The sequence below is a fragment of the Prionailurus viverrinus genome, chromosome B1, assembly GCF_022837055.1.
Source record: "Prionailurus viverrinus isolate Anna chromosome B1, UM_Priviv_1.0, whole genome shotgun sequence".
Taxonomy (NCBI): Eukaryota; Metazoa; Chordata; class Mammalia; order Carnivora; family Felidae; genus Prionailurus; species Prionailurus viverrinus.
The window spans coordinates 26,343,239-26,487,417 of NC_062564.1; the positions used below are offsets into that span (position 1 = coordinate 26,343,239).

The 144,179-nt window shown below is 44.7% G+C and overlaps 1 protein-coding gene across 3 annotated transcripts; it reads right to left on the reverse strand.

The window, feature by feature from the left end:
• Positions 1-10,958: 10,958 nt before the first annotated feature.
• MFHAS1 (multifunctional ROCO family signaling regulator 1) lies at positions 10,959-113,595 on the reverse strand. 3 transcript variants are annotated; one of them, XR_007151593.1, is made up of 4 exons: positions 110,452-113,595; positions 23,768-23,894; positions 17,742-17,852; positions 10,959-13,752 (listed from the first exon to the last, which is right to left on the reverse strand). XR_007151593.1 is itself a non-coding variant. In XM_047856288.1 (3 exons), the coding sequence occupies exons 1-3, from the start codon at positions 113,447-113,449 to the stop codon at positions 13,719-13,721; spliced, it is 3,159 nt and encodes a 1,052-aa protein (XP_047712244.1). In that variant the 5' UTR covers positions 113,450-113,592; the 3' UTR covers positions 10,959-13,718. The 3 variants fall into 3 exon arrangements, 2 of the variants coding, with proteins under 2 accessions (XP_047712244.1, XP_047712245.1); XM_047856288.1 differs by lacking the exon at positions 17,742-17,852 and having other exon boundaries at positions 110,452-113,592; XM_047856289.1 differs by lacking the exons at positions 10,959-13,752; positions 17,742-17,852 and adding an exon at positions 20,843-21,140.
• Between the last annotated feature and the right edge of the window lie 30,584 nt (positions 113,596-144,179).

The window sequence follows — 144,179 nt, forward strand, 5'->3', positions numbered from 1 at the left end:
TTTAAAATTTTCAAGTTTATTTTAAAGTTTGTTTGTTTATTTTGAGGAGCGAGAAAGCTCATGTGAGTGGAGGAGGGGCAGAGGCAGAGGGAGAGAGAGACTCTCAAGCAGCCTCCACACTGTCAGCATGGAGCCCAACTCTGGGCTTGATCCCATGAACCATGAGATCATGACTGAGCTGAAACCAAGAATCGGACGCTTAACTGATTGAGCCAGTCAGATGCCCCTTAAATTGTCATTAAAAAAAAAATCACCTGGTGCTCATCATACAAGTGTACCCCTTAATCCCCATCACCTATTTCATCAATCCTTCCACCCACCTCCCCTCTGGTAACCACCATTTTGTTCTCTGTAGTTAAGAGTCTGTTTCTTGATTCGTCTTTCTTTTTTCCCCTTTGCTCATTTGTTTGTTTCTTAAATTCCACATATGAGTGAAATCATATGGTATTTGTCTTTCTCTGACTTATTTCACTTACCATTATTATATTCTTGAGCTCCATCCATGTCTTTGCAAATGACAAGATTTCATTCATTTGATGGCTGAATAATATTCCTGTGTGTGTGTGTGTGTGTGTGTGTGTGTGTGTGTGTGTGTGTATGGGTGGTGTGTATAAAACATCTACTTTATCTGTTCATCAGTCAATGGAGATTTGGGCTGCTTCCATAATTTGGCTGTTGTAAATAATGCTGCTTTAAACATAGGGGTACATGTTACCCTTTGAATTAGTGTTTTTGTTTCTTTGGGTGAATATCCAGTAGTCTGATTGCTGGATCATGGTGCAGTTCTATTTTTTTTTTTTTTTTTTTGAGGAACTTCCACACTGTTTTTCACAGTGGCTACACCAGTTTGCATTTTTACCAACAGTGCAAGAGGGTTCCTGTTTCTCTATATCCTCACCAACGCTTGTTTCTTGTGTTGCTGATGTTAGCCATTCTGACAGGTGCGAAATGATATCTCATTGTGGTTTTGATTTGCATTTCCCTGTTGAGCATCTTTTCATGTGTCTGTTGCCCATATGCAAGTCTTATTTGGAGAAATGTCTGTTCATGTCTTCTTCCCATTTTTAATTGGGTTACTTGTTTTTTGGGTGTTGAGTTTTATAAGTTCTTTATATATTTTGGATACTAACTCTTTATTGGATATGCTATTTGCAAATTTCTTCTTCCATTCCATAGATTACCTTTCAGTTTTGTTTCCTTTGCTGTACAGATACTTTTTATTTTGATGTAGTCTCAGTAGTTTATATTTGCTTTTGTTAGCCTTGCCTCAGGGGACCCATCTAGAAAAAAGTTGCTATGGTCAATGTCAGAGAAGTTACTGATGGTACTCTCTTCTAGAATTTTTATGGTTTCATGTCTCACATTTAGGTCTTTAATCCATGTTGAATTTATTTTTGTATATGGCATAAGAAAGTGGTCCAGTTTCATTCTTTTGCATGTTGCCGTTCAGTTTTCCTAACATGTTTTGTTGAAGAGATTATCTTTTTCCCATTACATATTCTTTCCTGCTTTGTCAAAGATTAATTGGCCATATAATCGTGGGTTTATTTATGGATTTTCTATTCTGTTCTATTGGTCTATGTGTCTATTTTTGTGACAGTACCATACTGTTTTGAGCACTACAGCTTTGTAATATAACTTGAAGTCTGAAATTGTGATACCTTCAGCTTCGTTTTTCGTTTTCAAAATTGCTTTGGCTATTCAGGGTCTTTCGTGGTTCATCTACATTTTTGGACTGTTTGTTTTAGCTTTATGGAAAATGCTGTTGGTATTTTGAAAGGAATTGCATTAAATCTGTAAACTGCTTTGGGTAGTACAGACATTTTAACAACATTTGTTCTTCCAACCCATGAACATGGAATGTCTTCCCATTTTTTGTGTCTTACTCAATTTCTCTCATCAGTGCTTCCTAGTTTTCAGAGTACATCTTTCACCTCTTTCGGTTCAGTGTATTCCTAGGTTTCTTATTATTTTGGGTGCAGTTGTAAATGGGATTGTTTTTGTAATTTCCTTTTCTGCTGCTTCATTATTGGTGTAATGAAATACAACAGAACTCTGTCAACTGATTTTGTATGCTTCAACCTTACTGAATTCGCTTATCAGTTCTAGCAGTTTTTGGGTGGAGTCTTTCAGGCTTTCCTATATAGAGCATTATGTCACCTGAAAACCGTGAAAATTTTACTTCTTCTTTACTGATTTGGATGACTGTTGCTTTAAATTTTTGCTAAACATTCTTACACATGTAGCTTTGTCCATATTTCTGTGAAGTTGGGATAGATTCCTGAGAGTGGGATGAAATTTAGACATTGATGGCTTTGATAGCTATTCCTCATTGTTTTCCAGAATGGTCCAACTTCCACTGTCATGGCCTCAGTGTATGAGCACAAAAGAGGCAAACACAAAAGGTGCACTGTGTGGGAATGTTCACAGCACCAGGTGGCACAAGATGTCAAATCTAAGGTGGATTTACTGACATGGGCCCTCTTAGCATCTTTATTTTACAATCCTAACAATGCAACACAAGTCTGTTTTATTTTTATTTATTTGTTTTTTAATGTTTATTTTTGAGAGAGAGAAAGAGCACGAGTGGAGGAAGGGCAAAGAGAGAGAGGGAGGCCCAGAATCTGAAGCAGGATCCAGGCTCTGAGCTGTCAGCACAGAGCCCGATGTGGGGCCTGAACCCTCAAGCTGTGAGATCATGACCTGAGCCAAAGTCAGATGCTTAACTGACTAAGCCACACAGGCACTCCTGTTTTTTTTTTTTTTAAGTTTGTTTATTAATTTTGAGAGAGAGAGTCAGAGAAAGAGGGAGGGAGGGGCAAAGAGAGAAGGAGAGAGAGAATTCCAAGCAGGCTCTGTTCGCACTGTCAGCACAGAGCCTCATGTGGGGCTTGATCTCACGACCCTAAGATCACGACCTTAGCCATAATCAAGATTCAGAAGCATAACCAACTGAGCTACCCAGGCACCCTGACACAAGTCTGTTTTAGATTTCATCTGGGGAGTTTGGCCTCAGAAATGCCTCACATTATAGCCTGGTCAGTCCCTTTTCAAAAACATGGGTTTCAAGAACAACATGCTAGAGGTGTCCCTGGGTCTAAACATTTCTAGTGCAGCTAGATGTACTGTTTTTCTTTAGCTATGTTGAAGTTTTACAAGAGATCACGCTTGCACAGAAAACGTATCACTCATCCAACCTCTCCACTTAAGAACTTGAACATTTAGTTCTTTTCACTTGAATTTAAAAATAACACTATGATAAATTCCTCAAAGGCCAGTGACCACATGAATTGGTTCAGTAACTGTTAGACCCTGCTGCTGAGGAGACAGAAGTCCTAGAGGCTGGTTCTTTAATATCATGCATGGGTAAGAGGAAACGTGTCACAGCCCAGCCAAATCCCACTGTAGGAGAGACGCAGACTTAGTCATAAGGAGACCCAGGTCAGGACATGTGTGTGGTTCAATATAATTAGAACAATGACCCAAATGGGGTCATCAAGGTCATCATGTGGGACAATAGTGTAATGACCTGGTATAGATATAACTCAAACTGTGAAAGGGACCTTAAGCAATTATTGAGTATACCGATGAGCAATCTCATGAAGTCAGAGATGTGTCCAAGATCCCATGGCTAGTTAGTGGCTCTCTGGGTCTTTAACTAGGTCTTCTGATTGCAAGCTAAGTGCACTTTCTGGCCCTACATTGGCTGCATCTCTGGCCCATGTCCATTGTGTCTTGGCAATGTCAGTGGGGCCTGGCAGAACGGATTGAGAGAGGAGCCCGGACTCGTGAGAAGACATCCCTTATTATTTGTGTTGCTGCCACCTGCAAATAGTTACTGAAATTTTCTGGTGCAGCCCGGAAGCTGACAGTCATCCACTTATCTTCATCTGTGTCTCTCAGGATGAAATAAAATGCACTTAAGAATTCATTCCTCTAGCCCCTTATTTATAGCAAGCCCCCTATGCATGAAGGAATAGCTCCAACTCGAGATTCTTTTCCGATGAGATACAAACCAGTCTGCATTGAGACATGTAGTCAGGGGACTGTAATTTCCTGACCTCAACATCATTAAACCTCAGCAAGGCCATCACATTAGCTCGTTTTCGTGTAATTGTGTAAACACGGGTTTGCCAGTTCAAAGCACTCGGAAATATTTCACCATGCCTTCTTCAGAGCTAGGCGATAGTGACCACGTGCCAAAACTAAAAAAAAAATAACAAGCTTGTCTGAGCTAGTGATGATTTGGATTTGTAGGAAGGCAGCTGGACAAGTCTTCAGATACATGCCACCATTTTGTGACCATATGCTTGGATGTAGAAGCTGGGAATGAGGGAAAAGGGTGAATGCCCTCCTTTCTCCCTCCTTAGTTCCTCGTAGGTTGAATTTGATTCAGTTGAACTAATATGCATTGAAGGGATCTCGTGTGGAAGGTTCAGTCATAGGCCCTAGGGGAGGAGGACTCTGGCCTATTTCCTGATCTCAAGGAGTTCAAGTTCCTGAAGATGAGATGGGCATATAAACAACTTTAACTCCAGGCAGAATGGCAGGAGTGCCATGATGGCTACAGAAGCGCTATGTAGTACCAGAAAGAAGGAGATGAATTTTGCTTGAGAGATGCCAGAAGCAAGGGGTAGCATTTAGTAGGTGAAGGGAATTCTGTGACGAGAACCCACTCTGAACACGGGTAGTCCAAGCACATGGCCAGGGGAGTGCAAGTGCAGGGCATGGGGTTGGGGGTAAGGAATTCAGTGTGAGTCGTGAACGTTACTCTGACCACAAGAAAAACGGGTCTCTGCAGAGGCCCAGTCTGCCTCAAGTAGTGCTGAATCTCCAGCGTGCCAAACGGCACTTAGTGTGTAATGAGTGGCTGGTAACGGAAAGAGGTCCTGCTCCAGCCGGGTATTTTTGGTGCACACGCAGAGATCCATTCAAGTTACCTCTAGCAATGGGTGGTTCATTTTGATAACATAGTTGGACTGGAACGATGGAGGCAACTCTAGGGACCAGGGGCTGTCTGCAGACTCACTCACAGCAGGTGTGGTCTCTGGAATGCTTTCCTGCATTGGTCAGCTCTCCTCTCTTCCAGCCGGCTTCTTCTGCTTCAGCCAAGTCTCTGCTCCATCTTTACTGCGGTATGGAAGTGGTCACAATCGCCACTCTGATCCCTCTTTCCACGTCATGACATTCCCCCTCCTCCTGTTGTTGGTTGGCTTGGTCCCTGCGTGTCTAATGCTAAGAGCAGGAAACGTGCTTGCCCGGACGATTTTTGCATACATGGCCACCAGATGCCCATGCCTACTTCAACCAGCCGTGCTGGACTGGCAGAGGGCTAGCACGAGCTGTGGGCAAAGTGTCTCCCTTAGAATTGGGTGCGGTTGCTCTGATAGTCTTAAGCACACCTGTGGCAGAAATAGAGCTGAGTTAGGGTTATGCCAATTGACCAAGGAATCTGAACTGTATTCAGTAGGCGCCATGTTGTGGAAGGCTTTTATTGGGGCATAGCCTGCTGGCTCCCTATCTTTTCACATCCTCAGACTCTACCCTGATGCTGGCCAGCAGTCTAACAACTCTTTGCCCTAAAATATTTTCCTTTATTTCACTTGAAAACCTCATCACTCCATTCTCAATTTGGCTCCATCACTCCCTTTGTTCTCTAAATCGTTCTCATGGAATCCTTGGCCCTCAGCAGATTGCCCCCTATGAGTGGGCCCCATCTAATCAGTTGAAGGTCAGAGGAGAACAAAAGGTTCACCCTCCCCTGAGTAAGAGAGAATTCTCTTGCCAGATGGCCTTCACACGGAGACATCAGTTCTACAGATTTTGGACTTGGCAGCCTCCAGAATCGTGGGAGCCTATTTCGTATCGTTAATCCCTTTCCAATACGTGTTACTGGCTCTGTTTCCCTGGATACCCTGACTGCTACAATGGGCCCTAAGAGAAACCCATTACCCTATTAGTAGTCATTCCCTACTCTCCTCCATCCAGCCCCAAGCAACCACAATATATACTTGTACTGGATATTTCATATAAATGGAATCATACAATGTGCAATCTCCTAGGATTGGCTTTTTTAACATTCCTCCAAGTGATAGCATGCATTGGCACTTAATTTCCTTGTATTGCCAAATAGTGTTTCAATTCTGTGGATAAACCACATTTTAGTCATCCATTCATCAGTAGATGTCTATTTGGATTGTTTCTACTTTTTGGCTCTGATGAATTGTTCTGCCATAAACATTTGTTGACAAGTTTTTGGATGGACGTGTGCTTTTATTTCTCTTTGGTATAAACTTGGAGCACAGGAGTAGAATTGCCCAGTCATAGGTAACTGTATGTTTGAAATTCTGAAACACTGCCAAACCATTTGCCTAAGTGTCTTCACCGTTTTACCAGCAATGTAGAGAGTTCCAATTTCTCCACATCCTTGTCTACACTTATTACTTTCTTTTTTTGTAGCCATCACAGTGGGAGCAAAGTGGTATCTCACCGAGGTTTGGCCTTGCATTTCCCTCAGAGCTGATGACTTTGAGTATCTTATGTGCTTATTGACCACTTGTATATATTCTTTGGAGAAAGGTCCATTCAAATCCTCTGCCCATTTTAAAATTGGGTTATCGTTTTCCTTTGTCTTTAAAAGAATTTTTTTTAAACATCTATTTATTGTTGAGAGAGAGTACAAGCAGGGGAGGGGCAGAGAGAGAGGGAGACACAGAATCGGAAGCAGGTCCCAGGCTCTGAGCTGTCAGCACAGAGCCCCACGCGGGTGTTGAACTCACAAACCATGAGATCGTGACCGGAGCTGAAGTCAGACACTTAACTGACTGAGCTGCCCAGGCACACCTGCTTTATATAATATTTTTAAAGAAGCTGAGGGAAGAAAGAAGAGGAAGTATATACCATAACATTTGTTATAATAACTTTCTTATTTACCTTTTGGTAAATTTCATTCCTTTCTTCCTTTCGATTTCAATTACCATGTGATGTCAATTCCTTACTCCATTGCAGTTTAGTTCCGCTTGCTTCCTTTGTGCTTATATTGTTGAATATATTACTTTCGTGTACATTCTCTTATATACATATTGTTTTGTCCGATTATTTTAAATCAGTTAAGAGAAGAAAGAAAGCATACGCAATCATACAGTTTTTACCATCACCTACGTAGTTTCCTTTACTGGGGCTCTTTGATATCCCTGCTCAGATTTCCTCCCTAGTTTTTATCTTTTAGCCCAGCAACATAGGGGCTGCCCCTGGTTCTGCATAAGTCCCTTGCTGGTCAAAAGTTGTGCTTTAGCCCCCTCCAGCCATTAGATGTCCACCCTGTACTTTTGGACGTGTGTGCGTAGCTTGTAGGTTGCTATCACACTTCAGGGAATTTACATTTTGGGCTCCACGTTCAGCCAGGGACTAGTAGCAAGGAGTTCCTCTCTGATCACTCCTGAGAGAGCTCAGTCTTGGACTTGCACAGTTTTCTCGGTTCCCAGGAATAAGTGTGGTTTTAGTTGCAAGCCTGCCTTTGTAGGAGTAGCCCCTTAGCCAGAGTAGCTCATTGAGTCGGTGTTTGCTCAGAGGTTATGTTGGAGCCCCTTGAGCCGGTGAGGCTTCTGCCCTGTGGTGATGGGGCTGTGAGTGCCTGGAGGATGCTTTGGAGTCTACCCCATGTCCTGATCTGATGACTCCTGAGTGGGTACAGCGTAGAGCACCCCAGAATTGACTGTGATCCCAGGAGGTCTCTTCTTGGCTCTTTCCCTGGTTCCATTAGCTGCTCTGTTTCCCTTGGATCCTGGAGCTACTGGCCTCCAAGATATCCCCTGGTTTTGCCAACATCCTGAGACATGCCTTTCCCCGGGCCCTGTTCCAAATAAAGTCGGTCTTCTTGGGCAGAGCTGTGGGGGCTTTCATCCTTATGGCCTGCCTTTACTCTGGACAAACCCCTGCGAGTCTGCACTGAGGGTGGGATCCACTTTTTCTGACCATGTCACCCCCGCTCTTCAAGTCGGCACTGAGAGAGGAGGAAGCTGCTTCTCTCCTGGGGGTGAGGAGGGGCAGGGACCACTGAGGCCTCAGGATCCTTTTCTGCCCTGCCTGCGGTAGAGCTTCGCCTGCAAGCAGGAGGTGGCCCTCGTCCTCCCGGCTCCTCTTGCCTGGAACAGAGCTTCTGGAACAGAGGGCTGAGGAGGATGAGAAATGCAGGTAGCCTGCCTCTCCCAAGGAGAAACCGCAGCCCCCAATGGGGAGTTGAGGGGAGAGAGAATCTCCATCTTCTGGGCCACATCTGCCCAAAGTAGAGGGCCTAGGGTACCACTTCTGGAACATGGAGCTGTGGGGGCGTGGGGTGTGGTCAGGAAGGTCATGGCTTGAAGGTCACAGACCCTGGCTGATTTTGTATTTAGTAGACTTTCTTGAATGGATATTTCTCCATTTGCTGTATGTCCTTAGGATGATTTTTGGGGATTTTAAATGACTGTGTTTTTTTGTTTGTTTTTGTTTTGTTTTGTTTTTTAAACAATTCTCCCTATTTTGTTTTGCTGGGGAGAATTTACACTGAGCTCCTTACCCTGTCATTCTGGAAGTCTTGCTCACCCACCATCCTGGCATACTCTCTGGAGTAGGAAAGAAAAGAGTGAACGGATCACTGGTTTGCCAGGCATTAATTACACGTATCCCTCAGCACACACTGGGCATGTGGCCTGTACCCAACTTAATTTCATGCCATGATTTGGTTCCTCAAGTACTGACTATAATATAAATCCAAGGGATGTGTTCTGTTCTACGGATCCCAGATCGGTTATGGAGATTCTGCTTTTGTTTCTGATGAGTGAAAACGGGATTCCTTTTTCAGTCTGGCTTCAGTAAAATATCCAGAGAGAAAAAATGTTATATCTATAAGGGTCTTCTGCAAAAACGAATTCAAGTTTTCACACATCTAACCAACTTTCTCATTCAAATTTCAGTTGTGTCCCTATGAAAACTCTAGCTGCACTGAAACATTCCAGATGCAGCAAAACTTACTTTCAGCTTCAAATTGAAGAAATACCAGTTTTCTAGCAAAACACTACCCTGCCTCCTACGAACATAAAAGGCAGCAAAGAAGCAATCACACCTGCGCCCGATAGCACTGGCACCACACGCCCCATACCCTGGAAAACCGGGTCCCCGAGGGCATCTGCCGACGACTCGGGAAGGGCCTCCTTCCACACTCACACGTGGAGAAACGCTGCATGGAGGTGTGTTCCCCTCTGGGCCACTCACAGATTGCAGTGGCATCCAAGAGCTTCTCAGAGGCCTGTGGCAAAAACTGTGCTGCTTTATTTAATGCGGCATTTCTCACACTTACTAAAAGCTCAGGACTCCTTTACAGAGGAGCACGAGTTAGCATCTCAGGAGATACAACAGTTTCATGGAGCCGTTTGAGAAAACTCTCAATTAATCTCAGAGTCAGAATGGAATCATTTCATTCAAAGATATTTCTCGTATATGCACATGAAAAACGCACTGCTTCCCTTGAGCTGAAATATTCAAATAGGGTTTCTGCTGCCAGGTGAATTTTCTTACGCCTTCTAACCCAGGTAACTTCCAAGGCTCCTCTGCTCAATAAAACCTCTTCCAGCAACTCTGTGTCCCCTCCCTACTCGGTGCAAGAGAGTCAAGTTCTAGGAGGTGAGGCCCTTCCTTGTTGCCAGGACCACTGGGCGCCAGAGGCGTGGACAAGGGAAACCCTGGGCTTTTGAATCCAACGCTTGAGCAGCCGCACCGTGTAGTCAAAGCAAACCTGGAATCGACTTCAAAAAGCTCACAAACAGCCTTGAGAGGTTATGAGCTGGGTGATAAATCATGTGCAGTAGCTGTCACCACTGACACCTGCTGATCGGTGACCTGCTCAGCAAGTTTAAAGAACTCTGAGTTTCTTGGTTAAAAAAAAATAATCTAAAACTAGGCTCCAAATGAGGACTTCTGCTCCTTGTATGCTCTTCAACAGGAGAGGGAGCACTAGGGAGGACTCCACGGGCCTGGACACACTGCCGGGGCAGACCTATCTGCAGGGAGCACACGGCCTGCTTCGCTATCCTTTAGAAAATTCTGGGGGTGCCTGGGTGGCTCGGTTAAGCATCCGACCTTGGCACAGGTCATGACCTCGCGGTCAGTGGGTTCGAGCCCTGAGTCAGGCTCTGTGCGGACAGCTCAGAGCCTGGAGCCTTCTTTGGATTCTGTGTCTCCCTGTCTCTCTGCTCCTCCCCTGCTCGTGCTCTGTTTCTCTCTCTCTCTCTCAAAACAAATCAACATTAAAAAAGAAAATTCTGATGGCCACAGCATGGTTTCAGCTCTTCTGCAGAGGCACTTGGGGCCCCTGGAGGCGTCACCTGCTTTCTCAGGAAGCACCGGGTCAAGGGGCCTTTCTGCCCTGGGCCTCAGGGAGGGTTTTCCTGCTCCCGGTCCCTCCCGGAGGGTGTTGCTTTTGCGAGTAGCACCCACATTCTTTTTTCCCCTTATCAACTTTTTTTTTTCTTTTTCCATAGGGAGAATAAAGCCTCGGACCCAGTACCTGCAGGTCCTGTGAGTACAGACCCCTCTTGGCGCCCGGGCCAATATTTACAAGGTGGTGGCAAAGAGTTCTGCTAAGAACCCTTGAAAAAAAAGCTCAGGGAAAGGGGATTTGCCAACCATGTCACAGACTCAGAAGTTTAAGAGTATTGCAGATCACTGAAAAGGGGTCTGATTGAAGTGACAGCTGGTATTCAAGAATTGAATCTCTAGTCTGGAGAGGCAGGGTTTTAACCAGGGACCCTTCAGTCTTCCTTGTGGGGACTCCACCCGCCCCCCCCCCCCCCCCCGCCAGGGCTGGCATCATCCATCTCCCACAGCTCAGAAGTGACCTACGAACTAAAACTACGAATCGTATTTCTATAATTGAAAGTAAAGAAATCAAAAACAAAAATAACTAAACTCTGGAAATATAATTGCTTAACCATTTCTTTGTATTTTTATTGAACTTTCTTCAAATTTTTTTTTTTTTTTAATTTCTGCCCAGTCACGACAATTAAGTGGAAACCACAATGACAATTTACAAACTGTGGCATGAAAAAGAACACACACCCCATCAGGAGTTATACCAAACCCTTTCCTTTTTATTCATTCAAAAGAGTCCAACGCACAAATGTCAAATATGAGCACTGTCATTTTTTTTCTTGGAAGGGGGAAAAACATTTATTCTGGCAGCACTTTTACAATTCCAGGAAGCGGTTTTGATACCATTGGTTGCAAGAATAGAAACCATAACAGACTTGAAGGGCGTTTGTTTGCCAGGCGAGGGCTACTTGGTCTGGAAAGACTCCCCCTTGTGCTTTGTGAACTGCCCGTCCACCTCGGCTGGCCGAGCCTTCCCAGGTATAGAAAGAGAAAACGGAATTTCCTGCACAGACACTGAAAATTCCAGTAGAGCAGAGTGTTTTCTGTATCTCCAACCCTCCCCCCCCCACCCTGAAGCAAGTTCTCAAGCTTTTCTGGAGCTTCTTTTGGTCACATGACCCTCAATCATGACGACCTTTATGCCGAAACACATGTGACACCAAGATTTCTTCTTACACTGCTTCTCTAGGGTTCAGATGACAGCACAAAACATCACTTGTCAAAAAATAGCAGATATTAAGAATGTGGGCATTTATGTTCATAATTATGATAAACACCTTGCAGGGTATGTCACCCAAAGGAGCATTTTTTTTTTTTCCACTTAATATGGTCCCCTGGGGAGTTAGCCCGAAGTCACATCCTTAAGTGTCCTTGCAAAAAAAGACTGGTCAAAGTCAGTTAATTTGACAGTTTAGGAACTGTCTCGTGCCAATTACAAAACTCCTATGCCCAACAATTCAATGGTCCATAAAGCAATTAAATGTTACCATTCAGTTTACACACACGCACGCACGCACACAGAGAACTGTGACCAAAGGATTAAGCAGGTAATCTCGTGAATGTGTTCTAAAAGAAAACGAAATCTCAAGATTGAGGTGTCGTATTCAAGTATCAAAAAATGAAGAAATAGTCTGATCCCATTTGATTTTATGATCATGACAAATCATACTTGTTTCATTGAGGTTCTGGAGTTAGTGAAGTCAACTCCTGGGGCACAAAATCTACAAAACTCAACTTAAGATTTTTCACAATGCAGCTGCTTTGCTTGTTTCTTTTAAAAAATATGTTGAGACTTTGTATAGTGGCATTCCAAGAGTCAATACTTTATAAAAGAAGTAAAAGAATAATACCAGCTGACTCACTTTTCATGCCTTACACTGGTGAGAAAACAGTTTGTCTTACACATTTTTCCATCAACACAGAGGAGGCAGCTGTAAACAGAGTCCTTTATACTCTTCAAAGAACGTGTTACTATTGCAGCAGATACTGTTTGGCCCCAATTAGGAGTAGACGAGAGCAATTTGCTTTGCTTTTCACGTTTTAACTTGGTGGAGATTTTAAAACAATGGTTTTACTAGTTCTTGGCAGCAGACCATCCAATCAGAGGCTCTGTATTTATAAATAACCAATGCGGGACTATGCTCTCCAGTTAGGGAGCTCACTATCTCAAGGTCTGACCGCCAGATGTGAAGGGCTTTCAAAGTGCTCTGCTAAATTTCACAGACTCTGTTCTAGAGAGAGAGAGAGAGAAGTACTCATTAGCAAAGCTCTTTGCACCATTCACAACTGACTCCTGATTATCTTAAGCTATTGAAAGACTCAGATTTTCCATGGACTCCTTGACCCCTCTGTCCCCCTCCCCTGAAGAATCCTACCACCAGGCTTCCACGACCCCTCTGTCCTCTGCCCCTGAAGAATCCATTAGCGTATCATCTAGTGACAACGTAATGTCAACAGGAAGCTGGGAGCAAGGAACATTCTGCCCAGCAGCACTGGAAATGTGGGCAAAGAAAAACAAGAATCCCACCAGCTTGCCCAAGGAACAGGCTTGCAGGCAGGGACGTTTATTTAAAAGAAGGGGAGGAGACACTGCCTGAAATACAGGTAAGGTTCTTGCTGATTATCACAACCTCTGCGAACCAGCACTTAATCCATGGGCAGACAGATGGGTTTTTTAAAATCTCAGAAGAACTAAAGATGAAAGAATGAACAGAAAGGCCTTTTGCTAAAATAAGAAACCAGCCCCATCTTGGCACAGTCCTCATGCAGAATATTGCACCCAGTGTTAACTAACGCTAGAAGCTTCGAACTGTATAAATTTAAATGTATTTGCATATTATAAAAATAAAGATAAACATATACATATTTTACACTAGTTACGGAACAGCAATGAACGGTCAGTCGATCCTTCTTTCACATTTAACAGAACTGAAATCTGAGTGCTCAAAACACGGCCACCTGTACTGCAACTATGGCTTATATGTGCACAGAAAACAAAATCCCTGAGAAGCCATTCGACTTTTTTTTTTTTCTTTTCTTCAAGTAGCGCTCTCCTTGGAGGATCACAGTTCTGAGGTTCAGGTTGTAAAACATTTGCTCCATGTTCTTCCCCCCCCCCACCCCCGTCCTCCCCGCCCCTCCCCCACCTCATCTACAGGCCAGGTGCGCTCCCTCCTCTGCAAGCACCCTGGACAGTTATTACTCAAGTTCACGGAACGCGCGTGGGAGTGTGGAGGGTTTGCCGGGTACGAATGATGGTCCAGGTGAGTTCTGATGCTCTTTTCTCCACGGAAATTCCATAGCCATAGAAGTCATTGGTTTCTGTGCTTTTCACCAACGTTCTTCCTATACGGGTAGAGGAGAAGAAAGCACAGACATGACAAAAGGTGACAGAGAAGGATATTCTCAATTCTAAGAACAGGAAGCAAAACTATGAATCGGGGTTTTTTTTTTTTTTGCAGTAGTAAAATTTTCATTTTTACTTCTAGAATTCCTTATAAAAATGTGAGTGTCAGGCAACTAAGGATCCTACAAAGAAAAGCATCTTTTCACTAGAAAGCTGGTCGGACACTTCTGGTTGTGACATTAAGTTTACGCATAATGAGGAACTATACGAATTAGTAATAACCACCTAAGCCATCGTAATTTCACAGCTGAATGAGATTTATAATCAAGAACCCCAAACACTAACCACAGCACTGAGTCCTTTCAGGAAACACACACACACACACGCACGCACGCGCAAGCTAAATAGCCCTCTAGGGATAGGAATATATACTGAAAAGTGAGAACTTTTAGGATGTCTAACTGGCCTTAAAAGGCATGATTTCACTTGCAATGTTACATACAGGCAAGGCTGTCAAACTAAAAGCTGGAGTTGGATGAATATAAAATAAACTCCTGTATCGCCACCTAATTAGAGTGGCATTCAATTCAGACAAAATGATTAGAGAGAAAGAGGTCAAAGGTCCTCATCCCTTATGTCACCTTTCCTATAATGACATGCAGTCCCTCCATCCCCCCCCCATCTCTCAATGGTGCTTGATTTCACAGAAACTTTGTAAAATATTAGTAACATTACCAAAAAAACGCACCTTCCATTTACTAACAACTTACTACACATCAGGAATCACACCCACTCACCGCAGTGCATTACTGGATTAATCCTCAACTCATAACACGCCTATGGGGTAAGCTCCATCCTACTCTACGTTCACCAAGAAGGAAACGAAGGTTCCCAGAGGTTAAATAACTTCTGGAGGGAACACACCAGGGTGCGAGAGAGCCAGCCTTTAGCAAGGGTTACTTGACTCCACAGCGTGCTTGACAGCTAAAAGCCAGGTTGGGATGTTCGGAGCCCTGGGGATAGCTTCATGTTTCTATGGCACTCAGCCACGAAGACTTTTTGAAGGCCTATTCATATTTAGCAAACTTCCCAGTAGAGAAAGTTTTGATAACTGCCTCAAATTCGAGTAATAAGAAAATAAATCTAACGTAAAGAGGAGAGGGCAGTGTGAAAACTCTCATCTCCACCACACAGTTAACTTCGGTGGTTCGAGTTCTGGGTTTGTGAGAGGGATGCAAATGTTTTCCTCACGGAACCCAACAAGCCTTCGGAAATGCAGACAGTTGTGTCTGGCTGTCTGTTCCCCTGAGCCACACGTAAGACAGAAGCACAAGGATGTCGAAGCAAGGGCACCCAGAGCCTATAATCAACAGGAAGCCACTTGAGGCTTTTAAACACAGAAGTGGCGAGGGTCCGACGTTGAAAGATAATATTGGTTCGTAGGGGGAAAAAAAAGACATTAGAGGGACGGAGGCCAGTTGAGACTCAGTCACAGGTATCTTGGCAGGGACAGGTGCATCTAGAGGAAAGGAAGGGCCAAAGGGACGGTTGTGTGGCCAGATTTACTCGTGTCAAGATACACTGATAAGACGGGAGAACAGGTCTCGGGAAGGCTGTGTGTCTGCAGCCGCAGCCCCTGGCTCGGCGGACGGGAGCGAAGCAATGCCACTCCCCGAGGCGGGAAGCAGACCGACGAGGAGCGTTGAGGGGCAAGACAGTAACTCACACCAGTGAAGCCTAGAGCCCGCGGGACACCCAAGGGAGCTGCCGTGGGGCGCTGGGGGAAAGGACAGCATGGGGGCTCAGACCCAGAATCCTCTCGGGGTTCTGCACCTGCTCTTCCTGGAATACAGCACACACAGTCCAGGTATTTAGAAGCTCAGGCTGAAACTGAGGCTCTACCATGTTGTATTAATCAATTAATCAGGTCTTTTATTTTCTGTATTGGGATTCTTCGACATCCGGGCCCTCGCTGCCCCTGGAGGCCCCCCCCCTCCCCCCGCACTAGCAGATTCCTAGAGACCCTAAACAACACCGATGTGAGCGCACTTCTCGGTACCCACCCGCTATCCAGAGCCCACACCTCTCAGCCACCGCCTTTATCAGGCTCCGACACTGCGGGCCACCCTCTATCTGCCCCCCTCACTCCAGGGCCACGTGCCAGGCAACCAGGGACCCTCCCTGTGCCCCGTGGCCCACCCGAGCCGCTCAGGCCCATGGAGCCCAGCCAGCACCCGCCCTCGGCAAACTCACTCTCACTCTTGGGCACAGTCCCCTCTCTGTGCCTCGTTTCCGTCCCCCCCCGACCCCCCATGGCACAGCATACACCCTCCTCTAGGGCTGTGTGAGTCCTAAGCTGTCTTTTTCAGTGGCAGTCACTTCCTGATCTGTTGGCCTTACCGTATGTGCAAGGCTCTGTTACGATACTACATTCTAAGACAAATGCGTAAGTAAGAGCTTGTGTGAACACAGCACTGAACTGGGAGCCACGGTGTGGGTTTCAGGCTGAGGCGCGTCACTCGGTGACTGTCGGCACGTGGCCTGGTCTGGAGTCCAGAGACCCCTGGCCTATGTGCCTTACAGGGCGGTGCGGGGCCAGTGAGTTGGGGGTTTTGTTCATCTGGCACTGCAGGTGTTTGTGATTATAATATGAAAGAAATGATACCGCTCATCCCCACTTTCCCCCCTGAGGATGGGGCCAGGACACTCCAGGTGGCCTTGTAAATGGATCTTCCGGGGTTACTTGGCAAGGCAGGCCAGCCCCCCTGCCACCACCTGTCCAGCACAAACGTGCACCCTCCCTGGGCAGGCACCTCAGTTAATAAACTAAATGTTGGGGCGCCTGGGTGGCTCAGTCGGTTGAGCGCCCCACTTCGGCTCAGGTCATGATCTCACCGTTCGTGGGTTCGGGCCCCGCGTCGGGCTCTGTGTGGACAGCTCGGAGCCTGGAGCCTGCTTCGGATTCTGTGTCTCCCTCGCTCTCTGCCCCTCCCCCACTTGCACTTTCTCTCTCTCAAAAATAAACATTAAAAATTTTTTTTAAATAAGTAAATGTTGCTAGGCAAGTCGGTGAGCACATTTTATTCTAGTATCTATATCTGCCTTTGAAGTTTTTTTATGATTACCTTGATATGCCACCCATGGTGCACACCATTAATATTCCTAGTGGAAAAAGCAGCAACTGAGTTTATTGAGCGCTGTTTGCTCTGTGGAAGGAATGATGCTACCTGGCCTCCCCAGCAATGGCCTCTCTAAATGCTCACGACAACCCCACAAGACAACCGCTTCTGGGATCCGCTACTGACAGAGCTCTACAGCCATGGCACCAACAAATGGCAAAGATTCACACTCGGGCGGTGTAACTCCAGCGCCCAAACTGCCTTGAGAAAATAAAGGCAAACACTACTTTTAAGAAGCTATTTGCTGTGTCCATCCGCTCGAGCTTTTCGTGATGTTACATTCGGCATATTACATTTTTTTAAACGACTTTTTTGGGGGCGCCTGGGTGGCTGAGGCGGCTGAGCACCCAACTCTTGATTTCGGTTCAGGTGATGATCCCAGGGTCATGGGATCGAGCCCCGCATCAGGCTCCCCAAGAGCCTGGAACCTCCTTAGGATTCTCTCTCTCTCTCCCTCTGCCCCTACCCCGCTCGCGCATGCATGCTCTTTCTCTGTCTCTAAAAATAAAAATAATAAAGGTAATCTTAAAAATAAAATGCCTTCTTTCTTCCAGCAAGGAACTGAGATTACTAACATACGCAATATCATAATAAGTTAGGCCAAAGAATCAAGCAGTTTCCTGATTCTTAATTCTCAATGTTGTCTTGATTCTGAATAAGCAAAAGATTTGTAACCTTAAAATGCCCTGCTCTATGTATGAAGAGATCTCTTCATCCCAAAGCCCACCCCACCCCCGTTTTCCCCTAAACTCTCAAGTCCTTAGGAAGTCCCTAATCCAAGAAACCCTCTCTGCTTCCCGGAGACTTACCCTTAAAACTTGGTGCTCCTAAAGTCACAGATTGGGTACAGTAAAAATGATGACATAAGGGAAAGAAGCACTATCTTTTCCACTTAATTTTCCAAGAAAGTATGGAGATACCTAAGCAGAGAGGGAACAAATTCTAGTATCAGTGTGGCTGATGGGGCACTAAATAATCAAGATACACTATTCCCCCTTGCCTGTGAAAGGAGCGAGGCAATGAGGGGTCTCACTCCTTACAAAAAACAAAGCAAATCAACACAAATAAGCATGATACACCCCACAGGCCACCTCCACATTCCGCTTCCTTTCCTTCTGAAATACCACACCATCCCCACCCTCCGTGTTTCACAATCCTGTGGTCACTGAAAAATCCCCCATCGTTCTAAAGCCAAGTTTGTGCTGCTCCGTTGCTCTTGTAAAAAGAAATTATCAGGTCCATACTAACGAACCTGAGTGTAATTAAACCTACTTTGCCTGTTTATCTGATGAGATAAAGGCGACAGTGTCTTCATGCTACTTTTTATAAAGGGCTATTCCAATTGGTCTTAAATATCCCTGTGTGGTAACAATGTAACTGCCAAATTCTCATGCGAAGCAATCACTGTATCCTTGGGACTACTTACAAACGTATGTATACAATAACCCAAGTGTAAGAGGTAGTTCTGAGATGCAGTGTCTCAGCCCTTTTTATCATTAGTCGCACTTTCTGGAAAAGGAGAAAGCTTAGCTTGACAACTTTCAAACTGGCCCATATTTTCCAATTCTGTAACACATGACCTGCCCAAATCAGAATCTGCTTCCCTTTTCATTGCCACCATTCCACATGGAGGGCAGACAGACACGGAACCACCACAAGAGAAACGGCAACTGTCGGGAAATAAAAATGATATATTCCCATGTCCTGTATGTTCCAGGGTCTGTCCATTAGGAAACCACATGGAAGAATGTGGGCTGCATTTCAGTATGCCTTCAGGTAACACATTTCTAGATGCTAACCTATTGGGTCCTGTCTTTTAAATGACAATCAGTAGAGGGGCGGCTGGGCAGCTCAGTTGGTTAAGCATCCGACTTTGGCTCAGGTCATGATCTCGCGGTTTGGGAGTTCGAGCCCATGCGGGGCTCTGTGCTGACAGCTCAGAGCCTGGAGCCTGCTTGGGATTCTGTGTCTCCCTCTCTCTCTGCCCCTCCCCTGCTCATGTCCTGTCTGTCTGTCTCTCTCTCTCTCTCTCAAAAATAAATAAACATTAGGGGCGCCTGGGTGGCTTGGTCGGTTAAGCATCCGACTTCGGCTCAGGTCATGATCTCACAATCCGTGAGTTCGAGCCCCACGTCAGGCTCTGTGCTGACAGCTCAGAGCCTGGAGCCTGTTTCAGATTCTGTGTCTCCCTCTCTCTCTGCCCCTCCCCTGTTCATGCTCTGTCTCTCTCTGTCTCAAAAATAAATAAACGTTAAAAAAATTAAAAAAAAACATTAAAAGAACTTATTTAATGAAAAGCAGTAGATAAATTGGGTTATCTAGCAGTTTATCTGAGTATATACTTGATGGGGGCTGGGTTCCTCTAAACCTCTTTGGAAATGAGAAAGAGGAACATCGTACAGGGTACCTAAAATTAAAAGCAAACAGTGAGCTGCCATTCGCTTAAAGAAGTTCACACTTCCCTTCTGAACTGGAATTTTAAGTGTCTCAATGTACAGAGCAGCAGGACAAAGACAGGAATTCACAGATAAAGTTTTCAAAAATAAATTAAAACAATGAATCTACTTTCTCCTTACTTTTCCCACTGAAAGTAGGACTCTGCCTTTAACGACTCATAATGTCCAAGACTCAGCATCCCTTTAATGCCTAGGGGTCAGTCCGGCCGACCAGAATTTCTGGCGGAAAGGGATGGGAAGTGACAGACGGGGTGATTAGCGAGGTGGTGAGAAGCTCTCACAATGTATCATATATCACATCACCACGATGAACACTTTAGCCATCGTACGATTTTATTTGTCGCTTATACTTCACTGAAGCTGAAGGGAAAAGGTGAACGGTTGCCGGGGGTTAAGGAGGAGGCGGGGACCGAGGAATAAATAAAGAGAAGGAGGAAGAGGACCTTTAGGGCAACGGAAATACTGCCTTTCATACTACAATGGCGGACATAGAAACCCATGGAACGTGCAGCACCAAGAGTGGACCCTGAAGTAAACTGTGGACCTTGAATGACAATGAAGTAAACTGTGGGACCTTGGGCCCATCTAGTACCACAAATGTGCCGCTCTGGTGGAGGGAAGCTGTGCAGAGTGGGGCAGGAGGGATGTGGGATCTCTCTGTACCTTCTGCTCAATTTTGTTGTGAACCCAAAGCTTCTCTACAAAATAAGTTTGTGTTTTAAAACATTGCCTCCTATACTAAAAGAAGGAAGGAAGGGAGGGAGGGAGGGAGGGAGGGAGGAAGGAAGGAAGGAAGGAAGAAAGAAAGAAAGAAAGAAAGAAAGAAAGAAAGAAAAAGAGAAAAAAGGTCTGAAGGAGGCAGGTCTCCCTGCAAGCAGCCCCACTTCTCTGCTGTCCAATAAATGGGGGGCTGGCATTGGGGGTGGGGGTGCTAGTCAATTCACTGCCTTTAGACTGAACGAGGCCAAGAAAAACACGTGATGAGAATTTCTTTGAAACTCACAAATCTGCTTAATACCAACACACTAAGCAGCAAAGCCACTCTGAAAGCGGCACGAAAAAATTTCTTGCCTGCCCGGAACTATATGTGTTATATTAGACACCAGAGGGCACAGGTTTCTTTAGGAGTGATGAACATATTCTAAAATTCGATAGTGGTGATGGCTGTGAACCACATAATAAATGTCAATAATCACTGAATTATTTAAAAAGTGTATCAGACAGAATCCACATCCTTAAGGAGGTCAGAAGTTTTCAGAGTGACCTAGCAAATGTGTCACTAGGTGAGTCTTCACCTCATCTCAAAAGCAAATATCCTTGAAAATCAGCCCAGAAGAGCCAGAGTATGGAGAGGACTCACATTTCTATCTGATAATCAGCAAAGACAAGAAGCCACTCAGCTCCTCAGTATCCCCCTGGAGGGAGAGGTACAGTAGAGGCATTTCTTTCATGCGACCTTTTCCTAATGGAAAGCTGGTAGGGACCCCAGCCACCAATCACCAAAACAATGGATGAAAGTAAACTGTCTTTAAAAAAAAAAAATCACTACTTACTCTTTATTCTCTGTCTCTCCCCATAGGGAAATAAAACACAGAAAAATTTTTAAATGAGAAATAGAAAAACTTGGAATTTATAAGGAAGATCCAGTTAAATAACAGTCATCGATGGTTTTTCTTTATAAAGCGCATGGCAGCACCATTATTTTACACATGGTCAAAGGCAGGCAGTTAAATGACAAGTCTCTGATTTGACCTGTAAAGGAGAGGAGTAAGCTGGTTAAAGAGCTTGGACTGTCTTTTCAAAAAACCACCATGAGGTCTAGATCAATGACACAGGAATAGGGTGACAATTCTTGTACGCCTTGAAGAGTTTACTGGCTGGCCTGCTGTCCTGGAATAATTACTAAGAGCCCTCCTGTCAACCTCAATCCTTTCCTGATTTGAACAATAAGTTACTGATCCATGTAGCACACGGATCAGCTTTGCCTTGGTGCTGACAATCGGTTGCTGACCAGAGACAGGCTCTATAGACAAAGATAAGAGCCCACTGGCCAGGGAGCCCACGCTTAGAGTCATGGAGGGGGCCCCAGAGATCAGAAAGTCCAGCATACACACATTAGAATCATCAGGGGGACTATCGTTTTTTCCAAAGACTAGTGCCTGGCCCTTCCCTCTGGAAATTCACATACATATGCCCGATGAAGAAAGATGGATCTCAACCACCCACCTGCATTTTAATGGGATGATAGAGAAGTAAAAGATCACTCTACTATGCCTTGCTAAAAAGTTAACCGGCCTAGAGTTGCAAAGCCAGTGCAGTGGTCCAGACTCCTAATTTCTACTGCCTGTTGGCACCCCCAAGTTTAATCGTCAGGTTCAGACCCAAGCTGTGACTACATAATAACCACCACCTGTGACGGCTTTCCTCCTCAGTCCCCCAAATCTCCTGCTTTCAATACACAGTCATTGACATAAATCAGACCTCCACTGGGCAGGGCCGGACCTGAGTGTCTGTTTGTTTTCATGGATATTCCTTCATTTAGAATGGAGACTTACACTCCAAACCCGCTGTCCATTGTATGAGGCTTTAAAACAAAACAAAACAAAAAATCCATTTTGAAATAAAACTATTCACATAGCTAGGTCAAAAGCAGTTCAGTCCCTAAAGGTATTCTCTCCAGCATCTAGATGTCTGAGGCTACGTGGCTCTGATTACCCCAGACCTTAAAGCTGCTTATTCAATTTAAGTATAATAACGTGTGAGAGACGAGGAGGTGATAGCGTTTTTTTTTTTTTTTTTTTTCCAGGCTGGTATAAATGTCTTTCTGTGGCAGCACAACGAGAAGCCCATGGGAAAGCACCGATAAAGCTGGCTGGCTGCCACTGTGGTTTCTTGTGCAAACTGATACTTTAACTTCTGCCTCTATCTCGCCTATTAAACGCCACGCGGCTATGGCGAAACAAGAGGTTAACGTCTGTGCTTGCTCAGGAAAACCTACGCCAGTGCAACGGTTTCCCTCACCCCCTGCTACTTCTGTAAGCCCCCCTCATCCTCTCCCCACTGTGTTTCTGAAATAAAGGGGCCAACGTCCACCAAAGAACAATCTCATTTGTGTTTGATATATTCATACAACAGACAGGGACAAGGGGTGCTCTGGTTAGTATGAAGCTACTATGTAATCGTAAGAAGTGCTTCACAATTTCCCAATGTCCTACGGGCCCCGTGCGTGAGGAGTTAGTCCATGTGTGTGTTAGCTAAAATAGCATTCTGAATACACAGCATTAGATAAGAGTTTCCCGTGGGTGTTTGGTGACATCTTCCAGCAGAGATGAATTAGGGATGTTCTAATGAGTCACTTGGTTTGGACAAAGCACCCTTCTACTGCAGCCGCTAAGGAATGAGCACCCACTGAACACCTCGCTCTGCGGACAACACGCAAAAGTCAGGCAAACGGACACTTCCGGGCTGAGGCCTGAGCTCCTACTGCGCGGGGCTCTTGTGGAACCCACCCCATAACGAGTGTCTCAAGGTGAGGTGGACAGGCCACCATTTTCAGATGCAAACTGCAGAACCTCCCTATAAAAAGCTCGTCTGTGAAAACAAAATTCTATGGGGTCAGCTCGGAAGAAAAACTCAAGCTTGCCGCATGAATGCTTTGCCCTACCAGCCACATCGCTGCTGTCTCCCAGAGCATCTCCAAGAAGGCTGCCCTGCTCCTTTGCAAGATTTGCAGCGGAAAGGGATTTTATCACACTTTAAAAGTGGCCTGTGGTTCTTAACACTACAAAAAGAACTAAACAAAAACCCAAAACAGGAGGAGTTCGATCTGTAATGCCAAGTCAACTACCTAAAAGTTCACGTGTGTACATTCTCTGTGTTTCAGGCCATTTGGGGGACGGTGGGGGCAATCTGCACAACCATGATTATCAAGGGCTGAGAATCAGAGACCTACAGAAAAAAATTGTCTACCACGGATTTGCTGTAGGCTTTTCTTACTTAGTGGGTGCTCACTTTCCATAAAAAAAAAAATGTTCTTTTTGGATGTATATACCTGCAAATCTACTAAAAACCAGCTACACACCTTAAATGAGTGAACTGTATTGCCTATGACAGCTCGATAAAGCTGTTAAAAAATGCTTTTTTTTCAAATGCTCTCACTTTTAATCAGCAAAAGTAAAAAAAAAAAATCATAAACAAGAAAAAATAAAAATTCCTAGTTTGCTACATAAGCCATGGTGCCTGTGTCACCCAGATACCTAGGTCTGCCTTGGGAGAGCATCCAAAGTTTGCTGGAAGGCACTTTCACTCGGCCCTTTGTATCACACCTACCAGAGCAGGATGGGGAGTGAGCGACCGGGGCTACCGTGTTTGGAACTCACTTGGAACAGGGGCTGATCACAGTCGGTGTAGGTGGATAAACCAAGGCAACATTCACTCGCTCGCTGCCGTTCTTCGGGCAAATGATCTCGGCCACTCCTTCTGGTCTGGGCTGACTCAGCAACTCCCCTGCAGGAGGAGAGAGAAAATGCATTAATGAGATGTGCCTTCATAATGGGACCATTCCACAGAGGAATGCAGCACCCGGGGACTGCGGAAGCCGGGAGGAGGGCAGGTAGTGAGTTGTCTACAGACAAGGGACTCAAGAGAACAGATATGCGCCCGGAATCGCAAACCGGCCCTGCTCCCTGCCCGCTGCCTACATTCTCATCTGCATCACCATGGAGAACGTTCTAATGGCTGTGGCGAAGAGGCCATCCTTCCAGACAAAGACAGCATCTGCCGCTATTTTCCTCACCTTCCTTTTCATGGACTGACTCCGGAGGTCTTTATCTAGATGTTGTGGCAAATTGAGTGCGGATCCCTAGGGCCCGGAGAAGCTGCCAAGGAGGTGTTCATAATTAGCATTTGGGGCAGATGGGATTCGGACAGACCGTAGCAGCCCTTCAACAAAGCCCTGCAGAAATGATCTCAACACGCAGCCGACCAAAGGTGTTATCTAGGTAAACAGCCCAGCTTCACACTGGCAAGAGGATATCCTGGGTAGGTCTGTGTGGGGATTTGAAAGCACCAGCATAAGACTATGTTATGACTAATGGGGTCTAGTAAAAACAGACAGTTAACTTAATGCATTACCACAACACCCAGAGGAAATCTGCGTCCTCTGCACGCCCGGATCTCATCTCTCTCCAACTAGACCGTTAAATCCCAAAGAGCGGTGAGGACTTCCATTCCTTACTTTCCCCTCCACCTCGTCTACTTACCGGCAGCACCCTGCCCTCTCTCTGTTCTCATGGCTGGCACTGTGCTGTCGCTCAGAGAAAATTCAGTAACTAGCTTCTAGCTGAGGACAGCACTTGCTACTGCCTAAATCCCCCTACATAAACCTAGAAAGTAAACAGACCAAACCAAGGACACAAAACGTTTGCCGACTGGGGAAAGATGCTACTGAAAATAAACATCAGCCCTTTGGCAGCCATCACTTAGTAGAACTGATTTGAAAATTCTGAGGGCCCCAGGGGCACCTGGGTGGCTCTGTCAGTTAAGCCTCCCACTTCAGCTCAGGTCGTGATCTCACAGTTCGTGAGTTCGAGCCCCGCATCAGGCTCTGTGCTGACGGCTCAGAGCCTGGAGCCTGCTTCAGATTCTGTGTCTCCCCCTCTCTCTGCCCCTCCCCTGCTCACGCTCTCTCTCTGTCCCTCAAAAATGAACAAAGCATTAAAAAAAAAATTCTCTCCCTCCTCCCCCTGCCGCTCCCCGGCTTGCATGCACTCTCCCTCCACCTCTCTCGAGAAATAAAAATAAATTTAAAATTAAAAAAAATTCTAATGAACCCAAAGTTAAGCCAACAAGGGATGATTACAAAGTCCTTGGCGTCAAAATACTCTATTTTGAAATGCCTCACCTTCAGCGGAACTCTCACACTGGTGAGGCACGCCCACGTGCCAGCAGTGAACCGAGAGCTTTAAATGTACCTCTCATTTCGTCTGTGCGATGTCTCTAGGAGGGTCATCCTCACTTTACAAACGAGGTCAGGGAGGTTATGTGGCGTACCCCGAGTCAAGGGCAGGCGAGTGGCAGGCTTGGAATGTGACCTTGGGAAGCCATCTCTGGGATGCTTACTCTTTGCCACGACCGTCCAAGACCTCCCAAAGCGGGAACTGCTTCTTTGCGCCAGAACACGTCTCTTCTAAAGGAGCAATCTAAAAACACTCTTCTTACATAATGAACTAAGCGTTGACATATTTGCAGTTTTGCGATAAGACATTCGTTTCCTGCTTCGAGCATTTTTCCGTGGCTTTGGACAATATGAACTGAATGTAATTTGAAGTTCCTTAGCCAAACTACTATAAACACCCAACGACTGCAAAAGGTAATTTCACATGATTAGCTTGTACCACGGACACATGGGTATCAGAGCCATACTCTGACACCAACTAAGGAAAGGTTCCAAAACATAAAAATGCAAGTTAAAAATGTAAACACTAAAATGCTACCAAGGCCATAACACGAACCAAAGTGGTGTAGCACGTTAGAGCTGGACGGAAAGTTGGAAGTCATTTGGTCCAAACGCGACCTTCTAAGTCAGAAACCCTCTGAGTCTGGCGGGTCTGTTCCAAGTGCCACGGAGAGCTGTGCATCCCCGGGGAGACAGGACGAGGTCTGCGACCCTGGTTCTAAGCCCCCTGTCGCCTGCTTCCTTACCTGACATTTCTACTCTGTGCTTTCTGTCCCCAGGATCACCCCCAAGGCCTGGACACACTCAGCTTCCGTGGTTTCCCCTGGGAACGCTCTCCTGGTGGGCAGAATGCCCACAGGCCTCCTGCAGCCGCCCGAGCGCGCGGGATCGCAGCTGGTTTTGGGGGAGCGGACCCGTTTGCCAGGGTTGCAATTATTTGCAGTAGACCGTTAAGCACCCGTTATGAATTTTTATTAAACTGACAGCTTTAGTGCCCCCTACCCCAGATTCCCAGTATCCTACCGAGCCAGGTTTCGTGGAGGCCCTACCCCCAGCAGCACTGCCAGCCGCAGGGGGGGCATGAAAGCTGCAGGCGAGGAGAAGCCTCTCAGGTGTGAAAACTCCACTCGAGGCTGCAGAAAACCGAGCAGCCAAGCTAAACCGTTCACAACCTCCCGAAGGTCCCCGCCCTCCAACAGTCTCCTGCAAGGTGCCGGGATTCTTAGGACGGAAAGAATGTGCCCTGTCGTTAGATTCAGAAAATGAGGAAAACAGCCTTTTCCTCTCAAAAAACATGATCACAAATACAAAAGTGGTTCATAATATGTGTTATCTACTAAAACAGAAGCTGGTCATCTCAAGTTTCTTGCACACAAACTTGATTTTCAAGCTAAAATATTAGCCAGCGCGCCTGCGTGGCTCAGTCAGTTAAGCGTCCGGCTTCGGCTCAGGTCATGATCTCGCAGTTCGTGAGTTCGAGCCCCGAGTCGGGCTCTGTGCTGACAGCTCGGAACCTGGAGCCTGCTTTGGATTCTGTGTCTCTCCCTCTCTCTCTCTCTGCCTGTCCCCCGTTCATGTATTGTCCCTGTCTCACAAAAAATAAATAAACATTAGAAAAAGCAACAGCCACTCAGTATCTAAATAGGGAGATCTTACTGTGTGTGAGGAGACACAGGGGATACCGGAGTCTAAGTCAAGGCCTTTCATATGGAGGGTCCCAGCATCTGAGAAAGTCACATGTGCATAAAAGGAACTGTAGTCCTGTATGTTAGGGCCCCCCGAGGAAAGTTATGAAATGTTAGAAGGACAACAAGAAGGACAGAAGAATACTGATTTGCAGGACTCCAAAAGACCTCCAAGAGCAGAGAACACGGTCTCAGAAGACCCATCACATCGATTATCCCGGACTCCACGTTACCAGCATGCTGTTATATACTTCAAGGTAAATGACATACAGCAACCACAGAAGAAAAAATGGTGATCGCAGTAGCAGCTAACATTTATCGAGCACTTATTATGCGCTTAGGCTGTCATTGTATCGTGTCACTTAGTCCTCATGACAACACTATGAAGTACCTACAATCCTGTCCTCATTATATACAGAGGTGGCGAGGGAGGCTCAGAGCGGTTAGGTATTCGCCAACAAGGAGGAAGTGGCAAAGTGGAAATTTGGACCCAGGACTATCTGACTTCACTCTTAACCACCACGTAATACTGTCCCGAGGCAAGGACATCGTGATGATTAAATTAGATAACACAGAAAGTGTTAAATGTTGTGTCCGGCATCCGGTAAGTTCTTGACACTATGACGTACTGATGAGATTTTTTTGAAAAGCTTACTTTTCCAACTATATAAAGAATTCATGCGAATATGTGATCGTACCCACATTCTCTACAGTAAAGCCGTACGCCAGCCAGGATTAGACCGTAAATGATTTACCTGCAAAATACCACATCACCAGAAATTTGAAAACTTCAAATGAAAAACTGTTAGATCTATGACACGTCTGTTATCACTAGCAAAAGCCAGTAAAAAAGATAAATCCCAAAGCTGGTGGAAGCTGGGAAAAAAAAAAAAAAAGCTACATTTACAGAAAATGTGCTGGTGGTGAAGTAAGGATAAATACACACGTGACCTGTTATATTTCCATTTTCAGGAACTTGCTTCCAGGAAGTAGGCCTTTCTCTCTGACAAAAATTATACAATGATTGCTCATAGCAACACTATTTATAAAACAGTGAAAACCTGGTAACCCTCTCAAAAGTCCAACACTGGGGAAATGATTAAAAACTCCGACACACCAGTGAGACGGGATTCTCTGTAGTCGTTACAAATTATGAGACTGACATTTCTGTGCGTCGGTGTCCACTTAGAGCTACATTCTAATTAGAAACATCAACTGACCAAGAACACAGATGAATTCAGAGGGAAAGCGGTCCCTCGAGATTTAAGTGGTCCTGGGGTTATTTATTTACTTATTTTATGTTCGAGTCAGTAAGAAAACGAGGCGAAAGCATGCCGCACACCGAAGGGGAATGCCAGTTTCGAAAGCTAGTGCTTTCTCTACGGTTGGAGATGGTCCGTTCACGTGCGGCACACAATGCAGTCAGTCTTCCTGAAAAAGCAGAACTTTGGCCCGAAGAACAGAACACTGCATTCACTGAAGCTGTTTTAGGCCACTGCCCAGTCTCCTTGTGCCCGTTAAAGTTATGAAAAACTGTCCTTAATTACTCCGGCTCAAGATTTCCGGCATTAAAAAGCTGCCACATCAACCGTTTTCCCCCCTGTGGAAGAACAGAAGGCTAAGTTTTATTATGGTTTTTTCTTTTAAAAAAAGAAAATCAACAGAAGTGGAAGGAACTTTTTCATCTTTTCTGCAAAGCATCAGAATTCTCAAGCATTGAGCACTTTACACAGAATACGACAAATGTGTCATACTGATGAGTCAAATCGCAATATTAAAAGGCCCTTACATTTCTTTTTAGTGCAAATAAAAGCCACTTCCCTGATCCAGAATGAAGATCTAAATTACGAACATCCCTCAAAACAGCCAAAGTGGTCTAGACAGTAAAAGAAACAAGTATATAGGTTCTATTAGGTAAGGAACAATCTAGATGTCTTCGGGACCTCTTCCGCTCTAATATTCTAAAATTCACCCCCTTGCTCTCCCCACCCCAAAGTCTACTGTTGTACTTCAATTAAATATGACTCTGGATGTAGCTATGTTGAGATCCGTGAATACTGTTTCCCACATCTCCCCTGGGCAAAGGCAGCGTCCTCTGAAACCAGTGAGCAGGAAGTCCCCCACTTTCCAAGCCCATCGAGGTATCAGCCAGCAAAGACCAGAGAAGTACACCCTGGTTACTTCATGTGGAAGAGGAAGGCCGGATAGAGATAATAGGACACCCTGTCTTAAGACAAAATAAAGCCCAGAAAGTATATACACGGCAGAAGTAAACATCCGACGTTAAAACGCTCAATTTAAAAACACGCCACCGTACACACCTAAGGGTGTGAGAAAAGGCAGAAGAGACCCCCTGATATCTGCTGGTTCCAACATAACCATCTGTACACTTGGCTGCCATTTCAGAGGAGGACCCCCCCATGCCCGCACCCCCCCCCCCCCCACAGGACCACGGCTGGGTGGCTCCTGGTTGGCCACCACTCAGAAGAAATGAAATAAAGAGATCAGGTTGTAAGTTTTGGTAATCTCAACTTTAAAAGAAATTCCCTTTTGTTAAGTAGCTTTGGTCTCAGCCCTTTGATTGTGAATTATAACTTTTTAGGGGGAGAGAAAGTGACATGCAGGAGGGAGTGGGGCACGTCTTTGTAAAGAGCAGAGACAGAGCTGGGCCAGAAGTGTGCCCATCACTGGGAATCACCTTTCTCAGGATAGGGAATAGTGCAGACCCCCGGAGGGGTTGCCCCAGGCCAGACCCGCCCACTCTTAGGGACCTAGCCTCCAGGGCGAGGACAAAATTGCCTGGGAAGCTGTCTGGAGGTGGGCGGAGCATGCTGTCAAACTCACTGGATGGGGCACTGGCTGGAGTCCTTGGACAGTTACTACCATGGGTGTGGCCGAATTTATGGGAATACCAGCTGGGACACCGTCAAGACTCTCTGGAAGGTGCCCAGGGAGCTGCTACTGAACTTGCCAGGAAACCAGCTGGGGTACCCGGAGACTCGACAGGAATCTTCCCGCTGGGTCACTGGAAGTCAGCTGGGATGCCTACAGATACTGTCCAGCACTCGGCCACACGTACTTATAGAGAGTTCCGGGACTCAGACTGGTCCCCTAAACTTCAGGGATGCTGCTTTCTTCCTGTGAGCAGAGTCTGCTTTTGGCTCAATTAGTTCCTCTTGGAAATGAGTCCACGATAGGACCGCTTAATAGCCGGATGCATCCTAAGGCACGCATTCCAAAGGCAGCTGCAAAAACTCACACCATCAGAAATTATGAACTTCTTGTAGAATTGTATTTTCATTTTCACTATACAGCCCTTCAATTCTTCAAATTGTAGGCATCTACTGAGTTCTGGGCGATTTAGCAATGTAAAGACATTGCCGTCTCCAGCCATTTGTTGCATTCCCAAGACCAGTTTTGACTCTGAAAGCTGAGACTTCTTCAAAAAAAGAAAAAAGAAAACCGCCCACATGCCCTTCTGTGCCGTTAGGCTTTGGGGACAGTTTACAAAGTCTTATCCGTAAGAGTACACTCTCTAAGCCAAACAGAAGCAGGCCAACTGGGGTCATGGAGATGCCCTTGAACTAGAGGTGCGACTCAGGACCTATTGTTAGTGAGTCGTCATGGCCTGCTCTCAGGCTGCACTAGACAAATTCAGTGTCAACATTTGGCCTCAACTTCCTCCCAACGTCCTCCAAGGTGGTGGCTGGCAGTGGTGACAGTTACAGGCAAGAGGAAAAACAAAGGTCACGCGCTTGATTCCTTCTATGACTCACACAACGATTCTCACCTGTGAAGTCCTCAGACTCTCCTGATGAGTAGTGGAAGCCAAGCCAAGGGGAACCCGCCCCACTGGGCACAGATGACGGACACCTTTCATATTCCTTTTATGGAAGATGCTCCACCTGGAGTGAACGAGCTCGGCTTCTCCTTGTTTAGCCCAGTTCCTAAGAGAGGATGACTGTCCTCATAGTAATGTCTGCTTACTAATCACATAAAGCTTTGTTTGCTTGGTTGGTTGAGGGACACACGAAAGTGACTGAATACCTCAGGCGTGCTAGGCCGAGAAGAGTTGCATCCCGCCCCTCCCTGGTGGATAATGACTCAGGTCTCTTCTAGATCAGAAGAGTTGTGACCTAAGAGCACAGCGCCCCTTTCCAGAGCATTCGACCAGAGTTCAACCGAGGGAAAACTGCCAACACAATTTCTTTTCAAAGCGCCACCTGAGTTTTGTCACTTCCTTCACATTACAATTCCTACTTCCTTTTCTTCATGTCTGTTTACCTTTTTTGGTTTTTTATTCGCACACATCCAATCCTTGGTACCATACTCTCTTACCACTGCCTCACGCTTGGCTCGCTCAAGTCCCCTTTCCTACAGCACCCTATCTCCATCACCGCCAGTGGAGTAAGAGCCCCATCCCCTCCCCCCTCAGGCCGCTCCTCTATCTAGACTCCCCACCTGCTGAAAAGCTTCAGGGTCTCTGAATCGCCAGAGTTGCCTTCCCCGGGCGTTCATCACAGCACTGGGACAAGATACCAGGCTGAAACTTCATGAGGCTTCCACCTTTAAGTGTGAGGTTCCAACAGACACCACATAAATATTCCTGGGAGCCGCACTGAACATCCAGGACAGCAGGTGAACCTGGCTGGGGCGGCATTTATTAACATGGACGAGAAATGATTCCAGGGAAGGTGCAGTAAGTTCAGGAGCCTACCAGGAAGGCCTTTGTATCGAAAAGAGTGAACACTAGCAAAAGAAATGATTATATCAAAGTTCTTCACCCTTTCTGATCTCAAAGTCTCCATCAGTCCCACATTAGCCCAGATAACACACAAATTGCAATGACACCAAAACAAGGTCTCTTACCTTCAGATTATATACAAGATTTCTCTTGAATGTCTAAAAATAAACCACCATTCATCCTAGAAACATAGAACTATGAGGCACTACTTGAACCTTAGATGAGGTGGTTTTCTGACAGGAAAGCATTTCGTACCAATGGCAAGCACATTTTATTTTATTATTTGTTGTAAAGTTTATTTATTTTGAGAGAGAGAGAGAGAGAGGGCACGCACACGCATGGGCGTAAGCTGGCGAGGGGCAGGGAGAGAGGGGGAGAGAGAATCCCAAGCAGGCTCCCTGCTGTCAGCACAGAGCCTGATGCAAGGCTCTATCTCACAAAGCGTGAGATCATGACTTGAGCCAGAACCAAGAGTTGGATGCTCGACCGAATGAGCCACCCAGGCGCCCCAATGTCAGCACATTTTAAAAACTCACCACCCAGGGGCGCCTGGGTGGCACAGTCGGTTAAGCGTCCGACTTCAGCCAGGTCACGATCTCGCGGTCCGTGAGTTCGAGCCCCGCGTCAGGCTCTGGGCTGATGGCTCAGAGCCTGGAGCCTGTTTCCGATTCTGTGTCTCCCTCTCTCTCTGCCCCCCCCCCCCACCGTTCATGCTCTGTCTCTCTCTGTCCCCAAAATAAATAAACGTTGAAAAAAAAAATTAAAAAAAAAAACAACAACTCTCCACCCATAAGAAGTACCAAGGGCTGGTCCAATGAGTGCCAACAAATTCGTGCGAGTAAATCAATAATGTGAGAAGGTAAAGCTTCCAGAGTTGAAGTGACTCACAGAGGCCAGCTAAGGCCCTCCACAACACTACTCTCGTAGCAGCAACAACAAACGCAAAGCAAATGAACCCACTACATACGTAACGAATATCCCACCAGAGTTATGATCTGAAGTTAACTGGTTGGCTTCTGGCTCGGCAGAAACGGCCCCCGGAAAATGCTCATGTGGACTTAACACTATCCTGTCCTCAGTGACCCTTAGAAGGTCGGCCAGGGTCTAACCCAAACCAAAGCTGGCCGGGGGCAGAAAGATGCACTGCCCCTTCCCCTTCTGTCACTGACTCAACAACTTGCCTCTCAGACGCACGGGCCTGTCACTTGGCTCCATTTTCATTGCTAAGGGTTTATAGAAATACAAATCCACCCAAGAAAGGAAAAATATTTCCCTTTTTCCTGCTCTGGATAAAGTTCCAACAGACTTGGCTAAGGATTAGACATCCTTCACAGATCAAAGTGTGGGGGGGGGGGGGGAAGGTGGCGGGGGAAGAAGCTGAGCCCGAACCCAGCTCGGCCTTCCCACTCTCAAAATGCAAGTGAGGATTATAAAAAGCCCCCGCCGCTGGACTGAAGTGCTTTCAAAAGGTTACTCTTTATTTGGAGAGCCTGTCACCTACTTCTTACTGGAAACGGTTCCAGGCTCGGAGAAGTTCACGCAGACACATGGAAGCGTTCTGACTAAAACTGTCTCTCTCCAACCGTAGCTTTCCATCCAACTGAAAATGGGAGGAACTTTTATGGCCTGACCTGAACTTTAATTTTTTTTAATATCTATTTATGTTTTGAGAGAGAAAGAGAGACAGAGTGTGAGCGGGGGAGGGGCAGAGAGAGAGGGAGACACAGAATCCGAAGCAGGCTCCAGGCACAGAGCCTGATGCGGGGGCTCGAACTCATGAACCACGAGATCATGATCTGAGCTGAAGCCGGACGCTTGACCGACTGAGTGGCCCAGGCGCCCCTACCTGGCCTGAAATTTAAAACACTGGCCCAACAGCCTTATCAAAATCGACCTGATTCGGAAATACTAGGCTGATCAGAAGTCGTACATTTGCCGGTCTCCTAACAGGGAAGATGAGAAGATTTCTGCAAATACATTTTTCTCGGAGGGAAAAGGAGTGACTGTCAGGCTAGGTGCGGGGAGCCGAGGAGCCCCTGCAGGGGCCTGGGAGACCAGAGAAGCCCACAAACTTAAGGCTGGAAGGAACCCTGAGACGGTCCAGCTTGTTTCTTCTGCACACGGTGGGGATCTCCCACCCGCATAAACAAACACCATAGGAGAGCCTACTGTAGCTGGGGTCCTCATTCAACATGAGCTTTGCTTTACCTACTCCCCCTGCCCGAGTCTCATTCCCAGGAGATGCAGACTGGACCTGGGGCCACTGTAAACAAGCAACGAGCATCCATGATGATCTGGGAAGTATGGCACCAACAATGGAAACCCAGAACTGGTTGGCCTAGCCTCTCAAAAGGGGTCATTAAGAACAAGAATGAACTCCTTATATTTCAATGGCATCTCGTCTTGAAACAGATGTAGCTGGCTTCCAAACTGAAGCCTAAATACAGTTAGACAAAGAAAAGAACGCAATCCTGACGCCATTAAAGCCCATTAGAAAGTGTCGCATTGCCAAACAGGACTAGCTTCACCTGAGGAAAGGGTAGCGCCTTGAAGGAACCAATTCGTGGAGCAGCTCGATCTGTGCGGAGCCCATCACTTGATGAGGCCACTTGCCTTGCCATGGCCTCCATTTCCCCTGTCTTGAGTTTTCACTGATACATCGGACCAAGATGCAACTACCTATGAAGCACTGTCACCTGGATGCTGACATGTCCACAATCAAACTTGACTCCACTGGCCCCATGTAAGCACCACAAGTGCGGGGACTTCCCTTGCTCACTGTTGGATCCCAAGCAACCAGAACAGTGCCCGGCACACAGCAGGCCCTCGGTACATGGTGAACAACTGAATCAGCCAATTGCTGAATCCACAGATTGAGGGCATATCCAAGGCAGCCTCTCCAGGTCCCTCAGGTCTGTGGTTCCAAATCTGACACTGGTCAGCACACAGTCAGGCCGTTAGGGCTAAAGTGTGCACCCTCTTCTTCCAAAGGGTACCCAGATGCCCAGCGAGGGCAGGTTTCCTAACCTCCCGCACGATGCTGCCGGGTGCGACAACCAGAAGTGCTGTGGGAAGTCAGCCTGCTTCTCTGTCGTACTTGTTTCTGTCATCTTTTTCAAATTGAAGAGAAAGCCATCACAAAGTCAAAATCCACTTGGGGAGATTCTAATGCCAACGTCTTAAAATATTTTCTAAACTTTAAGGATTGCATCGTTCAGAGACTCTTTAGGGAAACCTGTAAGTGTAGCTAAAAATGCCCTCTGCTGAACTGTAGCTGAAAATGGGTTATTTTGAGAGTAGTAGGGGTGAGGGGGGGGGGCAGGGGAAAGCAGAGGTACCACAAATTATTTAATGCTCCAGATGTGGGGAAGGGGAGACTACAGCTGCAATAATATCTCAGCGTCTCCCCCTGGGTGGTTCAGTCGGTTAAGTGTCCGGCTTCGGCTCAGGTCATGATCTCACGGTTTGTGAGTTCAAGCCCCGTATCAGGCTCTGTGCTGCCAGCTCGGAGCCTGGAGCCTGCTTTGGACTCTATATCTCCCTCTCTCTAATGTTCCTCCCACACTCACTCTCTCTCTCTCTCTCTCTCTCTCTCTCTCAAAAATAAAGATTAAAAAAAAATAAAATTTAACTTAAAGATCTCAGCGCCTCCCTTCTGTCCCTGGGCTTGTGGTTTCCTCACACCTGTGCGCTGATCAGCACCCCGTGGGGTTCTCCACATCGCTGGAGTTCTCCCTCTTCTCCAGTCTTCTATCCTGCAAACTCTAGTTACCTCGGTCTCCTTAACGCAGGGAATCCGCCAGGCCGCCTCAGTGTCGCTCCCTGCACTGCAGCTGAGGGTACTCAGCTGGGGCAGCTATGGGGCTCACTTCCTTGGTTTCCCATCTCTCAGGATCCTTGTCCTTTGTTGCCTAATGTTCAGGGTCTTGAAAGTCACCATTTTATATATTTTGTTGGTTTGTTTTGTTTTGTTTTCAGGTGCGAGGGTCAATACAGTCTCTGCTACTGCGGTGAGCAGATAAGACCTCATGGTGTATCCACAGGATGGAATACTAGTCAGCAAGAAAAAGGAAGGAACCCATGTACGTATGCTACATGGATGAATCCACAAGTACCTGCTGTGTCAGTGAAGCCAGAACAAACGCGAGCACATATTGTACGACTCCGCGAAATAAAACTCTAGAAAATGCAAGCTAAACTATAGTGATAGAGATCGTGGTTGCCTGGGGTGAGGTGGGGGACAGTAAGAGACTGGGTGAGAAGAGGAAAGAGGAAATGTTTGAGGGAAACAGACTTGCTCGTTATCTTGATTGTGGTGATGATTTTATGGGTATCTACATATCAAAACTTACCGAACTATACGCTTTCAAATTATGCATTTTACTCTATGCCAGTTATATCCCAACTATATCTCAATTAAAAACAAACAAAATTAGGGGTGCCTGGGTGGCTCAGTCGGGTAAGTGTTCGACTTCAGCTCAAGTCATGATCTCACGGTTCCTGGGTTTGAGCCCCACGTCAGGTTCTGTGCTGACAGCTTGGATTCTGTGTGTCCCCCTCTCTCTGTCCCTCCCCCACTCATGCTCTGTCTCTCTCTCTCTCTCTTAAAAACATTATAAAATGTCTTTAGCGGTGCCTGGGTAGCTCAGTCAGTTAAGCGTCTGACTTTGGCTCAGGTCATGATCTCACAGCTTGTGAGTTTGAGCCCCACATTGGGCTCTGAGATGACAGCTTGGAGCCTGGGGCCTGCTTCAGATTCTCTCTCTGCCCCTTCCCCAGCTCACACTCTGTCTCTCTGTCTCAAAAATAAATAAACATTAAAAAAAAGTCTTTCAAACAAACAAACAAACAAACAAACAAAATAAAGCCAAACCCTACAATTAATCAAAAACCTAAGCTATCACCAAGAAACTCCGATTGGTGTGAGGGCATGAGTATCCTACCCAAGAAAATGAAGTGCTTGACAGAGTCTGGGGAGGACAAATTTCATTCACCATATCCCATTAGTTTCATGCTGAAGAATCAAGGATCTCAGATCAAATGCATAGAAGGCAGAAATGCCATATACGCAAGTATCTTTTGGCCAAGATTCTTTTTCCAGCTTGTATTTACGATTATTTCCCTGGTGCCTCACTGTACTATTTGTAAGAGAAAAAAGTACATTGTTAGATGAATTCAAGCTGAAGCTCTACTCAATCCTGTAGGAAGTTCTAATATTAAAAATACTAGATACTAGGGGCACTTGGGTGGCTCAGTTGGTTAAGCATCCGACTTCGGCTCAGATCATGATCTTGCAGTCTGTGAGTTCGAGTCCCGCGTCAGGCTCTGTGCTGACAGCTCAGAGCCTGAAGCTTGCTTCAGAATCCCTGTTTCCCTCTCTCTCTCTGCCTTTCCCCTGCTTGCACTCTGTCTCTCTCTCTCTCTCTCAAAAATAAATAAAAAACATGGGGCACTTGGGTGGCTCAGTTGGTTGAGCGACCGACTTTGGCTCAGGTCATGATCTCACAGCTTGTGGGTTCGAGCCCTGCGTTGGGCTCTGTGCTAACGGCTTGGAGCCTGGGGGCTGCTTCAGATTCTGTGTCTCTCTCTCTGCCCCTACCCCACTCACATTCTCTCAAAAATCAATAAACATTAAAAAATTTTTTTAATAAATAAAAAACATTAAAAATAAAAAAAAACTAGATACTATCTAATATCTAATAATAATTGGTAGGTGATGTTACCTACAAATGACCATTAAATTAGTAGGACAAAGTAGTTAAAGATCATTGATAGTTTTAAACTTCCAAGAAGTAGCAATAACATGGAAAGCACCGAGGACGGCTTCTACAGGACACACGTGCTAGAGCTGGAATATAAAGTAAGTCAAGGGGTAATATACCCACACACCTCTAATCACCTAGAGACATGGAAACTTGCTTTCTTTCTTCTCCTCTTCCTCTTCTGGAAATTACTCTCTGCCTATTGCAAGATTAAGAGTACTGGGGCGCATGCATGGCTCAGTCGGCTGAGCATCCGACTCTTGATTTTGGCTCAAGTCACGATCTCACGATTTGTGAGTCTGAGCCCTGCATCAGGCCCTGCGCTCATAGTGTGGAGCCTGCCTGGGATTCTCTCTCCCTCCCTCTGCCCCTCTCCTGCTCATGCTCTCTCCCTCTCTCTCAAATTAAATGAAGAAACTTAAAGTATTATTACATACAAGTGAGACGTACACTTTAGTTCCTCCAACACTATTCCACCAAACTTCTAGAAGAAGACAAGGCTAAGGGGGAGGACACTGGCTCCTTTCAGTCTTGAAGCACAGAGTAATCCAGTGACGGACTCACAAAATTAGCTCAAAAGAGCACCACCTTCTCTCCACTTAGACTGGAAATTACACCTGGAAAAGTGACCATAATAATCTCTATCATCTATGATAAAATTTGCCCTGCTTTTTATGGGAGGAAAAATCTCCTTTATTTCTTGGGCTGAGAAATTATACCAAATTATACCCAAACTCTTTAATTGAAGCCACATTTGTATCAGAGGTTACCAGCCTAATAAAGCCATTTGAAACAAAAAAGCATAGGCAGTTGACAACCTACAAACATTTGACTTTCAAAAACACATGGCCCCATGCCTCTTAGCAGTGATGCTTTTAACAATTCCGCCTAAGCAAGCCTCCTCTCGACCTGTGTCCTTGGCCCCAGCCTCTCAGCCTCCTTGTAGCCATGATCCTGAAGCTCATCCCAGTCCACAGATGTGGGAGGTCTTACCTTTTCCTATCTTTGTCCTCACTGTGGCTCTAGCCCATATCTATCCATACAGCCTCACCCATACTTTCCACTATGGACCCAGAGTGCCAAGACCTATGGCCACCAATGCTCTTCCATAACTTTGTAGGTTAGATGGGCTTCGTGGTCTAGCCAAAGCCAAACCAGTATTCGGAGTATCGCCCCTTCAGGGCCATGCCTTTCCCTTTAGAGTCAGCAGACAAAAAAGAATTTTTGGAACACAGCCCTTAGTAGGTTAAGGACAATCCACATAATCCAACAGCAAACTTTGTCCTCTCCCCCCACAGACCCCTATTAAAAGGGATTCCTGAGGCACAAGCAGTATCACACATTCACAGGTCAACCACAGGTGACATCAGTCTTCTATATCTAGTTCATTGCTTAATGCATCCCCAGATTTTCTCCAACACAAGAGCGACAGAGATTGCTAATTTTTCCAAGAGAGAGGGGAGAAGGATCAAAATGGGATGAATACTCTGGCAAAGTCTGAAGGCCACTTGTCCACCGTGTGACCCTGGGGAAGTTATCTAGCCTCTCTGAGCCTCATCGTATCATCTGTGAACTATGGATAATAAATGCCAAACATACACCTCAAGAATTAAATTGACCTAACCCTATTCTCGGCACATCGTAGCAGCTCACTAAATGTTCATTTCTTCCTCGTATCCTTGCCAGTCTGAAACATAAAAACCAAGGCTGATGCAAAAATAACTTCTGAAAAGAGATGTGTTTACTGATGAGCAATTGAAAAGGCCTGACTTTTCTATCCCTGTCCCTGAAGTCCCTGTTGCTACCATTATCTTATATCCCGCCTCCCAGGCAGCACATGTCTGCTAAAGAGCACCTAGCACTTTTGCACATTTCTAAAAGGAGAGTAAATTTGTGCCTCTTCTTTGGAGAGAAATCTCCAGAGTACCCCCCCAGGTACTTTTTCTGTGGCTATCATTCGACAAATGTCAAAGGACAGAGTCGCAAGGACTTCTTCGGTATCGTTTCTAATGTAAAAGACTGAAACAACTCAAATGGTTGTTGAAGCCTGGTTAGATAAATGCAGCTTACATCAGTAATATAAAAAAGAGAACCAGACAGCTCCTGACATATCAATACATCCAGAGAGAATTTTTAACTTAAAAAAAAAACAAAAAGACCTAAAGCAGTGCTTCTATTCTGCTACCATTGAGGGGGACGGGTAGACTTCTCCCTTCTCCTGTTTATACATGCAAGCATATATTGGTGAAAACAGAGAGCATCTCTGCAATGATACCCAGAAATCCTGCTTGTCTCCAGCGGGGGCAATGGATGGCCATGGACAAGAGAGAAGACTTTCTTTTCCCCATACAGTCTTTGGCACCTTTTGAAAGGTGCCTACCACTCACATAGACTATCTGTTAAACATAAAACTTAAGTGGCGCCTGACTGGCTCAGTTGGTACAAGCTGATCGACTCTTGATCTCCGGGTTGTGAGTTTGAGCCCCGTGTTGGGCGTAGATATTACTCTAAAATATATTTAATTTTTTTCTAATGTTTATTTATTTTTGAGACAGAGAGAGACAGAGCATGAATGGGGGAGGGGCAGAGAGAGAGGGAGACACAGAATCGGAAGCAGGCCCCAGTCTCTGAGCCATCAGCCCAGGGCCCGACGCGGGGCTCGAACTCACGAACCGTGACATCATGACCTGAGCCGAAGTCGGACGCTCAACCGACTGAGCCACCCAGGCGCCCCTCTAAAATATATTTAAAGTGATATTTATATTAAATATTTAAAATAAAAAAAATAAACTTAAAACAATCTATACCAGTATAATTGTTTCCCCTTTTCTCTCTAGAATGGCTTTCTTGTTTTTTAAAAAAGATTTCTTTATTTTTATTTTTATTTTTTTTAACATTTATTTATTTTGAGACAGAGAGAGACAGAACATGAGCAGGGGAGGGTCAGAGAGAGAGGGAGACCCAGAATCCGAAACAGGCTCCAGGCTCTGAGCTGTCAGCCCAGAGCCTGACGCGGGGCTCGAACTCACGGACCGCGAGATCGTGACCTGAGCCGAAGTCGGATGCTCAACCGACTGAGGCACCCAGGCGCCCCTAAAAAAGATTTCTTTACATTTATGTTTTAATTATAAAAAAGTTAACATGTGCTGGTTTTAATAATTAACATAAAATGTGTAAAGGAAAAGGTTATAATCACTTTCCTCCCTTTACTCCTTCCCAAGTATCCAGGTTGCCTTCCTTACCTCTCTCCCTGCTCGGCTCGAACGTAGCGATAATGCATATTTACACACCCGGGATGTTTTGGTTGATTTCTATCAGGCAGAATCTTACCATATGTACAAGTGCAACATTCTTTTCTTTCATCCGACTGCATATTATCTGACAGTTGTGCCAGGATGGGAACTATATTTGCTCCCAGTTTCTTGATTCATCTAGTGTCAACGTCTTTCTCTTCCTCGGCCCTCGGCCCTCTCCTGCCCGCACTCACACAATTTTATATAAATGGACTCAGGTCACAAAATAATTTTTAATGGGGTCTCTTTGTTTAGTTGCTTTCTGCCACCGCTCCCCCCCCCCAACCCATTTCCTAGACAGTCTCCTGCGCCCTTGGAGGGTGAGTCTGCGTGCCCACATTGCCACCCTGAAGTACCCCCCCAAGCCCTCTCCCTCTCTTTCTGGGACCGGCTCCTGCTCTCGGGGCATCTCAGAGTCAGGCGTGCCCTGCGGCCAACTGCAGCCAGCTGGCCAGTCCGCGAAACGTGGGGTCTGGCCAAGTATGAAGTGTGCCACTTCCCTGGAGGTGCCATGTGCACCATGCTATTAAATGATCTAAAGGGAGAAGCCACTGGAAGCTTTTCACAAACCCAAATCACACATTTAAGAGAAAATAGCACAAGTGACAGTGAAGAGCTCTCCAGCAAGCAGAGGCTTCTAGCTCCAGCGTCCTTCCCTACCCCTCTTCCTTTAAAAGCCAGCAGAGACGAGGGAGCAGAGAGCGGGAAGGGAAGGGTATCTGGGTCTCCCCGCTGAGGTCTGAGCGGCTCCCTGCCTGGCCTGGCCTGACCTCGGGGCGACGGGCAGCAGCTGCGGGCTGGAGCCAGAACGAAAGGCTGGGGATTAGCAGCTTCTGTGCGGAGTTTACAGGGCCTCAGAGGCCCTGTGGCAGGAGGTCCGAGAACGAGGAGGGAGTGGAAACGCAGGGTCACTTGCCACTAGGCCCATTTCCACCCTCCATTTCTCGGTTCTTAGGTTTCATCGCGGCAAATTTCACGGAGTGCAAGGCAGTGCTCACGATCTTTGTTCAGCTAGGAGGATGGTGCCCAGATGATCCCCTCCCTCCCAGCTATGCTCCAGGTCTTCTGTCCGTAGCCGATCTTTACTGACGCCAGGGGCTGTGAAAACACCAGCCGGTCTCCACTGATGAACCAAAGTCCGATCTCTGCCAGCATTTCACAGGTTCTTTAAGGGAGGTGGGGGGTGCTTTTTAAAATCCCTACAACCAGCTCGTGGTGTTAAAATCTCACTCTGGTGTTTCTACAAGGACTTGACCTGGATCAAAGAAATCCTCCTCAGACCCCAAGCGTGTGACGATGTTAGTAGGTACCATGCAGGGTCTCCAGCAAGGTTTTTCTAAAATCCTATTGATGCCAAGTCTACTAACAGACCCAGGAGGCTTAATAGTGACTTCTAAACGTGTGCAAAAGCCAGCTGGGTCTACTTGGCATCAGAGCACGTTGACTTATCGGGAATGCGCGGGTTAGCTCCAGAAGAGCCCAGGAGGAGGACGAGGAGGACGGTGGTGGGGCGCTGACTGTGGAGGCCGGCTCCCAGCTGGACTACCCCCTCGCAGTAGGTCCCTTGGAAATGCCTTTGAGGACACTGAGCCTGAGTTTCCACATGCCCCTGCGAGACGACACAGCACGCCTCATAAGGCTGCTGTGAGGACTGAATGAGATCATACCCATGGGTGTCTAGCACGGGGCTGGCTGCATTTCCTGGGGGCTCCCGAGGCCCCCCAGGCCCCTGGCCCCAGACCAGGGCTGGCCACAGGCAGCCAGTCCTGAAGTATGGTAGCAACTCGCAGCCTGGCGACCAACGCTGAAGTAGGTAGATCGGATGGCTCCGTGGGGAACTGGGAATTGGGGTGACAGAATTAGGGACTAAAGTGGAGCGAGGCTGGGGCAGTCATCTGCATCTGGGCAAGCTGCAGAGGAAGCTGGTCTGAGGGGAGAAAAAAATGGGGCAAGTCCTTATGGAGACAGAGGGACAGAAGATGGGACGGAAACCGAGCCGGGAGACGGGGGGGGGGGGGGGGGGGGGGGGGAGGGGCAAGGTGGGGCCAGGGGACCAAGTCAGGGCAATGGAGATGGGAGCCAGTGATGGACAAAGAGGACATGGGTGTCATGAGACAGAGGATGTGGGACTCAGAGAGAGACGGGGGCAAAGGGACAGAGCGACACGGACCGGTCCCAAGCTCCAAATCACGTAAGGAAAGCCTGGACTCTGTTTCCTTTCTTTGGATTGTGAGGATGGCTCTATTCTTCACATAATCATGTTCTTCTTCCCTTAAGTTAACTCATGAGCTCTGACTAGAACATAATAATTAATAAACGGCTTTTACTGAGCATAACCATTTCTTTAGTAACTATAAGCTATTATTTGCAACTAATTACATAGCTCTAATAAGTTACTATAAGAACAGCTTTCGAAGCCTCGGCGTTACGAGCAACGAGGTATTTCTCTGTGTCTAGGAAAATGCTTTGCAAAAGCCAGGGAGCATTGCAGCTGGAAAGGAAAGGGCGAGGGCTGGGCACGGAGACGTGGGTTCTAATCCCAGGGCTGCACTAACTCCCTGCAAGTTCCTGACAATCCCTGACTCTTCGGGGGCCCCAGTCCTTTAGCTGCAAAAGGAAGAGGCTGAACTGGTTTATCCCCAGGGTCTGTTCAGCTTAAAATAGTGTGTTCCAGCTTAAAAATACTGTGAAAATATATTTTCTACTGAATTTTCTAGGTTTCTCAAGTTAGACTCCTCGCAAATTGAGCATGAAGTAGAACAATCTGTTAAATAGGCCAAATAAACACGGCCTGGGCTCCCCCAGCCACCCTCTCACTGCTTCCCTACTCCGTGCCCGTCATGCTTGGTTACAAGGTACCGCATCCCACCGGTAGCGAGAAGGGTGCTGACCGCGAGCTCAGTCTCACGCTCAGCACGGGGAGCAGCCAGGGCTCCGAAAAAGAGAAATGATATGGCCAGGAAAGCCCTCTACTCCGAGATGCATCTGTCTCCCTGGGCTTCAAAGGACTCAGCCACCCTGTGTATAATGTACGAGTTCAAGTGCTCATATGAAAGGTCTGTTACTCCTCTCTATCGTGGCAAATCTCCCTGGTGTGAAAAAAACCAATGGTAAACCGCACAAAAAAGGGTGAAATTTAGTTTTCTATAGAAAGAAAAGTGCTTCTCATTCCCCATTTAGCAGGAAACAACAATACCTTCCAGGAGCTTGCAGTTCCGTGCATTTAGCCAGACCTAAATACTTCCATCTGTACAGCTCTCTGCTCGGACACCAGCCCATCCGCGACGTCCACCTGCTGAGCAGCGAGGCCGCCCCCTCCCACGCATGCCGTATACTTTCTCAGAAGAAACAGGTAAGCAGACAGGCAAACCTCACAAACGAGGGCTCCCTCTCCAGGGGCTCAGCAGGCTCCAGAACGCAGAGGCCAACCTCTGCGCCCCTCAGTCAACTGACGTCTGTGGGAAATGCAGGCCTGGCTCCCTCCTAACCAGGGGCAGGAGCGTCCCTGCAGTCATCGCCCACTGGGACGGGCAAAATGGGCCCCAGAAAAGTTCAAGCCTCCCATAAACTGGACCACTGCAGGCCATTTCAGAGCCCTGGCCGAGGCCGAGCTCTGGCTTGGACAGAGTGCTAAGCTGGAGTCGCGCAAACCCCAAAAGCGGCGGGTTTCAAGTACAAAGGATCCCCCCTACCATCACACACACACACACACACACACACACACACACACACACACACACACACCCTTTCCTGCTCCATCAGAAGGGGAATATAATTCTTGCCGATATGTATTTTAAGGCAACTCATAGAATACAGGATCCCACTCCCAAGTCTCACCAGCTGCCCAGATGCAGATCGTCTCTAAGAGGCAAGCCTGTTTGTGGTCCAGATGGATTTAGCAATCAGAGGCCAAATCATCCATCAGTCCTGACTTTCAAGGAAAGAAAACAGATCAGAGAACCGGCAAGCATGCCGGAGACAGGGCTCCAAGGAGCCTGGGAATGAGGCGTTCGCAGCAAAGACGTCCTGGAGAAAGGCCCGTCAGGGATCTGCCCTAGCCCACATTCAGTATTTCCACGTTCCCAGGCTAGACTCTCTGGGGACCAGCTTTCACCGGGGAAAGGAAGGCAGGGGGTAGCCGAGCCTAGTGCCGTCTCAACTATCCTGGAGATTCTGCAAAACACAGAAGTCGATCTCCGCGAAAGTTTGAAGGGATAGAAGAATGTGTAAGTTTGCCAGCCTGCCAGAACAAAGTATCACAGGCTTGGCAGCTTAAAGAGCAGAAACGCATTTTCTCACAATGCTGGAGGCTGAAGTCTGACACGAAGAATCATCGGGACTGGTTTCTTCTGAGGCTTCTCTCCTGGGCTTGCAGATGGCCCTCTCCTCCCTGCATCCTCACGGGGTCTTCCCTCTCAGTGCGTCTGGGTCCTAATCTCCTCTCTTCATGAGGACACCAGTCACATTGGGTTAGGCCCTCCCTCATGACCTCATTTAATTTTAATCCCTCTTTAAAGACCCTATCTCTAAAGGGTGCTGTGGTGCTGGCAGCTAGGACTTCCACATTGGGGGGGGGGGGGGTGTCACATTCAGCCCATAACACAGACTAAATAAGAACCTCTTCAAAATGCCAGGTTTCTTTTGTGACCAAAGAGGTGGACTCTTAATCTCTTTCTTCAGTTCCTGGAGACTGTATAAATTATAACCTGTACATGACTTGAGGAGGCTCCAACCTAGAGAGAGTCCAAGATACCAACTGACTGGACAGCTGTCCCCAAGGGGTTCTGATAATGGACTGATGTCAGCTTCCTATCGACTTCCTTCCCTTACATTTAGCACATATTCATTGTTAAAACAAACAAACAAGTAAACAAAAGAAAGAAAAGAAAAGTCCTGGGCCTTGACCCTGACCCAGGCACCTGCTGGTGGCGGGATGCCACCAGCTCCCGGAGTCCCAGCCGGAAGGAAGCCGCTGGCGGTGGGAACGCATGGAGTTTGTGACGTTTGTGCCAGTCCCCACCCCACCCCCCTGAGCCCAGCTGTCTGAAGAGGCCCTGGGAGCCCCTGCCATGCGGTCCATCCTGGTGGCAGGCGAGGACGACATCCACTGGGTAAGTAAGGACATGGGACTGAAGGACCCCAAGAGCTGCACAGCTATATGGAGAGGATCCGGGCCAGCTCCTGACCCCTCCCCAGCCCTCCCGGCCCAGCATCATCGGCCACCAGCCCTGGGCAGCCTCCTGCTCACACTCTGGTGCCCATGGATCCAAGTCCCCTGCCCATGGTCTCTTGAAAGGACGCCTATCCAGGCCCCCTCTGTCCTGCCCCCTATTGTAGACCAGGCTCATGAAGAAGGGCTTATGCCCCTTATTTATGGGAACTGTTTCATCCTAATGTTGGGTACAGAATTCAAGGAAACCCGCCCCCTCAAAAAAAATCCCCAGTGGGAAATAATATAAAGTGAAAAATAAATGTCCCTCTTCCTCCTGATTGCCGGTCGGTTCCACAGAGGTAACGACAGACGACCCCCCACTTCCAATGGTGTGAAAGTGATATGCATCTGGTTGGAGACCATACTTGGAAGTTTGAATTTGGAACTTTCCCCAGACTGGTGGCATGCAGTGTGACCCTTTCTGGGGACGCTGGGCCATGGCAGTGAGCGGCAGCTCCCAGTCAGCCGCGCGATCACAGAGTAAACAACCGATACGCTTGAACAACCATTCTGTACCCACACATCCACTCTGTTTTTCACTTTTAGTAGTCAACTGCACAAGCTATCCAGCACCTGATTATAAAACAGGCATTGGGTTAGATGATTCTGCCCCACGGGAGGCTAATGTAAGTGTTCTGAGCACGTTTAAGCTGTCATGTTCGGTAAGTTAATGTATTAAATGCATTTTCAGCTTATGATATGGTTTATTGGGACATACGATGGGTCTGTCAGGACATAACCCCATTGTAAATCGAGGAAGGCTGCACTGTTATCCACTTCTCAAGTGCCTTCCAGAAATACCGTATGCAAACACAGACTTTGTGTGTGCGACACAGAGCTCCACTTGTAGCTATCTACCCAATATTCCTTCCCTTCTTCTTCCATATTCACAGAATCCTGCATAACACGGGAGGAGAAAACGTGCACCCCGCTAAAATTCTTGCCTTCACAGATTCCCTTAAAGGTCTAGGGAGCCAGGGGACACTTCTAACCAGCGAAACGTAAGCAGAAGTCTGCTGAGTATTTCTGGAAACACTCTGGCTTTTAACAGGGGCTATCCCTTCCTCCTACTTTTCTCCCGATGCCTTTTTCCTACCTGGAAATCCAGATGTGAGGCTTGGTAGGGCACAGCCATCTGGCTAGGACTAAGGGGAAGGAAAATATGAGGACAGAGGCCCACACAATTAGGAACACAGCGAAGAATGACAGAGCACGCCTAAGGCACGGGTGGTGTAGTTGGGACCCTGTACAACTGCCGACGTTTGCAGGCTTCTTGTTGTGCGAGAGAAACACGCCCACTGGGGCTTTTTATTATTTGTAGCTAATACCTTCCTGACCGACATACATCTTTTCTAGAAAGCATGTATGATATCAGATTGTACACACTGATTTTTTTTTTCACTTAATATCTGGACTCTTTCACAATCAAGACATTGAGCGGTGCAACATTTTTAATCACTGTATAGCACTTCACTGCATGCCTCCTGACGGACACACAATTTGCTTTCATTTTTTTCCTATTCCACACACTGTTACAACAAATATCCATGTAGCTACTTTTGCACACTCACTGGAAAATATTTACAGGGTCAGAAGCAGAATTCCCGAGTCTAAAGATAATGACCTTTTAAATTCTGACAGGTATTGTACAAATGATCTTTAAAAATACTCATCAACGATATGTCTGCCTGTTTCCCTGTATCATTGCTGTACTGAGTATTACTAAACTTCCTCATGGGCATCTGATAGGTAGAAACATGAGATCTCGTGATTTTATTATTTTTTTTATTAAAAAAAAATTTTTTTTCAACGTTTATTTATTTTTGGGACAGAGAGAGAGCATGAACGGGAGAGGGGCAGAGAGAGAGGGAGACACAGAATCGGAAACAGGCTCCAGGCTCTGAGCCATCAGCCCAGAGCCTGACGCGGGGCTCGAACTCACGGACCGCGAGATCGTGACCTGGCTGAAGTCGGACGCTTAACCAACTGCGCCACCCAGGCGCCCCTAGATCTCGTGATTTTAAACTGAGCTTCTAAACAGAGTAAGGATTAGTATGTTTTAATATGCTTACTTCTGTCAATTTCAGTTCAACCTCCTCATTGTCCATCTTTTCGTTATTGATTTTTAAGAATTCTTTCCATGTGAAAAGAATTAGCTCTCTGACATACATGCCAGTTATTTTCCCAAGGACATTATTTGTCATTTGACTTCATTTATGGAATTCTTGCCAAACAGAACCTTTTAACATTCACATGAAATTTTCCTTTTTGGAAAGTCGGTCTTTTCCTTTATAGCTTCTGTGTTCTGTGACCTGCTTAGTGGGGGAAAAGTCTTCAGTCTCTACTCCAAGATATATTGAATATGTACTCATGTTTTTGTTTCTTTTTTTTTTTAATGTTTATTTATTTTGAGAGAGAAAGAGAGAGCAAGCAGGGGAGGGGCAGGAAGAGGGAGAGACAGAATTCCAAGCAGGCTCTGCACTGTCAGCCCAGAGCCTGACATGGGGCTTAAACTCCCAAACCATGAGATCACGACCTGAGCTGAAGTTGGACGCTTAACCAACTGAGCCACCCAGGCACCCCTCATGTTCCTTCTAATAGCCTTTATGACTTTGTTACTAAAGTGTAAATCTTTGAGCTATCTGTAACGTATGTTTACATGTCTTATCTAAAGAATGAGGCAGGACTCCAGCTTTCTCTTTTTCCAATAGGTATCCAGCTGTCCTTAACACCATGCAGTGATAGTTTGCTTCCCCCACTGTTCAGAAATGCCACCTTGCTCACACCTAGAGGCACAGTGCAAAGCAGGCGACGGCTGATAGGACTCAGACACAGGTCCTGCCCTCATGGGCCTCTCAATAATGCTCGTGAAAATATACTACCAGGGAGCACATACATCATTCAGTTAGCTAATAACCAAAAGAATGAATCAACAGGATGAAACCAGAGATGAAAAACAAACAAACAAACTCAAAAGGCTAGACCAACAGGATACGTATAGTATGATAAGGGCTATTAGGAATATAGTCAGAGCCTATAATTAGATGCATGAAATTAAAAGCATCAAATACAGAATGGGAAGCAAACACGGAAGCAAAGACATGTCGAGTCCCCTTTGGAATTTTGTGAGTAGCTTTGATTCATGGTTGTTAAAAAATTAAAGTGATTGCAGATGACCTTCAAAGAAGCAGGTCTGTATCTTAGGCCATCTTAATAGAAAGAAGGTAATGGCCTAGGCCCCATTCTATATTGCTCAGGTATTCTACATTAATTGAAGCACTTAAGTCTGTTCTGGACACTACCCTTCCAGGAGAATATTGACTAGATCATTTCCATGAGGAAGAAAGCAAACAGTAAAGAAAGACATTTAAAACAGTATCACATGAAGAAGGAACTACTTAAGATGTCCACTGCCCACTAAACCGTGAAACTCTGGGCTGGGAGGCAAGGCCCATGCCTTCTTTATCTGTACCCTCAAAGCTGAGCAAAGTCTCTAGAAATAATTGGCCTGTAATAACCAGCTGTTGAACAAAAGCGAAGAATGTAGGGGAAAGAATTTGTTCTTTGGCTTTCTGAGGCAGATCCATCATGGCCCCAGGGGCCAAGACCTAGCTGCTTGCTCCTAGTTCAGTCCTTCCTCATCTTTCCTTTGGACTGTCAAAGACAGGTTGAGAGTGTTCCCTGCCCCCATGTCAATGGGTTCTCCCATTTTTCAGCTAGCATTTCTTTTCCGTCGCCTCTGCAAAGCTCCTCTCTCTGGCTGAAATATCTCACCTCTGTCCCTCCAGAACCCCTTCCCCATGTTTAGCTCACTCCAACTCAACCCACACAACTGGCTGCACCTTCACCCCGAGTCCTTGCCCGACACCCTGATCCTGACAGAATCAACCACTCCCTCCTTTGTGCGACTTCAGCACCGTATCCATGATCTTCACTGAGTCTATCACACTGGACTACTGGCCATTCATGGACATTCCCATTTCTACAGTAGAAGGGAGCTCTTCAAAAAAGGAGACCATGTCTTTTTATCTCTGTATTTGCAGTGCCTGGCACATTGGCAGTACCTACGGATGACTTCAAGGTACACCAGGAGGTATAGGAAGACAGATTTCAGATCAATATATATATATTATATATATTATATATTGATGAGATATATATAAGATGAGAACATATGGCCTACACAAGGACTTACGCTTGAATGCTTATATGGCCTTTTCATAACAGCCAAATATATATATATATATATATATATATATATATATATATATAAAGAAACTGGAACAGAATTATCCACAAATGGAACAGACTGCCTCTGTGAGGTTACCCTCACAGGTGTCTAGAGGCCAGATGGTCTGGTGGCAAGGCCATGGAGAAGATTCTTGCTGTCCAACTTGAGCAGAGCTCCTCGACTTTTAGTACACACATTTGTGCATGCCGGATTCAGTAGGTTTGGGGTACGGCCTGAGATTCTGCATTTCTAATGAGTTCCCAGGTGACCAAAGCTGCTGGTCCAAGGACCATGCTCTGAAGAACAGGGAGCTATGTGACCTCTACTTCTCTCCAATCCTGAGATGTGTTCATGGACTCTGATCTGAGAGGCAGACCCACAGCCTCTGGCCCGTGGAGCCATTAACTAAGTTAATAACTTATAGTTACATGGTAGAAACACCAAGCTAAAATTTAGGCCGAAGCAGGGAAAAATCATAAAAGCTCCTAAAATAGAGTCCAGTTGTGCATCAAGATTTTCCTGACGCATTTCCACAAAAAGGGCACAAAGTTATTATTAAGTGTCAGGTACTGTTTTCATTAAGCCCTTTGGTTTTCAGTATTATTTCTGCTTGGCTATTTTAAAACTTGAATCACAGCACAGTGTACAAGTTAAAGAGAAAATGGTTTATGATCCGTGTAAAATTATAGGTTATTAGATTCAAATGGGACATTGGTGAGGACTATCCTCACCAATCTTCTCATTTGACAGGCAAGGAAACTGAGTCCCAAGGTCATCAAAGCTGGCACTGAAACAAGATCACTTGTCCTTTATGATCAGTACTTTCTGATAAAAAGTATACTTTCTTTGTTTTTAAAGTCAGCCTAGGGGGCACCTGGGCGGCTCAGTCTGTTAGGCATTTGACCTCAGCTCTGGTCATGATCTCACGGTTTATGAGTTTGAGCCCTGCATTGGGCTCGCTGCTATCAGCACAGAGCCCACTTTGGATCCTCTGTCCCTCTCCGTCTGCCCCTCCCCAATTCATGCTCTCTCTCTCTCAAAAATAAATAAGACGCTAAAAAAAAAAAAAAAGTCAGCCTAATACCCAAATATTCAGTTTTTAGTAGTTACTGAAAATACATTTGAGAAAAAATGGTTGGATAAAAGAAATCGAACTTAAAAACACAACCTTCTCCATCACAGTGCCTGATTTCAAAATTTATCATAAAGCTACAATGGTCAAGATAATGTGAACAGATATACCAATGGGACAGAACAAGAGTTCAGAAACAGACAAACATTCATAGTCAACCGATTTTTGACAAAGGGTCTAGTTAATTCAAAAGGGAAAGCACAGTTTTTCCAACAAATTATGCTGAAACAACTGGGTATCTGTATGGAAAAAAACCTCAACCCCGATCTCATGGCATGCACGAAACATAACCTGAAATGGAACATACACTCACATGTGAAAGTCAATGCTATAACATTAAAATATTTTATTTCTTTCTAGTGGTAAATTTAGGTGAAAATTTTCTTAATCCTGAGCAAGCAAAACGAAAAAAAAATTACTCATCAGAAAAAAAAATTGATAAGGTGAAATTTTATAATATTGCTCTTCAAAGGACACAAGGGTAAGGAAATGAAAAGGCAAGCCACCAACTGTGGCAAAAGACTTGCCTCCACACTATGTTAGAACTCTTGTCACTCAATAATAAGACAAGCAACCCAATGAAAACATAGGCAAAGACGTGAACAGATCCTTCACACACACACACACACACACCTGCAAATAAGCATATGCAAAGATATGCACCATTAGTCATCAGGGAAATAAATGCAAGTTGAAGTCATACTAAGATACACAACATAGCCGGTAGTAGAATGGCTAAAATTTAAAAAATTCACAATACCAAGTATTGATGAGAACGGAAGCAAATGCACTTTTCATGCACTGTTAGTAGGAGTATAATGGTAAGATCACTTTGGAAAAGTTTGACAGTTTCTGATAAAGTCAGACATGGGTCATTATGTGACCCAATACTTCTAATCTTGGAAAGATGAGAGCATATGGCCTATACAAGGACTTACACTTGAATGCTTATATGGCCTTTTCATAACAGCCAAAAAATGGAAAAACCCAAATGCCCCCCGCCCCCCCCCCCATCAAGTGAATGGATATACTGTGGTAGTTCCTAAAGTGGAACAGCACTCAGAGAGATAAAATAAAGAAGGGACAAACTACTAACACATCTAACAACACGAATAAATCCCAAAAACTGAGTAAAAGAAGCTAGATCTGTGGTTCTCAAACGGTGTGCTAAGTCAACCCAGGGCACCACAGCGAACTCACAGTTGGCCATTGGATGTTTCAAATTTATGACAGAAGCAGTGCAACAACTGAATACCATGCAATTCCATCCTACTGAGTTCTCTCGACTTAATGGAACTGTCAGTTACTCCTTTTGGCTCACCATGAAAAAAATTATCCTCAAAGGGTCTTATGAACTAAGAAAGTCTAGTAATCTCTGAGCCACACACAAGAGAGTACATTCCATTTATACGAATTCTAGAACAGGCAATCCTAATACAGGGACAGAAAGCAGATCAATGGTTGTCTGGGGTGTGGTGAGGGAGAGGGTTGAGGCACCTTTTGGGGAGGTGGAAATGTTCCCTATCTTGATGGAGACGATGCTTGCATATCAAAACTCATGGAATTTGTCATGTACTTAAAAGAGGTATATTTTTACTGTATGCAAATTACACTGCAAAAAAGTTCATTTTAAAATAAAATGCCCTCAAAAAGTTAAAAACACACATTCACAAAAATAACCTCTCTCAGGGGCCTTGATTGCCTTCCCAGGATGGTAAGTGCTCAGCGCAGGGGCTGTGACGTCACCCTGGCAGCCAGTCACCCTCAGTACCTGGCCAAGCACCACCTCACGCTTGGGAAACATTTGTTCATTAATCTCTTGATTTTCCTCACAATGAAGATGTTTCCACAAGGAAATCAAACCGAAACTGAAACTTGCTGTGCAATTATCTTTTTATGAGAATCAATTTTTATTTCAGCAATTTAATTTTTAGCATTTATAAATATTTATAAAGCTTTTCTCTCTTACTCCCTCTGGATTCTAGTCACTGAGTAAGGCTTCAAATTAAAATTAAAATCTCTAAGAATTCCTGGGGCCCCAGTAATATCGTATAGAGGGTCAACATGTGGAGACGGCTCTCATTAACCACGTGTTCAGATTAAACTTTGCATGGCCCCCTGAGAGAACAGGTATCAGCAGAAGAGGGCCCGCTGCCTGCTCTTATAAATAAAGTTTTATCGCCAGTCCTTTACATATTATCCATGGCTTCTTTCCAAGATGGTAAACTGCTTTCCGACCGCTACAAGAGTAGAATTGGGTAGTTGCCAGAGACTGTATGGCTTACAAAGCTAAAAATATTCTACTTACCCTTTACATAAAAGTTTGCTGAACCCTGATCTAGGATTATCTGACCTAAAACATCATATACTAGGCAAGACAGGAGAAAACCAAACACGGAAAGCAAAGATTTCTTTGCAAACACAACCAAGCAATGACATATAGGCTGTGATCGAGAAGTTTCTTATTTTAAATGCAAATTTCGGGCTCTACACTTTTTAGAAAAAGTACCTAGCTCTCCATTTTAAGCACTTTCTGGGTGATGGATCCATATATCCATGAACTTGAGGTCTTAAGGGCCTTTTTTTTTAATATTTAACATTTTTCAGTGTTTTTTATTTTATTACACAAAAATAGCCATTTACAGTTAGTTAATCCAGAAAATTCAGTCACACACAGTGTCTTGAATTCAAACAGAGGTCTAGTGGGTTGGCATTTCCATTAAGTACAATCCTGGAAAATGTCAAGTCGAACAACAGGATATTGAAGCATATTGATGACTGTATTCTGAATTATTTAGTGTGATCTGATGAAATACTTAGTATATTTCATTTTGATTCTTTAGATACTCTTTATTTTTGTTTTGGGTAACATCTCTGTCCTGGGGACATTATTCATTACCAATCACTGGCAAGGTATCATAAAAACAAACAAAAAAACCCATTAATTTAGGAGACAGCAATGAAGTGGAGATAGCTCTCTTTTGCCCCCCCTCTGCCTTACATGGGTCTGAAAAATCTGATTCCTTCTTCCTCTCTGAATTTCATCATTTTTCTGTAAGTGAACCAACCTTTCTTCTTTCCTCTTTTCTGTCCACAGTAATAGTCATCTCATTGTTTATTTTAAACTGGCTCTTTACATGTGTGTGAACCTCACTTTCTCTTTTAATACAGAAACCAAAACATAGTTCCATGGAAAAACATTTTAGGTATTTTTGTAAAAGTTTAACTGTGTTAGGGAAAGTAATGGGGAAATAGTGATCCTGTGACTGTGACAAAACATAACTAAGTTCCATGTCTACAAATACTCATTTAGCAATATGAACTATGGTCATATGTAATCAGCAGCTAGATGTTCATGTCAGTGTAGTTTTTAAATGATGATATAAATGTTCTGCCAAGGTGGACAAGCTCTTCTTGAAACAGACGGCCAAATACATTATCCTACTAGGCTTTTAGGACAAAAGGTTTTTAAAAGCAATGAGGCAATGCTTGATTTACTCCAAAGAAGATATATAAATAGCCAATAAGCACATGAAAAGACGCTCAACATCACTGATCATTAGAGAAACGCAAATCAAAAAACCACATTGAGATACCACCTTGTACCCATTGTGATGGCTACTATCAAAAAACCCCCCAGAAAATAATAAGTGTTAAGGAGGATATACACTGTTCATGGGAATGTAAGTACAGTATAGCTGCTATGGAAAATGGTACGGCGGTTCCTTTAATAATTAAACACAGAATTAATAGATGGTCTGGCAATATACCCCAAATACCCAAAAGAATTGAAAGCAGGGTCTCCAAGTGATATTTCTATACCCACAGTCATAGCAGCATTATTCACAATAGCTAAAACAGAGAAGCAACTCAACCGTCCACCGAGAGTAACGATAAGCAAAATGAGGTGTTCACATACACTGGAATACTACGCAGTCTTACAGAGAAAGGAAAATCTGATACATGCTGCAACAGGCATGAACCTCGAGGACGTTATACGAAATGAAATAAATTTGCCGGGTAAATACTGTATGATTCCCTTTATATGAGGTACCTAGAGAAATCAAATTCATACAGACAGGGAGTTGAATGGTGGCTGCCTGGGGGCTGGAGAGCAGGGAGAATAGGGAGTTGTTATTTAACGGGTACAGTTTTGCAAGATGAAGAAGTTCCACAGATGCATGGTAGTGATGGCTGTACCATAATACGAATGTGCACTTAAAAATGGCTAAGTTTATAAATATTATGTTATCGGGGCGCCTGGGTGGCGCAGTCGGTTAAGCGTCCGACTTCAGCCAGGTCACGATCTCGCGGTCCGTGAGTTCGAGCCCCGCGTCAGGCTCTGGGCTGATGGCTCGGAGGCTGGAGCCTGTTTCCGATTCTGTGTCTCCCTCTCTCTCTGCCCCTGCCCCGTTCATGCTCTGTCTCTCTCTGTCCCAAAAATAAATAAATGTTGAAAAAATATATATAAATATTATGTTATGTGTATTTTACCACAACAAAAAATGGGGAAAAAAACTAATGCGGGAATGGACTTGCCTCCATAATATATAAAGAACCCTTAGAATTCAATAAGAACACAAACAACAATAGAAAATATGCAAAGGTTTTTTTTTTTAATGTTCATTTATTTTTGACAGAGAGAGAGAGAGAGAGACAGAGCATGAGGGGAGAGGGGCAGAGATAGAGGGAGACACAGAATCTGAAGCAGGCTCCAGGCTCTGAGTTGTCAGCACAGAGCCCGACACGGGGCTCGAACTCACGGACCGTGAGATCATGATCTGAGCTGAAGTCGGACGCTCAACCGACTGAGCTACCCAGGTGCCCCCAAAAATATGCAAAAGGTTTTAGTGGATACTTCACAAGAGAAGACATGTGAATAGCCAATAACATAAAAAGATGTTCAACACTAGTCATCAGGAAAATGCAAATTAAAATCACATGGGGGCGCCTGGGTGGCTCAGTCGGTTGAGCGTCCGACTTCAGCTCGGGTCATGATCTCACAGTCTGTGAGTTCGAGCCTCGCGTCGGGCTCTGTGCTGACAGCTCAGAGCCCGGGGCCTGTTCCAGATTCTGTGTCTCCCTCTCTCTCTAACCCTCCCCTGTTCATGCTCTGTCTCTCTCTGTCTCAAAAATAAATAAACGTAAAAAAAAAAAATTAAAAAAAAACAAAATCACATGTCCACTAGAATGGCTAAAAATAAAGATAATACCCCAATGTAGCTGGCACGCTCATATATTACTTGTAGGGAAATAAAATTGTGCAACCACTTTGGAAACAAGTTTGACAATTTCTTATAATAAGGTAAACACATACTATGTGACCTAGCGATTCCACTCCTAGGTGCTTACCCAACAGAAATGAAAACCTATGTCCAGGGTGCCTGGGTGGCTCAGTCGGTTGAGCCTCTGGCTTCGGCTCAGGTCATGATCTCGCAGTCTGTGAGTTCGAGCCCCCTATCGGGCTCTGTGCTGACAACTCAGAGCCTGGAGCCTGCCTCGGATTCTGTGTCTCTGCCTCTTTCTGCCCCTCCCATGCTCATGCTCTGTCTCTCTCTGTCTCTCGCTAATAAATAAATGTTAAAAAAACAAAAACAAAACACGTCCACAGCACACAGACTTGTATATGAATGCTCACAACAGCTTTACTCATAATAACCCAAACGTGAGAACAAAGTCAATGTCTATCAGCAGGTGACTGAATAAACTCACCGTAGTAGAGTCCTAAATGGAATGCACTCAGCACTGAAAGGACAAACTGCTGACATATGCCACAACATGGATGAAGCTCAGAAACATTACACTGAGTAAAAAGGCCAGGTAAAAGACAATCCTTTGTGATTCCATTTATATGAAACTTCAGAAAATGCAAACCTACTGTATAAGTAACAGAGAGCACACTGGTGGTAGGTGAGACTAACAAGAAACAACTGACTGGAAAGGGGCAGAAAGGAATGTTTAGGAGTCTGTATAATCTTGCGTGTAGCAGTGATGATACATGTGTATGCATTTGCCACAATTCATCGAACAGTAAGTTAATTAATTAATATATTTTAATGGTTACTTATTTTTGAGAGAGAGAGAGAGAGAGAGAGAGAGCGGGGGAGGGCCAGAGAGAGGGAGACACAGAATCTGAAGCAGGCTCCAGGCTCTGAGCTGTCAGCACAGAGCCCGATGCCAGGGTTCAACCTCACGAACCGTGAGATCATGACTTGAGCCAAAGTCGGACGCTTAACTGACAGAGCCACCCAGGTGCCCCGCGAACAGTAAATTTAAAATGATGCATTTTATTTTATGTAAGTTACACATAAAGAAATTGTTTGTTTAGTTATCTTATTGGGCTTTCAAATAAAAATAAATTTAAAAACCAAAGCAAAACAAAAAAAACAAAAAAAAACAAAGCAAAGCAAAAAGTCTGTCTTTATTCCCTCCATACCCTACTCTTTCTGACAAACCTCACACACAAAATTCCATATAATATTCTCAACGTTCTCTTTTCCCTTCCTGAGTATCCATCATTTCATCATTTTAGGGATCTTCTCTTTCTGTGGCTTAACACAACAAAAGTTAAGCAAAGAAATACATTACGATACACACAGGACTTGTTTGAGGCTTAACTGCATGCATGTTAAAGAGAGACGTTAACTCAGTTACACGCTGCTACTTTAAAAGATAAATGCTACTGGGGCGCCTGGGTGGCGCAGTCGGTTAAGCGTCCGACTTCAGCCAGGTCACGATCTCGCGGTCCGTGAGTTCGAGCCCCGCGTCGGGCTCTGGGCTGATGGCTCAGAGCCTGGAGCCTGTTTCCGATTCTGTGTCTCCCTCTCTCTCTGCCCCTCCCCCATTCATGCTCTGTCTCTCTCTGTCCCAAAAATAAATAAACGTTGAAAAAAAAAAAATAAGAGATAAATGCTACTAAGAAATGAGAATATTGACAAAGTAAAGCACGGAATTTTATGAGATCAATAAACTCATTTCCTACAGGAGCTACTTGTTCTGGACAGTAATTACTGTTCCAGTTTTTCTTTTCAAGAAAATCAAGCCCGGAGAAAGAGAAAATAAAATGAAATAAGGATTTTAAGTTTAGAAGATTTGATGCAAAAATTAACCAAGAAAGAGAAAAGTAAATACAATTATTTCTTCTCATGCCTCATTCGACATGAGTAATTTAAAGATAACATTATCGTTCAGCTTGTGAAGAAAAGGTGGTATCTATGTAAAAGCCCTGTCAAACTGTAAAGTGCTGTACATTTAAAAGCTATTATCATAAAGATGAGGGGCGCCTGGGTGGCGCAGTCGGTTGAGCGTCCGACTTCAGCCAGGTCACGATCTCGCGGTCCATGAGTTCGAGCCCCGCGTCGGGCTCTGGGCTGATGGCTCAGAGCCTGGAGCCTGTTTCCGATTCTGTGTCTCCCTCTCTCTCTGCCCCTCCCCCGTTCATGCTCTGTCTCTCTCTGTCCCAAAAATAAATAAACGCTGGAAAAAAAAAAAAAAAAAAGAGTGAGATTGTCCCTTTTTTAAAAAAATTTTATTAAAAAAATTTTTTTAACGTTTATTTATTTTTGAGAGACAGACAGAGACAGAGCATGAGCAGAGGAGGAAGAGACAGAGAGGGAGACACAGAATCCAAAGCAGACTCCGGGCTCTGAGCTGTCAGCACAGAGCCCGAAAGGGGGGCTTGAACCCACGAACTGTGAGATCATGACCTGAGCCAAAGTCAGATGTTTAACAGACTGAGCCACCCAGCCGACCCTTTGTTTTTGATTTATTAAAGTCTGTTTTATTTCTTCTGAGAGAGAGAGGGAGCATGAGTGGGGGAGGGGCAAAGAGAGAGGAAGAGAAAATCCCAAGCAGGCTCCACACTGCCAGTGTGGAGCCCAACGGGGGGCTCGAACTCACGAAACCGTGAGATCACGACCTGAGCCGAAACCAAGAGTCGGACACTTAACTGACTGAGCCACCCAGGTGCCCTCAGACTGTCCCTTTTAATATGGTGTGGTAGTCAGGGTTCTCCAGAGAAACATGACCAATAATGGGGACGGGGAAGAGGAGGTTATATATAAAAAATGAGATTTTAATTATGGAGGCTGAGAATTCTCATGATCTGCTGTCTGCAAAATGGAGACCCCAGGAAAGCTGGTGGTGCGGCTCAAAGGCCTGAGAGCTGAGAGCCAATGGTATGGGTTCTAATCCACCTCTGAAGGTCTGAGGATGAGGATCACCCAGGGCAGGAGAAGACTGATGTCCTAGAGCTCAACAGTCAGGCAGAGAGCAAATACCCATTTTCTCCACCTTTTTGTTCTATGCAGGATGTGGATGGAAGGGGTTATGTCTACCCACATTAGGGAAGGCCACCTGCTTTACTCAGTTCACCAAGTCAAATGCTAATCTCTTCTAGAAACCCCCTCAAGAACACACCCAGAGGTTATGTTTAATCTGATATCTGGACATCCCTTGGCCCAGTCGAGTAGACACATAAAATTAGCCGTCACACATGGTATCAGAGAGAACACCGAACTAGAAATCACATATCCTAGTTCTGGTCCCACCTCTCCAGATTATGAGCTAAGGGACCTTGGACAAGTAATCCCTTGCGTTGAGCCTCAGTTTCCTTATGCTGACCCAATCTATGCCCTCCTCATGTGACAAGCTTGCTCTGCAAATCTGATGACTGCATATGAACAAACTCTTAAGACCATTGAGACTTTCTCAATCTGAGGTAATATTATTTTTTCTTATCAGTTTGGTTCAGACAATTTAACACATTATTGATTACACATATTGATGGAATAGTCTCAAGATACACTTGTAACATGAGCCCACAGAATAACTATCACCTCGTTGAATCCAACTGTTTCTAGGAAATAAATGACAGTAGAAGATCCAGGATCTTCAATGTCTTGACCTGATCTGTCCCAGATGAGTATTTCCAGAGTTTTGATATCGACTCAAAATGAGCATAATAATTGGAGGGGGAAAAAGGTTTGGCAGAGACCCATCAGCGTCTGGATGCATTCTAGTATATGATTCGTTCTAGTACACGGAAAAGAGAACTTACAAATTTGGACACCGTAACTCAATGTTTGCAAAAGATTGTTATCCGTCAAAACTGTCCCAATGCCCCTGTTATTAGGGAAACTCCAGGGATGTAACAAGATGGCTTATTACCATCTGCACTACCCTGTCCAAATCTCAAGGACTAGGCAGCCACGAAATCACCAGTCACAACACCACCACTGGACATATCACACTCCACACGAGAGCAGTGTCCTCCAGCTGCTTTAAGACATAATCTTTTTGAGTGGATGATCATTTCTCCTCGAGGGACAATTCCATGAGTTGGATGCTACTGGTACTTAGAACCCCTGCTTCCGAAATCCCACATCGCTGCCTTTCTACCGTAATTCTATCTGCCCGGCAGTCTACCTTAGTGATACGCCTTCCTTTGTGTTACAAGTGTGTTCCTAAAAAGATGGTATAAAAGGTAACACTTAAAAAATTCCTAAAGGAACTTATTGTTTATACATATCCTGTTATAAATCCTTTTGTGAAATAATCCTTTTTTTTTTTTTTTAATTCAAGTTAGTTATCATACAGTGTAATTTTGGCTTCAGGAATAGAACCCAGTGATTCATCTCTTACATATGACACCCAGTGCTCATCTTGAAAAGTGCCCTCCTTAAAGCCCATCACCCATTTAACACATCCCCCCTCCTCCAGTAACCCTCAGTTTTTTCTTTGTATAAAATAATCCACTTCTTACACAAAAGTATATTCTCCCATTGGGTTGGTTTTAATCAAGATTACATTGTGTGTAACCTAGACATTAACAGCTTAATTATATGTAATATTTTAAATATCTTCATTTAATCCTAAATAACTAAAAAAATAATAATAAAATGAAGGACAATTACAAAGCAAAGCTCTCTAATAAACATCAAACTATATATGCAATATCTTTTAAAAAAAATTTTTTTTAATGTTTATTTATTTTTGAGAGGGACAGAGACAGAATGCAAGTGGGTTAGGAGCAGAGAGAGAGGGAGACACAGAATCCGAAACAGGCTCTAGGCTCCGAGCTGTCAGCACAGAGCCTGACGCGGGGCTCGAACTCGTGAGCCGTGAGATCGTGACCTGTGCCGAAGTCGGCCGCTCAACCGACTGAGCCACCCAGGCGCCCTATATGCAATCTCCTTAAGGATACTTGCTAAAAATACTGATGGGAGACCATATGAATAAATTTCTTTCTGTTGTTTTACGGGAATGAAACCAGCACATATAAAACACTACCTCCCCTGGGGCACCTGGGTGGCTCAGTTGGTTAAGCATCTGACTTCAGCTCAGGTCATGATCTCACCGTTCCTGAAACCAAGCCCCGCATCGGGCTCAGCACTGACAGTGTGGAGCCTGCTTGGGATTCTCTCTCCCTCTCCCTCTGCCCCTTCCCCACTTGTACGCACTCTCTCAAAATAAGTAAACTTCAAAAATAAAACAAAAAACCCCAACTCCCTTCCCACAGGCAAGTCCACTTAATGCGAGAAGCACTGTGAGCTGGAGGAGACCTCGTCAACAGTCAACCAGAGGACCCTGATTTTAGAAATGACAACACTAAGGCCCAAACGGTTTGAGGACCTCACTCTAAGCTACAGACACTGAACAAGAATACGAAGCCCCCTATTCCCTGTTCTTCGCTGCGCCACAAAGTCTCCCTGACCTCAATTATACCACACCACCCTGTATTTGCTATGTGTTGAACATACCAAAAAAAAAAAAAAAAAAGGCTCTGATCTTACTACTCGAATCCCAGAATATGTCACCCCTTATGTTGCTGCATAATTTTGGGAAATACGCCATCCCATTTTGGCAACTTTATGTAAGATTTCCTGAGTTTAAAGAAAGGGGGGTATGTGTTCCGTCTTGGTACTAGAAATAAAAATGCCTCCTCAGTCTCAGCAAGGCAGGCAGTTAAAAATAATCAGGGCCTGATTCTACGGTGAAAGAAAGCAACGTGAGAGGTTGGGTGTAAACAGGCTTTTCCTTTTTAATAACCTGATCTAAGTAATGGACTGGAGGTTGGTTATCTTTTTAAAAAAATTTTTTTAACGTTTATTTATTTTTGAGAGACAAAGCATGAGCACAGGAGGGGCAGAGCGAGAGGGAGACACAGAATCGGAAGCAGGTTCCAGGCTCTGAGCCGTCAGCACAGAGCCCGACGCGGGGCTCAAACTCAGGAACCACGAGATGGTGACCTAAGCCGAAGTCGCCCAGGTGCCTGCCCCATCGACTGGAGGTTTTAAAGGGAAGCCCTGGGAAGAACCAGCCCTCTGTACTGTGTGGAGAGACTGGAATTTCAGAGAACTGATTTAGACGCTACACTACCTCATGACACAGTATGTCATTCACCTTTAAAACGACTTGCGAAGACCGGACAAACCCTTACCATACAGCACGCCCACAAGTGTGGTCTGGACCAGCGGTACCTGGAGTAGCTGGGGGCTGGGGACAAATGCGGCGCCTCGGGCCTCGCCCCAGACCTCCTGGATAAGCATCATGCATTTGAACGCGATGCCCACCTGATGTGTATCATGTTCAAGGCGGAGGGGCACGGCCTAACTCCTGGTCACCATCTGCACTGTCTCAGAGAAATCCCGCGATGCTGCCTCGAATCTCTTCCCAACTGGCACTTCGAGACACACGGATACACATGACATTCCATATTGTCTCTCAGTTTTCTCTCGTGTTCTGGCAACCTTCACTCACAGACTGGTATGGCTTTAACCAATATGAAAACAAGGAAGCAGGCATCTGGTGTGCATGCAAGAAAGTGAGAGAGGGGTCCGAGACAGAGAGGGAGGGAGGGAGGGAGGGAGGGAGGGGGAGAGAGAGAGAGAGAGAGAGAGAGAGAGAGAGAGAGGTGGATGCCCAAGGCCAGGAACAGGAAGGGCAGGGAGGAGAGGGCACAGCACAGTCACTTCTCCCCCACACTTCACCCTGTGCCCCCGTCCCCACAAACACTAGGCAATTCAGCCACATCCTACAGGCTGGAAGACAAAAGACTGGCACTAATCTTAAATTTAGCTTTTACACTAATGTCAGTGATAACAAACCAAAAGTGGAAAGACGGAAACTGGAGAATTATCTTTTTTATCATTTTCTGGGGGCGGAGTTATTTGCTTAAAAAGACAACATATAAATAGCAGAAACATATTTTATAAACGACGGCAGGGTCAATTTAATAGAATTAAATGTCGACTCTTCTCTGAGACTCTGACCGTATGGGTGTCACGTTGAAAGACATGGAGTCACAGATTCTCATCATTTAGAAGAGCGTGAGAGAGGGGCGCCTGGGTGGCTCAGTCAGTTGAGAGTCCGACTTCGGCTCAGGTCATGATCTTGCCATTCCCGAGTTCGAGCCTCGCATTGGGCTCTATGCTGACATCTCAGAGCCTGGAGCCTGTTTCAGGCTCTGTGTCTCCCTCGCTCTCTCTCTACCCCTCTCCTGCTCATGCTCTGTCTCTCTCCCTCTCTCTCAAAAATAAACATTAAAAAAAAATTTTTTTTTTTAAAAAGAAGAGTGTGAGAGATGGGAGGAGGAGGATCCTGATTACAGTGTCGGCCCTTCCACGATCGAAGGGGAGACAGTCGGGCAGAGCGTCGGTCTGCCATCAGGGTAGTCATTCAGGGAAATGAGCGAAATCAAACTAGACAGGCCCCGAAAGTGCCTCTGTTTCAGCCCTAAAACTGATAAGATTCTAAGTCATCTAATCACAGTCCCAACGTTCCTACTTTTTGTAAAAATGGAAACAATAACCCACAGATGTGCTTACCAGATGCAGACTTCAAATGTGTTATTTGTTCACTTTGGGAAACAGTTAAGCCTTCTTCAAAATGTGACTCTATTCACGCTTAACCAGGTTTCTTTACAAAAATACAAATAAAATATGCATGGGCATCTACATCACTCCTGTCATTATTTAAAATTAGCATGACTCTTACACCAGTTTCTTATCTGAAAAGATCTAAAACTATACAATTAAGATGCTTGCATTTTGCAGAGGCAGGGCTGGTTTCTGTCCACCATCTGGCCATAAGCCAGGGGCTACGCGAGGTCAGGTCTTGGTTGCAGAGGCCCCTTCTTGGATAATCCCATGCACTGCCATCACTCTCTATGCCGTGGCTCTCTACGTAGTCAAAACAAAGTCATATATTTGCAACCTGGACTACTGCCCCCTACACACACACTCCCAACTAGATTTTCAACTGCCAGGCTGCAGGGATATTGACGGTCACTGCTGCGTCCCCAGCCCTTCAAACAGTGCCTGGCACATAGGAGTGCTCCATAAACGTTGCGAAATTAACAAATTTAAGTTCTAATACTGGCCACTTAGGTCGTTGCTTTATTTTTAAAAGAAGGCCCAAATATTATCAGTAGAACAAAGCAACTCTTGGATGAAGTTATGAACAAAAGATGAAAAAGGAAGGAAATGAGAACCCATTTCAGTTAAAAGAGGAGGAATAAGAGGGCATTAAAAATGGACTAAGGTCTAACCTCCTTCCGTGTGTTGTATGCGGATATGTTCTTTTTCCCTTAAAGCTACGGATAGAGATTTAAACTGGCTGGCTTTTATCTGCATGCAAAGACAATAAAATGGATGTTTTCTTTTTTCTTTACTTCTTATTTTTTATTCATTTATTTTTTGAGAGACAGCAAGAGAGAGTGAGCACAGGGGAAGGAAAGGGGGAGAAGGAGAGAGAGTCCCAAGCAGGTTCCATTCCCAGCACAAAGCCCCACACAGGACTAGGTTCCCAGGCCTGGGAGATCATGACCTACGCTGAAATCAAGAGTTGGACGCTTAACCGACTGAGCCTCCCTGGTGTTCCTGGATTTTTTTTTTACACTCTGCTTCAAAACTGTGCAGATGCAATCAGCTGAACAAATAATGGAAGTTTCTACGCTGGTCTGCATAAAAGTTGGAAAAAGTTCGGGAAGGAAGGAAGGAAGGAAGGAAGGAAGGGAGGGGAAGAAAGGAAGGGGAAGGAAAGAAGGAGGAAGGAAGGTAGGAAGGAGGAAGGAAGATAGGAAGGAGGAAGGAAGGAAGGAAGGAAGGAGAAGGAAGGAAGGAGAAGGACAGAGGGATGGAAGGAAAGAGCAGAGCCACTTTCACAGTGAAAATCAATATCAATCAACACTGACAAGACTGCAATTGACCTATCTATGATGTATCAGAAAATCCATATTCCTCTTTAGGAGTATCAGCTCCATCACACAGCACATCAGGTGGCAAAGTCCAAACCTGGTGCACATGCAGTTAGAGCCAGATGCAGGGACCAAAGATCATAAATATCATCTGTGAGGCTGTCTGGGAAAAGGTTCTCAATTAGAAGCCTATAGTTTCATTAAATTGCCTTTTATAAGACCCTCTTGCTGGGGTTCATGTCACGCTCCTGGGGATGCTTTCTCCTAACTGGCCTTTTCTGATCTTTACCCCCAATTTTTCTTTCCTTTTTTTTTTTTCATTAAAAAATTTTTTTTAGTGTTTATTTATTTTTGAGAGAGAGAGAGACCGTGCACACAAGCAGGGGAGGGGCAGAGAGAGAGGGAGATACAGAATCTGAAAAGCAGGCTCCAGGCGCTGAACCATCAGCACAGAGCCCGATGCGGGGCCCGAACCCATAAACCGTGAGACCATGACCTGAGCCAAAGTCGGACACTTAACAACTGAGCCACCCAGGTGCCATATTCCTTGACTTAATGTTATCATAGCTTAAGCTTAGTGTTGCCCCAAGACTTATTTTTTTATTAAAAAAAATTTTTTTTTCAACATTTATTTATTTTTGGGACAGAGAGAGACAGAGCATGAATGGGGGAGGGGCAGAGAGAGAGGGAGACACAGAATCAGAAACAAGCTCCAGGCTCTGAGCCATCAGCCCAGAGCCTGACGCGGGGCTCGAACTCCCGGACCGCGAGATCGTGACCTGGCTGAAGTCGGACTCTTAACCGACTGCGCCACCCAGGCACCCCTAAGACTTATTAATAAAAGCACAATTATGGCTATGGAAAGGCTTTGGGAAGATTCAATGAGACAATAACAGCTTTTCATAACGATCATAGTAAAAATAAAAAATAGGTTCCATACTTAACTTTCTATTTTTTCCCCTCAGGATTTCCCCTTCTCCCCGTCTTTCCCACCTTGATGAATGGCAACTCCATCATCCTGGTTGTTCAGGCCCAAAACCTTGGTCTCTCTATACTTCTTTCTCTCATAACCCAAAGCCAACCCATCAGCAAACCCTTTTGCTCTATCTTCCAAAAAGAGCCAGAATGTGACCGTATGTCTCCAGTGCCTCTGCCAGTACCCAGTCTAAGGTACCATCGTTTCTTGCCTGGACTCCTGCAAGGGTCCTAAGTCATCTCCCTGCACCCACCCTAACCTATCCCCATACACCATCCGGGGTCTTTTAAAAATATTTCATTTAAAATTTCCTTGGCTCAAAACCTACCACTGGCCCTTCAACTCTCACGGAGTTGGTGAGATTACAAGCGATTGTTATCTTGTTTCACGTTCATGCATTGACAATAAACCTATTTTATTGTCCCTGGAAGGGACAGACACAGGGTTGGGGGTTTCTGTTTCCAATAAACTGGTTAGCAATGTGTTGAGAGATAAAGATTCTCAGAAGTAGAAAGGATTTTCTTAAAAGGTAGAAATAGGAAATAGAATATAAATTCATTGTTGGTAAGAAAGCTAATGGCTATATACTAAGAAATGAAAACAATCCATATTTGCAATTGTCGTGAACTAACTCCCTGAATGAAGACGCCCCACTGCATGCGTATGAAACAATTTTACGGCAAATTCCCTGCACATTCTAGACCTTCAGAGTACATGGATCGACTAAAATTCTGCCTTATCGTAAATGGTGAATGGGATGTTTTCATTCTCAACCACTTCAAATAGCAGTCATCTAAAGTCAAATTATTCTGCTCAGTATAGTCAATACGTGGTGTCACCCATAGAGCTGAATGGCCTCGATTTCCTGCCACATTCATGCTTAAGAAAAGAATCTCCAAGACACCGAGAGGGGAGCATGTTTGGTATGACGTAAGCAGGCACAAACAGATACACAAATACCCTCCCTATGTTGGCGTGTTTTCCTCCGTCCCGCTTATAAAAGGGGAAAGAAGACGCCTGTACACCTGGACCGCTCGGAAACACCCCCTGGGTCTGCTGTTTCGCAGAAGGGAGGCCCAGGTGGCCGTGGCTAATCCCTTCGCTTATCTGTCTTTCACCTGGGCCCACCCGGTGTCCCACCTGACAGCAAACGGCTTGGAGTGGCCACTTGTGTCCCACCGTCCTCTCATCCTTAATGATTTCCAGCACATTTATCGTAACAGCATCCTTCCTGTTCTTCAAAGAGAGGATGACGCCAATTTACACGCAGCTCAACCTGTTAGCCGTTTTGAGGGAGTGACTCCCCTCTCCATTTTCTCAAGAGCCAGTCAGGCTTAAAAGTAAGTCATCCAGTTTCATTTCCTTCTCTAGCTCAAGCAAAGGATAAAAGGGAAAGCTGTTAACATAAAGAGACACGAGTATATCGGCAAACAGAACCCACGGGGAACTCGAAACCCCCTCATCATTAAACTCGGAACTGAAATATTAAAATACTGGAGGAGATCAAGGCGAGCCCTCTGACCAGTAACAGAGCTGGATGGTCATTTTTAAAACAGTAAGTAAAACATCCCAGACAAAACTGAAAAAGCCTTTTGTCCTTATGTTAGGAGTACTTTCAATAAAAAAAAAAAGAAAAACACTAAACAATAGAAAAACAGAGTACTATAGCAAGCCACCAGCCCACAGGCCACTTACCACAAAGAATTAAATGTCCACAGAACTACTTTTGTCCAACACAGGGTGATGTCGGCTTCCACACACAAAAGTGGCTTGGAAAAGAGTGGTTAAATACGACAACTTTTTTTTGTTTTTCCTGAAAGTGGGAAGGTGATTTACCCATGATTCCAAACATCCATTAAACTTACTTCCCTCTAAATTGCTGACTGAGTACACTCACCATTTCCCCCCACATATCAAGGGTAAAGGTACACAGTAAAGGATAGTAGTACTGCGGCGACAGAGTTAACAGGTCACTGACTTTCAAGCCTTCACTCACGCAGCCATGTATGTACATGTGTAGGTGTATATATACACACATCTGTGTGTATATCTTCTATATCCGTAATATATAGAACTATAAATGACCAAGTGATATAAAAATAGTAAGATATATAGCAATATAACATATAATAACATATATTAACTATATATGACAAAGTATATATACATATATATATACTATACATCTATAACTATAATGACCAAGTAATATAAAAATAGTAAGATATATTACTATATAGCGATATAATATATAGTAACATATATATAACATATATATAATGGTTACACTATATATTGTTATATATCAGCAACATATATACACACACACACACACACACACACGTGTGTGTGTGTGTGTATATACAGTATATATATATGTGTGTGTATACATATACATATACTTACTCATGTTAGTGAGAAGAATGTACCATTAATATAAAGGTATTTACTCAGTCACACATTTCTACCTTCCCTTAGAACTCAGTCTGAATCTGGCACCAAAAGAGCCTCCTGTAGCCTGAAAATACATTCTGTGTCTCCCGGCCACAAAACGTGCAGCCTAAGTGGCTGCTTTATTGTGGTCAAGGGACCTATGCTTTTGCATAAATGAATTATTCCTTTCTTTAAACTGCAAACAGGTAGGAGTAGATAAGCTTTACTTTCTAGCAAGAGCAAAAGTTATCTCCTTTTCCTTTCTCTCAAAGGGAACCAAACCCTGGGAGATAATTTATGGCTCAAAGCCTAGTTGCCTGGTATGACCCAGGGAAAATTCCATTTTGAGAAAATGTACTTTCCTTAAATACTCTGAGACAGAAAGCAGTCAGGTCTTGGATGAAGCCAGTAGACTTTCTCAGGATTAGGTAGAAACTTTTAGAAAATCAAAGGAAAGTCAAATACTTGAACCTAACACCTTGAAATCTTTACCCTGACCAACACTGATGGCTAATACTGTGCCTGTTCTAAGGAAAATAATTTTATATGAACCATCCACTTTTGACTAGGTTTGAGGCTACAAAAATGAAAAACCAAATTGTAAACTTTTCAACCCAGTGGCAATTACACTAGTGTGCACTTATAAACTCTCAACTACGCCCCTTGGTAAATGTCACTTAAAGTTCTCTTTCATTAACTGAAACACAAACAACATGGGTGTGATAACACACATTAATAATTTCCCACTTTTTATAAAACGTTAAAAGCAAAAGTAACAGTCAAGGATACGGAACCTGAAAACACTTCCCTTATTAGAGAGGCAGGCTTTGGCACTGATGTTTTCTTGACAGTGTATTTCCAAATGATAACAGAATTTTTAAACTGGAAGAGACTGTAAAGGTCACTTAATCCAGCACCTCATTTTAAAGACGAGACGGCAGGACCAGAGAGCTGAAATGTCCAAAGACACAGAGCTTACACCCAGAAATGATATCCGAGGGCTCTGAATTCCCAGGCCATCACACCGTACAACCACCCACCTAACCCTTCAGCACCGGTGTAAGGTCAACAGAACTTGCCTTTGCTCCTTCTCCAAACCAGCCACCCCTTCTAGCAAGTCCCAAATATACTCCAACAAGTCCATGGATGGTTTTACTGCTCTGGCAATGAATCGCCTACAGCCCATCAGCTTTTCTTTAGAATAACCTTCTTGGCTTCATGATCCAGAATCTTACCTAGGGCCATGAATGGAAATTTGCCTCAAGGGCTTGGGAGAAAATTCCAGAGCCAGATGAATTACAAAAATGACAAGAACGTTTTTCTTTCCCTTTTTATTAAGCTTTGCTTATTTTTAGGATTCCCAGCTCTCTCAAAAAGAAGCTGCCCTTTTCATTTGTGCTACGACTTAGACTTGGGTGTCTGATGAATAGGAATTAGATTTTGTTGTCTGATCCCAAACACTGAGGGTTAGTATCCTTCCGGTCCTTAATATTTGCAACGTTTCTGCCATTTAAATGAGAAGTACACTGGCAGGTGGTAAGGACACCAGGCTTCGGACATATATGAACACAACTGCTTTAAGAATACACGGATCAGTGCAGACCGCTCTGAAAAGTGAGGTCTGGAGGCCCCCAAACAGCCTCTCCAACTCTGCGAGTGGAACTGCGGTGTAGACAAGATGACGGATCTGCCTGGCAGTTTAACCAAATGCATTACACCATGTAGTGGCATGACATGGAGTTTCAGCGTCTTGTTCACCAACCAGGGAAGAGCAAGTTTAAAGTGCTTAATCTACTGTTGCAAAACAGGACTGGAAACAAAACCCTATTCTTCCACGGTATACCCCTGCCCCTGGCTTTTATTTTTTCTCTTTCCATTCACGAAGTAACACTTTAACTAAAGAATGCACTGCAAATAAAAACAAATACAGGAAGTTAACCTGAGCATAACACCAGCAGTAATGTTAAACTAAGGTGAATGGAAAATAGGAAGCTTCGATGCCTCCCATAACACAAGGTTTTCTGGCATTTGAGCCTTCAAGAACAATCACCTAGTCCTCTGTTCTCGGTAAGGCCTCAGTGACAGAGAAAAACTATTCTTCTCCAGGCACGGTTGAAGCTGAAGTGTAAACTCCCAGTCACCAAGTACATCCCCGGGAAGGACTGAATACTCCTCAAAAACACTTCCGCAGAGCCCAGTTTCAGGGGCGCAGAAAGTGGGGGTGGGACGCCAGCGTCCTCTCAAGGGAAGCACCAAGCAAGCCCCCCCACCAGACATCCTTTTCTCCAGAGTCAGGGTTGCAGGAGTGCCCGGCACATTGCACATGTTGTTAGCATGGCCACTTACAAATCACCACACGAGGCTTTAGGTCTAGCGTCTGCTGTTTCGATGGCTTCAGGACCAACAGGAGCACTCCGTTTCCTTGCAAATTCTGTGTTCTCGGGACACCAGCACCCCTCGGTAAAGCTGCGATTCCAACTTCTGTGGCCATGTGCCACCGATGCTCTTAATGAGCATACATTGATTGCGTTCTCAAGTCTAGAGAAAAAGCTTTCTATTTTTGCTTTCCCTAATAGAGCACAGCCAACAGAGCGTGCCCCACCACGCAAAGCTCTAATTTGGCTGACATCTGAACAAAGTCTGCTGAACAGTTTCTTACATTAGGCTGTAATTGTTTTTAGCCCTACCGAGTCAAATTTATATTCTGGGAGAAAGGCATGAGTCCTCATTTCCAAATACTTAAGGTCAGAACTATTTACATTTCCACAAAAAACAGTTATACGCAGACCTACTTCAGAGTCATACTCTGTGGATGGGAGGACGGCCTAAAAAAAACGATACTACCCAAAGGAAGCAGGAGCCCCTCATTCTATTCCCAGTAGCAACCACTACCTAAATCAGCCTGTGTCTCTGCTCTGCAGCCCCTGACTTCATCCCTACATGCTCCACTTCCTCCTACCATAAAAACGGAGAGATCACCATTCGCTCATGCTTAGTTATACTGTGTATATACACCGACCCACACATACATACTCACACACCCTGCAAAAATCTGGAGGCTTAAAATACCCGAGGTTGTCATAACCTGCTCTGATCCCCTCTAGCTGAACAGATGACAATCTCTGGTCCTGCCTGTCCCCGCTCACCTCTCAGGAAGGAAGCAGGGCACTGGCGAGCTGCAACGAGAGGAACACAAAAGCAGAGAGGGAGAAGGGGTTCCATAATCCCAGACAACTCTTTCATTTGGCAACAGGCATGACCTCCCTGAATGGCTGTTTATGGACATAAAAAACTTGGATTAGGAGTGCCTGGCTCACAGAAGGCAAGAGGCACTGGCAAACCCATTAATTCAGGTCCTCGCTACATATTTCTATAATCAATGCTACCTGGTTGTTGGTGGTGAAATGGTCCATCCTAACTAATACTACTTGTGAAGGAATACTACGTTGTGGTCACACGGTAGAATTATACCTGTTCTGGTTCAAAAAAATAGTTTCTTTCTTTTTTTTTAATGTTTATTTTTGAGAGAGAGAGAGAGAGAGAGAGACAGAATGTGAGCGGGGGAGGGGCAGAGACACAGAATCCGAAGCAGGCTCCAGGCTCTGAGCTGTCAGCACAGAGCCCGATGCGGGGCTCGAACTCACGGACCGTGAGATCATGACCTGAGCCGAAGCTGGACGCTTAACTGACTGACCCACCCAGGCGCCCCCCCAAAAAAATAGTTTCTAAGTAATGGACATTATATAGGGTTGCCAGATTGAGCAAACAAAAATATAGGATTACCAATTAAATCTGATATGGCATGGGACATATTTATACTATAAAATTATTTGTTGTTTACATAAAATTCAAATTTACTAATACATGCATACATGGGACATACTTAAAATAAAAATTAGTTGTTATTTACCTGAAATTCAAATCTGAGCACTCTGTACTCTATCTGGCAACCCTAACATTGCACTAGATCCTGGGAGAACAAAGATGGGTGAGACATGGCATCTGACCCCCAGGAGTGCACTGTCTGGTGAGAACCAGATCTGAACAAGAACCACACAGGCTACAATGGAGGATGAGAGGGGCTTACCAGGTTATTTGAGAAACACAGGCAAAGGAGCCATTCAATCCTAATTTAGCACACCCATAAATTCTCTACCCTTCATAATAAAAAGAAGCATTATGGACTTTTTTATTCTAGAATGTTCCACATTCTACAGATTATATACTATTGATTCATGAACTTGCTAAGTGTTCCAAGTGTTCTTCCGTACCTGGACATCACCCCCATTCCCCCCTTAGGAGTATTATCGACAGCGTAAGACACAATCCCCAAGCTGGCTGAAGTTTTTGAAACTTCCAGGAATTGCTCAACTCAGAGGGCTCTGTTGATAACATCCAAGGAACCCACATAAAATCACAGAGTGATGCAGCTTGCACGCAGGAGGTGCTCAGTAAGAGTCATCTGGATAAGGAAACTGAACTTGACCAATGCCACGCCATGTTCTTGTGTAAACCCCAAACCTCAACAACTGTGAAGAACATTCAGTATGCTTACTGCTGTTACTTGCATCTGAAGCAAGCCAACGTCGAGGTAATCTAACAGGAGTTCGAGAATACTGTCCATAAAACAGATTTGAAAAGACAGATGAGAAAACAAACTGAGCTGTTTACAACGTCAAATAATCTTCATGACTTTGTGTGCTTTGAGAGCTAGCATGGTTTGAGAGTTTGCCTGTTTCAGATACAATTTAGAGGACGGTCTTCACCATCTCTGTTGAAACGAGGGATTCCCCACATGCTACTCATGTACACAGCTCTGAAAGTAAGATTTGGGGCCCATATTTGGAAAACTAACTCTCCTTTCATATCTTGAGCTCTTTTTTTTTTTTTTTTTTTTTTTTTTTTGGCTCCCAGCAGCCAAGGGAGTTGGGCAAGGCACAGAGTGGACGGGTCAGGTCGGGTCCAGCAAGGACAGTACCGGAGTGACCTGCCTCAGTCCCACATGATTCTCCCTTTATGGTGATCTGGCAGGCGTCATCTGCAAGCCTGGCACAGAAATGCCTCAAGCCTAAAAGTTATCTGAACCTTCTTATGAAGGGCTACTTCACTTCCCCTTGATTTCCAGATCAAAGGAGAAAAAGCAAAAGAAAGGTAGAAAGAAAAAGAAGCGGAAAATGCTAAGAAATAGGTGGTACGTACTTATTTCCTGCTGGAATTGCCTTAGACCTTGGAAAAGAGGCCATGACGACTGCTGAATGCATTAGGTAAGGTTTGGGGTCCGTTGGTGGAAAACCCAGATCATATCTCACATCAAAGACCAAGTTCAAAACCTTAAAACTGGGTAATTAGCTTCATATTATTTTCCTTACAAGGTCTCATGTCTCAGCGTTAAAAATACCAACACTTCAAAAAATAAAATTGGCCTTTTGTTCCCACCCCACTCATCTGTGCGTCCTCAGCACTTACAAACTGTCACGACACACAGCGCATACGCCATGATGTTTGATAAACTGCCGAGTTAATGGATGGGGCCCATGAGTTTCAACCCTATGAGCCAGGTTCCCTACCATGGGCGCTCCTGGGTCTATTAGTGCACACAGGACACTCCGCAGCTACATAGTTCTATTTATACATTTTCCCAACTGCCAACATCATTCTCTAGCTGATGAAGCGATAAAAGTATATTCATGTTCTCATCTTTCAAGGCCCAGCATTAGAACTTACTCAAACCCAGACACTTTCCCAAGTCAGAAAAGTAAAAACACTATTTCATAATGCATTAAAAAAAAAAAAAAGTCAACCTGTTTATAATTTTGTTTTGGAGGCAGTGCAGAAGGAAACATTTTGGAAAGCACTGCCAAATTCTAAAAAAAAAAAAAAAAGAAAAAAGAAAGAAAGAAGAAAGAAAAGAAAAAAGAATTGTAAAAAGCCAAAAACAAATTTAGGCCATTGAACAAATGGGGGGAAAACTGTACCAATTCAAGGCAACAAAGGTTTAAACAAAGTTTGTGAAAGATTTAATTCCAGACGTGGCCCCAGTACTTAACTATTAAACAGTCAATCTAACTTTCATTGGTTAACCAGTACAGGGCAGGTTTGCTTCTAATTTAATATCCCTTTCAGATCGCTGCCTCCATAATGAGATACATGGCAAGCCAAAATACGCCAACTTTTTCTGCCTTGAAGTAAACATATTAACTTTCCGGGCTTAGGTGCTTTCTTCTTCCTCTTATTCAGACACAAATAATCTAGTCATCCCAACCACATTTAATAAGTAATGTATAAATATAAACATATATGTTTATATATAATACATATACATAAGTAGCATATATATACATATAAATAATATACATATAAAATTACAAACAAAAGTGAGTAAAAATAACTGCCAAGTTAAATAAATTAATGAAATTAATTCTAAGAATAATTTTAATTAAAAATCAGTTCAGGGACACCTGGCTGGCTCAGTCAGTGGAGCGTGGGATTCTCGATGTCAGGGTCGTGGGTTCAAGTCCCACACTAGGTGTAGAGATTACTCAAAAATAAAATCTTCACAAAAATGAGTTCGAATTTAATCAGTCTTCTGTTTTGTGAATTCAATAAACATATATGACTTTTAACTCTCTGTTAACATAACAAAAGGTGACATTTACAAACGAATTTTAAAAACTGCCTGAAACGTAAAGCAAGTTTTCCTCTACAGCTAGCCAGTTCCCTCTGCTCACCTGCCCCACTTACTGATATGTACACGTTGCTACCCAACAATCTACCAACACCAACTTTTAGTAAAACCTTTTTTTTAATTCATTTATTTGAGGGGGGGGGCATGTGCACGCTTGCAGGGGAGGGGCAGAGAGGGAGAGGGAGAATCCCAAGCAGGCTCTGCATTGTCAGCACGGAGCCCTTAGCTGAGCTCAAACTCACAAACCATGAGATCAAGACCTGAGCCAAAATCAAGAGTCGGATGCCCAACCGACTGAGACACCCAGGCGCCCCTTGGTAAAACATTTTTTAAACAGACCTAGAAAAAGATGATTCAAATACCTGAGCTTCACCAAGCAAAAATGCTCTAACACAACGACCAATGTACACTACTCTGGCTCATTTCTCTGTCTCCACGCCCAATAACCTTGGATCCAAACCAGAGCAACAGGCATCTGTCTGACACCTGGATGCAAACTGGAAGGGGGTAAGGTGGTAGCTAAGAAACCAGGAAGGGAAGGAAGAAAATTGTTTAGTTAGTGCCTACAATGTGCTAGGCATTGTTGTGCATTTTCATGCATGTTATCTTATTTACTCTTTGCAATAGCTCTATGAAAGAGATACAGCTTTTTTATAGTGAAGGAAACAGACACAGATGGTCCCAAGTCATTTAAATATAAATAAATCAAAGTATTCTTCTTCATATCTCTTTTTATTACCCTTTGCTATATAGGACAATTCCAAATGGCCAACCAGTTTTGGAGGCTAAGAGGGTTCAACATTAAACTGTTTATTTTATTGGGACCTAGAGCTACAGACTAGGTCTATGCTACTTAAAATGATCATGTGAGGGGCACCTGGGTGGCTCGGTCGGTTAAGCATCCAACTTTGGCCCAGGTCGTGATCTCGTGGTTTGTAGGTTCGAGCCCCGCATTGGGCTCTACGCTGACAGCTCAGAGCCTGGAGCCTGCTTCAGATTCTGTGTCTCCCCCTCTCTCCACCTCTCCCCTGCTTGTGCTCTCTCGCTCTCCATCTCTCAAAAATGAGTAAATGTTAAAAAAAAATTTTTTTAAAGATTATGTGATACCATGATCACTATATTAAAAAGGATTATGACTTTTGGGGAGATACATACATTACCTTGATTGTGGTGATGAACTCATAGGTATACACGTACATCAAAACTTACCAAATTGTACACTTGAAATATATGCAGTTTATTGTATGTCAGTTGCACTTCAATATAACTGAGAAAAAGTTTATGCCATGGATGAGACCCAAATAGGTATAAGAAAAGTGAAAATATCCATAACTGATAAAGTATTCTGAGTCAAAAAAGCTGTATGACGAATATAACCAAGATTTATCTATCAGCATTTCTCAGAGTATATCCCACATAACACCAGCTCTCAGGGATGTTAACAAATGTTTTACACACACACTACATGCGCATACAGGTTCTGCGGTCACCTAAGTTTGAGAACTGCTTCATTAAACAAGGCTCTGAGAACTTCTCAGAGGCTTTCTGTGATAACTTCGTGCTTTTCAAAAACAGCTCTATAAAAACACAATTTTCTGAAACGAATTTGACCAGAAACCCTTTCCCAGAGGGTCTCCTGGGATCGCTAATCCACACAACACACTGTGGGTAATGCTGCTCTAATTCACAGGCTCACGGGCTCTGGATCAGCTGATCGCTTAGAGACCAGGGAGGCCAGGGTTCTCAGAACGCGGCCCCAGGTGTAACTGTGGCTCTCACTCATGAACCCCCTCTTCCTTCCCAGTGACAGGGGGAAGTGGGCACGACTCAGAGGCATTAGAGAACACGGCGGGGTGTGAGCAGAGATCCCTGAGTCACGTCCTGCTGCAGAAATCCTCCTGATCCCTTCTATATGAGCCCTATACCAGGGCTGCTGTACCAAAGGACCATAAATTTAAACAGGAATGTACCATCCCCCAGTTCTGAAAGCCAGAAGTCCAAAATCAAGGAGTCTGCAAGGTTGGTTCCCCCTGAGGGCTGTCAGGGCAAACCTGTCCCAAGCCTCTCCCCTTGGCTTATAGATGGCTGTGTTCTCCACGTGTGCTTGTCTGTCTCCAAGTTCCCACTTTGTAAGAGGATAGCAGCCATGTTGGATTAGAGTCTATCTAATGAATTCATTTGAACTTGAGCACCTCTTTAAAGGCTGTCTCCAAATAAGGTCACTTTCTGAGGTACCAGAACTTAGGACTTCAACATAGGACTCTGAGGGGGACAAATTCAATCCGTAACACTTTTCAACATAGTGCTAAACTGGCAAGAGATTTGTAAGACGTCCAGTTGACAGACTTACCCTACCTATGGAAGTTGTAACCTGACAGATTTTGCTACCTATCTGAATATCCTTCTGAATTCTCTGCTGCTCTAATTTATACTCCAGTTTGGTAAGCTATCTTTATTCTGTTATACAAATAGATTGATTATAAAAAATGTTTCCTTCATCTGACAATCTACGCATAGGTAGCTTTTTACTATGGTTTCTGTTAATGACCTGCTGAGCCCACCCTATGTCAGGCACATTTATTCATCGTCCTCACATCCCTTTAAAGTTAGTGTTTTTCATATTTAAAGAGAGGGGGCGGGTGGGTCAGGTAACTTTCCCAAGGTCACACAGTTAGCAAGGAGCCGAATGTTGGGATCTGAATCCAAGTCTGGCCCCCGAGTCCTCATCCGTCCTCTCCATCACACGGTGGTTCTAAATCTGGAATGGCTGCATTATCCTTCTACTTTTACTGAGGTTTAGTCCACTCAGCAGCCAAAGAAGTAGTCTTGAGAGGGAAAAAAATCAAGAGCTCTATTTTAGACACGAGATGCCTATTAGATATCCGAGTGGAGGTACAGGCTCGCTAAATATGTGAGCCTGAAACTCAAGGTGGGTAGTTGGTGCTGGAGATACAAGTTTTTCATTCACCTGCACATGTGTGGTATACTAACACCAAGGAACAGATGACATTGCTTCATGATACAGGGTGCTTGTCAGCAATGTGGCCAAACAGGACACAGCCTCTCTTGTATGATATGTGAGTTAAGAATGGTTTTTACGTTTTTGAAATGGTTAGAAAAATTAAAACTATTTCAACACGTAAAAACCGCATGAAATTAAAACAGTAGAGTCCAAAATAGTTTCCTTGGAACACAGCTACACTGGCTCAAATGTAGGCGATGATAATGGCTGCTTTTTTTTTTTTTAATGTTTATTATTTTTGAGAGAGAGACAGAGAGAGAGAGAGGGAGGGAGGGAGGGAGAAAGAGTGCATAAGCAGGGGAAGGGCAGAGAGAGAGGGAGACGCGGAATCCGAAGCTGTGCTGACAGCTCAGAGCCAGACACGGGCTCGAACTCACGAATCGCGAGATCATGACCAGAGCCGAAGTCGGACGCGCAACAGACTGAGCCACGCGGGCGCCCCGCCAATGGCTACTTTTGTGCTACAGCATCTGGGTTTGAGTAGCTGTGCCAGACTGTACGGCCCACAAGGCCCAGATTTCCCAGAGAGAGAAGAGACGTGTCAGGAGAGGGATGTCCCTAGCGGCCTGGGACACTGGGATGAGAAAGCCCGTCCGGCAAAGGGGACTGAGCAGAGCATCCGGTGAGGCAAGACAGTTGGGTGCATGATGTTCCTCAAAGCAGCAAAGAAACAGGCGGCCAGGGGAAGGCAGTGGCCCCAGAAAGATGACGGGGACAACAGTGGGGTCCGGTGGGAGGAGGACCGGGCCACTGACCACACGGTCACCACTGAAGACCAAGACAAGAGCAGCTCTGGACTAAGTCTGACTGAAAGAGCTTCGAGAAAGAACGAGAAGCAAAGAAGTCAATACAGAGGATGAACAACGTTTCTGAGGAACTTCACTCTAAACAGGGGGGGAGACGGCAGCAAGAGAAGACCATCAGGGAAAAACCAGGCTTCGGTTGTTTGTTTTAAGGAAGGAGATGTTACGGGCTAATGACACGCTGCCAGGAACACACAGGTAGGGGGGGAAGTGAACCACGAGAGCGCGGGGAGCACTCACCGTAAGAACGCAGCGCTTCAGAAGAGACAGGAGTACAAGTGGCTAGGACAGGGGTGGCTCGTCCACGGGACAGGCAAAGCAAAGACACCATATGGGCACGGATACAAGTATGCTGGCAAATGTGGTGTCAGGACAATGGGGACGTTCTCATCCTACCCCTTGTTTCTCAGTAAAATCAGAAACGAAGACGTTAGCTGACAGGGCGACAAAGGTCGCTGAACACTAACAGCGAGGAGAAAGTAAGAAATGTCAGGCCGCCGGAGCGTAAGAAGGTAAACGAGGGTGGTGTAGCAGGACATTCTCGGGGGACACTTGAGCGACGTGATGTCGTACATCTAAGGGGAAACCATGCAGTGTGGTTGTCCGTCTTCAGCTACGTTCAAACACTTCACACTAGGAGGATCATGTGGCAGGGAAGCGGGGCTGAGCCAACGGAGGTGAACGTGTGGTGATGGTCCACGCAGTCTAAGTGGGGTGAGGAAGAGAAAGACAGCGTACAGGTGGTAAGGTCCACACCCTCTGGAAGTCCCAGGGGGATCAAAGAATTTTTAGTGGATTCTGTAAATAATTAACCAAATGTACCCCCTCAATTTAGGTCTTCAAATAGTGCGATTTAAAAAACCCAAAGTAGTGGGGCGCCTGGGTGGCTCAGTCGGTTGAGCCTCTGACTTCGGCTCAGGTCATGATCTCGCGGTTCAAAAGTTCGAACCCCACATTGGGCTCTGTGCTGACAGCTCGGAGCCTGGAGCCTGCTTCGGATTCTGTGTCTCCCTCTCTCTCTGCCCCTCCCTTGCTCATGCTTTCTCTCTGCCTCAAAAATAAATACAACATTAAAAAAATTTTTTTTTAAACCCAAAGTAGAGACTTGTCTAGAATTCAAGAAAATCAAGGGGATTTTCTAGGAAAATAAAAACAAAAACTTAGGAAGCAGTCACCCCAAAGCACCTACCAATCAATAATTTCCTCCTGTCCGGGGACAGGACTCCATGAAGGTACAATATCACTCGCTTTACTTCTTCTCTGTGCAACCATGAGTGATAAGACAGGTGAGCCAAGCCAAGTGGGAGGAAGGAAGCAGGCTCTGGGGAGGAAGCAGATTAGGCACGCATGGGAGAAAAAGAAGAATCTGGAGGAGGAAGAGAGTAAGATGGGGTGAGAAAGAAGGAGAGGAGGAGACAGTAATGGTTCAAATCACTCTAAACAAAAAAAGAGTGAAATAAGTGCTGGCTTCTGCACACAGTGGCGTCAACAGCAGGAAACTCAACGTCCACAAGCCATAGACCAGCAACCACCAACACCAGGGCTCCAAATTCCTCAAACACCACTTGCCCATTCTTCCAACACACAAACTCTCATTTAAAAAAGTCATTTTTATTAGGGGTGCCTCGGTGGCTCAGTCGGTTAAGCGTCCTATTCCTAATGTCGGCTCAGGCCACGACCTCACGGTTTGGGAGTTCGAGTCCCGCATCAGGCTCCCTGCTGACGATGCAGACCCCGCTTGGGATTCTCTCTCTCCCTTTCTCTCTGTTCCTCCTCCCGCTTGTATTCTCTCACTCTCTCTCAAAATAAACAAATTAAAAAAAAAATAACTTTTATTAAAGACAGCCCGTTAGCTTCCTAAGGCTGCCATATAAAATACCACAAACTGGGTGGCTTAAACACCACAAATGGATTGCCTCAGAGTTCTGGGGACTGGAAGTCGAGATCTAGGTGCAGGTAGGGTGGTTACAACCCTGAGGGCCATGATAGAGAATCTGACCCAGGCCTCGCCGAGCTTCTGTGGTTGCTGGCAATCCTTGGTCTGCCTTGGCTTCTCCTGCGACTCCCTGGTCTCTGCCTTCACCTCCACGTGGCGTTCTCCCCGGGTGATGACTGTCTTGTCCAAATTCCCCCTTTTCATCAGGACACTAGTCATACTGGACAAAGACCCACCATAATGTTCCCATTTTGACTTGTTTCCCTTTGCGACGACCCTCTCTCCAAATAAGGTCCCATTCTGAGGTACTGGGGGTTAACGCCAACATATCTTGGGGAGAAGGGGCACAACTTAAGCCATAACAGACAGCCAGGCTTGTCTTAGTTTAGTCTTTTCAATTAGAAGGCAGGGAACCTAAGGGCAGATACCTGCTTTCAAAGAACTCTGCCTCAAAAGATGGAGGGATTTGACAGACAAAGTACATATTTTACAACTTTGGTGGGGACTGATGTTAAATGTGGTACAAAACACAGTTTCGTTAAATTTCATGTCAGTGTATGACTGCATTAGAAACAATCTCAAAGCAGATGCAGTAGTTTTGGAATTAGATTTTCTGCAGCTTAGCGTTTCCAATGTGCAGGATTATAAGTATTTCCAGAGAAAGGAAGAAAGGGAGAAGAAAAAAAGGGAAAAAGTGACATATTGCCCCACATACACACTGCTGCCACAACCCAGAAAAGTAATTCCTAACATAATATGTATTTTTTTATCATAAACTGAAGATTTTCCTAAATTTGGGGTGATCTCAAATGTAAACTAAGCATAATTTGTACCCCAAGACCCTTTTCAAAAAGAAGCTTTAGTGACAGAGGGAGGGCATGATTATAAAGGGGCAGCAGGGGAGTTTACTAGAGCATAATAGAATTTTTCTGTATTCTGATTCTGGTGGTGATTATACAAATCTATCTACAAGTTAAAGTTCATGGAACTGTATTCCTAGAAGGGTCAATTTCACTGTATGATAATTTTACAAAGAATAAAAAAGAATATTAGCAGTAACTTAGTGTCTATTTTTCAACAATGTTTAAGGGACACCTGGTATCAATCCCATTTTCCAGGTAAGGAAAATGGCAGCTTGGAATTAAATAATTTGCCCAGGATTGTAACACCTTACGAGGAGGCTGTAGGATTTGAAACCACATTTGGCTGACTCCAAAGCCTGTCCTCTCTTCTACTGTTCCCCAATAACACCAAAAAAAAAAAAAAAACAACCCACTGAAGTACTTCATTTGGGTTTGCCTACTCCTTCTCCAAGCTGCAAATCCTTGATCAAAAGCAAAGGCTATTGTCAGAGGGAACACACACACACACACACACAGACCTGAGACTCCATAAAGAGAGTACAGAACAAAGCATGGAAACCCATCCCACTTACATAACATCGTTTGGTGGGTACACTCCCTTCTGGGGCAGATGTCCAAAAACAACAGCCTATGTGCTATGTGTCAACAACCTCATCTCTAACTGTTTAAGACAACTCCATTCCACACGAAAAGAATAACCACCTGCCCTCTCAGTCCCCTTGAGTCCCCCTAATAATACTTGATTATTAGAAGGAGAAGAAAGTACACATAATTAGGAAACACAAAGCATACGTTCTGCTCCTTCTTTTCCATTTTGCTTGGACGGGTCTCCACTTAGAAACCTAAGAAAACAGGGCATTAAGCTTACCAGACTGGACACACTGCTATATCGAATTCTCTAGAATATGTCTTTAGGCGCTTCCCAGGGTTGTTCTTGGATGCTGAGTGTGGCCCCTGTCGCCACCTTAGTCAACAATGAAGTTTAGTCTTAGGATGAAGTGACAGCCACTTGCCCAACATCTGCACTCCAAACGAAAGACCACAAAGACACCCAGAAACACGCCTCCTTAAGCACTCATTATCTGAGGTGAGACGATGACTCCATACATTCAACCAAGAACTAAAGAGTCAGCATGAGGTATTCCACTAAGTAATGGTAAACCTTACCGACTCCTCTTGAGAAAGGTGAAGAGAGGCTTGCTCTTGGCAGAATGCTCTAATTTTCACACAGACTGAATGGTTGGCCTTGTTTCCATTTTTTCTTCAGGTTCATATATATATATATATATGCGTGTGTGTGTGTGTGTGTGTGTGTGTGTGTGTGTGTGTACATATACAAATCTACAACCCCTTATTTCTTGAGCAAGGAAACCCAAATACCTTCTTCTGCTTACTACAATGGAGACATGGATGACCAAGAGCTGTATTTCAGTCTCTTATCTGTGATTATGACAAAGTCTACACCTTGTCTTCTAATTACATCACCTAAATTCCTTTGGGCAGGAGCAACAAATTCATCTTTATAGCCATCCCTTACTAATTCCAAGTAAAAGGACCTGAAAGCAGTAGAGATACATAAAGCATCTACTGAACTGAATTGAAGCACAATGAGATAAAATAAAATGCATAACTCAGAACGAAAAATTGAGGCTCCTTGTCTTAGAAAACCCTTGGAATATAACCACTGCACGTAGCCTTGAACTGTAACCATTGCCACAAGTCTTTCCAGCATATCAGAAAGCAAACAAAACGTCTTCTTTAGTTGAACCATATGAAATTGCTGCTTTTGAAGGTCAAAAATTACTAGATATCAACAATTTCCTATGGTTCAATTTAATATAATTAATCCCACAAGCGAAGGTGGAAAATCTGGATATATCTTCAGTAACACGTTTCACTTACCAAAACATTCACATACAAAGGATGTGATCACGAGGCGTATACCATGTTCACGTGAAAAACAAAAGGTGTGTTTCTGGGTATCTAAGGAGATCATTTTAATCAGAACTTATTTTTTTAATTAGTTTTAGTGATGTATAATTTACATACAATAAAACTCATTAATTTTAAGTGTTGATGGTTTTTGGCAAATGTATCCATTTTTGTTATCTCCACCACAATCATGGTGTGGAATATTTCTATCACCCAAAAAAGGTCCCTGGGAGCACATCCCCTCCCCCACCACTAGCTCTCTGTCACTGCAGCCTTCTGCCTTTTCTACCGTTTCCTACAAATGTACTCATACAGTATATACTCTTTTGTGTTTGGCTCCCTTCACTTAGCACAATGGCTTTGAGATTCACCTAGATTGTTTTATTAATAGTTCATTTCTTTTTATTGCTAAGTAATACCCCAGAATTTGTTTACTCGTTCACCAAACAAGCTGTTTCCAGTATCTGACCATAATGAAAAAAAGCTGTAAATCTTTTTTTCTTTTTAAATCTTTTTGCACGTAAATCTTTCTTTAAATATTTTCATTTCCCTTGAGTGAATACTCAGTTATGAAGTTGCTGCGTTATATGGTAAATGGATGTTTAGCTTTTTAAGACACAACCACAGTTTCATACAGTGATTATGCCATTTTGCCTTCCCATCAGCCACAGGGGAGGGCCTGAGCTGTTACACATCCTTACCAACACTCGGTATAGTCAGTCTTTTAAATATTAGCCATTCCAGGGGGTATGTAGCAGTATTTCCCAGTGGTTTTAATTTTCCTTTCCCTAATGATTAATGATATTGCTATCTCTTAATATGCATATTGGCCATTCATACATCCTATTTTGGAGAGTGTCTAATTCAAATCTATTGCCCAGTTTGTTTGTGTTTTTTAATTTTAGCGAAAGAACATGAGCAAGGGAGAGAGGCAGAGGGAGAGAGAAAGAATCTTAAGCAGACTCTGTGCCCAGCATGGAGCCTGACACTGGGTTCGTTCCCAACACTCTGGGTTCATGACCTAAGCCAAAATCAAGAATTGGATGCTCAACCTGACCAAGCCACCTAGGTGCCCTTACCCAGTTTTTAATTGGATTTTATTACTAGCATTGGGTTGTAAGAGGCTTTTCTTTTTGTATCAGATATATGTTTTGCAAATGTTTTCTCCTGAACTATGGATCGCCTGTTCATTTTCTTACTAGTTCTTCTGAAGACCTAAAGTTTTTCATTTTAAGTCCGATACATCAAATTTTTTCTTATATAGTTTTTGTGCTAAAAATCAAACCAAACCAAACCAAAGAAAATCTTTGCCTATTCAAAGGTTACAACGAGTTTCTCCTATGTTTTCCTCAGAAGATTTTATAGTTTTAGCCCTTACATTTGGATTTATGATTTATTTCAAGTTGATTTGTGTATATGGCGTGAGGTATGGGTCGAGGTTCATTTTTATGAATATGAAATTATCTCAGCACCATCTGTTGAATATATTATTTTTCCCTCCTGAATTACTTTTGTACTTTTGTCAAGCAAACATCAATTAATCATATATATCAGTCTACTGTGTTCCAGTGCTTTGTCCATCCCTACACTGATACCATACTGTCTTGATTATATACTGTCCTGATTACCTTGATAACAGGTAGTAAAACTCCTTCAACTTAGAATGCCTATTTGTCAATAATTTAAAAACTTGTGAATGATTCCCCATGGGATAGTTCACTCCCAATGGACCTATCGTAAGACCTCTAGCTGATGCCACTGCCTTCTGCATCACCACCACCCCTGTGTTTGTTTTGTTTTGTTTTGTTTTGTTTTGAACTAACAGTGGCTCCTTCCATTTGTAGCAGTGAGGCATCACAGCCCTTCATCTCCTCCCTGCTTAGATGGGGCATAAAGAATTCCTACCCAGTTGACCTTACCGAGATCGGGCTCTCACCTATACTGTTACCACTGACACCTCCTGGACTCTGGTCTCTACTCCTTAGATTGTTCCAGACCACCTTACCAAAAAGTACTTAACCTCTCTTTGGATCATCTGATTCCTATACCTTTGGCTTGTCTCAGAGACTAATTTCCCTGAGTGCTGGTTCACTCTCAATTTGGACTTTACCCCTACCCAGCCAGAAGCACAGAAGAATAAATCAATGAACAAAGTACTTCCACTTGTATTCCCAACAGGCCTGCTGCTAATGGCCCTGAGGGCTGTCCACTGCCCAACTCCAGGAGCACGTTTTCCACTGACACAATGGAACTGTGCAACAAAATGGCCCTGACCCCACTTCTCCACCTCTGCTCCCCATCCCCACTCACACATTGGTAGATAGGATGTCTTCTTATTAACAATTGCTAAGTAAAAATATATTTAATGTTCCTCGGGCCAAATGCATACCCTAAATACTCTCATGTTAACTTTGATGTGTTTCGGGCAGGTCAAAGTACAGAAGAGTTCAAATAACTGGTTTTGTAAATCATTTTCAAATTTATTTTTCTTAAAATACTCAAACATATATTTATATCATCTTATAAGAATCATATTATGCATGAAATTAGCTATTCCCTTCCTGTAATTTGTACCAGTTCTCTACTAGATGGTTTTGAAATTTATTTTCTCTATGACATAAAATGAATTTTCCTGGCTACATCCCAGAATAAAAGCCTTAGGACCTGGAGTCACTTGACAGTCATTTTCCCTTTAAATTCACCCATGGTCTCTAGCTTTTAAAAAAGAAAGACAGTCAGAAAGACAGACAGAATGAAGGAAAAAAGGAAAAGAAGTAGGAAGTGAGATATAAATTATGTAACAGGGGCACCTGGGTGGCTCAGTCCGTTAAGCAACCAACTTCCACTCTGGTCATGATCTCACAGTTTGGGAGTTCGAGCCCCCTCATCGAGCTCTCTGCTGTCAGCGCAGAACTTGCTTCAGATCCTCTCTGTCCCCTTCTCTCTCTGCCCCTTCCCCATGCGTCCACACACACTCTCTCTCTCAAAAATAAACATTATAAATAAATATATAAATTAAAAAAATAATAAATAAATAAAGTTATATACATAGCACTGACATTTTCTCATCCCAAAGATTACTTGAGATTTCCTTTGGCTTATGTATGAATCACAGTTTAGCTACTAAAAAAAAAAAATATCACAGTTTAGCTACTAGTCTCCAAATTAATCAATTAGGGGTCCACCAAGGTTTAAAATAAAAAAAAGTTTCATCCTCCAAATGAGAAAGTTAGGAAAACTGTTTCCTCATAAAAACCTATCTCCACTTAGTTTAAGAAACAAGTTCAAAGGGCAAAAACTGGAAATTCCCGGATACAATGGTTAACAAAGGGGAAGGGAGGTGGAGAGGGAGATTAGGAGTTATCCTAACTCACCAGACGCAGCCCAGAAAGTCCTATAGGAGGGGAGTCACGCCGAAAAGCAGCACATGACACATGACATTCACTCCTCTCTGGATGACTTCTCTTCATTTCAGAAAGTGGCTGAGGAGTACAGTTTTATATCATTCACTGTCCACTCTTAGGCTACTCAAGGTGAGTGGTCTACAACTTCTACGAAGTTGCTAGTATTGTAAAAACTGAGTTACCGATATTAAGCCATTCAGCCCCTTGGCCCCACTACTTTGTGTTCCCAAATTTGACATTCAGGATCTCAGAAGAATTTAATTCAGGAGCTCAGAAGAATGGACTCAGAAGCCTGGTCCATCTAAAACAGTGCCCTATGATTTCACTGGGGAAGACAGAACAATCAGGACAGGGATTATTCCTGCTACAGAACGGGGTCCTCCTTCCGCACCACTGCTCGCTCTCGCAGGCACACAGGAGCACCAAACCGTCCAGTCTCAAAAGGGGGCGATGACAAGGATGTTCAAATGCTGGGGCTCTCCGGACTCGGCCGGGCAATTTCGGGAAAGCTTAGCCACTGAGTCCCCGCCTCTCTACCTACACTTCCCTTGCCACTTCACCTGCCCCAAGTGTTCTCCCTAACTGACCACTGCTTTTGCGGAAGATACAACTCTGGCGTTTAAACGGGGACTTACGAGAGGAATCGATGTACAGTTACCGAGTAAGATTGACTCTCAAGAGCCGGTAAGAAGGATCAGTGATACAAAGGGGCCACTAATCCTCCTCTTTCTCCAATCTCCTACACGGTCTCGTCACACACACTGACTGCTTCCTGTATCTTCTGCAGAAGACAGAACTGCATAAATGTGATGGAGAATGTTCATGTTACTCCTTGGATCTCTCTGGCCTTGTGAACTATCCCACTAGGCAACTGCCTCGAGGAATCCTAAAATAAAATCATGATATGATATTGGATATGAGTTTACTTGCATCATTAGCCTTCTGAAGTGAATGGGGAGGTAGAGACCCAACACAAGACCCTTTTTAAGGTATAATCCCATCATTTGCAAACAACTAAAAATTTAGAAGGTGACACCGACCCCAAAGAGACAGAGGTGACTTGGTATGATCTTTTTTTTTTTTTTTTTTTTTTTAATTAAAAAAAATTTTTTTTTTCAACGTTTATTTATTTTTGGGACAGAGAGAGACAGGGCATGAACGGGGGAGGGGCAGAGAGAGAGGGAGACACAGAATCGGAAACAGGCTCCAGGCTCTGAGCCATCAGCCCAGAGCCGGACGCGGGGCTCGAACTCCCGGACCGCGAGATCGTGACCTGGCTGAAGTCGGACGCTCAACCGACTGCGCCACCCAGGCGCCCCTGGTATGATCTATTTTTAGCATCCGGTTCAGCTACACATAACACAGTCACACTATTTCCCATATTGCTAACATGCGCTAATATAACAGAGAAGGGGAAACAACACAGGACTTCAGATTGAAGGAAACGAGGTAATAAAGCAGATGAATTGAGCTCTTGAAGTCTGTGATAGCAGAGAATGCAATTAAACAAAGACAATGGTTTTATTAAAATCACAATGGTTAATAGTGCAGGTAGACACCTAAATTCTTCACCGTATAAACTTTCTGTTACATTTTTATGGCACAGGTGGGGCACCTGCGTGGCTCAATCGGTTGGGCTTCCAACTTTGGCTCAGGTCATAAGCTCATGGTTCCTGAGTTTCAGCCCTGAAGCGGGCTCTCCGATCTCAGCGCAGAGCCCTTTTAGCATCCTCTGTCTCCCTTCCTCTGTGCCCCTCCCTCACCTCTTCCCTCCCCCCCCACCGTCCCCTGTATGCACACATGCTCTTTCTCTCTCTCTCAAAAATAAACATTAAAAAAAAAACCAACAGGGGCGCCTGGGTGGCGCAGTCGGTTAAGCGTCCAACTTCAGCCAGGTCATGATCTCGCGGTCCGTGAGTTCGAGCCCCACGTCAGGCTCTGGGCTGATGGCTCAGAGCCTGGAGCCTGTTTCCGATTCTGTGTCTCCCTCTCTCTCTGCCCCTCCCCTGTTCATGCTCTGTCTCTCTCTGTCCCAAAAATAAATAAACGTTGAAAAAAAAATTTAAAAAACAAAACAAAACAAAAAAAAAACCAACAGAAAAAACCCACATTTTTATGGCACAAATTAAAAATTAATCTCACGCTGCTGAAAGTATGCCTTTAGCTGTTCCTAAGAGAGAAAAAAAAAAAAAAAACAAGCAAAAACGAAAACAACAAAAAACACAGAGGTTCCTAAAATGGCATAAAAATAAAAGGAGGTCTATATGTACTTTACACATATCACATAGAAAAAAAAATTTTAAATAACTAATGTCTCTCCTCTTTTATTACTAATTTAACCCCAGGATTTTATTTTTAAAATTTTTTAAAAAGTTTATTGACTTAGAGTGCATACAAGCACGTGTATAAGTGTGGGAGGGTCAGAGAAAGAGGGAGAGAGAGAGAACCCCAGGCAGGCTCCACACTGTCAGTAGAGAGCCCGATGTGGGGCCTGAACTCACAAACCATGGGATCAAGACCTGAAGTGAAATCAGATGCTTAACCGACGGAGCTACCCAGGCACCCCTAACCCCAGGATTTTAAAAGCCATGCAAACAATTATTACATGAGAATGAGCTAATAGTAATTCAAAAATTATGAGTTACTGTACTTTTTTAGTTAATAGGTTTAAAGGCCAACTCTGATGATCTCTCTAGAAGAAAAAAGACCATTTGCAACTTCCTGTATTCCCAACATGCCTCTCTCACCACTAAGTGGATTTCTCCATGACCCGCTCAGCTGGACTCTCTTTCTCCTCGGAACTCCCATGGCTCTTTGTCTAGATTCGCTTTAGATCTATTGCCATTGGACATAAGCCTCATCTTCCTTTCCAGACCAAGGTCCTAAAGGACGTCTCTTAGGACGTCCTGCTGGATTTTCCGGGTGTCCTTACATTGCTGGAAGGACACCGTGAATTTCTGCTGAGTGAATACAGGATTCAGCGAACGAACAAATATCCTGACAAATGTCTCCCTACGTGTTATCTCATTTCTATATTGCACGAGCGCTGGGTTGTATCTTTTAGTTAATAACGTAGACAAATAGAGCTCCATCATTTCTCTGGCAAGGATTTGTTTTTTTAACTTAGTATAAGCTAAAACCATAATTAACCACTGGGAAGACCAGCCCCAACATTTTTCAACTGACCATGAAATGGAACTGACTGATACATCAGAACCAGCCCTCCGTAGATGTGAACTTCAAGGGGTGACCAGAGGCCTCGGGCTTTGCCTCCATGCGGAGCCGTTCCCAACCATTCAGATGTTTGCTTCGGATCGTTCCCACAAGTGATCTTCTTAGGGGAGAGGAGACAGCTCCCCAACCCTCAATGAAATACATGGGTAGGCCCTTTCTAAATAATTCCAGGTGGGCCAGGCATGACACCTGTGTCTGGGAGGCTCCGCCCTCATGAAGTAGAGAGCCACTTTCGCTCCAGAAAGAGGTGATAAATGACTAAAATAAACAATGTTACAACTGGCTTCCACTTTTAGTCATCATTACTTCATGAGTGAAACTTAAACAGTACCTTGGATACCTTCTCAGTTCCTAAAGAAATCTTTGCTGGGAGGGAGGGGGAGAGGGGGAAGGGGAGAAAAAGCACAGTCTAACTAACTCTCTGCTGTGTTTCATGGTTTTTCATCCTCTCTAATGGCATCTACAGTCGAGAGAAAATTAGTGGGAGAACAGACCATGGGCGTGTTAATAATTTATTCCATTTTATTGTATTTATTATCAGGTTAAAAAGCAGTTAAGGCCCAACCTGCTTTACACAGAGCATTAAGATCTTGGTGGGGCCCAGTGCCCTGACGAATTTAAAAGAGGGCACAGAGAGGGCGCCTGGGTGGCTCGGTTGGTTAAGCATCTGACTCTTGATTTCGGGTCAGGTCACAGTCTCCCAGTTTGTGGGTTTGAGCCCTGCATGGGGCTCTGCACGGACAGTGCGGACCCTGCTCGGGATTCTCTCTCCACCCCTCCCATGTGCACTCACTCGCTCGCTCTCTTTCTCTCTCTCTCTCAAAATAAATAAATATACCATATTTTCTTTATTAAAAAAATAAAAACTGAATAAAAGAGGGCATGGCGAGGAGGAAGAAGGGGGCAAGAAGAGAGCCACGTTAGAAGTGCAGCGAACCCAGAAGGGGTGTGCCTGCTCTGTGCTCTGCCAGTAGCCCGACCCGCAGCTGTCAACACCGCGGCCTTCTCCCACTCTCCCCAGACCCCACCCTACTGCAGACCTATTCGATAAAGAGTAAACAAAGCACCGACAAAAGCAATAACAGAAGAGGATGGCAAAAGACGATCATCCCAGACCAAACAGATCTTGGTAATATGTTTGCTTTGACCTCTTCTTTGACAAGCACCACCACTAAAAATAAGCTAGAACAAAAGGTGATTCGTTATGCACGGCCATAAAGAACCCTGGGGCACGCTGCATACATAATTCATGATGCGAAGCAAGCTGCCATCAGCTCCATTTATCCTTTCAATATTTTAAGGTGGCAAAAGGTTCCCAGATATTTATAAAGTCTCTTATTCCTACACAACCCGTCCAAGTTCAAGAACAAATGGGGAACTTTAGTTTTCTGCAAATGACATTACTCATGATCCAAAGACCATAAATCTTCTAGGATTCACTCGGTATCCATCACAGGAGGGTGGCTAAACAACCCTAATAAACCAATTAAGTAAGCAAGCAACACGTAAGAGTCCTGTTGAAATTAATCTTATCAAATCACTTCTGCTTTCTGTTTTAAGAACAAATGCCCCAGTGTGGTTCAAATTTATTCCATCCCATTCATCCAAATCATACGCTTTCCACCTGACACACAGGAAACAGAAGCCCAGGAAGGTTACTTGGCACATCTCAAGATCTCAGGGCCAGGCAGAGAGGCCCAAGACCTCCTCATTAACATCCTGGACTGTTCCCTTCCTTCCCAAGGGCCTACATCACTTCCTGTTATTAGATTTACCTCAGAGTGCCCCCCTCCAACTCCTTTCTTACTCCATTTAAGCCCATCTTCCATGCTGCCCTGAGTGGTCTTACAAAAGGTGAACCTGACACACCCCCGTTTAGCCCTTGAACATTTCCCTCTCCCCCCAGGGAGGGGAAAAATCATCAAATCAAATAAAAATAGCTTTATATTGAGCTGCCCAGAATTCCGTCACGAATTTTAGCTAATCGGGTATACAGGCTAAAAAATATTTACATGGCAGGCGCCTGGGTGGCTCAGGCAGTTAAGCATCTGACTTCGGCTCAGGTCATGATCTCACGGTTTGTGAGTCAGAGTCCCAATTGGGTGAGCTTGAGCCCTGCTTCCAGTGAGCCCTGCTTGTCCCCCCTCCCCTCTGCCCTTCACTCACTTGCGCCCTGTCTCTCCCTCTAAAAAAAAAGAAAGATTAAAAAAATATTTACATGTCATGTGCACTCTTAAGTAAAAGAGCAGACTCCAATAATTTGTCCGACCTTCTTCCCCCCACCCCTATTCTATGACACTCCAGTGGCCTTGGTGGTTGTCGGAAAGTCCCCTAGCACAACCTCTGCCATGCTGGAGACCTGTCCTCACGCATCCAGCCCTGCCCACCTGGCTCCAGGGAGCTCCCCCATCTCAGCCCTCCTCTGGCTCCTGGGGCCTGTTCCTCATATGTATACTGCTTGTCTGCTTTGCCCAGACTGCAGATGCCTGGGATCAGGGCATCACCTCTGACTCCCCATCACCTGCCCAAAGCCGCATCATTACAGAGCATCAGGTGATGTTCGTCGTCCAGCACTATGGAATTGAACGCTCACGCGTTTGCATGTTATTCCATTGGTCATTCAACCAACCGCACATTTTTGGCAGGTGGAAAGCTAGCATTTTCCTGAAAGGCAGTACAGGGTGGTGACAAATGGCATATTTTCTGGAGGAGGAGAGCCTGGGCCCTGGCACATACTGTGTACGTCTGGCTAAGTCACTCGGCTGCCCTACGCCTCGGTGCTCCTCACCGTGAACGGGGATCATGGGCTAACATTTATCAAGCACTGACTGTCTGTCAAAACTACCCTGGATACTTGGCGTCCATGAATCCATTCAACCCTCACACCTAAGGAGGCTGTGAGAGGAGGAACAAATGCTAAGGGAAGGTGAGGATGATTTCTCCTCGTGTACCCACGAAGAAACTGAGGCTCAGGGCAGCTCCCCAGGGGTGCGGGCTTCTTTACTCCCTAATCTGCTGGCTTTGAAAGATGAAAGATGCAAGGCCTCTCTCTCTGATGCTGCCGTGGCATAATGCAAGAAAACTGCCTGGCAGGATTCATCTCTATAGCTAATGGGACACTTGTCCTACATCACCCTCCACAGGATGCTATGTAGGCTCCTTGGGGTGAAGATCTGTCCCGTTACAGAAACGAGCTAAGGGGGGTGGGGGGAGGAGACAGAGGTGGGAGGCTATTCGTACTTTAAGTAGCGCACACCCAGATTCCAAGCATTGTATTATCCGGGTGACGCGTGTGTCTGCATCCTTGGGAGGCGACGGAGCGTGTGTTTACGCGTGGATGTGAACAAAGCCACCGACGTGCACCAGATTCTTCGAAAGCAAATATTTGTCTACAAATGAAGAACCAGGATGCTTTTCTAACAAAGAACAATGTGCCCCATTCTAATTCCTGATTCTTCCTCCTGGTCTACAGCGGGCTCTGCGTTCAAGGGAAATCCCCCCATGAACGAATGTGTCTCAGATCACAAAGGGCACAATAAATCAGAAGATTCACGGACTGCGCATAGGGACGGCCTGCACGGGGGGAACACTTGGGGCCAGGTACAGGGCAGCCTAGCAGGTCCGGAAACGGTCACCTGGTTGTTGTTTTGTTTTTTGTTTACTTGTCTCGGCGAGAGACTTTTAACAGCCCTGGTAATCAACAAGACGCAGTCACCCCTGCCATTGGGGTAAGCTTTAAATGTTCCACCATTGTCACACAGACAAGGCTTGGAAACATGAACGGTTTTCAAAAAGTAGCTGAGAGGCTAACACAGATCTGATCAACTGTCTGCCTGCAGTAAAGCCTAGCCCGACAGCCTCCAAGGCAAATTCCTACAAGGACCAAACAGAAAATAAGTGAATTTTCCTTTTCTCTGTGCCAAAGGAAAAAAAAAAAAGGTGGAAACAATGTAGTAATCAGGGAGAATGCACATTATATTACATGGTAACCAGAGGGCACGCATATGTTTTTCTTGGGGAAGGGAAAAGGCATACGTAGTCACAGAGGCTTTAATAAAAGAAATAAACTCAAAAGAACACCTGCCCCTATCTAGAGAGGGTTGGGCCACTCATCAGCCATCTGGGGGTGAGCAATCTTAGCGACAGGGACAGATGCATCCTAAGGGGGCTTTGCATCCCATTTTTGTGTTACTGTGCCCTGGGCACAGAATGGCCCAGCTCTCAGCAGACCGCTGAGCTGTTTGGGCATTACAGTGGTCTTCTGGAAAATTCGTATCTCTCTTATCCATTCTTCCCCATGTAATTCATGAGCAACAAGCCCACAGCAATGCCAGGCCAATGTGCAGTCAAGGTAGGTCAAGAGCATCCCAGCAAATACATATTTTTTAACAAGATGCTCAGAAAAATGTGGTAGGCATACTCTTCTCCACACCGTCTGCACGGATTAGACAGTTAGTATGAGATGGAGAATTTTAAAGACCAAACCCTTCAATGAGCCCTGTTAAAAATTTTCTGTCTCTAAGAAAATGATTGCCAGTTTTGTTACCTTGAAGCAACACAGACAACTAAGTATCTTTTAAATGCAAAAGCAACCCTAACAGGATTGAATTCTTTACTGTTTTTACAGTTTAAACACATTTTATTGTGCTGGGGTTATCCTTTTTTTTTTTTTTTTTTTTTGAGACAGACAGAGAGAGAGAGAGAGAGAGAGAGAGAGTGTGTGTGTGTGTGTGACCAAGGGGAGAGGGACAGAGGAGGAGGAGAGAGAGTGAGAGAGAGAGAGGGAGAGAATCTTAAGCAGGCTCCATACTGAGCGGGAAGCCTGACGCAGGGCTTGATCCCATGACCCTGGGATCCTGTGCCAAAATCCAGAGTCAGATGCTCAACCAACTGAGCTACCCAGTCACCCCAACCATTCTTTACTCATTACACACACAGAAGAGTGAACAGTTCAGATCATCTCCTAAAAGTTTGAACCCCGGGGCGCTGGGGTGGCTCAGTCGGTTAAGCGTCCGACTTCGGCTCAGGTCATGATCTCACGGCTCACGAGTTCAAGCCCCGCATCAGGCTCTGTGCTGACAGCTCAGAGCCTGGAGCCTGTTTCGGATTCTGTGTCTCCTCCTATCTCTGCACCTCGCCCACTTGTGCTCTGTCTCTCAAAAATAAATAAACAAAAAAAAAAAAAAAAAAAAAAGAAAAAGAAAGTTTGAACCCCTACTTGTACCAGGATAAAACATCCAGGGTACACTTGCTATACATAACAACCAAGCTGAGGTCTAGAAAATACAATGTTCTGGAACTCTAGGACTAGTTATAGGACATAAATGAAAACTGTCCCACTGGCACAGGCAGATTTTTCTTTAGGTGACAGTGGAGGTAGAAAGGAGAAGCAATGTTTTTTGAGGCACCAGGGTGGCTTAGTTGGTTAAGCATCGGACTCTTGACCTAGGCTCAGGTCACGATCTCACAGTTCGTGAGTTTGAGCCCTGCATCAGGCTCTGAGCTGACAGCACGGAGCCTACTTAGGATTCTCTCTCTCCCTCTCTCTCTCTCTGCCCCTCTCCTGTTCACACATGCTTTTGCACTCTCTTTATCTCGAAAATAAATAAACTTTAAAAAAAGAAAAAAGAAAGGAGAACTAATGTTTTGGGTCAATGAAATACAGTTCATTATCAATCATGTTTGTATTCATTTCTCACATGGACACAGCATTATTCTTGCCACCACTATCTTATTTTGACCAGTGGAAAATTTATTTGTAGAGATGCAAGGTTTGTCAGTATTGCTATATCTAAACATGCCATCACATTAAAATGGATGAATTAGGGCTGCCTGGCTGGCCCAGCCCACAGAGCATGAGACTCTTGATTTCAGAGTTGTAAGTTCGAGCCCCATGTTGCATGTAGAGAGAACTTAAAAAATAAAATCTTAAAAAATAATAATAAAATGGATGAGTGATGCTGAGAAATGCATAATAGTGCTGAAAACATGGTATTCCAATAGGCATCACAACAGTCCATTAAAAAGACTGCCCTTATTTTAGATCACAAAGTTAAACTTTTATAACTCCCAAGGCCCTTTTTATTTTTTTTTCCAAGCCCCCTTTGGAGGCCCATCATTCTGACTCAGAGTTTTGTCGTCTTCTAGTTGTATCTCAACAGTGTTCTGAGCACAGAGCTGGATTACCAACCCTGAAGGAAATAAAAAGGAGTATTTCTCAAGATGCTGGAAACTGAAGCATTTTCTTAGCATAAAATTTATAAAACAAGCTTGAAAGAATCCAAGGTTTTTCAATATAGGACATCCATTGGTAGAATACGACTGATATACAAACATACAACAGGTCTAAAACTACTCATATGAGAGCATTTCCAAAATACAATTTTAGGTGGCCAAATGCAAGGTGCAAAACAATGAGTGTAGCATTATCTTTTTCAGGTCAAAATATATGCAGGGGCGCCTGAGGGGCTCAGTCGGTTAAATGGCAACTTTGGCTGAGGTCATGCTCTCACGTTTGTGAGTTGGAGCCCCTCACTGGGCTCTCTGCCGTCAGCACAGAGATCACTTCAGATCCTTCGTCCCCCTCTTTCTCTGCCCTTCCCCCACTTGCGCACACTCTCTCTCTCTCTCTCAAAAATAAACATTTTTAAAAAAAGAACATAGGGGCGCCTGGGTGGCGCAGTCGGTTAAGCGTCTGACTTCAGCCAGGTCACGATCTCGCGGTCCGTGAGTTCGAGCCCCGCGTCGGGCTCTGGGCTGATGGCTCAGAGCCTGGAGCCTGTTTCCGGTTCTGTGTCTCCCTCTCTCTGCCCCTCCCCCGTTCATGCTCTGTCTCTCTCTGTCCCAAAAATAAATAAACGTTGAAAAAAAAAATTTTTAAAAAAAAGAACATAAAAAATATATGTAACATATATATGTCATATATATGTTATACACACACACACACATATACATATGCAAACATATGCTTTCTTTTTCTTGGAAGAATTCACAAGAAACATTTTCCAAGAAAATGGAAGATTTTCCAAGAAAACCCCAAGAGAACTCAGGGTTAGGGTTATGAGAGATGGGATTCTGCTCCTAAACATAACATCCATATACAGGTATTAGTTTTTGATTGTCAGTAGAGGTTATACAGGTGGAGATATTACGGTTCCCCGTGTGAATCCTTCTGTTGTTACTTCCCTGTACTTAGAAAAATGATAATGGTATTATATTTGATCACAAGGAAGTGATCAAGACATGTGCTGAATAAAATTTAAAACATTAGAAATTTTTTAAACTCGAAAGGGCAAACATGCTGGAAAATAAATACCTTATGTGTGATAGCAAAAGGTTATTATATTTAACATTTATAAAGAGTTCATATAAATTGAAGCCTGTAATTATAAGAAATAAGAAATCATTGTGATTAAACTCAGAAAAATAAAAATACCACTAAGCTGATGCTGAAAGATATTATTAAACAATTCACAAAAGAAGCAACACAATTAGGCAACATTCAGAGAGGAAAACATTCATATTCATGAAATAAAGTTTTGACCATCAGTGAGACATTGTCTTCCATCACATGTTAGTGCATTTTTAAGACGATACCCAATACTGAGGATGTACAGTGAGATCAATCTGGTGTCCTCAGCAGGTATGAGAATGAACTGTGGCCCCTCGTGGGAAGCAGTGTGACATGTACTGGACCTTAGACATTCCTCGCCTTTGACTCAATGATTCCACTCTGGGGATTACTGCCCGAATAAGAAAGAGCTTTTATAAAGAAATACAGTCATCAGAGAATTACTCGAAATGTAGTCATCAGAGAATTACTCGTAACAACAAAAACTTGAAACAACTTAAGAGTCCAGTGGTGAAATTAACAAAGGTAAAAATCCCCTTGATGTATTGTTATGCAAGCATTTGTAATTATCACGTAGATACCAATAATATGAAACCATATTCACGACCGCTTACTTAGGTTAAAAAAACAATATTTAAATTATTTATACAGTGTGATTACAGCTACAAATTTTAATAAATTGAAAATTAAGGAGGAAAAACTGGGACACCTGGGTGGCTCAGTTGGTTAAGCGTCCGACTCTTGGTTTCGGCTCAGGTCATGATCTCATGGTTGGTGAGACTGGCCTGAATTGAGCTCTGTGCTGACAGAAAGGAGCCTGCTTGGGATTCTCTCTCTCCCTCTGTCTCTCTCTCTCTGCCCCTACCCAGCTCTCCTGCATGCCTGTGCACATGCGCCCTCTCTCTTAAAATAAATACATCAACTTAAAAAAAAGGAAGGGGGGGGCGCCTGGGTGGCGCAGTCGGTTAAGCGTCCGACTTCAGCCAGGTCACGATCTCGCGGTCCGGGAGTTCGAGCCCTGCGTCGGGCTCTGGGCTGATGGCTCAGAGCCTGGAGCCTGTTTCCGATTCTGTGTCTCCCTCTCTCTCTGCCCCTCCCCCATTCAGGCTCTGTCTCTCTCTGTCCCAAAAATAAATGAACGTTGAAAAAAATTTAAAAAAAAAAAAAAAAAAAAAAAAAAAGGAAGGGGGACTAAAAAGAGAGTAACTTGTGTTAAATAATTATATTAGATATCAGTCACAATATCGAATTTTTTTCCCCTTTACCCCTCAAATCTGTATGTTTTAATAAAGGGGAAAAAAGCATGTTCAAAAGAGCATACAGTGTTTATGAACAGGGATTGTGCTATACTTACACTCCTTCCCCCCAAAAAGGGGAATTTCATCCACAGCTAATGAGATTTCCAAATATATGTTTAGACTTGTGCTTTCTAGAATAAGTGCAGAAACAGTAGCAGCAGCTAACATCTATTGAGCTCTTGCCATACGTCAAGCATTGTTTTAGGCATTTTACATGTACTAACCCAATCTCAGAACCACCCTGTGACACAGAGACTATAATGATGCCCCAAATCACACAGCTAACTGGTGGGGGAACAGGGATTCCAAAGCAGACATCTACTCAAGGGCCCTTGCATCTAACCACCGTATTGCAAGGCTTCCATTTTAAAATGCCACAGGAGGGGTGCCTAGGTGGCCCAGTCGGTTAAGCGTCCGACTTCGGCTCAGGTCATGATCTCACGGTCTGTGAGTTTGAGCCCCGCATCGGGCTCTGTGCTGACAGCTCTGAGCCTGGAGCCTGTTTCAGATTCTGTGTCTCTCCCTCTCTCTGACCCTCCTCTGTTCATGCTTTGTCTCTCCCTGTCTCAAAAATAAATAAAACGTTAAAAAAAAATTTTTAAATGCCACAGGAAATTCAGGTATTTCAAGTCAAAATATAAAGTAAATATGAACAAAATATAAATCAAACATTTAAAGTATCTTGCACTTCCTAGGATTCCAATTAAAATGTAACTGAGTATATTCTGATCAATTAAGAGGCAAGGAAAGTTGAAGGATTACAATGTAACATGGGAGAAAATACTGTCAGAGTGTGGGCAGTGGTGTCTAAACAAATGAAATGCACGGAATACAGTATTCCATTACTGCAAAATTCATAAAAATATTTCCAGCCTGTGATGTCCCAAAAAAACACAAAGGTAAGATACTGAAATTCAGTCCACAATCAAATGCTAATGGTGTTACAGCCCAATTTGCCTCTACTGCAGAATCTGTTATGGTTAAGACTAAGAGGAAGGAAAATCGGTGTTCTCGGATACATTTCCAGGGATTATGGAGGCATGAGGCTATCTGGCTGTTAGAATAACCAACTCTCTTTTCCTGCCGGTTCTCAGACCTGGAGAAAGTAACCAGTGGCACGCTCAGACGTGGATCCCCAGGACAGGTGTTCTGTCGGCCCAGCAACAACTTGATTATAAGTCTGAGCAAGTCATTTGAAATGACCCTGCCATTCTCCAGCCATAAAGCTCTTCCATACTCTGAACACAGCCCTGCCTGATGGAATAGGAACGATGCTTCCAAAACTCTAACATTTGGACCAGCCATGGTCACCAGCAAACTTCTTATCAGTTCATACGTGTGACTTAAATAAAGAAGCCTCTTCCTTAATAAGACGGCTAAGTGCTTTCGTGCACACATGCCCACCCCCAGGCATGGCACGCTGAACTCTGTATCACCCTCCGCCCCCAACCTTTTAAATCCCATTCTAATTTGAAATACCCTCCCCCACTCCTTCATGTGGTTAACTGGAAATCACCCTTTAAACGCTCACCTGCACTGTGGTCCTTTTGGGAACCCCTCTCTGAGACCCCACCTCTCCCCAGCACCTGACTGTGACCTCTGCTGATTTCCGCAAGGGCAGGTCCCATGCATTAGCAGACCCCACAGGCCCAGCACTCGGTGCTACAGGATGGGGCATCCAGGAAAGAGGGGAGAAGAGGGGGGTCCGTGCATGCTGGAAGGCAGTCGGCAGCCTAACCCTAGGACCAGAGCAGGACAGAGGGTAGGAGCAGAAGGTCAGGGCTGAAACCCCAGAGCACTCTCACTCTGGGGTAGTCACTAACTTTCTAAGCCTCAGTTTCTCCACCAGCACATGAGGACAGTGATAACACCTGCCCCCCAGGGTTGCTGGGAGGATTAAATGAGATCACCCATTAGAAGCACTTAGCACTCTCTCTAAAACAGGTGGGAACTCAAGAGAGGGCCTGCATCTCACGGGCTTCTGACCTTGTCCCCTTAGAAAGTCTGGCGTGATGATTAATACAATGATAGCCTTTATGGCATGAAAAATAAAAATCTTACTGAAACAACAAAAAAAGTTGCTAAATCAAAACAACAGACCCTAGGAGAAACAGAATTTTTCTGGGGCACCTGGGTGGCTCAGTCAGTTAAGCGACCGATGTCAGCTCAGGTCATGATTTCAGGGTTTGTGGGTTCGAGCCCTGCATCGGGCTCTGTGCTGACAGCTCAGAGCCTGAAGCCTGCTTCAGATTCTTTGTCTCCCTCTCTCTCTGCCCCTCCCCTGCTTGTTCTCTCATTCTCTCTCTCTCTCTCAAAAATAAACATTGAAAAAATTTTATATAAAAAAAGAAATATCATTTTTCTGATTTTATTTTCTCTCTCCATTACTATTTTTTAAAACTCTCCCTAAAAAAAAGAAGAAGAAAAGTAAAGAAAGAGGTTTGCTCTAGTCCCCCTAAATTCGCTACCCCTGTAACATGGTACTACTATAAGTCCTTCATTTTAAAGGTGGAGAGGATCTAAGAAAATTAACTCTTTAATTCTCTCAACATTTAACATGCTGACAACAGAAAACCGCCTCAACAAAGCATCCTCCCACAAAGAAACCTATAAGCAGCAGCCATATATTTTTACTATAGCAGCATCCCATTTAATTTGCACCGTCTTCAGAGTCAGTGTTCATAAATCTTTGGTGTCAGAAATGACTGATCACTTTGATCTCTCTCAAAAGGAAGCAAATCCATAAACGACTCAGAGATGTGAAGGTCCCTGATGAGGAGCCATCATTCCTCCTCAAAAAAGCAGATTTGTTTTCAAAGTTTTTAGAAAGCCTCGGGTACCATGCATTGTCTTTTTTCAGCATCCTCTCCAGATCTGCCTGCAATTTCTTGCAAACGAGTGATCCAAACTGGAAGTCAACTGAAGAGAGTGGCTCGGGCATTACTCTCCACCTACTCCTCTCTGCCAAGCAAATTCAAAGTATGAGGACATTTTTTCCTCAGTACAATCACATTTTTCTTCGGGAAAAAATCAAAAGCCAGGTTCTTCTTCTCAGTAATGATTCAAACCAGCAAATGAATTTCTCCATATGTAGTCCGATTCCATATACAGGAGAATCAAAAATTGTATCAACCGGGGTGCCAAGGTGGCTCAGTCAGTTAAGCATCCGACTCTTGGTTTTGGCTCCAATCATGATCTCACGGTTTGTGAGTTTGAGCCCCACGTTGGGCTCTGCGCTGACAGTGTGGAGCCTGCTTGGGATTCACTCTCTCCCTCTCTCTGTCCCTCCCACACTCTCTCTCTCTCAAAATAAATAAATAAGCCCAAATTCCCACCTCAGCTCCCCATGGCCTAGGCCACATACTTATTTTATTCTCCTCCAACTCCTATTTCGGTACAGACTTCTGTACACAGCAGGTCTTCAAGTGATTAATGACAGAATCCGGCTAATAAACTTACAGTACACTTGGCCGTCTAATCTGCTAATAACCTAATTTTTGTCTCCATGCTACTCCATCTCCTTAACTCATATCTGCCTATGGTTCTGCAAATTGTTCCAGAGCGCTACTCAAAATTTCTGTAGAGAAACAGCACTGCACAGAAGACCGTGATTGCACAGTACTTAGGGGCGCTCCTCTTCTGTGTTCTTTATCGTCAGACCCCATGAGATCACAAATGCCACAGAACAGACCGGAAGGCCCAGGAACTACTTTCTTCCTCTCACTGACGCCAAGTAAGAGGATTCCGGATGCAACCATGTTAGATGTTCATCAACGTGGCATCTCAGAGCCTGGCCTAAAAGGCCCTACTCTCCTCAATTCGTGCCTTAAAAGCAAAGTTGCTACAAAGAACCTGGCAAGAGAATTTCCAGTCCATTCGCCCAGGAAGGAAGCCAGCAACCTCACCTGCTCCTTGCCTCCGGAAGCACTTGACCTCCCATGTGGGGGCCACAACCAGGTGAATGCACTAAATGCCATGGACTGTTCACTTAACAGGAGTTAATTTCCTGTTATGTGGATTTTTTTCTTAATATTTATTTTTGAGAGACACGAAGCACAAGCAGGGGAGGGTGAGACAGAGGGAGACAGAGGGCGGGCTCTGCACTGACTGCAGACAGCCCCACACGGGGCTCAAACTCAGGAACCTTCTTCTCCTTTTGTATTCTTTGCCTTCTGGAAATACAAGGCTAAAGAAAAAAAAGGATGCTGATGGTTTTTCACCAATTTACTCTTTAAGAAACGAAGTATCAGAATGTTCAGCTAAGAGAGTATGTTGAGAAAGGAAAGACGAGAATATGTTTTCAAGCATTCCGTGCCCAAACTGAAAATAACTAAAGACGTTTCCCCTCCCTCTCCACAAACACGGCGGCGTGCAGGCAGTGGGGTCTGGGAGTTCTTATCCACAGCACAGTCCACGCGGAGACGTATCTGCCTTCGTCACAGCCAGCAACTCTTCCACCTTCCAGGAACTCAAACCTGCACCCCTAACCCAGAATGGAAAAGGCAACAGCCGGTGGAAGAAGGCAAATGGCTGGTACGAACCATGGAAAACGTCTTCCTTCCTGGACCAGCACCACACCTGCACTCTCCTCACCTTCTACACTTTGTCTAGAGGACAATGTCAAGGGGGGGCTGGGGGTGAGTCAGAAGGAGCGAGTTAGGGAACAGTCCGCTTGGGGGGGCGGGCAGGGCTCACTGACTCGACGGGAGCAAACGTGAGATCGGGTGGAAGAGGGCTTTCTGAAGCTGGCTGCTGCACTTGTTCACCTTGACCTCCCGGTAAGCTGCTCCTATGCCCACCCCTTCCCCATTCCTGTAGGAGCTAGGAGGCAGGAATACAGGTGCTGGAAACATCACACAGGAAAATGGTATACGTTCACCTTAAAATACACACTTTAAGACCCAGAACATCATAAACAACCCAAAAAAGCACCTCGCCAAGCAATCGATTATGGAACACTAGAGTTTCTTGAGTTCTTGAAAAGTAATCAATCTCTATTGAACACCTTCAACCGTCTCAGCCTTGCACCTGGCCCTGTCCGGGAGTGCTGTGCCATCACAGGAAACGTCAGAGCTCAGAGGAAGGGACAGAACCATAGCCATAGGGTTCTGCCATACCTTACATGGTATGTACCGCCATACCTTACATGGGAGGAAGAGTCTTTACGGAAAACACGTCATCATACGTGTTCTGGGGTTGTCCCAGGCGCCTGCGGATTGCTCTGGGTTCTACCGGCTGCCCGGATGTGAGAAGCCAAGTACGGATCAGGGGACTGCTTCTTCGATGCTAGAGCATAACTAGGGAATGCAGGCCAAAATGGGGCTTCCCCATCCCAACGCATTACAGTGAAGGTAGCCAGTCCCCAGAGAAACGTCAACCTGACAACCACCGGGAACTGGTTTTGCAATCAGAGCGGCTGAACCAGGGAGAGCAACAAGATGCCCGGACCTGCCCCAAGCAGACCCTACTAGGGTGCTCTGCCCAGAAGCACAGAGCCACTCTCCTTTCCACCCCAGGCCACAGGACTGCAAAGCCTCAGGAGCCAAGAGAGGGCAAGGGAGGAGGCCAGCACCTGCCCTGGCTTTTTAAAAACAGCATTCTACTAGATGGATGACCAGGTCCTTAATCAAAACAGGTTTCCATGGAGAGAAGCAACTTAATGGGTGAATGGAGAAAGCAACCAGAAATGTTCACCCCGATATCAGCCTGCACCCCTCCTGTCCTGTATTATAGAACAGAAGCCCCCTCCCTCGCTTCTCCACAGACACAGGAAAACAACTGTTTTCCTCAGCGCATTCTCTCACCTAATCCCCAAGATGACCTTTTGCGTGTTAAAATGAAGTAAATGACTAAGAACAAAAAGAAGAGGTTTACTGGGGAGTAAGATGAGCAGACAGCAGAATATGACATAAAACATCTGCTCACGAATGAAAAATACTTTCTCTAGGGAAATTCTAAACTACTTGTGCAGAGATGGGCCTGAGATTCTGTTCTAGGGTTTAAAGAAGAAGCACCTAATACTTAAAATAATCTGAATACTCCCAAGGCCTCTCAAGTCTTTGAATTCTATTTTTCATGGTATTTCTTTCTTCCACTGCATGATTAAGGTTTTGATTTTTATATGAAACAAAGCCCTCCAGAGTTCAAAGAAGACTGTTCACAAAATAAAAGCCAAGAGGCATCAATGTTAATAAAGCTAAACTAAAAAGATATTTAATAACCTTTGTGAAATTAAAAACAATGACTAATTCAATCCAAACAACTAGGTCATGCTCAGATTCCAGTAACTCTAAAACTGAGCTATAATAAGGCAAGAATTCTCCTTTGCTTCAGTGGTCACAATGAAGGGCCCATTCAAGGGAAAGACCAGTAATACAGACACAATGGAAACACCAGAGGGACGTTTGTGGGGCAGAGGAGGGAAGTTGGGACACAGGACAAAGCAAGATGATCACTACTACGGGGGCCACCTGGGAATTTGACAGAGTACGTGAATAACAAAGAAAAAAAAAAGGTATTTCTCACAAAAGACCAAACAATCATTCAGCAAACATCTGAGAGGCTCTTACAAAAAGCCACCAAGCCTCAGGCGGGTCTCCTGCTCAGAGGAAGCAAGTGGACAACCTAATCAAAGAGATCTTGTGACATACAGAAACACCAGCAGAGCAAGGCAGAATACGCTGGATGCCTCAGAGGTATACAGTGTGCAAGAAACAGAACAGGGGCACAAAGCACTCAGGAGACGGAGAAAGGCATCAGGTCACTGCCTGAATGAGACAGACCAAATATAAAGACGACCATGTGGGAAGTCTGTCTCCTGCCCTGGGTTGCTTCCTAATTATTCCTACACAGGACCTTTAATGATTTGGAGAACAGGATATTTAGTGAAAAACTACATTCACACCAAGTTCAACTCACGAAGGCCCACTCTTCCAATTTAAAAACGCACCTCATTCACTCAACCACTTGCACGGACTCTCAAGGGACTAGAGAGTCTTCCTCAGACCTATAGCCTGGCTTCCACATCTTACTCAATGTGCCATGCATCATCCAACCGAAGGAGTAGTCAGTGCTACTGGCTTGGATAGCATGCTGGTAGAAAAGAACAAAAGCATGAATGAATATTCCACAAGAAGAGACCTCACTTCAGGACAAGAACATCCCACCAAGTCACGAGGAGAAAACCTGGCTGTCCGATTCTGGCAGGTCAGTACCTGGTGAAAGCGGGCAAACACGTGACCATACACTTAGGATCTATCTAACCTCTTCCGAGTTTCCAAAAGCATCTCTTGTCACTCAACACTTTTGTCTTTTTTTTTAATTAAAAAAAAAAATTTGTTAATGTTTATTTATTTTTGAGGGAGAGAAAGCCACAGAGCGTATGCAGGGGAGGAGCATAGAGAAAGGGAGACACAGAATCAGAAGCAGGCTCCAGGCCCTGAGCTGTCAGCACAGTGCCCGACGTGGGGCTCGAACTCAGGAGCCGTGAGATAGTGACCTGTTGTGAAGTCAGACACTCAACTGAGCCACCCAGGTGCCCCAATGCTTTCATGTTAAATAAGATACATAGCTAATCTCTCTTAACAACATAAGTGGATCTTTTTTTCACTAGAACTTTTAAAGCCAAGTGGTTGTTGGCTGAGGATTTTCCAAAACATCACATTTCTTTTGTAAACTAAAATCAGAAAAGAGAAATCCAGCATTATGTCTCTCTAGGTCAATGACATTGGTGCAGCTCAGGCCAGAAAATGCAATGCCCTACTGACATTGAACAGGGCCAAAACAGACTCCCCCCCTCGCCCTCCCCGCCAAAATAAACTTTAAGAGATCGTAGTGCAACTTTACATTTCTTCTGTATAAAATCAAGGGAGACAGTAATTTACTACTTCTTTTAATGTCCTAAAGTTGAAAAAATTAAAAATCCAGTCTTTCACCACTGAAAACAATAAATGACTTTTTTTCCCCACTAAACTTCATTCTGATGGGTCTCAAATTCCTCTGACAGATTTTTGATCAAGTCATTTGTATTAAAAAGTACTGATTTTAAAAACTAACCACTTAAAATTGCCTCACACACGTACAAGCAAACCGTCCACAAAACATTCTCCTTCAATTTCACACCATCCTATCTAAAATTGTTAAGACTTTACAGGGGAGTTTGACACTTTAACTGAATGTAAAACTAAGTAACAAATTGTTTTAACTTCTCTAAAATGCAAAACGACTTTTTTTTTAAATTTTTTTTCAACGTTTATTTATTTTTGGGACAGAGAGAGACAGAGCATGAATGGGGGAGGGGCAGAGAGAGAGGGAGACACAGAATCGGAAACAGGCTCCAGGCTCCGAGCCATCAGCCCAGAGCCTGACGCGGGGCTCGAACTCACGGACCGTGAGATCGTGACCTGGCTGAAGTCGGACGCTTAACCGACTGCGCCACCCAGGCGCCCCTAAAACGACTTCTTAAAGAGACTCGAGGGCTGCCAGTAGATTAAAGAAAGTTTCTGCTGAGCTAAAATATATTTTAATAAAACCTAGGGGCTCAAACATATTTTTAACCGTATGCCCTAACTGAGCACCCAACATTATAATTCTGTTCCTACATTGCCTTCTAGTTATTTGTTATCTCAGCTCTTCCCAAGTCTTTCAGAATTGTTAACAAATAGCATCAAATGAGTGCTGTCACGGAAGAATCTGAAAGAGGAAAATGGGTTTCTTCCCATCTTCTTTTATTTACTTATTTATTTATTTACTTAGAGGTGTATTTAACGCACAGTATTAGTTTTAGGTAAACAACGTAACAATTCAGTGTTTGCGTGCCTTGCAAAATGATCGCCACAGTAAGTCTAGTTAACATCTGTCACCATACGGTTACTTCCCTGTCTTCTTAATGTCATGAATGTACCCATAATCATTTTTTTTCCACTACTCTGTGCCCTTTGCTACTTTTCAAAGAAATACAATCCTAAATGAAGCGAAAAAGATTAACTTAGTTCTCAGACCATGTATAAGCCAGACGTGCGTAATCTCTAGCACAAAACCAACTCATGATTCACTCTTACTCGATATATAATACAATTCGATGATTTTCAACCATTTATTTGTTTTCTACGCTGAGAAAATCATCTTCTCCTTACGGCCTACATCGCAAACCAGGTGTGCCTCCTTTGAAAGACGCACAGGCAAAACAATAGCAAAAGAATGGGCTCTCGGTTTCCGTAGCCTGGCACACTGTACGTGCTTTGCTTGTGGAATTTATGACTGTTCAAAATAAAAAATGGAGATCTGAGGTTAGAAAAAAAAGAAAAAATTCTGGCCTCATGGTTTACTCCTCAAATTTCCTGGAACTCCCCTGCCCGGAGCTTTGCTTGTCCAATAACCTGTGTCTTCCCCTTTGTTGATAGGAACAGATTTATTAATGCTTCATCTTTGGATTATGAATCAGCTTTGGGCAGCTCCTTCAATGAGCTACTCTGTGACTATGTAACTCGTAACCACTTTCTTCAACCCAGTAACACAATAAAGAAGTGTTTGCTTTCATGAGGAAGGCACCAAGGCAAATATAAAACAAACTGAAGAGTCACGGACAATGACATGACACCAGATAATCATTCCGAATGGACAGCTCAATTGACTGGTGGTAACTGAATACGGTGGCTCTTTTCAGGCTGAAGAATTAAACTCAGCCTAGATCTAGGGCAGCAGGAAGAGGTTACCTTTGGAAATATTGGTGTCCGATTGCTTCCTGACACTATTAGGAGCTGCATTCAGACTAGGACAAAGATCAGAATGGCATGCGGTCTTCCATTTCATCACAGCTCAATGTACCCTGGGGGTGGAGACTGAGGGGGGGAAACTGGCCATGATGCTGTCACTGGGCTTGTCCCTACGACGCCCGGAATGCTGTTAACCATACCTGCTCCCCAAAAGCCGGAGTTGTTTAAAGAATGCTCCAGTGTGAAAAATGGACACATTCCCAGCTAAAGACTCAGGGTATCAATTAACCAGGCTCAAAAAATCCCACACCACCAGTTCTGGAATTCTCCCACTCACCTACAATGCTTTAAAAAAGTAAAACAGAAAAACGTGTATTGCAAAACAGTCCCCAAAAGAGAAAAAGGAAAAAAAAAACCCAAAAAACCATAAAACTCTTGTCAGCCTTTTGTCCCTTCCATCTCTCACAAAGTATTTCCAAAAAGCTCTAACGCTTAGCAAAAACCAAACCTTTAGACATCTCTAAAGCACAAAACTGGCAGGAAATACCCGAGGAAACTCCCCTCAGAGATTTCAGTAATCTATCTTCCATGCCTTAGAGTGTGCTGGGCAACAGTGATCCCAGGACTTAGTCATGCATTACAGACTGAATTTTTTGTCTTTACTAAACCATCATTCACCCCATTTACAAAACATTCTTCTCTAGAATTTCCCAAGAAAAGTGAGCGATAATTTTTACTTTATGATTATGCTGAATTTAAACCAAAGATGATGACAATGACATCTCAAGCCACGAGCACCCCGTAGAGATGTGTCTAATATGCACAATAAGCCAGGGCTCAGCATGAAGCTATCCATCTTCTGTTCAACCACCTGAAATTCCTTCCATGGAAGGCAGGCTGAATTGGGAAAAGGGAAAAGGAGATCCAAAATCCAACAGTGGGCCTGGAACCCGCTTCTGAGGTCTGGGTCTTTTTATTAGGAGAGTATGACACTGGTGACTGTATTTCTCTTTTGCTCGTCCCTAAAACCCCCTGCATTCACATTGAAAAACTTTCCCGGAGCGCCTGTGAGGTTAAGCCAACAGTCGATCAAATGAAACACCGGCATCTTCAAAAAATGCACCTTAAAACATTACCACAGAAGAGCCACGTCCCTCTCCCCACTTACCCACAGAAGAGCCACGTCTTTCTCTCCACTTACCTGGGAAAGCGTGTGGATTGGGCGACCCTCTCTTAAGGCACTTAGAACAGAGAATGTGCACGGTGTAGTGCAGTCCAGGCCATTCCTGAAGTAGGACATTCAGTTCCTCTACCAAGGGGGTTATGGCTTGCCACGCCGTCCATATATTTGGTAACGAGGCATGGCTGGCAATGGACAGAGTGTCTGGCTGCAAGACCCCCTTGGCAGGTCTGTAACTGACCACCACAGGAACCTTCCCTCTATATGCAAAGATCTGAAGTTTACCATCCGATCTGTGTACCACGTGGCTGTTGATCTGGACGCTGTAGCGTGCAAACAACCCGGGCGGGAAGGTAAAGGGGAAACTGTATTCAATCTGCAGCTGCTCGGCCACAAAAGACTGTCCGGCCAGGTTGGTCCCGTTGATCCAGGCCTCTGCGTGGGGCACGTCATTCTGCACATAGCATGGGAACTTGTACCAGGCCGTGGACCCATTCAAAGGCTTGCCCTTGGGTTTATTGAGGCAGTAACAGAGTCCCATCTTCTCCAGCAGCTCCAGCAGCAGCTGAAAGTCCTGCTGGGCCTGGACATGAGGCTTCAGCAGCAACCGAATGACATGGGCTGGCAGGAGCCCATGAAGCAGAAAGCCCTCCACATAGTGATGGAGCTGGGTGGTCCGGAGCAGTTCCTGGCCCGGGGTGGGCGCCGCCGCCGGTGGGGAACTTTCCCCCTCGCCCTCACCCTCGCCGCTGGTCCCCAGAAGCAGCTTGTGCAGCAGCAAGGAAGGATCCCGCTGGAAGAAGACATTGAGGATGTCGATGAGGCGGGTGAGGTTGTGGAAGACGTGCTCCTTGAGGGCTGGGCTGTCCTCGAAGTAGAGCAGCTTGCCGCTCTCGTGCAGGTAGGAAAGGGCGCTCTGCAGCCGGTCCTCGGTCAGCCCCGCCTGCAGGCCCAGGCGAGCGGAGTCCCACCAGCTCAGCCACAGTCGTTGCGCCTGGGGCGGCTGGAAATGCAGTTCCTCCAGCACCTGCCAGGACCGAGGCAGCACTCTGTGTAAATTGGGGAAGATTTCCCTGTGCTCGGCGACCGAGAGCAGTTTGTCCCGAAGGCGCTGTAACTGGCGAGGGTCCCTGCAGCTAACGGGCAACACCGGGGAGAGGATCTGCAGCCGGTGGTTGAGCAGGTACTGAAAGTGGGCCTTGCGCCGCCGAAGGTTCTTGTCGGAAACCCCGTAGTAGGCTGCGTGGGGGCTGGCGGAGCGCAGCTCGAAGTCCCGGGCCAGGGCCTCGTCCACCACCCGAGCCAACCGGCTCAGCCCCTCGGCGTCGTGCTTCTCCTGCAGGGCGATCTGGCGGTGAATGTCCAGGCACTTCTCCTCCAGCTCCCGCTCCCCACACAAGTCTGCGTGCGTGCCCACGATGCACACCACGGCGTGAGGCACGCGGGCCCCCACCCGGTGCAAGAAGGAGCCCACGGTGGTGGGAAAGCGGGGCGGCTCGTAGGTGGCCAGGTTCACCACCAGCACATAAAGGGCTCCTGGGGAGAGGAAGAAGGGCTGGATCACCTCGTAACTTTCATCCCCGGCTAAGTCGTACACAATGAACCGCAGCCCCCGCGAAGCGTCGGCGGTCCAGCTGGTCACCTCGATGCCTTTGCTCACAGAAGGAGCCGCAGGCGGGTAGCTCTTTTCCTTGTCCCCTCCTCCTTGGTTTCCGTCCACTCTCTCCTCCGTGAGGCAGTGGCGGAGAAGGGTCTTCCCCGCAGCCTTGTGGCCCATCAGAAGCAGCTTGAGGCGGGGCTGCACGGCCGGCTGTGAATGAGCCAGCTCCTTCTGGTAGGCTGCGATGTAGGGGATCCCCTTCATACAGACCTCGTAGGGGGGCTGGATCAGCGGGTTGTCCTTGATCTTCCACAGGCCCACCCTCGAGAGCTGGCCAAAGTTGTCCGGCAGCACTGCGATCTGGTTCCCTTGCAGCACCAGCTCCTCCAGGCCGGTCAGCTCCACAATGGAGTCGGGCAGGTAGCGGATCCGGTTGTTATCCAGCCAGAGGGTGAGCAGCCGGCCCAGGCCCGAGATGAGGGATGGCACGGAGGTGAGCTGGTTGCGGCTAAGGTAGAGCTCCTCCAGCCCAGCCAGGGGCAGCAACGCGGCAGGGAACTCCTCGAAGAGGTTGGAGGAGAGGTTGAGCATTTTGAGTCGCTGCAGGCTGCTGAACTGGGCGGGCAGAGCCTGCAGCCCGTTGTTGTCCAGCATGAGGCTCTCCAGGCTGGCCAGCTCGCAGAAGCCGCTGGGCAGGGTGCCAAGCTCGGCCCCGCTCAGCCAGAGGATCTTGAGGGCACGCAGGGCACTGATATCCTCAGGTAGGCCCCGCAGCCGGTTGCTGGACACGTCCAGCTCCTCCAGGGCCGCCAGCTGCAGCAGCTGCCGCGGGAAAGCGGTGAGCTGGTTGTGGTCCACGTCGAGGGTGCGCAGGCGGAAGAGGCAGGAGAGGGAGTCGGGCAGGTGCGCCAGCCGGTTAAAGCTGACGTCCAGCTCCTCCAGGTGGGCAAGGGCCCCCAGCTGGGCCGGCAGGGCGGGCAGCTGGTTGTGGCTGAGGTTGAGCTTGCGCAGCTCCCGCAGGGCACTCACCACCTCCGCGCCCAGGGCGGTCAGCCGGTTGTGGCTCACGTCCAGCTCGGTGAGGTGGTGGCCCAACTCAGCCACGGCCGGGGGCAGCCGGGCGAAGCGGTTCCTGCGCAGGACCAGGACGCGCAGGCTGCCCAGCGCCGAGCCCAGCCCGTCGGGCACGTCCTCCAGGCCGTTGTTCCCCAGGTTCAGCACCTCAATGTCCCCGATGTTGGCCGGCAGCACGAGCTGCGGGGCGTCGGGGGAGTCGAGCTGCTCGGCGCCGGCCCCCGGGCAGCCCCCGGCCGCGCTGAGGGTGAGCTGGCGCAGGTTGCTCCGCAGCTTCCTGGCGCGCAGGGCGGCGTCCCGCCACAGCCTCACCGTCTTCAGGTTCCCACTGTCCTTCCCAGCCATGGCGGGGCCCCGGGCCGACACCCTCGCGCCGGCGCCCGCAGCTACATGCCGCGCTGCGCCCGGGCGGGCGCCAGTCTCCCGGGCCCTCTCGCCCCTCCCTTCCCACCAGCCCTCGGCGACCGGCGGCTGAGGGTCCTAGCGCAGCCAGCGGCGGGGCGCCCGCAGCTGGGGGGCGGCGGCGGCGACGCGAGCAGCTCCGGGGGGCGCCGAGCGCGCGGCGCGGGGGGAGGCGGCGGCGGCCGGCGGGCAGCGCAGCTCGCATTCTCCTCGCGCCCCGGCCATGGGCGCGCCGGGGCAGCAGGGCCGCCGCCCGCCGCGCCGCGGAAGATGCCTGCTGCTCCTCCTCCCGCTCTGCCCGCCTCGCGGCGCCTCGGTGCCGACTCCGGCCCCGCTACCCTCGCAGCCGCGGCCCCGCGGCCGGCAGCGTCGTCGCCTCCGCGAGCTCCAGGAGGAGGGCGGCGCTCGGCTCCGCGGCCGGCATGTTGCGGGCGCAGGGCCGGGGCGCAGCCGGGAGGAGGGGGCGGCGGTGCCTCCTTGTCTCCGCTTTCCCCGGGCTCGGGCGGGAGCGCGAGCGCCGCGTCCCCGGCGCTGGGAGGGCGCGATCGGGAAGCGGCAGCGCCGCCCGGCGGAGCGGCCCCCACGTGACCGGCGGAGGCGCCGCGTGTTCCCGGCACCGCCCCGGGGGCGGGAGCCGCTGGGCGAGCGGCGGCTGCGGGGCCGGAGGCGCCCGCGGGTGCGGGCCCGGGACGGGGACCGCGCTCGGCCGGGCGCGCGCGGGGAGCCGGCCCTGGCTACGGATCCGGGCTTCGGGGTTTTCCCGGTGGGGCTGGCCTGCGTCTGGCTCTTTGTTGGCCCCGCGCCTCTAAGGATTCCTTTTTCTCCCCTCCTGGGTCGGGTCCGGGGGCCGCCCTTGCTCATTTCTTTACCGCCCTTCCCCTTCCCCTGACCCTGCATCCACACTGTGATGGAGCTGGCGGGATTCGGGGGCCTGGGTTGCGTTGTAGGAGCTTAGAACCAGAGTGTGACTAAACAAAAGGACTAAAGCAGGCAACCGTTCGTTCATTTGGTACATATTTATTGAGGCCCTATTTTGTGCCAGACTGACTGAGACGGACGTTCTCAGCTCTCCTGGGGAAGCCTTGGAGCAGGCTCCTGGCCGGAGTTGGGGAGTCGGGGAGGGGCTGGGGGGCTGGGGTACGCAATGCAAGGGCTTTTCATGTAGGGTATCCCATTTATCCCCACAACGACCCCGTGAAACAAATCCCATATCCCCATCGTACAGTACTTTTACTGTTAGTTCAAGAAAATGGCAGCCGTTTCCAGGCAAAATGCACAGCCCAGTGCTCGTTTTTAAGGTTTATTTTTCCTCTGTTAGGAGGTTTCCTTGAGATCACATCTACACTAAGTAAGTAATATCTTCAGAATTTACCCAAACCTCGGGGCGCCTCCGTGGCTCAGTCGGTTAAGCCTCCGACTTGGACTCAGGTTATGATTTCACAGCTTGTGGGTTCGAGCAGAGCATGGGGCCCTGAGCGGACAGCCCTGAGTCTGGAGCCTGCTTTCTTGGGATTCTGTGTCCCCCTCCCCCACTGGGGTCTGTCTCTGTCTCTCAAAAAAATGAATAAACATTAAAAAAAAATTACCAAAACCTCAAAACCCATTAGGTATCTGATATCACTTCCATGGCGGCCTCTGAATTGGTTAATAATGCAGCAAATAGTTTTCAGATGCAAGACTAAATGTGATTGGTTAAATGCACCATGGTTTAAATGCACCACTTAGCGCACTAATTGTTCTCCCTTCACATGTAGTTGCTCTCATTTGCGGACCCATCTTTGGTGCAGTTATCTAGATAGTAATAGTTTGTCTCTTCAAAGAGAGCTGTTGAACATCTTAGTCTGGAAATCTGCCCCAGGGATGGTTATCAAGCCTTGGTCCTACATCTTGTAACTGGCAGATGCTTCTAGGGCCAGGCCTCTCCCACACCACAGGTGAAATGTAGGTAGTCAGAAGGGAGAACTGAGCTGTGTTCTGAAGAAACTTCCTAGGAGATCAAATTGCTCAAGGATTCCTCCAGCCTCTGAGTCCAAGAAACACTCTAGATGATCTACACTGAACTTTTTTTTTTTTTCCCAGCAGAGTAAACAGGCCCCAAATAAGCAACTTTTCAGCCAGCTAGGTAAAGGGCAGAGCCGGGTTTGCTAACCCCCCATGTGGGTGATTCCCCTGGTGCATCATCTTCACGGTGTTCTTCAGACCCTAAATTCTCCACCTTTAGCTCCTTCCAACCCATATGTGAAGCTCAGGCTCAGGAAGGAGACTGGAGAAGGCATGAGTTCCCTACCCCACTTTCAGTGGCTAACCTGAAGTCCTAAAGTGGTTTGGAGTAGATCTAAATGACCTGTACTGAACTGTTCCCCTTTACATTTTTTTTAATGTTTATTTTTGAGAGAAAGAGAGAGAGTGAGTATGATCAGTGGAGGGACCGAGAGAGAGGGAGACACAAAATTCAAAGCAGACTCCAGGCTCTGAGCTGTCAACAGAGAGCCCAACGCAGGGCTCAAACTCATGAACCCTAAGATCATACTTGAGCCGTAGTCAGCCACTTAAGCGACTGAGCCACCCAGGGGCCCCTAAGCTGTTCCCCTTTAGAAGCCATCAGAAAATTATACTTCCATTTTAAAAAGACTTCCATGTCTTTGAAGACCGTGCTCTCCTTTGTCAGGAGATAACCTGTGATTTTCTGTATCTGATAACTAGAGCTGAGAGGGCTAGAGAGTGCCCTGTTTGGGACCTCTCAGCCCTCCCTGCAACGCTAAAGCCTGGTGTGAAATCTCAGCAGGAATACACCTTTCTGAGCCCCTCCACCTACTCTGTGTTGTTGGGGTCAGTCATGTAGGAAGCCTTGTAATGTCTGCTTCAAGAGCTCTTTGAGACTCATTATGCTAATAACCAAAAATCAAATCAGGAGAATGCAACGATAAAATAAAACTCCGGGAAAATAAATTGTGTCCAGTATGGCTCTTAAATCCACGCAAGGTTGGGCACCCAACCTTGGCACGTCTGGTCCTCCTCTAGCCACACACACCCCTTGTGGAAAAGTTTCTGATGGGCCAGTGAGGAATATGACATGCCCCTTCAACCTTCTAGAACACTTTTGGTATGAAGAACGCTAAATTCCTGGTGCAAACAGCTGGGGAAGGTGGACACAGTCCTGCCTAGTCATTCAGGAGTTGCTGCTGTGTATACCCCTCGCCTCCAGGGTGTGGATGGCCGTCTGTGTGTGCCAGTCCCAGTCCCCTCCCTGTGTTGGATGGATCCCACGTTAGGATGGGGAGGGGGCACGTGGATATGCCACATTTGTCAGCTAAATGTAGCACATTTAGATATTTAGGCATATAGAATATGGGCCTCTGTTTATTGTTTTGCCCCAGGCGCTGCAAAAGTTAGGGGTGGTCCTGCACGTTAGGGTTTTCCTAAAAGCATTTCATTTTCACCGCTGCCATGTGATGGCAATGGCATTCTACGCGTAGGGCTTCCTCCCAGAGTGCAGCCTCTCCTAGGGCACCCGTTGTTGCTTCCGGGGAAAGGGAGGTCACGCTTGAGGAGGCTGCGTCTTAAGCGAGGCCTTGAAAGATGTGGCTGTCAGTCATGGTGTAAAGGGCCCCGGTGGCCGGGGTACTCTCCTCTTACCCCCCTCGCTAAGACCAGCAACAAGTTCCAAATAAGCCTTCGTCTCTGATATCTTCTGCTCTGTCTTCAACATACTCCACTTTCTTCCATCTTGCCAGATTTTCCTCTTGACCTTGCTGACCCGCTAGCTGTTATCTCATTGCTTTACTTCTTCTCCCTGTCGCATGACTTACGTAAGTGGTCTGGGGCCAGTGGTCAGGCTCCTCTCCACTGGTTCCCTCCTTGGGCCTGGTAATCTGGCTTCCATCCCCACCGGGCCAGCAGCAGCGCTCCCTAAAGGTGACCTCACCCTTCTTCCGTGGCTTCCCATTGTGAATAGTGTTAGGCAACTCCATTTGGAAACTTGCTCCCTCCTTGGCCCGTGGGATATTTGGTGTCACGTTAAGTCTTGGGTTTTCAAAAAGAGCCTTACAAAGGCCGACTATTTCCTTGTAGGAATCAGGTTTGCCAGTAGAATAAGGCTGTGAAAGGAACCACTGCTACAACCACATGGACAAACCGGCTAGGACTTGCCTCGATTATGGGTAGCTTCTTATGAAAATATTTAGTCATTACGTTCTTCCTGTTTATGTTTCTCTAGTTATATTAAAAATGCTGGGGCGCCTGGGTGGCTCAGTCAGCGGAGTGTCCAACTTCGGCTCGGGTCATGATCTCGCAGTTCATGGGTTCGGGCCCCGTGTCGGGCTCTGTGCTGTCAGCTCAGAGCCTGGAGCCTGCTTCGGATTCTGTCTCCCTCTTTCTCTGCCTCTCCCCCGCTCATGCTCTCTCTTTCTCTCTCTCTCTCTCAAAAATGAATAAACATCAAAAAAAATTTTTTAATCCTTGATTTGGGGGCACCTGCCTGGCTCAGTTAGAGGGGCACGTGCATCTTGATGTCAGGGTCATGAGTTAGAGCCCCACTTTCTGCATAGAGATGACTAAATGATAAAAAAAAATCTTTAAAAAAATGCTTACATTTGGAAAATCATGTGAGTACCCGTTTCCATGGAATTTTAATGTTATCCACCACAGCTTAATCAAGTCTTTATTCTAAGATAACCACATGTCCCGGTGTGCCCAAGACGGAGGGGTTTTCCAGGATAGGAGACATCCTGCACCTAAAAGCAGGCCATTTCTAGGAAACTAGCACAGTTAGCTAACACACTTGGTCTTCCAAAAGACCCCTTTTTCTTGCTTTCTCCTTACCTTTCAGGAGTTCAGAACCCTCAGCTTCCCGGAAACGTATCACTTTACTTGCTTCAGCGGCTTTAGACTTTCAAAACAGTTCTGATTTCAGGACATTCGTGGGCTTGAGGTTTGAACTGGCTTTGGAGAATGGAAACTGGCTGTCTAGGTAACCTAGAGTTACAGCATTGCATGAGAAAATTTACTTCTCTCCTCGAAGTCTGGAGAGGCCGAGTATATGCTGCCTTTATCATGACAAGAGGGAAGGTCTTCCCACGTTCTCCTTTCTTCTAATTTTACGTCCAGCTAGTATTTTGTTTGGAAAAACAATATCAACAAAAATGCTCCTTTGGACCTGGCTACAGGCAAATAAGAGAAAATCTCACCTCCGTGATTTTAGTCAAGCCATACCCTTCTTGGTTTGGTTTTGCTGGAGATGGAAGCGGGGGGATATCAAGGGAAAACCGGAAAGAGGCAAAGAAGGTTTTAGGCTTGTCATGCAGAAGAGGATTAGAAATAAAGCCTTAAGGGGGTGCCCGGCTGGCTCAGTTGATGGAGCACGTGACTCTTGATCTTAGGGTTGTAGGTTCAAGCCCCGTGTTGGGTGTAGAGATTATTTAAAAATAAAATCTTTTTAAAACAGGAAGAAAGCACGGCTTAAGAATTGACATAGGACAGTTTAGCCACAGAGGATCTTGGAAGGTACTGGGCACGACTAACCAAGATATCAAAGAGTAATCACTCGTAATAGTAACTAACATGTATTAAAGGTTGTCTATGTGCTCAGACACTGTGCTGTAAGCGTTTCATGCAAGGCTTCACGTAATCTTCACCAAAGCCTCGTCCACTTTTCTCCTCATCTTACAGATGGAGGAAAATGAAGGTGGTGGAATCCAGAAAACTTATGTTTTAATCACTGTGCTATTTCTTGGGGAGAGGAATGGGTCTTGTTCACTGTCAGCCGACTGTGTATTTTAAGCTATAGAGAAGTGGTACCAGCTGGAGAAATTGAACTTTGCTCTTACAGCATTGAAGAATGCCATATTGGACAAGTGAAATCTCTAAACAAACACTATCTCCAAACTACAAGAAATGGGTTTAACATCTGTTCTTAAATGTTACAGCAGGAAACAGAATTTGTCTGCCATTTGTAGATAAGCTGTGTTTGACTTGTTTGTCTATTTGGAGAGAAAGGATTTAATACAAGTGTCCATAATACTATGGAAGGCATTTCAGATTCTGTCTTTTTGGAAGAGCATTAAGGGGGAAAAAATGAAGAAGGTAGAAAACTAAATTATCAAGCTAAGATTAAGTACGAAGAGTCTGTCATCTTTTGTTTAGGGGGAAAAAAAACTTAAACTTTTCTTACCCCTCTTTGGACTCACCGTCTGATTTGAGTGCAAGCCAGCATATATCAGCATTGGCTAAGAAGTCTGAGTGGTCACTTAACTACCAACAGAGCATAAAAAAAAAAAAAAAAGAAAAAAAATGTGTTCAAGACACTGACTCCCCCAGAGAGCAAAGGCAAAATTGTACCAATATGTCCGTTGTTTTTTCTTTCCCCGGCTCTACAGAAAACAAATTTATCTTGGAACGGGCAGCATTCAACTTAACATCGGATCTCTTTGTGTTTCCAGGTCAAACAGGAACACATATGCTCCCTACTGAGGAAAATAAACTGCAATGTATTTTTAGCATCCGTTGGAAGTACTTTCAGCTGAAGATATTCTGCAGGATCCAGACTATTTCACTGAGGGCCAAAGGCTTGGCCACAATGCCACCTAGAATTCTAGAACTTGCCCTGGGGGGTCTGTAAGTAGCGGTGTCCCTGAACCCCCACCCCACCCCTCTTCGTTCTCAGCCCAAGTCCTGTTGCAGACATCCTCTTTCGGAAAAAAAGAAGGCAAATCATTCCAGAGAAAGACAAATGAAAAACATCTGTGAAATAGTTACAGCAAATGGAGCTGACTGTAGAACACTTGGCACTTGGAGGAGGGAAGAGGGAGGATGAAGAGCAGAGAGGATGCCCCCTCCCACCCCTTTCGCGCCTAATGCTGAAGGTGAGCCAGGAACAGGAAGCCACTGTATGGTGCATCCTTTGCGAAAGGGAGAACAAGGCAGCGCTCCAGCAGACCCGAGCGACAATCGGGTGGTTTCAGGTTCTGTGCCCTCTCCGAGGATGGTGTGTGTCCAGCCTATGCAGGTCTGGGAGTAGTTTCAGTTCCTAGCCTGAAATGTAGTAAGTTTGTTCATGGGATTTGGTGACAGGGGGACAGATGGTTTAAGACTTTGCTTCTGTCTGCATAGTTTTGAAAAATATTTTTCATTTTTTAAAATTTATTTTGAGAGAAAGAGAGAGAGGAGGGGAGGGGCGGGGGGGGGGCAGTTGGAGAACCCCAAGCAGGCTCCACGCTGTCAGCACAGAGCCCCCCTCGGAGCGTGATATCGTGAACCTGGAGATCACGAACTGAACCAAAATCAAGAGTCAGACGCTTAACCCACTGAGGCCCCCAGGTCCCCTCCAAAAAATAGTTTTCATTTTTATTTTTTTCATTTTTTTTTTTTAACGTTTATTTATTTTTGAGACAGTGAGAGATAGAGCATGAACGGGGGAGGGTCAGAGAGAGAGGGAGACACAGAATCCGAAACAGGCTCCAGGCTCCGAGCTGTCAGCACAGAGCCTGACGCGGGGCTTGAACTCACTGACTGTGAGATCATGACCTGAGCCGAAGTCGGCGGCTCAACCGACTGAGCCATCCAGGCGCCCCTAGTTTTCATTTTTAAATATTTTCATTTAATTTCGTTTTCAAATTTAGTTAACTGCTAGTTTCAAATAAATGGCACAGGCATATTGCCTCCTCCTTGTGAAACATTGTATTTCTAAAATGAAAACAGTCCACGGGGACGTCTACAGTGACACAAAACCCACATCATGAATCCCAGCATGGCACCAAAGTAGATCATACAAAGTCTTGTGGTGCCCGGGTGGCTCAGTCTGTTCAGGATCTGACTCTTGATTTCCATGATAACTGTGCAGAACATGCTTGGGATTCTCTTTCTCCCTCTCTCTCTGCCCCTCTCCCTTGCTCATGTGCACAGTCTCTCTCTCTCTCTCAAAAAAATTAACATTAAAAAAATAAGAAGTCTTCCCAAAGAACTGCAGTTTTTATTATTATTATAATAAAGCCATGTATTTAGGGGCACCTGGGTGGCTCAGTTGGCTAAGCGTCCAACATCAGCTCAGGTCATGATCTCAAGGTTCGCGAGTTTGAGCCCCACGTCGGGCTCTTTGCTGACAGCTCAGAGCCTGGAGCCTGCTCCGGATTCTGTGTCTCTCTTTCTCTCTGTTTCTCCCCCACTTGCAGTCTGTCTCTCTCTGTCTCTCAAAAATAAACAAAGATTAAAAAAATTTTTTAAATAAAGCCATGTACTTATTAGAAGACCGGAAAGCCAAAGTTACCATTTATGTTCCTCCTGATGTTTTATTACTCCTGTAGCCAAAAGGAGTTTCTGTTTCCTCTTCTGTAATGCAGAACAATAAAACCTGATTCCCTACCTAAACTTCTTCATCCTATGAAATGGTGAAATGTCTTGGAATAATGCCATGTAAATATAAGAAACTACAGTGTGTCGAAATATAAGCATCACAGTCGGTCATGGCTTCATTATTCATCCAATAAATATTTCCATAAGGCTCAGTGCAGCGTACCTGAATACAAGATAACTGAAGAGGGCTTCTGTCTATGTTGTCTTCATCTAGGTGGGAAAATACAGTCTTGTCTAAGTTGGTTAAGACAGTCTTCCAAAGCTACTGTCCTTTTCAGAATTCTCAGAGCAGATTTGAGGAAGTCTAGCAGAATCCTAAGTTTTGTTCCTTTGTTCCCAAAGGACAGTGGCTCTTCAGATGTTAAAGAACAATTTGAGGAAGCTTTTCCCTTCCTCTGTAAGATATAATACTGTTTGATGGTCTTTGTGGTTCTGGACTACAATCATAATGACATTTAATTTACATTTTCAAAACTAAGAGGACGAGGTTTATGCATTAGGAATTTGGGTTTTTTTCTAGCACAGAATATTAAATTGATTCTTCTTCATCTTTTTTTTTAACATTGGTTTTTTAAAATACACCTTTTAAAACAGATTTAACGTGATGTATACAAATGAAATAAAAATTTGCCCCAAGATTAACTGGAAAAAATTATAGGAGCTTTATCCTAGGAGTTTAAGTTTGTGAGGGAGGAAAAAGAATTTTCCCTGTTTCCTCCCGAGTTCTTGGCCGAGGCCTCTGTAATAATAAAGGATAGATTGACAAGAGAAAAACAAACAGAAGTTATGAACATGTATGCTTCGTGTATAAACAGGAGATACCCAGAGGAGAGGGAGTAATTCAAAGCTGTGGCTGACTACTATGGCTTATATAGCATCTTTAGCTGAAGACAGAAGAAAGATGTGGGAGGACCAGCGAGGGGCAGTGGGATTGACATGCACATTTAAATCAGTGCTTTCCCCATTGATGAGGGTCTACAGTTGTCCCCAGGGATTAACCTTTGCCCTGCCTGGTAGAGAGGGATACCTTTGTAAACGTCTGTCCTACTTTGAGGCAAGATGCAAGCTTTTCTTGTATCTGCTTCTCAGTCGCCTTCAGCTCATAATAATCCTTCTGCTCAAGTGACATATTCTGGGGCAGCACATTCTGCTACCCTTGAGGACTGAGCAAGTTAGTCTTTCTGTGAATCCAGATGTTAAGCTGGAAACCATGAGCAGCTGTCTCTGGACTATCAGAGGGACGTGGGAGGAGAGGAAAGCCAGTCCACCATGAAAGGAAAAGGCAGACATGAAATGATAGCAGATGTAAGAGAGAGAGCATAATATCTTGAATTTCCAACAACATTTTGATTTCTTGCCTGGGATTCATGAGTCTTGGCTATATTCCCTGCCCTAAAGACTTACCATAAATCCCCTGCTTTTGCCAGAGCACCTTGAATTGGCTTCTTTTTGAAACAGCAGAATCTTAGCATAGAAATTTGTGTCTGAGAGTGAGTTTGCAAGTTACAGACCATTAAAAAAAAATGGTTATGTCAAAGCAGATGGGGTGAGAAGTGAATGGTCCTGGAAACAAAGGAGAATACGTGAAAGTGTGTTCGGTTCTTGCAGCCTTTGAAGAAAGTGCAATGAGACCAAGAAGGAGATAGGCTTCAGGCCAAGGTTGCCTAGAGAAAAGCAGAGTAAGAATATAATTATGAACTAGAAGGCTTTCTGACTGCAGCCAGCCGTGTAAGACTGTTCAAAGACAGTCTCAACAGCATTTAAAAAGACAACGTGGGGATCAATACAACCAGATTCTGTGTTACGACTGCTTTTGAAACTGTAATTCGTGGGTTTATTGAGACAATGTATAATCTCAGCAATTCGAATGGAAATATCTTTGAGAAACCAGAGGTGCTGAGGACTTTAATTCAAAACTTCACCATTAACTCAGAAAACCCTCCATATGTGTCCCCTCCATTCATCTTATTAGATAAATACCATGAGGGCCGCCCCCACTGTAAAGTAGTTCAGCTCAAATAAATTTGGAGATACAGGTACCATTTCGTGATACATGATAGGATAAAAGTGCCATCACAAGCTGAAGAAAATGAAAAACTGGAAATATTTTCAATACATGTAACATAGGGTTTGTATAGCAAGGGTTTATATATCAAGATATATAAGGAATTCCCAGAAATCAGTTTGCAAACAATGAATACCATAATAAAAAATGCAAAGAAAACAGCTTTTTAACTTTTTTGAATGTTCATTTATTTTTGAAAGAGAGAGGGAAACAAAGCACGAGGTAGGAAGGAGGAGAGAGAGAGGAAGACACAGAATCTAAAGCAGCCTCCAGACTCTGAGCTGTCAGCACAGAGCCCGACGCGAGGCTCGAACTCACAAACTCACGAACTATGGGATCATGACCTGAGCTGAAGTTGGACGTTTAACCAACTGAGCCACCCAGGAACCCCAGAAAATAGCTCTTTTAGAAGAAATACCTCTAGATAACAAATATATGGAAAAATAGGGTTTTTTTAATTTTTAAAAATGTTTATTTATTTTGAGAGAGAGAGAGAGAGAGAGAGAGAGAGAGAGAGAGAGAGAAAGTAAGCAGAGGAGGGGCAGAGAGAGAGGGAGACAGAGAATCCCAAGCAGGCTCTGCCCTGTCAGCACAGAGTCTGACGTGGGGCTCAAACTCACAAACCATGAGATCATGACCTGAGCCGAAATCAAGAGTTGGACACTTAACCGACTGAGCCACCCAGGCTCCCTCAAAAGTAGGTCAATCCAAGTGTAATCAAAGTGATGAAAATTAAAATAGTAGATCATATTTAGCCTATCAAACCGCCATAGATCTTATGTATTTATACTGATCTTTGTTTTCCATTTTTTGAGATGTAATTTAGATACATAACTGTGTAAGCTTAAAGTATACAGCATAATTGTTTGACTCATGTGTATAAGATGACTACCACCGTAAGTTTACTTAATATCCATCATTGCATACAAATACAATAAAAAGAAAACGCAAAAAGAGCAAAACAATTAACCAACAGTGTAAATAGAAGAATAAGGAAACAGCACTCACAGGTTGGATTACAGCTAGGAGTACATTGGCACAACTTTAATAATAATTGGCAAAACCCTAAGGAAATATTCTACTCCTGGGAAGTGTTCTGAAGAAATAGAAATGCACCCAAAGATCCACATACAATAGTATTAAGTGGGGAAAATTGGAAACACCCTGGATTTCTAGTAATGGAGTAATGATTAAGTAAATGCTGGCACACCTATAGCATAGAATCTATGTAGCCATTAGCAATTGTTTTCCAAAAAAAATGTAATAACTTTAAAAATACCTATGTTGTTACATTTGTTGAAAATATCACGATACGGTTCTTCATATAAAGCAGGACCTGACTTTGGTGTAAATAGATATGTACATACCTACATATATTTATATGTATTGTGAGTGTAAATGCACATTAATAGAAAAAAAAAAGCCTGGAAATGTATGCATCAAATTGTCAGTAGTTGTTTTCTCTGCTTGCCGGACTTACATCAATTTTTATTTTCTTCCTTTTTTGTTTTCCAAATTTTCTATAACAGGTATTGTCTTTACCACTAGATTAAGTTATATCTTAAAAGAATGGTATGCAGGGGCGCCTGGGTGGCTCAGCCAGTTGAATGTCCGGCTCTTGGTTTCAGCTCAGGTCCTGATCCCAGGGTTGTGGGATCAAGCCTTGAGTCAGGTTCTGTGCTGAGCGTAGAGTCTGCTTAGGTCTCTCTCTCTCTCTCTCTCTCTCTCTCTCTCTCTCTTTCTTTCTCTTTCTCTCCCTCTGGCTTCTGGTCCACTCATACTCTCTCTCTCTAAAATATAAGTAAATAAATAATAAAAAGAAATAAAAGGAAGTCATGCCAAAAAGTACATATACTTTGCTTAAGCAATGAGAAAAAGCACTTCTTGTCTTTAATGTTATATTTCTATATTTCAGTTTACTATTTGAGAGCAAATACATTCACAAGGAAATTCCTCTCTTAACCTGAAATATCAATCGAAACTTCCCTCTTCACCTTAACTGCAACTGTTATCCTACATGGGCAGTTTCTCTACATTAGCTGCATGAGACTCTTTAAACATTTTAAAATACATTCCAAAAACATCAGGACTATGGTTGCCTAGGATTACAATACAAAACATTTCCAGAACTCTCACTTCCAGCTACAAAGGATATTTGAAACACATGAAGTTCTGAGAATGCTGCCTTTGCTTAGCTTTAATCCTGGTAAAGAGAGTTTTCTGCCCTACTCCTCCCTTTTCTGACACCACATTTCTCTAACCTCTCCTGCCTGGTCTGCGGGGCTGGTCTCTGGCGAAGGAGGTGAAGGCATAAAGGCAGCAAGGTCAGGGCAGCTGGGTGGCTCAGTAGGTTAAGCATAAGTCTTTTGATCTCAGCTCCGCTGTTGATCTCAGTCAGGGTCCTGAGTTCAGGCCCTACACTGGGCTCCGCACTGGGCATAAAGCCTACTTAAAAAAAAAAGAAAAGAAAAGAAAAGAAAAGAAAAGAAAAGAAAAGAAAAGAAAAAAAAAGGCACCAAGGTCAACAGCAGGGAAGGAGACCAAGAATCTCAAAGCATGAGAGAGAGTCCAGGCCTTTATCCCGTAGTAGACCCTAGCTTGTCTTCACCCAGCATTTGAATGGAGGACCGCACTTAATGTCTTGTCCATGTTAACACAAATATGCTACCTGAAGGCCCCGCCTGTGAGAATTTGACACACTGAGGCTGAGTGGGCACGTTCTGGCCAATAGGACCTCTCATATGAATCACTTGAAATCAACTCTTGCTTAGACATTTCACAACCAAGTGACAGCAGAAATTGCTTTATAACTAGAGTGAACTCTCTACCCAACCTCACTCTATAACTGTAGGTGGGCCATGTAGCCACAATTATTCTCAATTTCATTAACCACAAAAGGAGGGAGTTGAATTACTCAGATGCTTAAATGGGGCATCAGACGGTCTACGAACATGTGAAATTAAATCAAAATTCTATGCATGTTTTGAGAGATAAGATACATAGTTTTTTTCAGATTCTCAATTCAAGAATCCAAAGTGGATTATGGCCCCCTGAGTTACATACTCTTTAAATTCCATTCAATGTTAATATTCTATGATTCTCCATTTATGCATATTTTGGATAGCTCTTTTACTTAGTGCTATTACAGAACTAGTGACTGGAGAACTCTATTTTACATTCTGTCCAGTTTACTCACACTTCAAGTTTGTAAATACTATTATGTCTTCCAATTGTAATATTGGAATGCGAAGTAAATACTCTTATTTCCTCTCTCATTTATATGGATTTTTGCGACAGGAGACGTTTGTTTATGTACGCAGAGCTAGAAAATGCTAAAAACTTATTAAAATGGTTAACCAATTATATGTCACATCAATGATGGAAAATTTCCAATTATGTGGCATTGGACCCAATTTGCTAGTTTAGCTGAACTAATTAAAATATTTTAACATTAATATATGTTAAGAGCAATTTTACATATATGATGCTGCTATTAACCTTAATAGAATATTAAAAAAAAATAGGTTGGAAAAAAGTCGGGAGAAGTCATGGGACTGTAATTCTCAGACCCTAACCCCATCAATATATCATTAACTTTAATGAATTCAGATTCTTCAGATTTTCATTTCCTGCCTGACATCCATAATGCAAAATATCTATTCATGTCTGTCTAGCTGACATGACCTATTCTTTCACGAGACCACACGGGAAGTGCCTCCATGATGCAGGTGCAGGGAATTTTGTTCCCGCACAAGCCAACTTTCAGATGTATTGGGAAATTCCATCTGGGAACAAACACTCGCAAGTGCCTTTGCCAGAGGTGCTGAATCAACATGCCAGAGCACAGTTCTCTCTCCCGACCCGCCCAACTGGGCACACACAGCCAGCCTCGCTGCTTCTGGACTCCCTGTAATGATGTTTCATCATGTGACAGATACCACGTCCACCAGACAAAAAACACAGGCTCTGCAAGTGCGGAGAGCAATTTGTTTTCCTCTTCCAAGTGGTTAACTTCGGGTTGGCAGAACAACCACGAAGGTCTCACGAAGGCTGAAATTCGGTCCTTCGGTTCTCAGACTGCTCGGCTCTTTGGGTTTTGAAAGATATCGCTGCTCCACATGTTCTGTGCCGCTCTGTCCCCAAAGAATTCATTGAATTTGCGGATTAAGACCGAGATAAAACGGTCAAGAAGAATTATGAGATAACTGAATAAGCAAAATGTGGAGTGTGCATATCATGAGATATTGTTCAGCCTTAAAAAGGAAGGAAATCTTGACACACGCTGCACCATGGACATTGTGCTCAGTGAGACAGGTCAGTTACAGAGGACAGACATGGCATGATCCTACCTCTGTGAGGGGTCTAGGGTCGTCAAGTTCACAGAGACAGGAAGTGGACTGGTGGCTGTCATACTCCTGGGGAAGAAGAGTGGGAGCGACTTGGGGGGGGGGGGTTATGGTTTAATGAGTATGAAATTTCACTTTGGGAGAATGAAGAAGTTCTTCGGTTGCTTCTGCAGTGTGAACGCGCCGCTAATCTGTCCACTTGAAAATGGTTAAAGTCATAAATTTTATGTTCTGTACATTTGACCGTGATTTAATTTTAATTTTTTTTAATATTTATTTTTTTTTCAACATTTATTTATTTTTGGGACAGAGAGAGACAGAGCATGAACGGGGGAGGGGCAGAGAGAGAGGGAGACACAGAATCGGAAACAGGCTCCAGGCTCTGAGCCATCAGCCCAGAGCCTGACGCGGGGCTCGAACTCACGGACCATGAGATCGTGACCTGGCTGAAGTCGGACGCTTAACCGACTGCGCCACCCAGGCGCCCCTTTAATATTTATTTTTGAGAGAGAATTCTTTCTGGGGTGCCTGGGTGGCTCAGTCGGTTAAGCATCCAGACTATGGCTCAGGTCATGATCTCATGGTTTGTGAGTTTGAGCCCCACATGGGGCTCTGTGCTGACAGCTCAGAGTCTGGAACCTGCTTCGGATTCTATGTCTCCCTCTCTCTCTGCCCCTCACCCGCTCATGCTCTGTCTCTCTCTCTCAAAAATAAGTAAACATTAAAAAAAATTAAAAAAAAAAAGAGAATTCTTTCAAGGGGCGCCTGGGTGGCTCAGTTGGTTAAGCAATCAACTTCAGCTCAGGTCACGATCTCATGGTTTGTGGGTTTGAGCTCCGCATCTGGCTCTGTGCTGACAGCTCAGAGCCTGGAACCTGCTTCAGATTCTGTGTGTGTGTCTCTCTCTCTGCCCCTCCCCAACTCATGCTCTCTCTCTCTCTCTCTCTCTCTCTCTCTCTCACGAATAAACATTTTTTAAAAATTTAAAAAAGAATTCTTTCCAAAAAAAGAATTCTTTCAATTCATTCATGAAATAGATGTGGATACTCCATTTTACAGATGGGAAAACTAAAGCACACACACACACACACACACACACACACACACACACAAACTATATCCCTAAAGATCAATGTATAAGTCGATGTTAGAACTGGATTTAGAGAATTTTGGATATTTAGTCTTGAACAACTGACTCCCCAAAATCATTTAACTATAGAATGCGCTTGTTACAATTCATTTAAAAGCATTTACTATTCTTGAATTTGAAAGTCTCTCAGGTAAGAAACTGATTTGTTGTGACAGCAGGTGATTCAGTTACTGTAAATGTTCTTTCAAGAACTCATTCCCTAATCCGCACCCAGTAATGCACAAAGTAAGTTGCTGTCTTAGCAGAAATGCACTGTTTGTAGGTAATTTATGAATTAATTTCATTATGCTTGTCTCCCATTTAAGTTTAAATGAATTCTACTACCCCAAATCTATTGCAAACATGAGGGAAACCCTTTGTGTAGTACCTGTAAAATATTTTCTCAAGCCTAATTTTACTTTTGATTCCTCAAACATTACTACAAATGATATGAGCCCCCAAATTCAGTATGCCAAAGGCTCACACAACTTCATTTTTGATTGAGAAGTCTTTTTTTATATAGAGACAGTGGTTCCCAAATTTGGTTGCATTTTGAAATCACCTGAAAAATTTACAAATATTGATACCTGGATCCCACCCCTAGAGATACTGATTTATTTGATCTGGGGTGTGGTCTGGGCATTGTGATTTTTAAAAAGCGTCTGAAGGAGACTTTTTAAGAAGAGCCTCAGTTCATGGATTTCCTGACACAACCCAAGAATGAAATCCAGGAAAGAAGGAAATCTTCTAGATTTCTCTGTAATTCCAGATATTTTAAAGTATTTTCATATCTTTGATATTTTACTGTATACTTCATCCTGGGTTTTCTTTTCTTGGAAGGATCTAGTTTTATGTATCTAAGATCTAAGTTAAACTCAGCTCAGATGAAAAGGTTGTCAAGATGACAAGTGGGGTAAAGTGTAAGAAACATTCCTTAAAATGTAGCAAGCTACACAAACGTGGGATACAATTATTGTTCGTCCAAGTGAGCCATACAGGACCAAAGGCCATTTGTATATTACAAAGTGCCTTCAAAAAAAATTCTTAGTAGCAAACAAAATTCACTCAAAATGTGTCCACTCTTATTTGGGAGACATCGTGCCTTCATCGTCAATCATTCTCGCTTGCAGGACAGAGAATTTCGATTTCCAAGCCTGCCTGAAAGTTCTACCAATTCTAATACCTACAGCTTGAAGGAAAACAGAACCCTGTTGTCACTCACTAGTTTACATTTACCTGTTCAGATCCCTCCAGAACAAAACTCTTATGCAGAGCCACACCCATGTAAGGTTTTCATTTGTTTTCTATCAAGTTCTCACAGGTGGAACTTCTTTGCTTTGCTTGCATGCTTAATTGTGAAAGGTAACAAAGGCAACATAGAACAATAGTGACAAATGAGGAATTACTGAAAAAGAAATACTTAAACAAACAACAAACAAACAAACAAAAAACACCAGCAAGAAAAGGCTCTTGAACTAGGCTAAGAGTAAGGACTAGAAACCCTGCCTGTATCAGTGGCTCCTCATTGGCATCTTGCTGGGTGCTCCCAGAACCCTGTTCTCCTGAGTCATCCCTCCCTTCACCCACTGTGGATCTTGGGTTTCCTGTCACTTGATTACTTAAGCTCTTTGAAAGGGTTGTTTTTCCCTACTTTGCCCCAGGCTGTTGGGTTTGCATTTGGAGTAGGTTCTCTGAAGCAGTGAGGCTGGTGTTATCATTCAGCACCCCTATTTAAACGCTCTTAATTCCTCCTGTTTAGTCTGGCTCATTGGGTGTTGCCCATAAAAAGTTTAGCTTTTGTAATCACAATTAGAGCAGTGTGTGTGACTGATCAGTCAGTTCACTGCAGCTCTATCTTCCGTGATGTGAGTCAGTTTCAACATTAGCTTTGTGCTCACATGTCGCTCCCTACTCTCTAATATTCAAGTCTGTGTTTGTTCCAGACTGTAGATGGTAAAAAAAAAAAAAAAAAAAAAAAAAAGCCTGTTGGTTTTCATTCTAAAAACATGTTCTATACTCCCTCTCGGGAGTGGAACTAACTCCACAGGAATTTGGAGAAATTCCCACAGTGCTAGCTCACTATACAGAGTTTCCCTGGCAGGGAAGTCATTTGTTCCCTCATTTTGAGAAAGTGTACTGATAATAAAATTAGTTCAGGTCAACACACACGTACTGAATGTTTACAATGTGAAAATCACTTTTTATGTTTCTTCTTCTTCTTCTTCTTCTTCTTCTTCTTCTTAATTAATTAATTTGATACAGAGAGAGAGCAGGGGTGGGAGCAGAGAAAGAGGGAGAGAGAGAATCCCAAGCAGGCTCTGTGTTGACAGCACAGACCCCGACTCAGGACTCAAACCCACCAACCATGAGATCATGACCGGAGCCAAAATCAAGAGCCAGCCGCTTAACCCACTGAGCCACCCAGGCGCCCCATCATGTATCATTGTTTTAAAGTAAGATTTATTTTAGAGCAGTTCCAGATTTCAGAAAAATTGCAAAGATCATAGTATTCCCATATATCCTACACCCAGTCTTCCCTATTATTAGCATATTGCATTAGTATATTTGTTACAATTAATGTAATAATGTATCAGTGATAATATATCAATGATTCATCAACCCATACATTATTACTAAGTAACATTCATGCTTTATTCATATTTCCTTAGTTTTTACCTAATGCCCTTTTTCTGTTCTGAGATCTCATCCCAAATACTTTCAATTATCGCATATTGTTGGGCTCTTTTATTTGGCCCCTTGTTCTTTGACATGCTCTTTCATTGTGTGTGTGTGTGTGTGTGTGTGTGTGTGTGTGTGTGTGTTTTGAAGTATTTCCTTAATTCCTTAATTTCTGGAACTACAACATATTCCAGATTCATCTTGTACATTTCATACCCCAGTTCTAGAACCAGCCATTTCACTAAGGAACCCTGATTGCTTTTATTGGAGAATGGTAATAGAAATCAGGATCTGGGGCACCTGGGGGGCTCAGTTGGTTAAGCATCCAACTTCAGCTCAGGTCATGATCTCAGTGTTCATGAGTTCAAGCCCCAAGTGGGCTCTGTGCTGACAGCTCAGAGCCTGGAACCTACTTCAGATTTGTGTCTTCTTCTCTCTCTGCCCCTCCTCCACCTGCACTCTGTGTCTCTCTCTCTCTCTCTCTCTCTCTCTCTCTCTCTCTCTCAAAAATAAATAAGCATTAAAAATTTTTTTAAGTAATCAGGATCTGGATGATGGATAAGCTCATTGTTATTGGAATGTCTTTGCTTCTCAACTGAAAGAGAAAGGGACTATATGTGCAAATACTAAACCATGTATTTACACATATGCATGAATATGTCTATAAGTAACTATTCGTATCTATATTAAGCTAAACATGAGTTCATATAGATATCTCCAGTCCATTAGTACATGGATCATTCTAGTCTCCTCCCCTTGCTCCAGCAATGAGTTACTGGACTCCTACCATCACCATCCCTTTATTTGATTGTTCGGTTTCAGTATGCATATATAACAGTATCCAATTGTTGTTAATATGTACCCCTGTGGCAGGCAACTTTATCAACTAGTTTGTTCTGGATGGCCATGGTCCTGGTATCATTCAACGATTCTGTTCCTGAGGAAGAAGGGGAGAATCAATAAGGGAACACAGTTACTGGTCTCCACTAGAGAATGCATTGAAGTGACTGGTCACAAAGGAGAAAAATACAGTGGACTTGTTTTGAATTTTCGTTGAGTTTCCATGAGAAAGTCAGTTGTTTTCTTCCTCAGACACAACCTTTTGACACAATGCTTGTTTCTTTCTTGTGCTATAGCACCAGTTCCAGCTTCTTTAGCTTCCACAGCCACCAGCCATCACTAATAGGAGTCAGGGGAGCAACCCCATTGAGCACATTATAAACTGAGAGGTGGGAGGGCACAGCAGGGCAATGAGGTGGTGAGGGAGGGCTACATAGAACCAATGGCCAGCTGTTGGGCAGCTGAAGTGAGCAGAGATTGCAAATGGGCGCTGACTGATCTAAGATATGAGTACAACACGGAGAAAGAAACATGGATGATGGGATGGGCTTTGCCGAATGACCATTAGTGAGGCCCCATCCACAACTTTGGTCGGTGCCCCTTCAGCGATATACTATCAAATCGGTTGTCAATGTGCCGTTTTCACTCAGTGGCAGTTGGCAATTCTAAAAACAAACCTTCCATACCCACTCTCCAAACCTGATCTGATAATCGTAGGGCGTATTATGCCAATGCATGGGAAAGAGCAAGCAACTCTACGCAGGGGAAATCTCACGTCTTCCCCATCATATGAGAACACGCAGAGATTAAGATTCTTGAAAAAAAGAAAATGACACAAGTCGCAAAGGGGGTCTTGGAAAGTCACTCTTTTGGGTTTGAATCCTAGCCCTGTCACTCAACAGCTATGCAACCCTGAGTAAATCATTTGCTGTCCTTTATATTAAATTGATATTAAAATACTAAACCATTAAAGATAATTCGTTAAAACAATATCAAAACGATGTATTTTATTAATATTTAAAATGATATGCAACAAAACCAGTAGAATTTTCCAGCACAAAGAGAACACATTAATGTGTGCAAATCTACAGATCCTTCAGGTAGCCAAGGGATCCCAGGATGGAATGCAAAGTGTACCAAAACTATCTATATCACAATTGTTGAAACAAGCCCACGGCGGTGAGGTGGGTGAGGTCAGGGGAAACAGTGTTAACCTAAGTGACTTTGGAAATGTGTGGAGTGTGGCAAACTACAGGCAAAAGAGAGTGTTTGTTCATGCTGCTCAAGCTGGGAGTGGAATGTGAAACTTCTTGTTAGCTTCCTAAAAATGGCGGGGGTGGGGGTGCCCTTCTCCTCACTTTTTGTCTTTCCTCCTGGGAAAGATAGGACTCGATGCTGGGGTGGACAGTCATCTTGGACATGAGATGGAAGACAGGGACAAGAAAATAGAAGAAGCCTATCTTTTTCTCACAATTGTGGAGCCACCACACCAGCTGAGTTTCCGTAGAATGAAAGAGAAACTTCCCCCTTGGTTAACTCACTCTTAATTTGAATTTCCTGTCACAGGTAAATCTAATCCCAACTAATACAGGTTTTACTTGTACCTTTTTCTCACTGCTTTTTATCCCGCCACCAATTCCTGGATCGCTTAAAAAAAAAAAAAAAAAAGAAAGAAAGAAAAAGAGAGATCGCATGACTTTTCATGATATAACTCCCTTGCAAGAACTTTCTGAGGTCTTCAGCACCTAATTCCAGTCAATGAAAGGGTTGCATAAAGTGGACTCTTGTCCACAAAAAGATTATGCCCTTGCATGGAATACTAATTGATCAGGAGCGTTATTTGTATTAACTCATCATCCTCACAAAGGAGTTATTTAAATGGCCAAACAGTATACATTGAGCTTTAGTTTTGTTTATATCGAAAGTATATACTTACTGAATTTGGGGAGAGACACAAAGAAGTATAACCTTTAAAAATGGAAAGGTTAGGTACTGACAGTCTCAGATCTCTCTCTGTCCCCTCCCTGCTGGACTTTTGATATTCCACTGGATCTGGGAATTTTAAGTCTGTCCAAAGAATAACAGAGCAGGGGATGCCTGACTGGCTCATTCGGTAAAGTTGCAACTCTTGATCTTGGGGTTGTGAGTTCAAGCCCCATGTTGGGTGTAGAGATTATTAAAAAAAAAAAAAAAATAGGAGTGCCTGGCTGGCTCAGTCAGTTGAGGGACTGACTCTTGTTTTCTGCTCAGGTCATGATCTCAGGGTCTTGGGATCGAGGGCCACCTCGGGCTCTGTGCTGAGCATGAAGCTGCTTGAGAGTCTCTCTCTCTCCTTCTCCCCTGCTCCCCACATGCGCATGCTCTCTCTCTCTTTCTCTCTTGCTCTCTCTCTCAAATTAAAAATAATTATTTTTTATTTATTTTTTAAGTTCTTAAAATCTATTTATTTTGAGAGAGAGAGAGATAGAGCACACGAGAAGGGAGGGGCAGAGAGGGAGAGAGAGAAAGAATGCCAAGTAACCTTCATGCTCAGCACAGAACCCCATGTGGGGCTCCAATCCACGAACCATGAGGTCGTGACCTGAGTCTAAGTCGAGAGCCCGTCACTTGACCGACTTAGCCACCCAGGCGCGCCCCAAAATAAAAAATAGAAACAATAAAAAACCAGAATCTTAAAAAAAGCAAGAATGCTAGAACGAAAAGGAAGATGGCGGTTAATAGTTGCTAGGTGTCCTATTCAAGATGGTTACCTAGCAACAGTTGGAGCCAGTCACTACAAGGAGTCGTGCCAGTGGCTTAGAGTGGAAAAGCTTACTTGGGCCACATATTTGCTCCACTGAACATCTTGTCTGCATGGTTTTCAAAATAAGAATCCGCTTTTGGGTTACATGGGCTGATGCATAACTGACCATCTGTGGTAGTGGTCTTATCTCACCTTCCAGCAGGGTGGACGTGCTCACTTTGCTCCTAGAAAACCACTCATGGTGTGAAAAACATCAGACAGTATTTGAAGCCGAAACCAAAATCGCTTTCAAAGTTCTTAGATGCCAGGGAGAGCAGCTCTGTGAATACAAAGATTAAAGGGGGGAAAAAAGTCCATTTTAAGAAAATTAAATTTCCTTAAACCCACAGGATAAGTTTTAAGAGGTTAAATCAATACTAAATTCAAAAATTTGGGGTGCCTGAGTGGCTCGGTTGGTTAAGCCTCTGACTCTTGATTTCAGCTCAGGTCACGATCTCATGGTTCATGGGATCAAGCCCCACGTTGGGCTCAGTGCTGACAGTGTGGAACCTGCTTGGGATTCTCCCCTTCTCCCTCTGTCTCTGCCCCTCCCCTGCTCTCTCTCTCTCTCTCAAAATACATAAACATTTAAAAAAATTATTTTTGCTTAAGTATCATTCTAAGAACACTCTAACCCAGCCTCTCAAGTTGTCATCTGTTTATGACCAGTTCTAGGAAACTAAGACAAATACCTATGAAAAGAGAAATGCAGGATGTATTATAAGGCTTATGGTATTTGATATCTATATTCTATCATTAAGCTTCACCTTTATTTCCTTTGTGTTAAGACAAGCCTCTCTCCTTGTTTATACATATTTTCTGTCTATATTTCAAAATCGTGAAAATATTTCATCCGTATGATTACTTTGTAAAGTCTTTGGTGCTCTAATCTCGCAAAAGCAAAGATCCTCAATAGAGTTTAAATATACATCAGAAGGCCGCTTAGGTGGCTCAGTCGACTTGGGCTCAGGTCATGATCTCACGATTCATGGCTTCAAGCCCCGCATCGGGGCAGACCCTGCTTGGGATTGGTGCTCTCCCTCTCTCTGCCCCTTCCCCTACCTCAAAGTAAATAGATAAACATTTAAAATAAATAAATAAATAAACAAACATCACACATGCTATATGGGTTAGAAATGAAATACCTATTAAAAATAAAATTCACAAGGACTTAGATTTTTGTATACTAAGGTTTATAACAGCATTATTCCCAATAACCAAAAGGTGGAAAGACCCAAGTGTCCGTGAACAGATGAATGGATAAACAAAATGTCACATACATATATAAAATAGGGCCGCCTGGGTGGCTCAGTCGGTTAGGTGTCCACTTGTTGGTTTTGGCTCAAATCATGATCTTACAGTTTGTGGGATCGATCGAGCCCCACATCTGGCTCCGTGCTGACAGCACAGAGCCTGCTTGGGAGTCTCTCTCTCCTTCTCTCTCTGTCCCTCTCCCGCTCGCACTCTCTCTCTCAAAATAAATAAACTTGAAAAAAATAGAATAATATTCAGCCCTAAAAAGGAATGAAATTCTGATGTGTGCTCCAACATGGACGAACCTTGAAGACATTATAGTGATTGAAACAAGCCAAATACAAAAGGACATATATTGTTGATTTCACTTTATATGAAATACCTAGAGTGGTCAAATCTGTAGAAACAGAAAGTGGAATGGAGGCTCCCAGGGGTTAGGGGAATGGGGAATGAGGAGTTATTGTTTAATGGGCACAGAGTTTCAGTTTTAGAAGGTGAGAAAGTTCTAGAAATGGATGGTGGTGATGGTTGCACAACACTGTAAATGTAGTTAGTACTGATCAACTGTAAAGCTAAAAAGGGTTAAATAGTAAATTTCAGTTATGTATATTTTACCACAATAAAAAAAAATCAAATGCATTCAGGCCAAATATGAACAATGCTCGGATGTTTCCTTGTGTTCCAGTGTCCTAATGGGACATAATTATAGGGGGAGAAAAATCGGCTCTGGGTATCGTATAATGTGCATCCGTGTACAGAATAATGAGCCATCGTACCAAAAGAGCAAAATCCTGCCTTGATTCTTGCTACAAATTCTAACATTGGTTGAACCAGATCTTTTTTCTTTTTTTTTTTTTTAAGTGAAAGAATGATTGTTTTGAAGGAAGAAGGGGCTGGCAATGTGTGTTGTAACAAATATCCATTGTGTTGTTTCTTGCTGGCCTTTTTCCTTCTACGGCCAGACATTTCTTAAATGTGTGTATCCTGAAGAATTAAATAAAATACATTCAAAAGTGAGCAAGACTTGAAATTATATTTCGTTATTGCTTCCCCTAAGCAGAACTTTCATAAACCGTACGTGGCTTTTACAACTGAACCTGTTCAGAAGTGTGGGCACAATATTGGATTTTGCTTGTTTTCTCATCTGTGCCCTAAACTGAGACTGGCGGTAACTGTTACCCAGAGACGCTGCTATTTTAATTATAGTGTCATGGGTTAATCATGATTGACTGCAAGTGAAGACCAGATTAGACTTTAAGAAAAAAATTTTCTTTTAATGTTTATTTATTTTTGAGACAGAGAGAGACAAACAGAACGCAAGTGGGGAAGGGCAGAGAGAGAGAGGGAGACACAGAATCCCCAGCAGGCTCCAGGCTCCGAGCTATCAACGCAGAGCCCGACGCGGGGCTCGAACTCACAGACCGTAAGATCATGACCTGAGCCAAGTCAGATGCCCAAACAACTGAGCCACCCAGGTGCCCCCAAGACCAAATTAGACTTAGGCTCTTCCGAATCACAAACTTACAATGTGTATTTTTAATAAACAAGGCTAATTTCATTTAAAAGCATGATTTTTAGGGGTGCCTGGGTGGCTCCGTTGGTTAAGCGTCTGGCTTCGGCCCAGGTCATGATCTCGCAGTTCGTGAGTTCTAGCCCCGCGTCAGGGTCTGTGCTGGCAGCTCAGAGCCTGGAGTCTGTTTCGGATCCTGTGTCTCCTGCTCTCTCTGCCCCTCCCCAGCTCATGCTCACACTCTGTCTCTGTCAAAAATAAACAAACTTAAAAAAAATTTTTTTAAGCATGATTTTTATTTTTTGTTATATATCAGTATACGTATTGGTGTGTCAGTAATGAAGTGCATCTGTTACAGAAAATCAGGAAATACATGTAGGCCTAATAAATACTAGGGGCCCGTAGGGTGTAAAGGTCGCATGGAATTCTATCAAAGAAGCCCGGCAGACTGACATGTCACCTCTGTGCTGTGCTGATTCTGTTCCCTTTGCTGCACCCCATGTCCTTACAGGTGCACCCCCCCCCCAGCCTTCTCTGGGCTGCTTTATTCTCCTAGGGGCCACTCTTGTACTGTGTCACCCAGATTTCCTGCCTTCTGGGTGTGTACGGCCAATGGAAGGACTGGCCAACCCTGCATGTCCAGTGTCCCAAAGAAGTAATTACTTCCCTGCGGAAATACAGTGTCTTATTTGGGGTTCTTTCAAAAGCAGATCTTCAAACAAGGACTTGAATGCAAGTAGTTTATTTGGGAGGTGATCCCAAGAAACAGGGGCATAGAAGTGAGAGGGAGAAACATGGAAGAGAAGAAAACAAACAACAGTGTATTATCAAGTCAGTCACTCTCCCGGACAACTGAGGTTTAATCTTTGTGTTGGAATTGGGGGTGTAGCAGGCAGGCAGATGTGAATGCCACTGGTTTGGCCACCCCAGACGATCTTCCTGTCTGTATGGAAACACAGGACATCAATATGACTGGCGTATGTGTGCAAAGAGCAGAGACCCTATGTCATAGGTAGTCTCAAGGTTTTGCTGTTTGATAAGGACACCGATGAACATAGCTTCAATGATTGGGATAAATAATCCTAGAAGTATTCAGTGTTTAAGGAGTTTTACCAACACACACACATATAATATATATACACACACCCGTGGAGAAAAACACTTTGTTTGAACAGAGCAACTATGCACAATTTGCCATGGTCTTTCCAATCTTGATCTGTATATATATGGTTTTTAAACCGTTGTGGTCAACATGTTGAATATTTCATGAGTGACCTCAGACAGACCATTTCAGTTCCTCTCGTCTGGTTTTTACCAGCAGATGGAGAGAATTTCTTCTATTGCACAGGGCTATTGTAAAGAATAAATGAGGCAGTGTAACATAAAGCCAATTTGTAAACTCCACAATGTGTAAAATTATGAGGCATAATAATAATCACACATGATTGCTTCTTACACGCTTTTTTCTATATCAGTTCTAATGGTCACATATGATTCTAACTGCTTCTTGGCCATCATAAATAGAGTTGATTATAAACATCTCTGCATGATTAGCATTTTTTCCCTTCTGAAGTATTTCCTTAGGATGAATTCCTGGAAGTGGAATAACTGGGTCCAAATAGTTGGAACATTCTTCTTTAGATGATATACATCTTCTTAGTCCAAAAAAACCCGCAAAACTAAAAAACAAAAACCACTTCAAAACCAAAAAATGAGTTAATTATGATGCACCACAGTTCAGATGAATTAAAAACTAAATTTAATCCTGGTGGTGATAACAACTCAGCGCATATAAAACCATCTCATCATAAGTTTCAAATCAATTTTCTCCAATCCTGGAAGATGTCTTCCAAAGGCTAAAAAATCCTCTTTTTGGAATGTGGCAGGATAGCGTATGAAATTCAAGGACCGTGACCTGGTAACATTCTTTTCCAGTTTTAGCAACCTCTGTTTACAAGAGACCCAGTTTTTGAAGGATAAATTTCTTCCCATCCAGGGCTTCAGGCACCTTTTTGTTCAGTTGATTTAGATACAGAGCAAAGTAATTCTGGTAAAGAGTGATTTAGTACACAGATTCTAGGTTACAGTCGGGGAGATGAATTCTGTGTTGCATGTATATAAAATATGAAAATATATTCTTCATGATCTGTTCCAATTTTCTGGAAGTATTATCTTAATATTTATAAAGTATATGCAGATTCCTAGACTCCTGAACTATAAATGCTCTTACCAGCTATTATCTGCTACCATTTGTGGAGGCTTAAACGCTCAGATTGGCAAGAGTTCTCTCTGCCTAAATGATTCTTTTTGGAATTGAAATGTTGCTTTCCTCTGGGCCATTTCTTTAGGGACGCCTGCAAGAATCAAAGAGAAATATCTGACCAAACTCATACGGTTCAGCAAAAACTTTCCCTATGTTTCAGGGGAATACTTACATCATTAATCAAGGGACCAATGTCACTGATCATTAAATGATTAGCTCTACAATCATTTTGTTTCTCCAGATACTTTTGAAAAATGCCTTGAGAGGGAGTTGAGAAGAGGTATGATAGAAAAGTACTGGCTAAGAGGTAGATTTGATTTATTGTGTCAGCTTTGCCACTAACTAGCTATCTAACCAGATCTAAGTTACTTCACCTACTTGAGCCTTAATTTCTTCAACTACAAGGTTGAATCGAACAAACATTCTGTGATGCTGTATGGAGCCCAGGCCTTTCTCCCCAGCCCGGCTCAGGACGTAGTAATCTTCTGAATCTTCTGGGGGCCAAATAACTAAGAAAAGTCTTCCAAATGTATCATTGCTGTTGCATTGCATTTGTGTGGGTGTCGGTGTCCGTGGAGGGGTGGGTGAGAAGAGAGATCTCCATGTCTCTGCATAGCAGGGGCTGAACAACAGGTTGAAAAAACAAAAAAACCCACTGTGCTCTGCTGTGTTTGGGCAAACAGGATTCAGGCCACCTTGACCTCGTGGTCCCACAGAGATTGCCAGGAAGCCTGCAAAGTCCGTCCAGTGCTGCTGAGACAGCATGCTTGGTGTAGCCGAGAGGAAGCTAGAAGGAACAGGGCAGAGAGGTAACGCCAGAAAGGGGCGAGGGTGCGGCATGTACTAAGTGCTGAATTAACATCAGCTTTGTTGTCATCATAGCACTCTCAGAAATCCCTCCATTCGCCAGTGGAATTATCTAGGGAGGGAAGAAAGCCCTTTAACTAACTTCACTGCAGGTTCATTAATACTTAAAAAAAAATTGTAATACTTCTCCTTGTTGTTAATAAGGCATTAAAGTCCCTTGCAGATTCAGATTCCGGCAGTTGTTTATTTAGGTGTTCCCTCTGTGTTTCTCGGGCATTGCTGTTGAATCCCAGGCATGCAGGTGGTTGAACAAGGTACGGTCGTGAACGTGGAGGGAAAGCAGGTGCCAGGGCGGCCGGGTCCACCTGCGCTTCCTGCCCCGCATCCCAGGCCCTGGTGGTGTCCAGCCGACCTAGCAGCTTGGCCGGCCTGCTCTGTGCGCCTCTGCACAAGCCCCTCACAGCCACGCTCTCATCCATCCCTGAAACCTCTCTGCCCCTGCCTGCTGGTCTAGGTGTGCGGCCCTCTGCTTCTCCCCACGGCCCTGCGGGCCCTCGAGGGCCGCTTGCCCCTTTCCAGTTGCCCCTCCCCGGCTCTCTGCCCAGAAGGTTCTTGCCCTGCTCCCTGGCCTAGTAAACGCGTCCACCTGCCACCCTTCGAGACTCAGCTAAAATGTCTCTTCTAGGTACTGTATTGCTTCCTCCTTTGAGTCACCTCACAGACAAGAAAATACTATACACACAGGACGCTGGGAGTTTCTTGGGGTCATTATTATTATTTTGATTTTTAAATTTTGAGCATAATACCAGGCAAATGGGTGCTCAGGAAATGCTGAATACGCATTGAGACCTGCGTTTCAATAAGCTCAGCTCCAATTCCTGTTTAGAACAAGGTGGGGGAAGGGGTTTAAATGACACAAACGTTTTTTGAATAAAAAAACAGGTTTGTAAACTGACATGGGGGGATTTATATTAAACCATGTTTGCAGGGGTGCCTGGGGGGCGTAGTGGGTTAAGCGTCCGACTCTTGATTTTGGCTCAGGTCATGATCTCACGGTTTGTGAGTTTGAGCCCCAGGTCGGGGCTCTGTGCTGACAGTGTGGAGCCTGCTTGGAATTCTCTCTCCCTCTCTCTCTCTGCCCCTCCCCGACTTGGGCTCACTCTCTCTCACACACAAAATAAATACACTTTAAAAATAACTACAACATGTTTGTAAAATGGGACCAGATGACCTAGACTCCCTTTCAGTTTCAAAGATCTTCTCTAAGAGGAAATTCCCTCAACTCCCCGCCCCCAACACCCCACCCCATGAATTTCTTTTGTACTTTCTATCAACCATGAATCTATTTAGGTTAACAAGTTACTCTTTTAAAGTCTTTATTCCCTGCTAGGAAGGCTGAGCCATGTTTACCCCTTCCCGCCCATTTCTCTAAATCAAATTCCTCCTACAGAGAGCTATGTTCTGGGGATGGTGAGTGGCGGACAAGCACATTTTGAAGGGGAAGGCTCTTTCCTGGCATCTGAATCACATCCCTAATGCTAATTAGTGCTCCTGAGCTGTAAACCACTCTTGGCCCAAATTCCTGGCCCGTGCAAAGCCAGTCTCTGTAGTGTAGAGAGCCTGGGCATCCTTGCCAGACAAAGCTAGTTTTAAATCCTGGCTGTCACTTGCTGGCTGTCTGACTTTGGGTAAGTTGTCTAACTTAGCAGAGCTTCTATTTTCTCGCCCGTAAAATGGTGATAACAACAGTAAAAGCCCCATAAATTGCTAAGAGCGTTAAATGAAATGATGCGGCTAAGGTTGTCGTATAGCACAGAAATGGTAATTACTGTATTTCTGCATGACTCTGGGCTCCCTAGCCTTCCCAGGAGTGGGTGTGGATCGGTGGGTTATTGAGTCTTGCTCTGAATTGGGGATGGTGGGGGCCGGGGGGGTGGTTTTGGTCATGGGACAGGAGGCCTGGGGGATACTCAGGTATGGCACAAGGTGGAACCCTGAGGTGTCATCTGCTGGGGCTGCCGCATTCCCAAAGATCCGGGACAACCATAATCCACAGCCTGCGTGAGGGGGTGCCGGCCGATTAGATTCGGCGGTCTACTCCCTTTTCCGGTGAAAGCGGATAAATCTTTCCCAATTCTAGCTCTCTGAACTAGGGAAGGCCACTGCATTTTCTAGAGCTGTAAAACACACAGAAACTTTTCTTTTCGACATTAAATCAAATACCAGAATCAGTTTTGCATCTGTAAATAACCTTTCTCCCTTTTGGAAGTGGAGCCCATGGAGGATTATCTCTCAATTTATCTCTCAAAGTAGGTTAATTCTGAGCAGCTACCCCTGAGCCCCATCTCACACATGTCGAGTGACGATCTCTGAGATGGGCATGGAGAAACTACGTTAAATCACGTCCTCCACGTAATCCCGATGCACCCTGAACGCTTGCTTCTTCCAGTGTGCAACCTGGGGAGCCGTTATCGGCATCACCTAGGAGCTTAGAAGAAAAGCAGAACTTCAGGCCTTGCCCCAGACCTAACCAGTCTGCAATTAAAAACAAACAAACAAACAAACAAAAAACTGTGCTAAAATATACACAGCACAAAATTTATCATCTTAACTTTTTTTTTTTACCATCTTAACTATTTTTTTTTTAATTTT

Excerpts from the sequence above, each read along its gene's own strand:
- MFHAS1 (XM_047856288.1), bottom strand. The coding sequence starts at position 113,449 with ATGGCTGGGAAGGACAGTGGGAACCTGAAGACGGTGAGGCTGTGGCGG. Across the intron at positions 23,895-110,451 it reads CAATCCACACGCTTTCCCAG|GGGAGTTGCTGAGTCAGCCC; the intron begins GTAAGTGGAGAG and ends CTCCTCCTGCAG. Across the intron at positions 13,753-23,767 it reads GTGATCAGCCCCTGTTCCAA|GAAGAACGTTGGTGAAAAGC; the intron begins GTGAGTTCCAAA and ends CTACCCGTATAG.